Source organism: Passer montanus, unplaced genomic scaffold (assembly GCF_014805655.1).
Source record: "Passer montanus isolate IOZ18808 unplaced genomic scaffold, ASM1480565v1 scaffold27, whole genome shotgun sequence".
In the NCBI taxonomy this organism is placed as follows: domain Eukaryota; kingdom Metazoa; phylum Chordata; class Aves; order Passeriformes; family Passeridae; genus Passer; species Passer montanus.
In genome coordinates, this window is record NW_024367372.1 from 8,393,927 (window position 1) to 8,527,504 (window position 133,578).

General features: G+C 42.5%; 3 protein-coding genes and 1 non-coding gene across 7 annotated transcripts; 2 read left to right on the top strand and 2 right to left on the bottom strand.

The window, feature by feature from the left end:
- Positions 1-16,360: 16,360 nt before the first annotated feature.
- GLRX5 (glutaredoxin 5) lies at positions 16,361-23,753 on the bottom strand (the record flags this gene model as incomplete). Its single annotated transcript, XM_039712915.1, has 2 exons — positions 16,361-17,745; positions 23,465-23,753. Coding segments are annotated over 2 exons (468 nt in total), but the record flags the coding sequence as incomplete, so codon positions are not given.
- On the bottom strand, positions 23,750-26,051 carry LOC120503741 (translation initiation factor IF-2-like). Its single transcript, XM_039712574.1, has 2 exons — positions 24,152-26,051; positions 23,750-24,064 (listed from the first exon to the last, which is right to left on the bottom strand). The coding sequence occupies exons 1-2, from the start codon at positions 24,585-24,587 to the stop codon at positions 23,754-23,756; spliced, it is 747 nt and encodes a 248-aa protein (XP_039568508.1). The 5' UTR covers positions 24,588-26,051; the 3' UTR covers positions 23,750-23,753.
- Positions 26,052-26,085: 34 nt separating this feature from the next.
- On the top strand, positions 26,086-26,356 carry LOC120503917. Its single transcript, XR_005627891.1, has one exon.
- An 8,271-nt stretch (positions 26,357-34,627) lies between these two features.
- On the top strand, positions 34,628-100,101 carry SYNE3 (spectrin repeat containing nuclear envelope family member 3). 4 transcript variants are annotated; one of them, XM_039712612.1, is made up of 18 exons: positions 34,628-34,650; positions 55,769-55,926; positions 58,913-59,085; positions 59,506-59,815; positions 64,830-64,991; positions 65,707-66,051; positions 67,221-67,357; positions 69,251-69,398; positions 70,144-70,326; positions 70,579-70,722; positions 71,666-71,800; positions 72,787-72,948; positions 73,662-73,825; positions 74,725-74,851; positions 75,026-75,181; positions 75,821-75,970; positions 77,187-77,225; positions 89,085-100,101. In XM_039712612.1, the coding sequence occupies exons 2-18, from the start codon at positions 55,783-55,785 to the stop codon at positions 89,280-89,282; spliced, it is 2,877 nt and encodes a 958-aa protein (XP_039568546.1). In that variant the 5' UTR covers positions 34,628-34,650; positions 55,769-55,782; the 3' UTR covers positions 89,283-100,101. The 4 variants fall into 4 exon arrangements, with proteins under 4 accessions (XP_039568546.1, XP_039568544.1, XP_039568543.1 ...); XM_039712610.1 differs by lacking the exon at positions 34,628-34,650 and adding an exon at positions 36,076-36,195 and having other exon boundaries at positions 89,088-100,101; XM_039712609.1 differs by lacking the exon at positions 34,628-34,650 and adding an exon at positions 36,078-36,195.
- The last annotated feature ends 33,477 nt before the right edge of the window (positions 100,102-133,578 follow it).

Here is a 133,578-nt window from a genome sequence, read left to right on the forward strand (position 1 = left end):
ATCCTTGTCTGGAATGGCCAGACCTTGGCTGTTCTCACTGAAACTGCTGGGAAGAAAGAATAAGCACTACAAGGCTGTTAGTCATACCACTTGTTGCTTGCCTGAAAAGGCCTAATTTGCTATAGTGATAAGCAGAGATGAGGAACCTGAACAGAATAAAAGTCTTGCTCCTGCTTTGGACCAGAATCTCAGGTGGATATTATTATTTATATATTCAAAGACTGTCACTGGTTCAGAGCTAAATTTCAGGCATTCATCCAAATTAAACCCAAAGCTTAAACCTTTTGACATGAGCATTGCTCTCCACCAAGCATTTGTGTAATTAATATATCTTTTTTAAAAAACCTTAAAAAAACCTCCAACAACCCACAATTCAAAACTGCATCAAATGAACTGGAAAAGTACAGAGAAAAGGAAGCATTCAGTGAGAGCCCAGAAGCCATAGCTCTGACTTACATAAGCTAAGGACAAGAAGTGTCTTCTATATAGGAGTTTCTTTTCTTTTCATGAGCCAAATTAATAGTGAAGGTGGGTTCACTTATAAGATGAATTCCAAAAGATGGACATTTTCTGCTGACAGCATTAGCCAACCCAAATATGCATGGGACCATTTTCCTCTAGTCCCACTGCCAAATAAACAAATAAATAAATTCTTTATTTAAATCAGCTGTTCTTCCCATCAGCCTAACCCAAGTGAAATCTCTCCTTCCAGCAAATAACACCTGCTGAGGCACCTGCTGCCCTGAGGCAGGATGACTGACTGGTGAGGTTGCCTAAGTTTGGTACTGACGTATTAAAGCTGTGACAGCATCTGGAGGAGCAAAGGGAGGGTAAAAATCAACCCAAACAATCACAAGAAGCAGTAGAATTGGACATGAAGGCAGAGGTCCTTAATTTATGGTTATTTTAATCAAATTTTGCCTATGGAAATTTGAAAGTAAGAGATATTGGTGCTGGTTTGAAAAAAGAAAGTACACAGGGCTGAGCTGAGGGAGGCACATGGATGGAGGAATTCACTTGAAGTATCACACTTTCAATTACATTGCGAAACCTGTTTAAGTTATCTCCCACTCCAGGATGCCAAAAGTACCCCTGCCACCTTCCTCTGGGCATTTGCCTTCAGCAGCTTCTCTAGGATGGGATACCTCCCAGGTGCTTCCCCAAAGAACACTGGATACAATTCATCCAGCAAAATAATCTCTGCTCTGTTCCAAGCTGCAGGTCATGACAATGAGAGACAGGGACACAGCTGGGTCCTTCACTAGGTATGGCTGACCACAGGGTGCCAGAGCCTCTCCCAGGAGCACATGGCATCCAGCAGGAGAGGATTCCTCAAACGAACACGAGTGCAGCAGCTGGCTGGCCCCAGTGGACTGCAGTTCCCTTCTGGGCTCACACTGCAGTCGTGCCCTAAACCCAGCGGATCGAGTAGTGATGGCATTGCAGTTTGTTTGCACAGGGAAAAAATAGCTTTATGCAGCATTCCTGACTGCTACAGCCAGCACGTGGGAAGGGAAACCTGGAGTGTGTAGGTGACTGCCTAGGGAGCCTGGTCTTTGTGGAGAGATGAGACCCAGGGATCTCAATTCTGTTCCTGCTTTTGCCACAAGGCTCCTGTGCAAATCCCCTGCCCATGCTGGACTGCAGCAGCCTGGAACTGTTCCTGGCATCACATCTGTTTTGACCCTCTCTTCATTACAAGGTCATTTAGGATCTTTATCAACAAGGCATCACATGAAACACACATCAAAGTGTCAGTGTCCTTTTGTTGCTTGATCTCCTTAGAAGTCCAAATAAATACACAAGCCCCTCTGCAAGGATCTAAGCACAGAATAGTGATCCTGAGGAAACTGCTCACTGCCAAGATCTGCTCAGCTCTTTCAACCCAATACCTTTATGGACTCTACTTGATATATAAATGTGCATTTTTCCATATGGAAATCAATAATAAATAAGAGGACTCTGTACAAAATTTCAGTCATTCACACCACCTAGATACATACAAAAAGCTAAATCTAATCAAAAGAGACAAAAAGTATGAGATTTTGGACAATCATAGAGACAAAATAATATTGTTTAATGATATAGCAAGTTGACACTATTACCTTCTCACCAGAGCCATCTACCCACACTGGTGGGAGTTGGATTCTTGATGTAAGTAAAATTAATCCCACTGGAATTAACTTAGTCAACATCTATTGAAGACTTACCTTTTACTTTTCTACAATTACTTCCACTTTCAAATGTCCCCAGGGTGATGAATTGTGGATTTATACACAGCCTACTGCACTTCTCAGACTTTCACTGTTGCTGCACTTTTTTAGTTGTCCCAGTTTTTCCCCTCGCATCTCCTTTTAAAACTTTGGCCATATAATTCACTTAAGCTTCTAAATGAGATACCTCTATAAAGAGCATCTGGGTCAGCCAGCCTTAATTTGAAAATGTCATTACTCCCACACTAAACTTCTCCAATCAATCCCACAGCAGCCATCATGGTTTGTATGCCTCCCAGAGCAACCCAAGTGAAACTGTGGTCCTTTCATCTTTCAAAAAGAATGAAAAGATGAGAAAGGGGTAAGAAAACGCCACCCAGGTGGTGAAGACTCAAATTGCAGAGGGAAATAGAGTGAGAAACTATGCTCATTTCCACAGGTCTTTTGGGCTGCAAAGGTGCAAAATGTTACCTGGAAAAAGGAAAGAACAGTAGGTTTTTAGCTTGTGTATGGCTCAGTTCCAGCTCAACTATCTCTAAGTCAACATCATTTTGCCAAGTTCAGAAATATTCAAGATGCTCCTGAGGTTCAGAATATCATTACTGTGTCTCCCGTATGGCCTTTCCTGCAGGTAACTGGAGAAAACTGTTCTGGGTCAGGGGAGTTAAAAGGATTACATCTCATCTAAAGGCAGGATGCTTTTCACTTTCTTAACCTGCAAGTTTAACAGCTGCATACCTGGTGTCCCTCTGCAGCCAGTTTGATGGAAGGCATTTTCAGAAGGCACTTCTTTTGCTCCTATAGTAGCCATTAAAATAGGTATTAAAATACCTTGGCCTCTAGAGCTGCTTTCCTACATTTCCTACATATTTAACTTTAAATGTCTCTGGGAGCCAGACCTGTATCTTCAGCCATAAGGGACTGGGTGCAGCTGGAGGTGAAGGTGCTTCCATCCAGGTGTCTACATGTGAGTGCTGAGTGCAGGTTGCAATCTCTGGCAGAATTTGCTGATACAGTGAGCAGACCCTGGAGAGCATTTCAGCCTACCCTCAAGCAGCCCACCTGACTGTGTGCAGCTCTCTGGTGTGGCCTGCAGCTTCCAGGACAGCAAAAGTCTTGTGCTAAATCTTCAGCTCTCTGAGGATAGCCCACTTATTCCAAGGCATCTCAAATGACACCAGACATGTTTAAGCAATTGAATGGAATCCCTGATGCTTGAACACCTCTTTGGGCCACTCTGGCAGGACTGACAGACCACCATTGACTATAAACCAAGCACAGACAGCCATTTCACATGTAGACAACTCCATGCAAATGCCAGTATTTGCCTAACTCCTGTTAAAGCCTACTCAGGTGTTACACACTGGTTGGGACATAGCAGCACCACAGCAAAGTGCTTTTCAGCATGTGTATCCCACCACTTGCTCCCCATTTTCCCAAGGAGGACACACAGCACAAGCAAACCTAGTGTCTCTGGTCACTTGTCACTGGCACTGCAGAAACAGGCTCGAGGACAAACTCTGCTCTGTGGGTTAATTAATGTTAGCTCATTGTTTAAAAAAATTAGGTTAAGTCATTGATATAAGGGGAGCAGAACCTGAGCCCTGGAGGAAGCATCTCCAGCAGAGTCATTAACAAAGCTTAAAGAGTCTCACAATTACTGCTCTGGCATCATGACCACAGCCCCTGTACAAACTGATATAAAAGGTCAGGGTCTCCTCCTGTCTGCTCTGCCCTAATTACAAGCAGAAGAGAAATGTAAATGCCTCTTTGAATTTCATCAGAAAGCATATGGACTTGTGTTATCATGGTAATAAAGGTAATGCACATTTGCTGAGCTCCAGTGGGGCATATCAACAAAAGCAGCATGTTTGGAGCAGTGTATTTTCTTAGCAGCTACACCAGACTCTGGATGCTCTGTGCTTCAATGTGGTAAAGAAAATAAATACTTTGGGTTCAGATTCAGTATCATTCAACTGGCTGTTTATAAAGAAATGGCAGGAGATGTTTAAAATATGAGTGCAAGGACAGGCTCTTCAATCTCATGAACCAATCTAGAGTTAAGTGAGTGAATCACTCATCTGCTCTGTGAACTAATAAGAGGAGAAAATCAACTCTGAGAAACCAATTATAGTTCAGCACCACCATCCTCCAGTATGTGATCTCAATGTCAAGTAAGTCTCCCAAAATCAATCTCTAGGACTTGCTGGGAAAGTTCTGCATGCCAGAATAGAGAAAACTTGTTTCCAGAAGATCTAAATGGACACATCCAAATAAAAAAAGAGCAAGATGGCAACATAGCATGGTCAACTAGAAGCGGACATATAAAAAGCAGGAGTTAAAAATTACAGTGGTCATATTAGATTTAGCATTTGAAATTCCAATCAAAGGAGGACAGTGAACAGAATGAAGTATCAACCCCACTACACTACAGTGAATCATGGATTTGGTTACCTAATAAACCTCAAGGTTTATCTATGAGAGGTTCCTGTCATATTCTCAGGATACCAGTTCCCAGTACTCTTTAGAAAACATGTTGTAGGACTTCATCATGCACTCTTTATGATCTCCACAAGAAAAAAATAATAGTGTCAAATAATAATCTAGAGGGGGCTCAGATGCAGTGTCCTGTTTGGGACTGCATCATTTTGTGCTAAACTTGGAGACTGCACTCCCTGGTGAAATACCTCAAAGCAGAAAGGACTTTAAACAGCCAGGGCTCAGTACTCATAGTCCCTGAAGTCCTTGAAGTGAGAAGATCCCTCTGAAAGAGAGAGGCTGTATTTCATCCTCTGTGCCAGTTACTATATAAACCAGCATGGCCCTATGCCTGGATTTGGAAGCCCCAGGCCTGATTTTCAAAGAGACCAAGCACCTAAAGTTCCAGCTGAACTCAGCAGTTCAGGAAAACCAACTCACAATAGCTGACCAGACAAAATGAGAAAAATCTGGTTTAATTTTCTTTTAACTTTGTCTTCCCCAAACAGAAAACTATAAAGTAAATTCTCCTCAACATGAGATTTGAAGTCACACTCTCCTATTACAGCTTTTTTTGTGAGGTAGAAAATTAAAAACAACATGCCCACCAGACTGAAGATCCTTTAGCCTTGGGGGAAGGGGTTAGGGTTAGTAAAAAGTAACCACAAACTGTATAGTTACAATTTGCCTTATGCTGGCAGGATGATCAGAAGATATGTAGGTATTTTTCTGCTAAGTGGAAGCCAGATGAACAGTTACAACTTGGACATCTTAGAGGAGTTCACAAGACATTAAAAATAATTAACACAAAGCTTTTCTCCAAGACTGGGGGGAGTCTATAAACTCTATTTCCTACTCCATAGTCTTGCAACTGAGGACAATTTTCTTTGTCTTAATGATGAATAAAGCGGTTCTGAGAACTGCTCTGGGCAACCATCACTGAGATCTTATTTTTTTATCTAGCCCAAAGTAGTTTTGGGTAAGGGAAGAAATGTCAGAGCTGTCTGCTATTCTGCTGATGTAGAAATAACAAGATCACCACATGTTGGTCTAAGTCTCAGACATGAAAACCAGCTCAAAGAAGCATTTGCTGATGGCATTGATGTGCAAGTGGCTCAGGTTTTTTGTAGGGTCTCAGTTCTCTTGAGCTTTGACAGTTATGGGTGTTTTCATAAATGGAAAGAAAGGACCCAAACCTACTGACCCTGAAGCGTTAGCCATTCAACTCTACTGTGGATCTTGCATCTGGAAAAGCCCACAAGCCTGTATATCAGCAAACTGTCACATCAAGCAGCTGAATTACTGTGTGATGACATGAGCCACAGCATCCCATGGCATCAGAGAGGGGAGACTTTTCTTGCAGAAAAGAGCATTGAAGAAGCTGAGCAGTGGGACCCTCGGGACTGTTGGGGAACTGAGTGAATCAGCCATGCTGCTCTGCTCCATGCTGCCGTGGCAAAACCGACTTTGCATCTAAATTAGCTAATTTAAAAGTGTCCTGGGCACCTCTGCACCATCCTTTCCTCCCTTATGCGACTGCATAAGAAAATTCAAAGGAAAAGGCAAAACACAACCTTTCTAAATCTACAGACTAGTTTATTATCCATAAATGCAGCAGTTCTCCAGGCTTTTCCTGGCTGATGCTGTTCCCCTCCAAACCCAGAGACATCCTAGAAGTACTGTGTACTAGAGGTTATTAACACAAAAATAATTGCACAGAACAGACCAAAGAGAAAAACAGCAGGGTTATTCCAGAAGCCCAGAAACCCTTAATTTCTTTTTTTCTTTTTTTTTTTGCTATAATTTTTGTTACTATAAATCAGTATTTCCTAATCATCAGAGCACACTGCGATGGTGAGATGTACAAATCTCGAGAATGAGGCACAGCATCTTGTGCCTTCTAATTAGTTCTGATGGCATAATTGACTCTGGCTGGGCACCAGAGCTGGTACAGCTGTGAGCTGACAAGGCTGTGAGGAGGCAGGAGCAGGTATAGAAGAAGATGAGCAACAGCAGAATCACACACCTGTGAGAGTGAGGCAAGGAAGGGAAGACCCTAGGAATGAGGGAAGAATAAATAGAAAAGATCAGAAGAAATAGAGAAGGACTGACAGGCAAAAACAAATGAGAAAGTAGTAGTTCTGTAGTCTGCCTAGGAGAGCAAAGAACCTCTGGTTGAAGTTGATGAAAACTGCACATTCGTATTAACAAAGGTTCTGAACATTAAATACTTGTTAAAGATTTGGTGGTTGGTTGTTTGGGTTTTTTAAGCTATTGTACAAAATCCTACTGAGATTTTTTTCATGGTGACATGGTCAGTTTGTCAACTCCAGTGACAGAATAGAAGCAGGGAAATACCTTTGAAGCAGGATGTAGGAACAAAGAACACAATAAGGAGTCCACAAATAGTCCCAATTTGCATAAAATTATGATAGGAAAAAACTATGATTTTAAGGGTAAAGGTATGGATTCTTATGGATTCCGTCTAAGGGAAAAGGTATGGATTTTCCTCTCAGTGCATCCAGAGTATTCTCTATAAACATACAGGGTTGTTGTTAAACAATGTTGGCATTGATATTGTATCTAATTAATTCACACATAGCACTGGGAGGGAAAATTAATACATTCCCTCTTATTTCTTTTTCTGAAATTAGATGCTTTGTCATATTCATTTTCTATTTTGCTATAACCAAATTCCTTCTTTAATATTTTTAAAATAGTACTAGACCTGCTTCTAGGGAGTTGACAGTAGTAAAAAGCATTCAGCCAGCCAGCCTCTGCCTTACCTAACAATTTGGAGGATCCTGAATGTTTTTGTTCATATTTTTCTTTCCCCATGCTTGCCTTCACCACAAAGATGCTACCCACCAAGGAAGGAAGTGCTTCCCACCACAGCTGCCACTGGTGCTCCTCAGCTTCTAGTTTCTGTCTCCTGCAGTTCCCCACAGCAACCTCTCCATCCTCTGCAGGGCTTAAAATGTAAGAGCAGTGTGTAACCTTTCTCGCCAGTGTTCACCTTTTCAGACCCGAGAGCCTGACAGACACACAGAAACAACCTCTGCTCAGCTTTCTCAGAGGCTGGAAATGGGTCACTCATCCCTCACTGGTTTCTCACCTCCCAGGACAGCTGAGAGCAGGATTTGGCATCACAAGGGTGGGATAACACTGTTACAGAACAAGAGCAAGTCACAGGCCTGATGCAGCATGGAGATGTCAAGGGTGGTCAGGGTTCCTTTGGACATGCAGCCCTGCACAGTCTCATCAGACATGAGATTTTCAGTAAGCTCCCCTCTCTTTATTTCACAGTATCCTGCCTAGGACAAAGGTCCTTTGAGGTTTATCTAAATCACAGTGGTTCCCTCTTATTTGCCCATTATGAGCATGTCCCTGTTGGAGTTAAAACAGATTAATGATGAGGCATGACTCTTTCCTGCAGAAACTTTGCTCTTTAGATACTATCCTTTTTCTTTTTTTTTCCCTACTTTATATTCTCTCTTCAACCAGCTTGTGAAACAGAAGCATATATCTGGATATAGAGAGTGTGCTTTCTCAAATTATCTCAATCCTGTTTTCAACTCTGGGTACAACTGTTACCTTCCACTTCTCTGGCAAAATAGCTGTTTTTAATTAAGAAAGGCATATTTTTGCTGCAGATCAGCTATTTCATACTAAGCTCCTTCAAAACTTTTCAATATACCATCTGGAGCTGATGATTTGCTGCTTTTTAAATTATCGATTTGTTCCAGCTTTTCCTTCTGACACATCTTGATTACCAGAAAGGAGCAAGTCCCAGTAGGTATCACTCTGATATTCTCTGCACTGAAGAGCACTGCAAACAAATAATTTAGATTCTCAGCAATGGCCTTATCTTCTTTAATTTCTGCCTTTAATTTTCAGTGATCCAGTTTCTGAACTCGCAGTTAATTCCAGCTCTTCTGACTGGCACAGCTGAAGCACACTTATTCTATAACTCTAGTATTTTGCAGGTCACCATACCTCCTTTTTATTTCCCTTTCATTAGTCTTTACACTAATTAATAAACAAATGTAATGGAAAGCTAAAGTTAGATTTTCAGATTTGGAAGGATTCCCTGACACTCAGTTGTACTGATTTCCTCTTTGTTTGCCCAGTATTACTGTTTTTGGCAACATGCATGCCCTCCAGACTCTATTATTGTTCTTAAGTGGAATTCATGGCGTCTTCCTCTACTCTTCCCTCAGGAGCTTTTGTGACAAATCCTCCCAACACAACCAAAACCCAGATGCCCTGAAATTTCAAACACTTTTTTGTACTTATTTCCCACTAAGCTGCAGGACTTTATTGCATTAATATGTCTGCTAGCAGCTACAGATGCAATCTTGTCTTGAATTCCTTTCTGCATACTGATTAAGAACCAAAAATCAGGATATCAGGATGTAGGCACCTAAATAAGGTGGCATTTTGATCTGAAATTTCATACTGACTTATGGCTCTGGCCCAAACTGGGAAAACAGGCACCTACCCCTTTTTTTAATACTTTCCAAAGGCAGAAATTGGACAGTACCTGGCAAACCTGGGGTGTGTGATCCATACCAGAAGCAACATGGTATTGGAAACTGCCTGTCTGCAACAGTGCAATGATCAAAGTATTTTCTTCCAGACACGGAAAGGCTGCCTGGGAGGGAGCTCAAGCCATCATTGCCCATCTCAGATTAAGCACTTGGGCACCTAGCAGGGAACTAGGGGGGAAGAGAGCACACCCTTCCACTTGTTGGGACAGGGTTCCCGGCTCAGAAAGAACTGCAGAGCTTCTGGGGTGAAAGGAGGCCTGGCACTATAGCTTGGTGGTTTGGGGTCTCAGAGCAGAAAGGTCTCCAAGGCTTGAGTCAGTGTGCTGATCCTAAGCACTTCATTTCATCCATGAGCTCAGTGCAAAATGGTCCCTAAAACAAAGGGTGTAACTTAAGTGTCTGGTGCTTGTTGAGACTCTTCTTCAATATGTAGGAAGAGCTTATCTTTTTGAGACAGAGATGTTAGGGACGATGCTAAAGTTGTGACCTGAGCCCTGAGCCATCTCCTGCTCAGAGCACTCATTCCTCATGTCCAAGGAACATCCAGCTCCTGCCTGAAAAGTTTGTCTTGACAGTTTGGCAGAGTGAGCTGAACTGTACCTGAAGTTCACATGAAAAGCAAAGGAATTTGAACAGGCTTGCTTTGGGCTTCTTAAACTCCTTCCTGAATTGTTGTTCTTTAGTATTTTCTTCTGGTTTCCTTCTGCTGACACACCTAAACATGGCTGGACAGCAGATTGCTTCCCTACTCAGCTCATGCCAAATTATTACTCATGTAGCAAAAGCCCCCACAAAATGTCGGCTGAGCTTTAAATCATTCATTGCTAAGAAAAAAAAAATAGAATCCTAGCACTGGCTATTGAATTGCTGTTAATGATTTAGAAAGACAGGACTAAAATGCAGCACCACAGACATAATCCTCAATCCTTCCACCACTGGTCTCCCCAGTGGTTCTACTCCAAAGGAGGTTAGAGCATCCTCTCTCTGATGGCTCGTTCCTCACCAGCCACTTCACCTCCACCACTGGCCATGCTCACTTCAGCCACAGAGAAATGGGTGCCACAAACTCAAAATGGTTCACTCACAGCACAGTGGTGGCTGCAGTTAGGGAGGTCCTGTAACCCACCCAGATACCTGCAGGAGGTTTGCTTTTGGCATCTCTGCCTGCATGTAGAAAGATCTTATTTTGGTTGTACCCATTCAGATAAAAAAGACCTCAGGCTGGAGAAGTGGGGAATTAGATTTATATCACATTTAAAACCCTGGTCACTGTCTGGTTACACATGCAGACATGCTCAGAGACAGAAGCACTCCTGCAGCTGGGGAGAGGCCCTTGATGTTCCCTTCTCTTAAATATTCCTCAAGTAGCCAGTCTGGTGCCTTCATGTTGCTCCAGCTACTCCCAGAGCATCCACTAACCTGTTCCAGCTCCTGCCGATCTTTTCTGGCCACCTTTGAAGCCTCTGAGCCAAACGAGATGGGAGGACGCTAATAAAACAGTAAATCGACAGAAAACGTCACCACAACCCTCTGCCCTCCTGCTCTGCTGAGACACTCCGGACCCAAAGAACCCCAAATTCCCCTTTGCCACCCGCGATCCTGCCCCCCGGAGGCTCGCGGGGGTTCCGCAGCCCGGCGCCCACAGGCCCCACAGGTGCCGCTGCCTCGTGTGGCGGGCCCGGCCCAGCGCCCGCCGGGGCTGCCCCTCGCCCCGCCGCTTACCTTGGCCCGGCACGTGTGCGGGACGGGCCGCCCCAGGATGGCGCAGGAATGCCGGCAGGGAAACCGGCAGGGAAACCGGCAGGGAAACCGGCGGGGAAGCCGGCGGGTCCCCGAGGAGCCCCCGGAGCGGGCGTGCTGCTCCCCAGGCGAGGCGGCGGGGCCGCGGCGCCCGGCCGGGGCACAGCGCTGCTCAGGCGGCGGCTCCGGTGAGGGCAGCGGGCTGTGGAGCTGCTCCCCGCCTCGGCGTTACCGCCTCGCCAGCCGCGCGGTCCCGGCGAAAAACATCGCCCTCAAGCACTGCCGTCATCTCCACCGAGGGCGCAGGGCTGGCTGGCGGCGGGCGGCATCGCCGGACGCGCCTGGTTAACACCGACACCTTCTTCTCCCAGAAGAAAACCCCAAAGAGTAAAATGCAACACCGATGGAAAACAGGGAGGACCGCATTGAAAGATGCTTCTGGGTCAGGGCTGTGCCGCTTCCCCGGTCCAACAGCACCATCTCCTGGGTGGCCTCGCCGCCCGCCGGCAGCCGGCCCCGGAGCAGCTCCCCGGGAGGACCCTCCGCAGCTTTCCTCTGCCACCTACCTGTGTCGTTATTCGCTTTCTTTCAGGCGCTATCCATATTTTTGCAATTGTTTCCTATCATATTCTATTGCTTGTCTTTCATGAAGTATCACGGATGAGTAAATAAATGAAATACTGAAGAATACTAGAATCTGTATATATATATTTTTTTTTTTAAATCAGGAGTCAAAGCATTCTTGAATACCAGCCCTAAATCTGTTTTTTTCTTGAGCTGCGAAGGTATAAATATGTATCCAGTCTTCATGGAGGACATCCTCTTTGAAGTAATCAAAATGTGCTGCTTCTCAGAGAATACCAATATTTTCTTCAGGGAAAAAAAAATTACTTGAAGAGCTGTTTAGAGTTTAGACAAGTGAAAAGAACAGAAACTATAGATTTCATAGTATTACCATTCAATGGGGAAATCCTGTCTGACAAGTAGTATTCAAAGATCCTCCTTATAGTGTGTATTTGAAAGATCAAAAATGCTTGTTGAGCTACACCCTGTAAAAGCATGTGGTTTTCACTCACTAGATCATAAGTTTAAGACTAAAGGCCCCAAAACTTTATTCTCTCTATAGCTATTATCATACAAGTAACAAATAACTTTTGTATTTTAGTTCCCTTTAGGCTGCAAAGTGAAGATTTGTTTCACTCTTTTGAGGGTAAATTGTACATAAAATCTTTCACATTTTGAAGGCTGGGCTTATGTAAGCCAAAAAAGTTTCAAATGATTTTTTTTTTTTAATTCAATACTCATCCAAAGCCCCTTTTAACTTAATTTACTGTTAAATGCCTGGCAAAATTTTACAGAAGCTGACCTTTAGAAGATTCTAAGTAGGTCCCTCTACAAGTTTTAAGCTAGGAGGGACAATATGTAACTATAAATACAGACATACATGCCTGCACCTGTGCAGGAACAGTCTCATGGCTTTTTGTGTAAAACTGTTGCAACAATGAAAAGAAAAAATTAATTTTTGCTGTTGTTTGCTAAATTAACATCTTTTAGTGGTAAAGTTGTTTCAAAATTCATGTTGAACTTGTCCTTTGGATTCTTAGTTAATTATAAATCATCACCACCTGCACCTTAAAGGGTTTTGTTTCTTCTTGAAAAAGGGAGTATAAGCCAGCAGCCTGCTCTTCTGCTAGCATTTCTATGGTCCAGTTAAGATGAAATCCTGAAAACTGGAAAGATACAAATGCTTGTTGATTACATACAGCACTGTGCATTCATCTCAGTTACACCCCATGACTACCATGGATTTTATGGAGTACCATGGTCCTTCTAACTGAAACCCTTTGCTCCTGGCCTCCTCCCTTACTTCCAGAAAAACAAGGCATAACAAGAAGCCAGATGATTGGAAAAATTTGTTGAAAATAAAACCTGAATCCACGTAGCCATTTTAGTCCTATTTTCTGTGTAACTAAAACCTGCTTTCCCTGGGAGATTCCAGGAAAGGTCTCAAATAGTTAAATCAGTGAGGCCACGATCAGGTCACATCAGACAGCAGTGCTTTGACAGAGCTTTTAAATGAAACAAGCAGCATCCCAAAGGAAAATCCAAAACCAAATAATGAACCACAGCCCTTCACTCAGCACCATAAACAATGCAAACCCTTTCCACTCTCTTTACCTTTCTTTATTGTCTTTCCACATTTGCTCACAGATTCCTTAACTTACAGGTGACATGTACCTTGTAAATAATGAGTGTTTTTTTCTTCCACAATCCTGTAATATGGATATTGAACAAACCTGTGTAAGTAGATCTGGTTTCTGCAGAAGGGACATGCAAATCAGATTAGACAGGGATTTATTGATCAGGCTGCCAGCTCTGCTTTTTAATATTGCCCTTCTTAGAGGCAGGCACTGCCAGGGTCTTACTGGGATTCTTGGTGACAGCTCAGGAGAGATTTTCTTTGCTACAATTCTTCGATTTCTTGTTCTCAAGCTTTGTTGTTTTCCATGCACTTTGTTAGTATTGACAGACTCCCAGAAAACTCCTGCCAAAGATTTCTAGACTACTTTTTAAAGAGAACCAGAGAACTCAGTGAGAAGATGAAAATAAGCCTACACGTCAGACCCAAAATAAAGACACTTAAGTATTTCAGGGCATTTAGATGGTATAAAGTTATTTCTTCAGAGCAGACAAGCAATGAAGAATAATGACCATGTCCAAACATTTGGTAGCGAAATTAAGGCAAGTCATTAGGGTTGAGAAATGCACTTGCTGTGTAACCTGCTAATATGCCCTGAGCTGTTAACAGCTGTTTTCTCAGAAAAACAACTTTTGTGGTAATTGATTTTAACGCTCCCAACACAAAATTAGCAGCACAATAGCAAGTGTTTGCAACTTGCTTCCTTCTGCTCCTAACCAGGACCAGTTCAAGAAGAGCATAGAAAGTTATACCCTGCTTTGGTGAAGGTTTAAGACAGTAGATCAGCTTTGGAATATGAACAATCTCCTTTCCTTAAACCAAAGCACCTTGTTTCATATCAAAGAGGTGTGAAGTGCTAGCAAATAGAAAAGATTGTCTTAATGTACGATCTGATGGATAAGTTGGTCCACACAGGACAGCCTTTTAACACAGCAGCAACACCAAGGGCATCCTCAGAATAAAATGTAAATAGTTACAGTAATGGTTCCCAGTTTGGCAGACACTCATACTGCAACCCTGTAACAGAATAACAATCCCACATAAGTTTACATGCATTCACAAGTATCTCACTGTAAGCTCTCAGCAGGTCAATCCAACCAAGATGGATCCAGCAGCATCTCACCAGAGGAGCAGGCAGCCAGAATTCCTGCCTGCCACAACACACAAGAACACAAAGAGCAGGAATGGGACTGGCAACTCCACACACCCAACCTTGATCCATAGAAGTCCTGCAGGTGGCAATGCTCCTGCACAGCCCTGCCACCTGCCCTATCCTTACCACAGCAGACCCAGCTCAAGACCAGGCAGTTTTGCCTCTCTCTTCATCAAAGATGGCAATGGCAGGTCCCCATTTTTGCTCTTGGCTCTCCTCAGCAACTTCAGCTGGCCTGCTCAAGGCATGCTCTTGACCACTGTTACCTCTTCAGTCTGCACTCCATGGCAGAGGAATCCAGGATGAGCAAGCAGCTGCAGCAGCTTCCCCATCCCCTCCCTTACCTCCTGTGGCAAGCTGCTCCTCCTGGGGAGAAAAAAGTCACCCTTTCTTCCACAGAACCTGCCACATCCTCCTGACCAAGCATTCCTCATGGATCCTTCCAGCTGGCACCAGGTCCCCAGTTTGAGCTCAGCACACTCACTGGTAATCACCCCATACTCAGGTATTGGCAGTTGCATTGTCCCACTGCCTAAAAGCATGAGAAAAGCAGGTGCAAATCTCTCCTCAAGAGAAGCATGGGTTTTTTTCCTCAAAAAAATCAGTTTCTCTGTAGCATCCCTTTGAGACTGAAAGCACATGTGCCCTTTTGCCTCTAGTTTGAGGGACAGCAAAGGACGATGAGCAGAGTGCACAATACTGCCCATCTTCTAAAATGATCCCCTAGAACTAGTTTCTTGGGGAAAACACTATCAACAACAAAATAGAGCTCTTTGTGAGCATCTGAAGTTTACAATTTAAGAAGATGCTAATTATTTTTATTGCAGCTGGTTTAACATGATCATTTTTATAAATGTAGAACAACTGCTCATGCACACACTGGCTGGAAATGTACAGTTTGTACAGGAATGTAGGCACAAGTCCCAATTTAATTCCCCACTGTGGCTTTGTCACACACACTTCATGGAATCTCTCTTGCTGTAACTAACTCAAGAACATGTTCCAGTCACGCAGAGATTGATATAAACACTACAATGTACATTATGCAAAGGTTTAATCAAGTAATTAAAATCTGAAGAGGGGAAGAAAGTAGAGAAAGTAGAAAAACTTTCATGGTTTTTAAAAGCAGGAACTCATGCTGGGAGAAAAAATTTGCTGCATAGAGAATAAAGACTACCTAACAATGCTGAAGTTCCCTTTATGTTAAATTGCTGGCAGATATTACTGAAAAATATTCAGCTTGTGCAGAAAACTAGAGAGCTCTGAAACAGCAAATTTGGGGGAGTCTTTTGTTAATAGATTTATTTAGTAGTCAGACTAAGAGTTAACTATTGAAGCAGAAAATAATTAAATTTTCTTCATTACCTTTTTGTTTACTGGGTACATTCACTTAAATAGGTCAACGCAAATACCCAAAGACTTTTGAAATTTACTTCTTTTTTAAAACATTGTTTTACATTCAGAATGGCAAAACCTACTTGTGATTAGCCAAAAGTTCATTTAAGCTAAGTTCAAATGCTCAGAACAAACCTTCATCGATACCTTAAGCTTTGCATGATGAGATGTGGCACATGAACAGAAAAAATCCTGCACTCACACCTCTGTGCCTTACAGCCACGAGTGACTGCCCTGGGTGGAACCTCCTCCTACACAGTGGCCACACAGAGACCTCCACAGACCTGCTGTTGCACCAAGTGAGTGCACACAACACACACACCCTGACTGCATTACAACTGTACAGTGAGCTTACTGTTATCAGTTTGGCAAATCCTGTGCAAAATGTTCTAGTATAGTTTCTCCACTGCTTGCTCAAGTGGGCAGGAGAGATTTAGAACCAGAACTTGCATCAAATCTCTCCTGTCTACAGGTTCCAGTCCTGTTCTTGTCTTTCACTGACCATTTATAATTTCTTCTTTCTCCAGAACACATTTGATATCCCATGCAGAGGAAAACATCTTAGGCTTCAAATCAAAAGTAGTATCAGTTTCATTAGACATTTAAAATAATGAGCAACTACTGCAGACAATCAACATAAAACACAGTTTATTTCCAACCATTTGCCTAATTCACATGCAGACTGGTTTATATTAATTACACTGCATTTAAAAATAGCTTGGTTAGCTTTTAATCTTAGCAGTATTGCTAGAGCTGAAGCTACACTGGTTAATATAATTTGTTTTAATTTAGAGAAATGTGGTTAGGTAGGTACTGAACACTTCAGAGACTTTCCACAAAAAAATATTGATCCATTAAGTAACCTTTCTGCTGCACTCACCTTACCCACATGAACATTTAATCTGTAAATCCCATGTTTGAAGACTATGTTCTCCTGAGCACATCAGTCAGGAGAAAACACTTGGAAACACAACAAATATAAAAAATATAACAAGCAAATAATACGAGATTACAGTAATAACTGAAGTATTCTCCTGTACTATTTCAAGCTAGAATACTGAAGCCTTAAATAATTCCCACATTTTACCACTGACACAGAACTCCCATACGCAAAGTATATAAGCATGGGGAAAAGCTGTTTTGCAAGAGGTAGAAAAGGTTTTATAAAATATTTAGGCACAATTCTTAGCAGTTTTAAAAGCCATCAGAAAGTTACAAAGTAATAATGACCACTATACATGTATTTGTACAAGTTCTGTTTATTTTTACCCTTTGGAATAAAAGTATATATCATGCACTCTCATATAATCTTTTTTCTCCTATATTGTTGGAAAACTGTTTTTCTCCTATATTGTATGTGATTACACAGGTTTTACAGGCTCTCAGGAAATCTTATCACCAGAAGTTAAACAGAAAAACAGATGCACTATTACTTAATGCTTTTTCAAGAGAAGCAAGGGAATGCAAATGCTGTTTGTATAGGTTCATGTATCAAAGAACAGAGAATCACACATGTAAAACCCATAAAAATATTATTAGTTCTTTTGGTTTACTCCCACCTCAATGAAGAAGAGTGCTTTTAGAAGTGAACTTTTTTAAAACACAAATTTTCACAAACATTTGCTTTACAGTGCAGTGGTTATACTCAAATTTTCACAATACCCATAAATCAAAATACCAAGATCACTACATTTACCATGAACTAAGAGACATTCACTTGGTGTCAGTTCAAACAGATGCTTTCCTTGACCTAAAGTATGTAAGGCTTTATGGGCAAAAAGTTCTTATCAAAGATTTGCTTTATTCCTGTCATAGCATTTTTTTCTTTTTGCTCATTTTACTTTTTCTCTTGGTCTTTTTCTGCATCCAGAAGCGCTGAACGGATTCCGAGTTTCTTCAGCTCTTCTACAAGATCTCCATTCTGATGCATCTGGAGGAGTATATCACAGCCACCAACAAATTCACCATTGAGGTACACTTGTGGGATGGTAGGCCAGTTGGAGTAGTTTTTTATTCCTGAATAAGAAAAAAAAAAAGATTAGAGGTTTCCCCCCTCTCCTAACAGAATGGTGTTTTAAAAGGAATGCATTGCTTCTACCTGACTCTACCACTGACATTCCAATTTCTTTCCCATAAAGGCAAAAGATATCTACGTAACAAGAGTACTATCAGAAAAAAAACTGTGCTAAAGTTGAGTTTGTTTTTCACCCCAACTCAAAGATGTGGGTTGAAAGATATGGGGTCAGCTCCTATACTGACTTCAAGCAGGAACTGGAAAAACACTACATCTCTTTTTACTCCCAACAAGAAAACGTGACTCTTTCAATCAATTACAGAAATGAGAAGTATTGAAAAATATTGAGAACTGTTTACTTTCTTTTATATTTCCCAGAGAGACTTTACAATCTTTTATACTCTTACTGAACTCACACAGTTACACTTATTCCTGCAATTTCAACTGCAAGATACATTTGCCCCTGTAGAGGCCTTATGAATTTCAAATTGCTTTATCTTTCAATGCCAGACCTTACAGCACATGGGAGGGGCACAAAGGCTGGAGTCTTTTAAAAAGTGCTCATTTAACAAAATACAGCTCAAGTCACAATTATGAAGTACAGAATTAAAGTTTAAAATTATACTTTACAGAAGGTAAATGTAAGACCACCCAAAAAACACAAATTGATCAGCTGATACACACTGAAACCAGCTTGCACTTAGACATCACTAGAAATTACACAAGAATCTTTGTCTCTAATTTGCCACTTTTTAAATGACCCTTCACACAAAGCCATTATTTCTGCAGCAGAGGAAACAGCTAAAATCTACTGCTGCCTATTTTTATAACACAACCACAAGCATTTGATTAGATGACAAGTTTTGAATTCAACATTTTTATGCATTTTCAACATGCAGTGCCTGGAATTTTTCCAACAAAGGCATGAAAGCCCATACAGCAAACTTAAGCCTACAGAGGCACCTTTTCAGAACACCAGAGCCCACTCACCCTGGAAGTCAACTTCCACCAACTTAGACCTGAGTAGCTGATAGCATAAGATAACTTGTTTTCCCCTAAGAAAACATTTTAGTCTCTAGAGACTAAAAAGCCAAAATCCAAAATACTCAAGCTAAGAAAATAAACATGTAAGGAAATTATGCTTGCTTTATTGGAACTTAAACCACTTTTTTTAATAAATATGTATAAGTAGAAAAATATACAGTGGGATTGTTACTTTAATGTATAGAAGATGCAATATAGCTAATAATTCCTCTTAGAAAAATACAACATGCTTAAAAAATCCACTAAAATAATAGTAACATAGAAAAAAAAGATTGTTGTGACTAAGTGTTCTTAACCACTACATACGTCAGCTAAGAGACTTTATTCTGACTCCAGATTTTGTGCATGGACAACCAATGTTTCATAAGTCCAAAATAGGAACTTTAGCATATAAATCAAGGCCATAGGGAACCCATAACCATCTAACCTCCATCATCACCACTTGTAGTTTCTTCCTTAGATTGCAGAACTTTTAAGCTTTGATGTCAACTTCCACTTAGCAATACTTTTCTTAAATGCTCTTTGGCCTTTGAGTACCCCAAACTGTTTAAACTGCCCTAAATATCTTTTAACCCATCAAAGTTTTAATGAAAAACTGTGTTCCATGATTCAGACATGCCTAAGGATGAGCCTGGTCAAAGAGCCACTGCAGATATGAAATAGGTTCTATTTTTCCTAAGATACTGCAATGCTAAACACAAGTTGAGGACCAAGGGTTCAGCATAGTAAACCTACTGCTAACGAGCATTCCAAGGTAATATTTACACCAATAATTCTTTCACAGAAATATTTTCTTCAAGGACCCAACTGCACACACATAGAAGCACTGATAGTACTCTCAAGGACCTGTCCAGCTTCAGATAAAAATAAGAATACCATGAAGCCCATTTGATCTGTGGCTGCATTTCACATGCTACACAAGCTCTTTAAATGCCTCAGTGCTGGGACTCTCCCAGGTCACAAAGTGAGCCCTCCCTCCCCTGGGCCCCAAGCCTCACCCCAGGGCAGCAGCTACTGACACTGCTGCACAGCAAGTTAGCCCAGGCCGTGCTTGCTGCACTTGGGGTGCACGTCTGTGATGATTCTTTTGGACATCCCAAGGGATCTCCATCCCCCTCTCTGCAGACTGGCTCCTTGCTGTACTTCCGAAGCTGCAGCTCCTGCTCTGGACCACTGTTTACTCAGGAAAAACACACTCCACATATCAGGGGTTCAGTCTGACAGCTCTGGTAACACATTTAATGTAACTGTGAAAGCAGGACTGGTCCAAAGAGCTACTGAAACGGGTACCCAGCTCCAGTCAGCAATTCTCAGCCTCTCTTGGCAGCATTAGCACTAATGAGAGATGGGCCATGTCAAAGAACTAAAACAAGCAACACTCATTCCTACCATACTTGCTCCAGAAAAACAACATGTTTTCATGGATATCACAGAATCATTAAGGCTGGAAAAGATCTCTAAGATCACCAAATCCAACTGTTAACTCAGCACCATCATTTACGAGTAAACCATACCCCGAGGTGTCATATCCACATGCCTTTAAACACTTCCAGGGATGGAAATTCCAGCACTTCCCTGTGCAGCCTATTCCAAAGCCTGAGTACCAGTAGCACAAGCTTGACTAAGGGAAGGCTAGCCAAGGGTGGGAGAAAGGATCAAGAACACCTGCTGGCAGCAGATAATGTAGAGACAGCAATGAAAATAATCTGAGGGTGAAATACCCCAACAGTTTAAACACCCATTTTCTAGTATGTAATCCCAAGTTTCTCTGCCTGTGTTAGACTGGAACCAGTCTAACACTGTCCATCAGCTGAGAGCCAACTTAGAGAAACCTGAATTGCCATGGAGACCAAGTAGACTAGCTTTGCTCAGGAAGGATTTGTGTCAGGGAAGTGTATCTTCAGCTCAAGTTCAGATAGAGCACATGAAGTACCAATAACTTTAGTTTCACAGATCTGAGTTTTAAGGTAAAGAGGCAAGCAGGGGAGTTGTTCTAGCTTTACAGCTTGCCGTATTTTAGCACAGTGTATTTTTCACCAATTGAACCATAACTAGCTAAAAATAAGGTGCTTCAATAGATACAGGCAAGAAACCAACAAGCAATCCAGACGCCTGAATTACCCTTTCTCCAACAGCCTGCCCCTACTACAAATGTATAAGCACACATCCATTCAAACACTGAAGTTAGGTCCAGGTGAACATAAAGCTGGTGGCCAGCTCTCATACAGTGATCTCCGTGCAGAAAAGTCTTTTGTTGATGTACTTGATACTTCCACAGCTAAAGGTTCCACACCCCCTCCCATGCGTGCAGAGCAGATTAGGTTCACAGAGACAGCCCAGGAAAGGCTCACATGCTGCATATCTAAATGTTTGGCACTCGAGGCCAGATTCTGGCCTTCAGGCAGTCACTGCTGAAATACACTTGGCAACTTACACAACTACAACTTTGAGCAGCCCTGTCCTCTCCTCTGTCAGAGGCTGCCACCCACAGAAGCAGGCACATCCTGGCTTTTTAGGGTGCAGTAGGTAATACAGTTGAAGCAGTACAAGAATTCTGCTGTGGCTGTGTCATTCTCCAGCTCTTCAAAGCTCTGTTCTTCGTGCTGGCTGTGGCACTCAGCTCACTGTACAAACTGCTGCTCCAACTTGCAGGCCCAGTGATCCAGTTAATAAAATGAGCTGCCCTCTGCACAGCTGGACAGGTGCCAAAGCCGGTGCATGGAAAGGACCAGAACAACTCCTTAAAGCACCTGAGAACCAGCAGGATATTGTGCAAGGGTACACTCCGTAACTGCATTCTGTGTAGCTTAGACACTGGAGGGCTTGATCAAGACACTAATTTCAGTTTAAAGCTCTGGTAGCCAGGAGGGCAATAACCTCTCTCATTGCCTAGCACAAGCCCGAGTTCATGTGGAGGAAAAATTTAAGTTACACAGATAGAAAATACTCTCTATTCACATGGTCAAGTGCTCAGGGACTATAACTTATAAAGGCACTGCCCATTCAGAGGCTCACAAAAGCCCCCTCAACCAAAAGTGAAATGTTGATATTTGATTTCAGGGTTTTGTTTCCTCCTTTTTGGTTTATGAATTGTGGGAAGAGGTAAGAGTTTGTACTAGCAAACTGTACAATTAACAAATTCAGATATGTAAACAAAGTTTAGAAAATTACCATGATTTGTTCACTTGCAAAGGCGGAGGAAGATACTTGAACAAAATCAACCTTCATTAACAAAAGGTGTCATTACACAGAAATTCCAGTATCTAAGCTTTTATACTATACAGCTATTATAGCTGTGAATTGAAAAGCAAACAAGGACTAGAAAAATCAGTCTTTTAGCTAAGAGCTAACAAAAAACTGAGTTAGTCAGATGACACCAAATACAAAGGAGAACAAAGTCACCTGATACATGCCAGCACATGGCTTTACAGCACATTTCAGTGTATTATGGGCAAGAACTGTTAATGCCACATGACTAATTACTATGTACTTGCAGGTATTATTTTGTTTTAAAACCTTCTCTAATAACCACATAAAACCTCAACCATCAGCTATGCTCATTGAAGAGGAAAATATGAAAAGCATTACCAGAACAGAATACTAGCTTTCCACAACTGGCAAAAAAAAACCTTATACAGAATAGCTACTACCACTTGCACAGTAACGGTGAAACTATTACTAAGTATTTCTCATGCAAAAGATTAGCATAAATTTGTACATTATCAAGAGAATCCCAGCAGGCAGTACCAGCTGTGAATCAAGTAGTGCAAGTTCAAACCATACGTGAAATTTCACCATACTCTTCACGGGGAAGACAAAACCTGATAATGAAGCATTTCAGGGGTCTTTAATTCGGCTCTCTATCTGTGACCAGGCAAGGCAGCGAGGCACAAAGAGCCCGGTCTCCAATCATCACCCTGCACACACAACTGTGCTCTGCTGATAACTGAGACCTCTGGAACACTACAAGGGCCACAAAAACCAAACCAGGGCCTTTGGGCAGCAACCTCAATGACACATCTCTGCGATACACTTGCAGTCCTACTAACACCCAAAGAGAATCACAGAATTAATTAGGTTAGAAAAGACCTCTGAGATCATCGAGTGCAACCCACGACTGAACATGGCACTATGTGCCAAGTCCAATCTTTCCTTAAACACCTCCAGGGACGGTGACTCCAACACCTCCCTGGGCAGCCCATCCCAATGCCTGATCACCCCTTCTGTGAAGAAATTCCTACTAGTATCCAACCTAAAGCTCCTCTGGCACAACTTACAACTGTCCTGTTGTCCTGCCGCTTGTTGCCTGGGAGAAGAGGCCGATCCCACCCGGCTACAGGTTCGTGCAGTTGTGGAGAGCAGTGAGGCCGCCGGTGCCTCCCGGTTAAACACCCCACACTGCCCCCGCCGCTCCTCACAGCTCCAGGCCCTTCCCCAGCTCCGCTGCCCTTCTCCCCACATCGAGCCTCGTTAAAAAACAACAGACCCCACCCAGCCCACCCAACAGAGCCAGAAGCGGCAAGTTACAGCTGGCACAAGCGCCGCTCCCACGGCGCCCAAGCTCGGGGCGCTAAGCCGGCCCGCCGCTCCCGAGGGCCTCCCGCACGGGCACCGGCCCGGCTCTGCGCCCCGCCAGGCCCCGGGCAGGCGGCTCCCGGCCGTGACCCGGCCGCTGACCTTGGCGGAGCTCGGGGTCCTGCAGCACGTCGTGCGCGCGGTAATCCTCCACGCCGTGCAGCCGCAGGATCTGCACCACGGCGTTGCTGAAGCCGCAGAGCGGCTGCGCCGGGCTGCCCTTCATGAACACCACCACCGGGTGCTCCCGCACCAGCCGCTCCACCCGCACCGCCGCGCTCATCGCCCCGCCGCCGGCAGCGCCGCACCGCGCCCGCACCGCCCGCCCATTGGCACACGGCGCGACGGGCCGCCGGGGAGCTTCCTCCGCATAGGCGCAGGCAGCCGCCAATCAACACTTACAGCCAATAGCGCTGAGATACAGCGAGACTTGTCCCGCCCAGCAACCCAGCTGTGGCTCCGCTTTCCTAGTGGAGGAAACAGAGCGGCTGCGGCTGCATTGGGAGAGAGACCTGTCAATCCAACGTAGATCGATTATTCCCGCCCCTCCCCGGACGCGATTGGTCAGACTGCCCCGGGGCGGGGCTTTGCTGGGATGTTCGGGGGGCGAGCGGCGGGAGGCTCCTTCCGTTTCCGGGTAGCGGCCGGTCCGCCCACCGGGGCCCTGCGCCAGGGCCGGCATGGACGGGCCGCGCTTCCCTTCCCCGGGATGGAGAGGCCGCGCTTTCCTTCCCGGCACGGACGGGCCGCGCTTCCCTTCCCCGGGATGGACGGGCCTCGCTTCCCTTCCCCGGGATGGACGGGCCGCGCTTCCCCTCCCGCGCCCCCCGTCGGCTCCGCGGGGAGCGCCAGCAGCACGGCAGGGAGGCGTTGCTGGGCGGCCGCTGCTGTGCTCAGCCCCCTCCCGCGGGCCCTCGCAGCCCCCCGGGCGGGGTCTGGGTTTATCCCAGGCGGAGGTGGGGCTCCCTCGGGCCGGGCTGTGTGAGGGTGAAGGCAGATCCCTGCAGAAGGGGCTGATGGCTGTGCGGGGGAAGCGGCGGGGCTGAAGCGTGCCGGGTGCGCCGGTGGCAGCGGGGAGGCGGCTCTCGGGCGAGCAGCGCCGTTCAGTCGGCGCCTCTGTCCCCGCAGGCGGCGGAGGCTGTGTGTGGGCAGCCGGCAAACTGCTGCATGGGTCTGTCTCCTTCCTCGCTATGGCTGTGTCGGGGACCGATTTGACTGCGTTCATTTGCCCGGGTCTGGTTGATTTTTGATGGGATAAAGCGGGCGGTTTGTCCCTGAGAAAGTAGCGGTGCTTTTCGGGCTTGGTGCTGATGGAGACCCGAGTAGTTTTGTAGGGCTTGGCCTTTTCTCCCGAGCGCCTGGCAGGGGTGGCAGCGGGATGGGAAAATGGGAACAAGATTGGGCTGGCTGCCTGCGGAAAGGATGGTTCAGTCGGGGCTGGAGCCAGGGCAGAACTGCCTGGTGTTAGCCAGAGAGAGCTGGGCTTGGAACGTGTGCTGCAGGCGGCCGCCCGTGCAGCCAGCTTTGCTCGCGCTCCTGGGCAGATGCCGTGTGCTTTCCAAGAACTTGGCGCAGAGCGAGGCGGCCTCCTGAAGCAGCAGGGCCTGTCCTGTAAGTAGAAGAAAATGTTGATGAGTTTTCCTCTGTACTAAAATACAGTCGCTCACAAATAACAAGTCACAGTGTGTTTTGAGTACTAATTTATATTGCAGCTGCAGCATCTGGACTTTTGGTATATTAATGACCATTTGTCATATTTATATTTGCAAGGAAAAGAACTTTTACCATCCAGTTCTGTTCTTGTGAGAGCTTTGCAGACCAGCTTCTTTTCAGCATTCAGAAGAGTGCTTGCCTAATTCTTGTTTTTTGTGGAATCCAGCTGATGCTTGAGTGACAACTCTGTTTTAATTTTTTGAACCCACCCTCAGGATCACTTCTGTTGCCTTTTATTTAAATTTATTAAGAACATATTCCAAAGGGCATTGTTGCAAACATGCCCTTTGTCATCCCATGTGAATGGGTTATGAATAAGTACAGTGTTGCTGCAGTATTTAAAAGCAGATGTGTTTATGAGGAAATACTTTCCATGTTTCATCTGAAGGCGAAGTTTGTATCTTGTATTGCTGATGAGCACCATGTATTTTGTGAGTTTGGTGAGTTGCTGAAAGCAAAACATCACAAGCCAGGCTCAGCCATGGTGATCAAGAGGAGTGTTTGCTTTTTGTGGTTAATATGTTTTGATTAACATGGTGAGAGTTGTGAAGTATGAAAAAAAAATGTTCTGTTTGTGCTAGATGGAGCTGCAGTAATTTATGCAGAGCAAAAGTATGTTGTCCTATTTGTTGGACTGTTTGAATATACAAAGATTTTTTACACGAAGTGTTAAATTTAACATCCCAAGGGGTCTCTTTTGTCATTTTAATGAAGTATAAAGACTCCTGCTACTTCTAGATCTTGGGGAGTCAAAATGGAATTAAATAAAAATTGATTGACAAGAAAGATAACTTTTTTATTGTTAAAGGCTACTAAGTGTTTTCTTTCAATGAAATACTGGGCTACGAACAGAATAGTGTGGTACTTGCCTTCCTGAATTTTGTCCTACCTATTCCTACAAAGGGGTGGTTCATTAGAAATAAGTAACATAAAGACATCAGACTCGAGCGTAACACACCCTAGTGAGCATATATTCTTTCAGCAGTGGTGTCACCAGAGCTGTATTTAATCCTCTGTGGTCTAAGAGGTGCCCTGGGCTGGTGGTACCCTGGGCACACCAGGCCTGCAGGGAGAGCAGCAGCGAGGAAGCCGAGGCGTGGCTGCCAGAGCCCAGCAGCAGCAGGTGCTATATTCCTCCCACAGCTGCCACTCTGTTGCCACGGAGGTAATGACTTCTCCCGTGTCATTATTGATCTGTCAACAGTAAGAGCAATTTTGCAGTCTGATATTGTTTAGCAAATAGAGTAAAGTTTGCTGAACACTGAAAAAACTGCTATAAAATGCTGGAAGGCTTCTCAGAAGGTTTGTGTATTAGGTTGAATAGAAGTACTGAATTTGTCGTTATTGTAGTTTATGAGATTGGCCTATGAGATATTAAGCTTAACAGAATGCTTTTTAATAAAATATTTAGTCTGGTCAAATACTTTTGGATTATGCAATATGCAGCACTCAGAGGATAAACACTTTTACCTACTGATAGGACTTGAAACAATTTGTCCATGTACACTCTAGAAACAAATAATTATGTCACCAAGTTCCATCTTCTATTAGTCTAAGTGAAACTTCTTGTGTTTTCCAGATAATCATTTAAATCATCTGTTCAGAAGAAATACTAATGGGATTGCCATAAGATTCCTGACATTTTGCTGATGTTCCTGTTAGAAGACCTGTCACCTCATTTTGAAAACACTGATAAAAGCACCAGTATTCAAACTTAATAGGGCTTAAATGCTCCTAGTCAGTCATAAACGGGTTAACTCAGGCATTCTGCTGCAGAACAGAATTATGATTTATAAGTTTGTAATTTGTTCTCACATGGTATACAAGAAGGTAGACATGCAAGAATGATACTGTCAGCAAAAGCTTTTATTTCTTTTTAAAAAGGGGAGGGTTAAATTAGCTAATGAGAGAGAAAAGTCTAATTTCTGCTTATCAGAACAGGACATGTTCTTATGTTCAAGGCTGATATGTCTGTGTCATTCTGAGCTGTGATAGTGACTGAAAATGAAGTCCCTTGTTGTGCCCTGACAATTGAGCTCTATTTAGGTGAGGTTTTTCTGTTGAAGTTTTTAAGTGGGGTAGCTTGAACTCCACCTGTTTTGCATGGCAGGTAAATAATCTCAGTGTACCATCATGCTAACATCTGGCAGCATCTGCATATCCTCAATTTTGAGAGCACTATGAACACTTAAAATGTTCTTAAAATTCTGGGCTGCCTAAATGATCAACACTGAAAACACTTCTGTGAAATGTTCGTGGTTATTTTGGAAATGTGCTAGGTTTAAAAAGTTGTGCAACAAACAGCAGAAACAGAAATGCAGTGGGAGTTTTACAGGGAAATTGACATTTTGACATCTGAACTGTACCTAACTTCCTGTTTTGGGTCTAACCTGGAAATCTATAAGCAAGTTTGTTTCTGAACTGAATTAAATTATATTCATGGATTAACTAACAAATATCCATCGCTTTATGGCATATTCCTAAGAGAGTGTTTGTGTTAGCCTTAAAATACAACATTCCATTTCATAAATGAGATTGGTGAAGAATATTTACAAAGTGACCTGTATCAGTTTAAGTGATGGGGATAAACGTGACCTAAGGCAGTTCTTTGATTTAAATTATGTAAAGATACCTTCAGCAGAGAGGGGTCATGGTAATAATCCAAGGAGTAATGTCTGAGGCCCACATTTAACAAATAGAACAGAAGGTCATGTTCAGGCCTGAATGTGGACCTTTACATGAGGTACTCTTTAGACTTCATTTACTTCTTAATGACACTGATATCACTGTGTGCCTCTTTGCACTGAGCTTTGTGAGTTATGACACTCTTGAAGCAGGGACAAGTAGTATGACCTCTGTGTTAGAGGAGCAGATTTATTCTTTGGGATAAGCTGCTTGCAACAGTTCTGGCATATGAAAATCTGTTAGATCCTTATTTCTGATTTGCAAATGGTAGTGGTTCTTGAGTCAGTTTTACAGAGGAAGCATAATTTTATGTGTATCTATTTCCATGCAGAACTAAGAAATACTGCCTCTAATGAGATCACCTCTGGCCTCTTTTCATCCAGGAATTAGGAGTGCTAAAGTCTTTGATGAGCCTTAGAAAAAGATTGGGCAAGCTCAAGAAAAAAATTTCTGCTAAATAGAAAGACACCATTCTGGTATCAAGTCCTGAGCCATAGAATGGTAGGTGTTGCAGCCCATGCCGCAGCAGAGACAGCCGTGATACACAGTGTCATTGTACAATTTCATAAATTCAATCCATACAGAGTAACACCACTTTTGAAGGCTTCAGGCATGAGCCCATGCAGAGTAACACTGTATCACTTCTGAAGGCTGCAAGTGTCTCTTCGTGTTCTTCAGCCCAACCTTTCATACTTCTCATGTCCATGCACTGCCCCTGTGTGCCCTGTGTTCCCTTTGGAGGTTGGTCAGTGCCCCTGGGCACTCCTTGGCTCAGTGCTGGCAGTGCTGCTCACCTGCTGCTCACAGCTATGCCCATTGGGATGAAACTGGCTGCAGCCCCCCTCCCAATCACCACAAACTGTACCTGCAGCTGGGGAGTGGGACTGGAACTATGTGCATGTCCTGTTCTTTGCTTCCTGTGTGCTCTCTTTTGTCCAGTGTCACAAACACAGAGTCTTGGTCTCTGCTGTTGTAATTTGTAAAACTGTCATTTACTCAAAGTGCTGGAAGTGTCTTGGCTTTTAGTAAGGCTGGGAAAACCCCAAGGCACTCATTGCCTGTAAGGATTCTTGTGCCCCAGTTAAGGTTTGCCAGCATGCTCTGTCGCAGCACTGGTGACAGGGGCGCTTTCATTGGCTCCATTAATTTTAAAAATGTGCGGGTGCAGTGAGGCACAAGAGCATCTGTGATTATCGTGTGTGTCGTGACCACGAGGGGGCCCTGGCAGCTTCCATCTGGGTGAGCCAGGAGTTACACACTGACCACAGGAACAGGGCTGATTGCTTGGTGCCTCAGTGGTTACATCCTTTCTTGTTCAGCACTTCTGAATTACCCTACCTCTTAAATATATAAATATATTTAATTATAGTATTTTGCTATGTAATTTTGAGAAATGCATCTTGGTATAAAAACTCAGCTTTAATAAGTAGCACTGGCCATTTGATCATCTCTGTGGCAGAAGACAGTACCAAGCATGTTATCACTGTGAGTTTCCATCTGTATGAATGATTTCCCCAAGTAAAAGTTCAAGAGTTTTGCACACATCACTGTATTTGTAACATAGAAGGAATTTGTATGAAGAATCTTAATTATAAGATTTTTTGTAGCTCTTATGAATTTTTAAGCTTGGTACTACAATGTTTCAATAAAGATTTTTTTCTCTGCACACCCTTTATTCTTTCATTTTTTCTAGGAATGTGTGTTTGTGAAATCAACTTGCTGTGTTTTAAAACCCTGCCTGCTGACCACAGATTCTGATGTCATGTGTATGTTAAAAGTGTCCATGAGTGCAGTAGGACTATATTTTATCACTTGTTCTGCAGAGTTTTTATGTGATGTGAAGAAAATCAGACCCAAACATGTAGCAGAAACTTGAAATGGGAGAGGAGGAGTGGGTGGGTTGGGTGTACTTGCATTTGTAATGTGTGGACTCAAAGACGAAACGGAGTCAAAGTATCTCATGTGGGAGGTAAAAATGCAAATTCTTAAAGGGGAGTCCAGAAACTTGAATTTTTAGATTTCTGCAGTTAATTTTAAAATAACAAAACAAACAAACCCCACAAAAATAACAATATACGTATGAGAGAGGTTTGGGGGGTTTTTTTAATGTTCTAAAATGTTTTTATTCTTTATTTTGAAGTATGACTATGTGTATATTTTGAAAATCTGACTTTTCAAAGAGTACTTCCAAATGCTCCATGTAGATACAGTGATTTTCATTACTCTCACTGTGCATATGCAGTGGTTTTATAACTGTATTACTCAAGCAGGTTTTTTGGGGGGAACAGTTATTAACTATGTGCTTTAGAGGGCAAGCAGTTCTTTATGGAACAAGCAGCTTCTCCACAAATGCAAGCATATGCATCTTTCCTAAATTTCCTTTAAAATAATTGCATGCTTTCTAATGCTTCCCTTCAAGTTAATTTCTTGCAATTTGGTGATGTGATGGAAGTTTCCATCCTGCAGTACTTTGTTTCCTCTGAAGTTCTTCCCTTGCTAATATCCATGGCAGCTGAGATTGCTCCCCAGCCTCAACATAGCTAGCAACTTGCAGGATAAAGAACTTGGCCCTGAAAGTTGTGTGTCATTTAATTGTAGCAGTTCTTGGGCTTGTATGAAGGCCTGCTTTATAATCAGCTTGACTTCATTTTAAACAGACAAACAAAAGCATTTTCAGCCTGGGAAAAAGCTCTGAGTTTCCGAACAATCACTTTCCTTGTCACAGTGATGCTCAGATCACTCTGAATCATCCTTGGACTCCCTTTCTTATCAGTAGCCCTTTTGCTCTTTGTTCATATACTACTTTTCCATCCTTGCTAGTCCTGGGAGACAGGAGGAGACAAAAGTGTACCCTCACAGCTGCTTTCTCTCACTGTACTTTAGTTTGAGACAATCAGAGTAAGTAGATCTGTGCTCGGTTTTAGTTTCATGCTTGACTACTGTGGTGAATGATTTAAGGTTTGTGTGCCGTGGAAGGAGGAAATTAAAACTAAAGACTTCCTAGATTGACAGTCCTTTAAGCACTGGCATACAACAAATTGTTCTACAAACCTATCATATCTAGGGAAAGGGAGACTAATATTGGTGAAAGTGTAGCTCCAGACTACTGCGAGTCTCAGAGAAATTGATGTAACAAAACTATTTGTGGTGGGAAGGGAAGCAAGGAATAACTTTAATTATGTAATGTCATATATCAACAGTTGTCTTTGTTCTCTCTTCAAGGGACTTCAGAGAATATTTTCTTAAACTAGTTGTTGGCAGCTTCTATAATTAAAAAAAAAATTGTGGAGAGTAGTAAGGAAGAAAACCTAATCCAGTCAAATTGGACACAGGAGATTTGGTTTCCAGTCCTGATTTTCATGGAGTCTTGGCTTCCCCTGCTCATTTGCTGAGTTCCAGTGGGGGCATTGCTGTTAATTACATAAGTTAGCACTGCATCTTCCTAAACCTCCAGCCTTCCATTTTGCTTCTGCTTCCTTCACACTTTCAAAGCATATTAAAGAGGCCCCCTTTAGATACTGGAAGGTGCTGTAAATTCTCCCTGGAGCCTTCTCTTCCATCATGACCCTGCCTGTGTGTTGCTCAGTAAACTATGGTATGTTGCACCTGGCTGTGATAGCAATTGATCAGGACTGGACTTCTACACCAGCATTGAGAGTTCATTGGATGTGACCAGACTTTGAATGTATCACACCATTTGTGAATTTCAAAATGTGGTAGTTCTTATTGAACATAACTGCAATTACAGTGGCCCGTTTGCCCTGCATTTCTGTTCCTTAGTGTTAAATTTGCTCTCACTCAGAATTAACCCAGCTTTCCCCAGCCCCTCTTGATATCTGAGGTCAGCTGGGATGAAAAAGGTGTTATTTTTTCTGCCAAATTTAACGCAACAAAATATTGGCTGATCTCTGAAAGTGACAGGGTGTCAGGACTGATCCAGTAGCACAAAGTTGCACTTTCCTGTGGAGGTAGTCACTCAGGTGTGGAGCCAAATCAGACAAAAGCTAGAGTGCAGCATATGCAGCAGGGAGAATATGAAATGCTGGGTTTAAGTCCATGTGGTCTCTGGGTGAATAAAAGACAGGAAGTTAGCCTGGTTTGCCAGTGTGGTCCTTGGTCTGGTGCTCCTGAGGATATGTTACTTTGTCATCAGCATTTAGAGTTCTTGATTCCTCACTAACTGAGGAGAGAGTTCTTGTGTACCAACTCCCCCCACCACCCACAAAAGCTTTCTGTCAAGCAATGTGAAATGTCTTGTAGCTATAACACAACACACAAAAAATGCTGAGAAGCTCCAGTATTGAAACCTCTCACATGTCACTGGTATGCTGCACAGAAATGTTACTCTTGCCAACAAATGCTGTCCCTCCCACCCTGACTGCCATGTGACTCATTATTTGAGTATATTGCTGTACCCAAGCAAACATAAAGGAAAACATCCTAATATCTTGTAATAGTAGTTTGTCATCAGTTGTGAGCATGAATCAATGGGTGTGTTACACTAATAAGAGAGAGCAGCACTAATAATACCCTGCAGCATTTTAAGTGGTTCTCTGATACCCTACAGACATCATACAGGCCCTCCTGTGTAGTACGCCATGCCAACACTTTTGTAGTATTCGCTGCTTTCCACCCAGTCTCTTGGGCATTCTGCTCATCACAGGAAATGCCTGAAAATGCTATATAGTCACTGACTAAATACTTGTGGTTTAGTTTATAGGCCAGGCTAACTGCTTCTAAAAATATATTCCTTTCTTCCAAAGAAAGAGAGCTAGGGCTGCTGTTCTTTCATTTTCAGAAGCCCCTCCACCATTCCACATTGCTTGCAGTCATTCTAACCTCTCCTTTGTCATTTAGGTGTGGTTTGTGGGCAGCTTTTTATTGTTTGAGTAATGCACTGAATGCTTCTTTACTTAATGCCTGCTGTTTGCCCGTGTGTAGGGATTTTTCTAACTCAGCATGTACAAGCTCTTTGAGGCAGCAGAATCAGAGCCCTGAAAGACTCCATATGGGGAAATGCAGAAAAGGAGCTTAATTCAAGCAACTTTTAGATACAGTCATGTATTGTCCCCCATCAGCAAGCTTTCTGAGTACAAGGGGTTTAAAACATCTAGGTATGCAAAGTAACTTCCTAAGGGGTGGTTTCCTAAGGAATTAATCACTGTCATTAACAGCGTCTACTTACCATGATAACTGAACCCGCTTTCTTAAGGCAAATTCACAAGTAAGATTTTATATTCTCTGTCATTTACCTAGACACATTCCTTTGGAGTGTAACCCTTTTGGATTGTATCCATTTCCTCACACTGTTCCAAAGGTCATTGAGAGATAGCTCTGAATTACCATGGGCAAGGGCAGTTGCATAGGCATAGATTCAATTTTACACATTGTGTTTGTGAACTTTCTCCAAGTAAATAGTCTGTTAAAGTGAAACTAGCGAATGAATTATTTTCCAAGTTAGTTGAAAAGCTTGCCCAGTAACACAAGGAGATTACAGCATTCAGTTGCCCTCTCAGTGACAATTTAAAAGGTCATAGTCACCCCAAATTGTACCACTACAGTATACACTGTGGGCAGTTGAAGCTTCAAGGTCAGAACCAGCTGAAAGGTGCAATCCTTACCATTAAGTTCTGACAAAATTCCCTGTGATCTTTTCCACTGTTGGTGAGGGATAGGGATTCCTGATGCTTTTTTTTTTTTTTTTTTTTTAGCAATATAAGTACAGAGCAATTCCAGTTAAGAGTGTGTTGGCACATGGATGGCAGATCACCTCGCTGCTGGTGAAGCTCATTCGGAGCTCATGAAAGCCCAGAGAACGCTGCTGGTGAAGCAGCCATCCCACCCGGCCTTGGAGAGCTGTCGTCCCTGCCTCTCGCACAACTGAGAAGCTCACCCTCCACTTTTGAACTATCTATCTCGAGGCTCTTGGCCACAGAACTGTTATGTGTAATCAGAGATTTTTATCGCAAATAGCCCGTTTTTCTGCTCGTTAGGCAGATGAACCTCCCAACTTCCCAGCAGCAGAGGGCAGCAATATAACCCCTGCCAAAGAGGATGGTTTAGTGCTTTATGAAATACAAGCTTTTCACAGGCTCATTCAATTTGTTTACATTATATTATTGTTCAAATATGAAGAAGCTGTTCATTCTTTCCTGCTTCCCTCCCAGTGGCTCAGCACACAGGCTCTCATATGATTACAACTTTCTGATGCTGCAGATGCAGCACAAGATGTTAATGACTGGCTTCTCTCGCTGGGCTACAGAACCGATGCTGTGGCTGGCAATGCACCTCCACTGCTGCTTCTTTTCCTTCTGATTTTTTTGCATAATTGAGCGCACGCAGTAGACTTTGTGCCTGAATCAGTACTACAATGGAAAGAGGTTTTGTTTCCTAAGTTTTCATTGATGTTTTTCCCCAAAATACCACTTCACGCATCCAAATGAATTCCAGTTGGCACTGCCGGTGATGAGCTGGGGTTGTTTCATGCACGTGTAACTGCTGAGATGCAGGCTGCCTGCCTGCCTGCCTGCTTGCTGGCCGTGGAAGAGAAACGTTAAGAGACTTCCCCACTTGTTGGCACGGGTCGCCAGAGCTACCGGCACATGCAAGGATCGCCCGGGGCTTGTCGCCCGTCGCCTAGTGTTGGGTGACTCCCAGAGCTCCGAGTCTCCCAGAACACGACACTGCGAGAGATTCAGCTTCTCCTCTTGTGCTGCATTTCACTCCTCTAAAAAGAGCAGCAGAGCGCGGGGCTCCCCCGGCCGCGCTGTCCCCGGCGGGGCTGGCAGGGCGGGCCGGCTCGGCTTACATAACACCGCCCGCCGGGCCGGGCCGCGGCGGCGAGGGCGGGCCCTCCGCGCAGAAGCGGCGGCGGCGGCGGTGCCGCGGCGGTGAGTGGGACGGGCCCTGCTGCGCTGCTCGGGGCCTGCTGCCCGTGCTGGGGGGCTGCGGGGGGAGAAGCGGCGAGGCGGCGGCGCCTGGCACTGCACCGTCCTGTCCTGTCCTGTGCCGTGCCTTGCTATGCCGTGCCGTGCCGTGCCACCGGGCGGGAGCGCGGCACGGCACGGGGCAGGCGGGCTCCGCTCGGCGGGGCTCGCTGTCAGCCCGCCCGGCTCCGGACCCGCCTCCTGTTGCTCGGCGCGCCGGGACAGCCCGGTCCCCGCTCGGCCGCCCGTGTAACGGGGGCAGCGGGCAGCGCCGGGGCCGCAGAGCGGCAGCGCCGGCAGCGCCTGTCCTTGCCAGGACAGCTCCGTGGGTGCTGCGAGAGCTCCCTGTCTGCTCCTGGTACACGAAATATCGTAGCTGCAGTAACTGCAGCATATCTCCCTAAGTAATAAAGGGAGAATATAGAGAGAATATCTCCCTAAGTAATGTAGTAATATAGTATATAGTAATATAGCAAAGCCTTTTATTTAGCTTCTTTCAGAAAATCGCGTCTGCGAACGAATGCCAGTCTGGTTCAGCACTTAGGTGCATTCTGCAACTTTTCTTCTTCAGACAGATGTCAGGCTGTTGCCAAAGCCGGTTGCTCAGCGTTACTGTCACATTTCTTCATCTGTAGGTCCCCACTGCCAGGACTCTACTGCGGTTTGCAAGGTCCTTGTTCCTCTTCTCCATTCCCACTTCTCTTCCCTTCAAGCCTATTGATACATCCTAGCTTGGCTCTGATTCCTCTTAAGAGAGTCTGACCTTGTCTCACATTTTCTTCCTAAACAGAAAGTTTCCCGTTTTTTCTATTATAAGAGTAACTAACATTCTGTGTAACTTCTGTATGTAAAGTTCCCCCACACCCGAAGGTATACTAAGGCTTTGGTTTCTCATACACTGTTCTCTGCCATCTCTTTTATTCACACATCCTTATTGGCTTGGCCTTGTGTGAGTTTAGATCTTTGTCCAGGAAAATTTTATTCAATTCTCAAATAGGTTAACAGACTGAAATCTGCAGGAATTATGCATGTATAGGATGACTAATTGTGAAAATCATGGTTGCAAGACCCTGCTTTATTTTGTGAGTTTATCAGAGCAAGGATGCCTGTCTTCCCCTTTGCCTCAAATCTAAGCCTGGCTGTCTTGAATCATTAATGAAAAATAAAATCACTATGCTACTCTTGCCACTTCCTTGCTCCTAGTTTTAGATGTTACTTTTTAGCCCTTGGCACGATGTATGTCATCTGAAAATCTTTGTGCAGAGTGCTTGTTTTCTGGGGAAAGAATTTAAAAAATGCCACAAAACTTTAAAAGCTGATTGGTTGCCTTCAAGTGTTTTTCTTCTTTTCCTGGAAGTGTCTCAAATCTGCAGCTGTTGAAATGCACATCAGCTTGGCACAGTCTCTGTGGCTGCCAAATGTGTGAGCCAGTTGGATCTCAAGGAAATGTAACTTATTGCAATCGGTCTTGTGGCGACTCTTTGTTCCACAAGAAACAAACATCTTTTGGTGAGTCACAGCAACATTGTTCCCTGCAAACTCGTTGTCAGGAAATGGAGTCTGACAGTGCCGATGGTCCCTCTATAAAAGCAGCTTTCCCCTACACCCAGTGCTGTTTCCATGTTGTTTGTGAATCATCACATCCGGAGTCCCCTCAAATTCCCAAGGAAGACAGAATTAGCTGCTCTCCAGGGTGTGGTGTTGTGGTGCTTGCCTCTCTTGTATTTTTTCTGATACTTCCAGTTGTTCCCTTCAGCCATATTTCACTGCTCCTCCTTTCCCTCTCACCTTGGCCAGGACTTGTACCATACCTCCAAGTCTGTTCCTGGCACATGTCCTCTGTGTGGCTTTTGTGCACTAACCTCAACAGCTTTTCTTTGGGAATAAGCCATGTTTTTGTGCTCCTCCACTTATCTGTGGCTTACAAATCATCCTCAAAACTGTTGTAGACACTTGTGGATGGTTGGCTTCAGAATGTGGCTGTACTTGCACGCACATGACTTTGGAGAGCAATTCCACTGCCTGAGGGGATACTCCACACCTGCATTGCAGCTTCAGAAAGATAACTGGCATCTGTTGAAAACAAGGGTTTTTGCCCTCACTTAATATATGTATACACATGAGTCTTGGTGTGTGTCCCTTATGTAATATTTTTTTGCCATTTCCCAGTTTCAGCCAAGTATGACATAAGGAGAACAGCTCCAAGGTAATTAAGCTCCTGCAAATTTTGTAGAAACAGGCCAACAGGGAAAAGCAAGTCTAAAATCAGACACTTGCTAGTTTTCCCAAGTTTTTAGATCAGTGGCTGAGTGATACATTCATATTTGACAGCCTTCATTTGGGAATAATGTGTTTGCTGCAAATGAAGCTGTAAAGAGAAAGGGAGAAGGATTTTCTAAGTGCCCCTGAACTGGCATCTCCATTAAAACTTCAAAGATTACAAGTAACACTGATATGATACATTGCATTTTGAACATGGGAAACAGAAATTCTTGGTACAATTCAGTGTATGCTTTTAATCAACCAAGGAACACAACTCTGTAGGTCTGATTTCCTGAGCTGGCCTGGTCACAGAGTGCTTTGTTTTTCCATCCCTGCATCTCCAGGGCACAACTCCTGTCTTTGTTTTGCCAGGCAAACATTTGCACAAGTACAGAAGGGCTATGATCTCAGCTAGTGTCTTTAGATTTATTTTATTGTGACAAAATTGGCCAACAGTTTCAAGACTGCCATCATATAAGCATAATTCCCATGAAACCAAGCAACTGGATTGTGTATCTCCACATAAGGATTGTGGGCCAAGTGTGAAAAGCAGTGACCATTCATCGTTACTCAAAATAATGTGTGCTGGCAGGCCAAATCCCAGATCATTGGTAGCAATGACAAGACACTGGATTTCTGTTTTGATTTGGGGTTTTTAACTGTTAGTCCTTGTCAGCTGCAGATGGGGTTGTGTGGCACAGCTTTGACCTGTCCTCTCAAACATGTTCTACCTCAGACAGGTTCAATAGTGTCCTTAGAAAGGACCCCTTATAACTGGATTGTGTATTTCCACATAAGGATTGTGGGCCAAGTGTGAATCCTGGCAATTCAGGCATGTGAAATGAAAAGAACACATTGTAGCAGGAAAAATGTTTGAGCTCCAGAAATTAACAGAGGGTGTAACTGGCAAGGGACTTTTTTGCTTGGCACATTTTCTATATGAAGACAAAGGTATCAGGCACCTGAGATCAACAGGAATAAATACCAGGTCCTTTAATATCTCTTTGAGTCTGGCTGAAAAAGCCTTCTTACTGTCTTTGGACTGCAGTAAGTGCAGTCTTACTCTTGAAGGAAAATATATTTTAGTGCTTACTGATGGTCAGTAACCTATCAGCTTGTTCAGGCTGCAATTCAATGAAATTAAAACATGCAAAACAGGTGGTCAGGGTCCCATTTGATCATGCAAGTCTGTTCTGCAAACAACTGAGTGATAGGAATTTAGTGTCTTCAGTTAATATTGGTTAAAGTAGTCTGAAATGACACGAGAAAAACTGAAAAGTGTCATTGTGTCATCAGTTGCCATCAAATGCAGTGTTTAAAGTTCAAAACAGCATGATAATGATTAGTTATAGGGCCCAAATGTCACAGCCTTAAATTTTGCTTACATTTTGGTCTGAAATAGAGTTTTATTGCCTGAGGCTGATGGTGGCATATGCAGAGTTTTCTTATAATATTTCCATGACTAGCTGCAGTGTTGTCAGCATCAACTTAAACACAGTCTTGTTCTTTAGTTTGAAAGTTTACTCTTCCTGTTTGTTTTCCAGTGTTTGTTAAGGGCATAGCAGTTGAAGTATTAAGGAAATGGAGTCTTTTAAACTGAAAGTGGAGATCCTTTCATGAGAATTGCTCCTTACAGACCTTCTGCAGAGCTGAAGCTCCAAGTCAGTCCTTGCCTTCCACAAGGACTGATGACCTGCAACATGCTCAACATCGCTGTGGATTCACTGCTTTGTAGACTTAAAGTAGCCTGAGCTGCTGCTTATCATCTGTTCCTGTATTGCTAATAAATTGCATCACAGGATGGTACTGCCTGAATTACAGAAATACTGCTCAGACAGCAGAGCCCTGGGGTATTTAACTTCAGGCATCTGAAGTGGCCCTACCTCAATGCTGAGGAAAGATTGGTAGGTCTGACAGGGGTGGTGGTTCTCACTGGCACCCCATATCAGGTTAATAAGCAATCTTTGATGTCTCTGTCTGTGCACACCGCTTAATTGTATTTCAAGAAAAGTGTGTTGGTTTCAATGGGGTGTGGAAACATTTATTTCACTTAGAACTGACTTTTAATGTCTCTGCTGTTACAAGCTTCCTTTCTATGTTACATTTAAACAAAATACATGGACTTCCTATGAAGTCCTTCATATCAAGGAATTTCAAGGGAATGTCTGCTTTGATTATAACAGACTGAGGATTACAGGGCAGTCTCAGCCTTGGGATATCACTGAACAGGTGGATAAAAAAACATACTGGAAGAAATTAAGAGATAACCAGAAAGAGATAACCAGAAACCAGGAGAACCAGGAGATTGTAATTTGATTGGAATTCAGGTATCAAGCTGTGGCTTGTTTGTTTTGTTCTTGATTGCAGGAAACCAGAAGAACCAGGAGATTGTAATTTGATTGGAATTCAGGTATCAAGCTGTGGCTTGTTTGTTTTGTTCTTGATTTGTGTTTATTTAGTGGCATTGAAAGGTGAAATATGTGCTGTTACAGTTGTGCTATGCAGAAAGCCTTTTGAGAACATGACAGTAATACTTGGGAGCACAAACTGAATGAGAGCCCCACGTGGGACAGCTTGTGCTGGGGATCTTACTGTTACATGTAGTAAGTAGATCTAGGGTCTGTCACCAGGGAATCCTAGACACACTTTACATAAAGGCTACCTGCGCTCCCCTTGTGGTTGATTATGATTATAGTAAGAATAAAAGGGATCTACAACAATCACCTGCCTGACCACTTTGAGTTTGAGCAAAAGTTAAAGCACATTATTAAGGGCACTGAATGCCTCAAGCCCTGACAGGCTTGGGGCATTGACCACCTCTCTAGGAGGCCTATTGCAATGTTTGACCACCCTGTTAGGCAGGAAGTGCTTCCTAACATCCAGTCTAAACCTCTAATGCAGCTTTGCCTGCCACGAGTTTGCTCTGTGATCTGGAAGGAGCATGTATAGTCAGAGGTTTAAAATGGGACCAGTGATGTTGGATGCTTTGTGTGTTCCTGGGTCTGTCAAAGGCTGATAGATGCTGCTGAGAGCATCAGTGTCTTCATCTGTGAAATGGGACACTAACATCTTATCCCACAGGGTACTCTCGATGTGTGTGGCAGCTGTGTTGTAGGTACCAGGTGGGAGGGTGTCACAGCTGTGACAGAGTAAACCACCCACAGTGCATCTGGGTACTGTTTTATTTAAAAACCAACATTGGAGATTTCACCCTAAAAGATTATCTCACACACTGACTCGCCTACTCACTCATCTGGACTGACACAACAACAAAATAAATCAAACTGTGAAAGAAGTGTAGGGGTTACTTTTGGCTGTGTTTTATCTCCATCTCACATAGAAGTGATACGTGATTTAAAGCATTACATGCTTTGTTATCTTCCTGCCATTATAATGAGGCAATTGTATCATAAGAACATGTGTTGGTTCTGACTGAGGAGTAGTTTGAGAGATGTAACAGCTGGTCTTTATCCAGGCTCTGTGCTCCATCAGTGCAGCCTGAAGGATTTCAGGGAAGCTGAAGGTGGAAAGTATACAAGTACTGATGTACCCACTGCATTTTCAAATCAGTTACATGCAAAGACTGGGTCATGTGAGAAAATATCCTTCTACATTAAAGCTTCTGTGACTAAATAAAAGAAATAATTTCAGTCAGTTCTGAAGCTGTCAGTTCTTCCCCAGGCTGTGCATTTCCTTTAGCTTAGATGACTGATTTTTCTTAATGCAAGAGTCTTTGCATGAGCACTTAAGTCTTTGGTAGTGGTTACATGAATGGCAGATGACAGCAGTTGGCAAATGTAGGTGATGTTTCTTATGTAAGTCAGCAGAATTGGTCTATAGGTGCAGCAGGTTGAGCACAGGCTTTGTGTGAAGTACAAGACTTTAACACTGGCTAATAACACTGGCTCAGTAATAAACACCGCAGACGCACATTAATTTAGATCTCCAGATTAAGAGAGCACCCAAGGAAAAATTTACTTGTTGCCTTGTCTTTTAAGTCCACAGGAGTCAGGGTAGAAATCTTGGCTCTGTGACAGTATTGCCCTTGGCTTTACCAGAGCTTGGGATTTTCCCTTGTCTTCTCAGATTATAAACCTTCTGACTCCATTAGTTGAGCTGCTGGTGTGAAATGCCAATCTACAGAAAATGTCTGCAGCCTAACAAAAAAGAGAATATTTAAAGTGTCTTTGGGTTATTTTTTGTTTGTTTGTTTGTTTAGGGTTTTTCTTTTTGCTTGTTTGGTTTTTTGTTGTTGTTTTTTGCTTGTTTTGGGAGGTGTTCTTTTGGTTGGTTGGTTTCGTTCTGTTTGTTTTTTCTTCAAGAGAAATTCCTGTTTGTGATGGAGCTACCAGCATCCCTAAGGGTATTTTTGCCTTCAGCTTTACTTTATTTTTCCCCTCAGGTCTTTGCTTGTCAAGCTATTGCATATTGTGAGACTCAAAAGAGACTTATAGAGATTCAAAAGCCATCTGGACGCAATCCATAGTAACATTCTTTACTAGGACCCAGACTGAACAGGGAGGTTGGATTAGATGAGCTCAGTGGTCCCTTCCAAGCTCAGCCATTCCAAGATTCTGTGAATACCTCGTGATGGAGGAGGGCTGGAGCTGTCATTCTGGTCTGCAGAGTGAAGTAGTATTTGCTGTCTGATGAAAGAGCTGAAGGTGTTTATTAAAACCACTTTTATAAGTAATTATGTCGGCATGTTTAATCCCAATACTTAAAATGTCACAGCCCCCTTTTTTTTAAAGTCCTTTTATTATTGAATCGTTAGTTAGTTACTGTAGTTAGTCACTGCTGAGGAATCTACCTGGATGTGCTTCAGTGCTCTGCAGGTTATTGTTTTCTATAGTGCCCTTCCTGTGTCAGCTATCACTGGTATTTGTGAAGTGCTGTTATTGCTACTAGAAGGTTACACCTTAGTTTGGGGATTTGCAAATAGATGTTTTTCTCAGTTAAGCAACTGCATCAGCAGCTAACCTACTTCTTGGTTCTTTTAGTCTTACTCAGATCAGATTTGGGAGCCTGGTTAGCCTGGTTTGGTGTGTGGGTTGAATTTTAATATTAACTGGTAAATCAAAATACTTTTTGTTTGTTTGTTTGTTTTTCCTTGCTGAATGGAACAGAGCATAATGATGACCTAAGCTAGACCTTTAAGATGCTCAGCTTGCCAGGTGGGACACCTGAATTATTAGGCTGTGCATAATGATTAGGTTCTTCATAACAATTCATTATTTGCACAGAGTGAAACTGTGTAAAACCAGAAAGAGAGATCAAGAGCTTGACACCTGTCTGTGCTATCCCTGCCAGTACCTCCGAGCCCAGTACTTAGGAAAACCTGATTGCTTGATGTGTTTCTTTTCTGAAAAGTCCTTTCGCAGCAATTCCAAACCAGATTGTTTGGTGAGAAGCACTTGCACTGACAGTCCCTTTATACCAATGTTATTCTAATTCACAACTAAAACATAGTTAGAAATATCTTCTGCAGAGTAGTAAAAATATATAACACAGTTGCTATGGTTGAAGATTTTTATACTGCTGCTCTGTTTCCTATCTGAGGAGTTTCATAGCTCTTTGTCAGAGCTCAGACAACATTGTAATTTATAACCCTTGCAACCCAGCTGGGGTGACAACTTCTGTCTCCTGAGCAGTTAGAGGACAAATACATCACTGCCTGCTTGAAGATGCAGACTGTTAGTGGGCAATGAGGCCACTCTGCCCTGAGTATCACTTACAGTAGATTAATCAGTGGGGCAGTGTAGTCATTTAACTCCGTGGGCTGCACTGGGTTTGCAGAAATGTTTCCTTCTCAGTGCCCACGGGCTGCCAGGTAATCTGAGATCATCCAACAGATGTGTTACAAGAGTTACAGCTACAGCAGATGTTACCACAGCTACAGATGTAACTGAATCCCTGTTTGAACTTAGACGCATCAGCCCAAAGAAGGGCTACCGTAACATAAACGATAGTTGGCCAGAAGAGTGGGGAAAAGTTTCATCCCTCTCTGAAACTGGAAATTGACTTCTTTATATGAGAAAAAAGAGATGGCAAGTCAGATGTTGTGAGGATATTTGGAATATTTTGCTGAATCTGGTTTTCTTAAAAATATGGAAAAATAAAGGGAATTATGCTGAAGTGGTAATGTGGTTTTTATATATTTTAAATATGTTGTGATACTAACTTACAGAAAGTTTTGTGGGAATGCTGCATTTTTCACTGTTTATTCTCTCATTGCTATCTCTAGCTTGTGGCTGGCTGTAGTCAACAGGAGAGTTCCTTTGCCTTCTAGATTGGTCATCCAAAGAGACTGATTCTTACCTTGTTTCAAAAGCTGCTATGCATAGCTGATGTTGGCCATGTATGAGCTGCTTCTTCAGTATTACTAGTCTTTAGGATTACTAGTTTTTTTGGATATACCACAAGAGAGAGAGAACAAGGGGAAAGTGAAAAAGAGGTTCACTTTTAGGCATTTAAAACCTCCCCTTCAAACAACATAATTCTAAAACAACCATAATTTGACTTTCAGATAAGTGGACCAATCTCTAGTTTACATCCCTTAGGCATCATATAGTTTAGTCTGCATGTGTTTTGAGATCTTCTTATCCTGATGTGTTTTGAGATGTTCTTATAGTTCTAAGGATTATTCATGTTAGCAAAAGGCTAACAAGACAGTAGGAAAATGGTTGATGTATCAGTTCCCTCTCTAGAGGTACGATCAGCACTATGAATTCTTAACATGTTCCTCCTCTTCTGTCCCTTGGGATTTGTTTTTTACTGAAATTCTGTTTGGTTGGCTGAGCTGAGGTCACTGCTGCACATGGGGGTCACAGCCTCTCTGAGGCTGCTGGTCTTCAGTTAATTCTCTGTATTAGTAACTTCACAGATTAGCTCGATAAACATTTTCTATTCCACTCTTGTTCATCCACCTAGGTTTTCATCCATCCTTGTTCCTCTCTTTGGTTTTTCCCCATGCTCTTCCCTTGTGCTGCCTGATTCCAAAATGGATGGAGAGGCTCACAGTTTTATCCCTATTTTTATCTGTAGCTTCTAATTTGGAGGTAGAATTCAAAACAACTTTCCCCCCATGTTTTGCTTTCACTGGTTTCTCCACCTCTGCTCTATATTAGCTGTAATTCTAGAAATGCTGTTCAGTGTGATATAAAGTATGGCATACAGCAGCTACAAAGGTTGAGAGATTGTGGCCTTATGGACCTGCTTTGGATTTACACCAGCTTGAGAAAGTGACAGCTGTTTTGGTCCTGGAGTGTATTAGATCTACACCATCAGGACAATGCACATGGTAGTGGGCTAGGTAGAGCAAACCAGTGGGTTTTATTGAATGCCTAAAAGCTGGAGTACCCAGCAGGATCTTAATTAATCAAGGGAGAATGGTGCTTTATATTTTCCAATAGTTTTGGGGAATTAGGGAAGGAGAATTTATCATGTACTCCCTTGTGAGGGACAGGTAATGCCTGCAAAGTTTATTCCATTCAGCTGAATTGTGCAGCAGAGGTATTTCCTGAAAATATCAGCTCACCTCCTTTTTGTCTTGCATGATTGTAACTGAGAGCAGAATCTAGATTAGTGTGTCAGTCTGTGAAGGGAATTTCCTGCTAGAGTAAAAAAAAAAAGAAATGGAAGATAAGGAAAATTATTATTACGTTAGAGCATGAGTTAATGATTTGTAAAATCTCAGCTCTGATGTACCTGTCTGCACTTTTACTTCTTGCTGGTCTTCATCCTGTGTATTCAGTTCCCATTCAGCAAACATCTGTCAGGCATAATAATTTCAAGCATTAATCCTTACAGGAATTAACCAGCTTGTTAGTTGATGACCTGAACTAGATAGTTTCTGGGGATTATTGCTATTTAAATCTCACCTACGTTTTAAACAGTGACAGTGTGCCCTGCTCTGGGTTTCTTTTCTTTCTCTCTTTTAATTTTTTTTTTCTGCACTGATATATCTTTGGATTGCCATATCTTCTTTCACTCCTGCAGCACCGGAGGAGGCAGAGAGGAAGTCCTGTGCTTCCTCCTGCATTAGTAAGGAGGAAACCACTGGTTTCTCTTCGTGCCAGACTTGCTTGTGCTGCCAGCAGTGCCGAATTGCTGTTGTAACGCCCAGTGGAGGCCAGGCTGGATTGTGGTTGCCATGCTGGGAAGCCATCAGGACACTTTGATGGAATCACCACAGACTTTTACCTACCCTTTTTACCAGATTTCCCAGGATTTTGGTAAGGTTTTTACAAGGTTGCTTTTACTTTATAAAGTAGTGAGATGATTGTGACAGGCAGTGTGTCTGTATCTTTTGGTTCCCAATAACTTTTGCACTCATTTTCAGCTTTGCATTACATTTGCCAGAGATGTGGAAGTGTTAAAGGTATCAAGTGTCTTGAAATTTCACAGATTTGAATTCTAGTGAAAGGGGAAATAGAAGTCAGTGGCCTGCTGCAGGAGAGCCATGACAGAGGGCTCTGGCACCAAGATCAGCCCGCTGGCGCGCTTTTCTCCAGAGCAAGCCCACGCCTCCCCTCCTGCCTGCTGCCAGCACCACGGCGTGCTGGGGGACAGGGTGGGGGCCCAGGGGTGAGGGCCCTGTGCAATGAAATAAGACCTGATAAATTGTTTTGTGAGCAGCAGGCCAGGATGGGGAGCTCCTTGATGTAAGGCAGGAGAAAGGAAGCCAAAATATCCCTACAGTGTGTGCAGCAGAAGGGTTGGAGATAAGGGACAGTCGGTGAAGTTAACAGAGTCTGTTGGGAGCTGGGAGTGTGGCTGGCACTCAAGACATGATATCAGCTTTTACAGCCCCAAAATGTTTGCCCAACTGGGACTGCTGAGATCCCTTCCATGAAGTTTGGGTTTAAGGTCACACATAACTGTTGAAACGTGACCTGGGGGTATGTAAAAAAAGGGGACTAAAGAAATGCAGATTTATTTTTTAACTAGGGAGCATAATTTGCACAAATGCTGTTGCTTGTGTTGTGCTCATTGAACCCAAACAAGGTCATTGGAGGCTCTGCTCTTGTCCTCATCAGAGCTGGACATATTTTCCTTCAGGAAGATGATATCTGGCTTCTCCTGTTTTAGGAATCAACCTTTTGCAAGGTACCTGCTGAGTCCTGATCTGTAAATTGAAAGAGAAATAGTGGAGAAAAATTTCAGTGATATGAAATGCCTTTAAAATACAGCAGGTGTTTGTGTTATCTTTAGAAGATAGCTTTGGAGACTAGTGGGGAGATATTTTTATTTCTTTTAGACCAAAGTTGAGTTTGTGCCATGATGTCTATTACTCATTGTAGAAGAATTCCATATTGCTTGGGTTAAACAAATCTATAGCTTTATACCTTTTCTTTCTTCCAAGTTTGAGAAGAGGTAGTGCTCTGTCTGCCTGCGTGTGTACCGAGCCTTGGCTGATGTGGGCCCCTGTTGCTCTAAATGTATCTCTGTGTTAGCTCTGTGGCAGCCCCAGGGGTATGTCCCGTAATATTTAGGGTGGAATTTCCAAACTTGCTGAGAAGCAGCACGCCCTGAGGCCCCCTTGGGGTCCGAATGGAGCCGAGCTGCCTCATCTCTTCAGAGTTTGCAGGGAAGGAAAGAGCTTTGGTCTCTCGTAGCACTCGATTTCTGAAAGGCAGCTGTTGGTGGACGACAGGAGCGAGCAGCAGTGGCTTTGCTTTGCTGCTCGGCGATCGCGGCTTTCCCTCAGGTCCTGCTGGCTGCGGACGGCTGCGGGCAGACACGGCTCAATGCTGGCTCCTGCTGCCGGCTCACCGTGCCTGAGGCTGGATGAATCTCAGCAGAGGCGGCTCAGATCCCCTCTGGGTTTACAGACTGCAGGATTTCGGTCCCGATCCGGCGCAAAGGGCTGCTGACACGGTCCGGAGCCATCCGGTCCCAGGCGCGGCCGCGCTGTGTGGGCCTGGCGAGCCGAGTCCCCTGTGGGAGGGTGGCAGGGACTGGAAACCGCAGCCGTTCAGGCAAAAATGAGTCACGCAGCCTGTTTAATTCAATTCCAAAAATGTTCTCAACCACTCAAAATTAATTTATAACAAACGTTTTGCAGTGGTCTACTTTGTTTCTGAGCTTGGGGATGAGGCTGCTGATGGTTCCAATGGTGTGTTTTGTTTGGGCCTTGTTTGCCTGTGGGTTTCTCTGAACTCAAACCAGTGCTGTTTTGCAATGTAAAGCCTGATATTATCAGATTATTGCAAATACTACTTTTAATTATGTACAGAGTGCTGACTGTTTAGCTATAGCTATTTACTGTTTTGGTATAGCCTCCTGTATGTTCTTGACAGCATTTCAAGTGTTCATCTCTTTCAGGAGTCATTTTTCTCTTTCTTTATATAAGCAGATTTTTCTGTTCCATGCAAATTAAACTCTGCTAATTTTTCCATAACCATGTGCTTTGATCCCAAGAAAATAATTCTTAATCAACAGCTTCAGTATCTAAAATTAGTATTGTCCTACTTGCTACTGTTTTTTTCAATTCCATAAGTCTCACTTTCAGTGTATAAATATATCATTAGCATAACTGAACTGATAATGTTTTGCAAGATATATCTGAGAAGTCTTGTTTCGGAGAGTTAGTCCTGCTGTTAAACTGGGACAAAAGACCTGTGCCCTTAGAGCATACTTGCAAAGTACTTGCAAGTGACTTTGTTTCTAAGAAATATTTCAGGTATATACTTGACTCTAAAGATGTATGAGTTTAAAAGCCATGTGCTTAGTGCTCCAAGTTACACACTCAGAGGTGAAATAGTCAAATGATAGTCAAAAAAGATTTTAACACTGATCTTGTAAGGGGGAAAAATTGCATGTTTAAAAAACCCCCAGGTCCAAATGTGGAAACAGTGATGTGGAATAGGAAAGAATACAGACTTGCAGACAGATTGACATCCTGTAGCCCTGAGCATTCATATTACAGCTGTAGGCTGCTTCAGAACACAGGATTCCTGAAGAGGGGGAATTATCCCACCTCTGGTACGGTTTCTTGCCTGGAAATGCCCCTCTCTCACACTGACTCATTGTGGAATCGCAGCGCTCCTACCCCAGGGTGTCCCACCACAGCCTGTGGGTCAGTGCAGTGAATCCCCTTTCCTGGAGTGAGATCCAGCCCTTGCTGAGGCCACATGCTCCAGCTGGGCTTGAGGGTCTCTTTCTGAGTATCTCTGCTTCCGAGGGGTGGGTGAAGGGCTTGGGGGGTGGAAGCACTGCAGCTTGCACAGAGCAGTGGCAATGCAGCTGAAGGCTCTGACAGCATTTCTTCCCTCCATCACTCCGTGTCCCTAAGTACACACTAATGCCTTGCTTTCATTGCCAAACCCCTTCCAACTTGTCCTCTGTAATCTCTTTGGGACAAGGTATTATCCTTTTAACTGTAGGGCACTTCTGCTCACCCAGGGTGCTGTGACAGCTCACTCCTTGTATGTGGCTTAACACCCTGCAGCCCTGATTGTGCCACTGGCCCTTGGGAGCTACCATGTGACAAACTGCACTCCAACAAGGAGAGCTGTTCCAAGCTAGCCAGGGAAGATGGGCAATTTCCCAATAGGGTTGTGATGCCAAACCAAAGCTAAGCAGCACAGCTGGGGTATGAAGGATTGCCAGGAAGAGTTACTTGGGAATAGCCTGCAGAGCAAAACTTATTTGCAAAGTAGGGATAACCACACCTCTGAGAAAATGAGGTTGTCTGTACACAGTAATTTGATCAGCAAAAGAGGAATGATTTATCAGATACAATATTCACTCTGAACTGTTCACTGATCTCTAGCCAAGGGGCAGGTACCAGAAGGGTTTATTATCAGTGTGTCAGGGCTGTGAGTGGTGCCCAGTACTGAGGGATCATACAGTCCTGTGGAGGACAAGTGAGAGATAACTGAATACATAAATTCTAGTCTCAAGGGACTGTGAAACTAATGCTGTTGGCTTGCAGGGCTTTTTGTTGGCTGACTGATGGTAAACTTAGGGAGTTGACAAAAGTTGAAACCAAACCTACTTGAGAACTTGTCCCCAGCTGCTCAAGATGTAGATTGCTGGTAAACCCACAGATATATTTTGGGTAATTTCCCCATCAGATTCCCTGGACCTGAAGAATCTTTCCTGAAGTTGTAGAGCAGAGGTGTTAAACCTGTGATTTCCCAGACTAGTGTCTGTGAATGGTAACTAGGAAAATGAAAGCTCTTGTCATTAAGTTTAAAGTCACTAAAAAGATATCTGCTTCTCAGCAGAGACACTTGAAGTGGTACAGATTAGAAGAGGCTGAAAATCACCCTCTGCAGCATTTATTAACAGAACCTTCGACTTTGTTCTTGTCCTTTCAAGTATTTCCTTATTGCTCAGAGGCAAGAAACAAAGTGTCTTTGAACCCAAGTTGTTATCTGTAAAAGGGATAGGATAGTCTTACTTTCAGGAGGGCTGACCAAATAAATGCTCCAAAGATTGTTTATACCTCAATAATGTGGGGATAGAAAAGCAAAATCTAAACCAGACAGCTGTCTAATGCAGATACTCTGTCTCCTTGATGGCAAAAAAATAAAAAGCTGTAGACCAGAACTAAACCCTGCATTTTACTTATCTAATGGAATCATGATAGACCAACCTGTCTCCTAGAGTGACCTGGAAATGCAGAAATTTGTGTGTGGAGTATATGGAATGGGAAGAGACTTGTAATTAAGAGTCCTCACCTACTATTTTTACTTCCAAATGACTTGAAGATCGAAATAAAAAATAAAAATGCTGTGATCAGATCTATTGATTATCATTCCCTAGAAGGGAAGATGGCCCCAGGACCCAATTCTGCCTTACTTGTATGCTATGATTCCATTTGGGTAGAAAACGATTTTAAAATTTCAATCCCCTTTTTAAGGAAATAGCTTTTTAGACCTTGCAATTATGTATTTTCCCCAGCAGTCTTAGGAAACAAAAAGATATCCCACTTGTACTGGCTCTCACCAAAGTTTGAAATTAAAAACAAATGGCTGAAGAAAAATCAGGCATTTTTTTGAGAGTTAGCCTGCACAGAACATGTCTCTGCTTTTCAGTTTTTTTGGTAACAAAGGGAATATAGTCAGGTGTGACCATGTTGTGGCAGAATGCCTTGCATTAGCCATAGGTTTCCTGTGGATTGTTTTGTAAGGGAGGGGAAGAGGCTATGATAGGGATGGTTGCTGTATGTACTCAGTGTTGCATTCCTTGGTTGAAGGGGATGCTTGTAATGAGGCTATAGATGTGTTTATTCCAAAAAAGCCCTATTCATAGTCTAGCTTGTTAATTAGGACAAACAATTGCTGACTGTCATAAACATTCACTGCCAGTATCACAGGAGAGGGCTGTGTTGGAAGATGGCCAAAGTGATAGGATTATGTTTTGAGTCTCTAAAAGCTTATGCTGGAAATAACTACACCTTTTATTTGAAACCTTGAGAGCTTCTGCACCTCCTCAGGCAGGTTAGCTGGGCTCTGCATGGGTGCAGCTGCTGTCCTGGAGGTTTTCAGGAAGGCTGGTAAGGCTGGCTGGGTTCAAAATTCACAGTAGCTCCTCCTGGAGTACACCAAGAACATTCAGCTTTGGAAAGGCCAGGGTCAGTGCTCTGTGGTCTGTGCCAGCTCCTGACCTCTGCTCCCATCTGAAGGAGACAGAGCTCCCAGCTCTGTGCCTCCTCAGAGTTCTCTTTATAGTATCTAGGGAAGCTGAAAAGTTACTAAATTATCCCAGATACAATTCCCAGAACCAAAATTGCTTCCACACTCATGCATTTGTCTAAAATTTGATACAGTTGACTGGGCTTTTTAATTTTTTTTTTCCACATTCAATCCCAGAACCAAATGTAAAAGGTTATGAAAAGTTTGAAGTATTTCAATAATTGGAAAATAGTCTCCCTAATGGTGAGTGGTTTGAATTTTCCTGGAGCATTTTTGTACTTTTATTTTTGTAAGAAATGGGTTCTGGAAGCTAGTCAAGTAGTACATGAATATAAGAATCCAAGACATATTGAAACAATTTTAAAGCCTGTGTTCTATAAATGTAGGGTTTAAAAGAATGTGTTAAATGGGAGTGGTTTTAAGAAATGTTTTAAGAGATTTAAATAAATAAATAAATAAAAAACCAACAAAAAACTGAACCCCCAGAATGACTGGCAGAGAGAAAATAGTATACATTAGGAAACATTGCAAAATAATAGGACAATCCTAAGAAAAAGACTCTGCACTTGCAAAATAACTTTAAAAGCTCTCAGTAGTGTATTACAAATATTAAATAAGTAAATCTTGCAGTGTGCCAGAAGAGTTCTCAGATGCACTAGCATGGCTCCTGCAGTGGCTGTACTTAAGGAAGAACTGCTTGGAGGAGTTTGGCCCAGCAAGTGCCACATGGGTCTTGTGAGGGGTGACCTCTGCCTGTGTCTGTGTCAGGGTCTGCAGTGGAAACCCAGAGATGTCCATGGCTCCCAGAGCTATGATGCAGGGCAGTCAGCTAATTCATTTATCTGCTCCTTCAGCAAGATGGTTCCAAGACCACTGCTAAACAAAGCTGCCTCTGCATCTCTTCAGCCCACCCCAGCACAATTGGAGCAGATTTTAAAAGCAAAACCCAGCTTGCTGTTGCTTTGGATCTCATTAATTCATGCTGTGGTGTTCAACCTGAGGGTGAGCTGGGGGTACAGCATGTGTGCCCCCACAGCGTCCTTCCAGCTGTCCCTTCCTTCTCCAGGAGTTTGGGAAGAGGTGGTAGGCTACAGTACTCTGACCTCCCTCCTTGCTAAATGGTTTTGTGCTTGGAGAGGGGTGATGCTGGCTTGAGACAAGGGTGGGCTGTGTCAGGTGTTCACCTTTCCCTCTTCCAAAGGTGCAGATATCCTGTGCATGTAACTGAGCCTCAGACAAACCAGAGCAAGCCCTGGTTGTGCTGGGGGTCTGCCCAGCACAGAACTTTTGCAATTGCAAAATAACTTTTAAAGTTATTTTGCAAGTGCAGAGTGGGTCTGGCAGAGCTGGGCAAGGGCTGAGGCATCGTCCCTCTGTGCCACTGAAACGTGTGTGCCTACCCAGACACTGCCAAGCTGTGTTCTGGGGCTCACAGGGGTGATTCAGGGAAAGCAGGAAGAGTAGTGTTGTGGGAGAAGTTCAACTATTAATTAGTTTCTGCAGGTAACCTGCCTTACATTTTCCTGTTCCTAAAATGTGCTTTTTGTAACCTGTGGATATACTGCAGGAGCTGTCCTGGGTCAGTTCTTTTTAACACTCTGAAATACACCTCTTCGTTACCTCTGCCAGGAAACTGTTACTGCATCTGGACAAATAAAACTTGGTTTTTCTCAGCATCTCATTATCTATGCCAGAATTTCTTTCACATAGTTATTGCCCTCATTTAGTAACATCTATAGAGATGCCATGTGTTTTCTACAGTGTGAATGTGCTTTCCACAGTATGAATTAATACACTGATTCAAGTGGCATTAAATGGAAAGCAGTTTTGAACAGCTGGATGCATTTGAAAATAACTGTGAGAAAAACAATTCTGTATAAATTGCTGAGAGGATCTCACTGGTGATTAAGGGAAGCCTTTCCATGGCACAGTGGGTGCCAGAGACTGAGCCTGGGACAGGGGCTGTTGCACCACTGTACAGGTGTCCCTAATGGTCTGCTGCTGTTGCAGGTTGGTGTGTGAATGATGGCTTTGCCCAGCTCCACAGCTTAGATCTGTTCCAGGAGCCACTATGTCTCTCCTTTGTCCTTTTTGTGCTGATCAGGGTCCAGAAGTATTGCTTCATTTCATCTCCAGAAGTATTGCTCAATCTTCTGGTTCCAATGATGCAACAGAAATGGGCTGAATGCTGTTGAATGGTTAACTTTTGTCCACTAATCATTAGTCCCAACTTTAGAAGAATTTGCAGAGGAGTTACAGATCTTGCCAAATCTCAAATAGAAAGCAGTTGTTCTTCCTCCCAAGCATAGAGTAAGTCAGAAATCATACTTTTACCTTGCAGGTATAAACCAGTGCTTGGGAAGGGTTCCAGAACCAAAGTCAGGTGCTGTAGCTGATTGCTTCAGCCAGCATCTGGCTGCCCTGCGCAGAGGGAGGACAGAGGGTGTCAAAAGGCAGCCCAAATCCATGTCAGATATTGCAGGTTCTAACTACTATGAAATCCACCTGGGCATTGAGTCCATGCTAAATTTAATCATCTTTGTGGTACTAGATACAGGAATTGCTTGGTCAAAATCAATGATGTTTTATTGCCTTTAGTTGGAGTAGCAAAGTGTTTCTCTTCCTTTGCAACCCGGTGTTCTGAATATTGAAATAACTTTTTTTGTGGTTTCCTGTTTGACTGCTTACGTGGATTGACTGTGTGTGGGCTGGGGGAGGCTGTGTTACTGTGAGGTTTTGACAGAAATTCCTTGTGCTCAGAGAGCAGCAGCATGAGGGCAGAGTGTGAGTGGGGTTTTCTTCCTGTTGGATGACAGTAGGTTTTCCACTGCTTCTTAACCATGTAAGATTGCCCTCAACATTTTGTAAAAAGTAGGACTAGGATAACTTTATGTTCTGTATTGGCTACTCCATGACTGGAGTACTGAAGCCAATTTTAAATATGATATGGATGTTGCCAGGAATAGAAACCTCTCCTAGGAAATGAATGCCACTTCTCATCAGGGTCTATCCAGTAAAGGCACCGTGAGTTTTTGTTTCACAATAGCATAATTTGGAACTACTATAGCTCATACTTGAGCATTCAGAAACTGTTTGCTTAGAAATGTATGTATGTATGTATGTATGTAACAAGGGGAGTTTTAGGGGACAGTCCCTCTACAACTGCCAGATATAGTGAGAAATGTTAATGTGAAAATGAGTTGGTTTTTCAACTGCAATGAGATGTATGCTCTTTTCCAAGAGCTCTATTATTGTAGTTCAGAAACGTCAGTTCTGAACCAGTCACAGTTGGAGAAGGACACAACTATCTAGCAATCCACTGAAAATAACATTACTCCATTAGCTGGCTTCCTCTTTACTACTGTTGTGATGTAAGTCAATGATTTTAGATTTAATTATATATCCTGTCATGTTTTTATATTTGAGAGAGGGAGTAGCTGCCCCATGCCACACCACCCTCGCTAAATCCAGTACATCCTGTTTTATTTTTAAAAACCTTTCAAGGTGAGGTCACTCTCTCTAAAGCTACTCTCAGGTTCTGAGCGCTACAGCCTTAGATTCTGTGCTGTCTGACAGGTCTCACTTAGGGAGGAATTCCCTCTTTTCATGCAAATGCAACTCTGCTGGTCTGCACAGGAGGCCTGACCCCATCCTCTGCTCCAGCTGTCCCCATGGGTGGTGCAGTAGCTGCTCTGCAGTTCTTTTGTTCTGTTCTGGGACCTGTTGAGTAGAAAGCCTGCTGACAGCTGGGAAGCAACAGTTCAGACTGTTGTGAATGCTGACATTTTGTTTTCTCTGGTCTGATGTGGAAGAAAACTGACTGGGAGCAGCAGGGAAGGACCTCTAATATTGCATGAATCCTTTTACCTCGTGGAGAGGAATATTGGCAGGATGGTGGGGAGCTTTCTGCTTGTGAGCAGAAGGATGGCTCTTCCTTGTAAAGACTGAGCTGCTGAGGGCTGTTGTGGTTGCAAACCACCATTGGTCCAGCTTCACCAGCCTCTCACACAGAAAACTTCCACATGAATTGTTTCATGGAAACTGAGGGGCTCTGTGGAACTGGATTCTGCACAACAAACTTGGGTTCAGTAATTAGGTCTCAAACTTTGTGCTGAAAAAATCTTTCAGTGATGAATAACAAAGAGGAAGTATATTTCATTTTCCACAAAACACTGGCTGCTTGGCTGGCAGTAGTTGCAGGATGTGGTCCAAACCAATTTAATGGCAGTGGCTCTTGTTCTGTTCACTTCAGTGGAGCTGACCTAGAGCTCATCCTTATTAGTGGAGTTTAGTCCAGCAGTCCTAGGGGTGAGCCTAGGATGGCTCTGCTCTATTGTACAGCACAAAGGAGGCTGGCTGGGCAGTGGAGAGCTTTTGCTCTAAACAGAGACATCAACAGAGCAACCAAGCATCATACATTCCTGCTGATTGGGAATGGGCAACAGGAGAGAGGGAGAGCAAAATTAAAAGCTTGGAGCCTGGTGTGGAGTAAAAGAGATGGCAAAAGAAGACATCCACCAGGGTTGATAATCCCCTGTGAGGTCTTGTTTGTGGTTGGTCTTGGAAATTGCTGGCCAGTTGCCATTGCCTGTGTATCCCAGACTCACTGTATGTGCATTCAGGTAACCTCTGCATGGTCTCAGCACAAGAAGTTAACTGAGTGTCTGAGCATCTGATCCTGTTCTCAGCAGCTTTAACACCTCTGTAACAGCAGTTTATGCACCTCTAAGTTAAGCATGTGCCAAAGTACTTCATTAGTCTGGTGTCAGGTGCTCAGTACATGAGCCTGGAAGGGCATTGGGAGAGTTTTACACTGACATGACTCTGGGAAGATACAGAAAGTGTTTGTGTTTGGTGTAGCTAATCTGGAATACACACAAACACCGAATTAATCTCATTTAAAAGCTTTGAATTAAGTCTGTTTACTGTAGAGGAGCCTCCCACAGTTCTCCACCTTCTTTTTGTTTCCTGGTATATTTTCATTTGGGAAAGCTGCAGTGTGAATATGTTCTCTGTGCTCAACTGACCTGTGATACTGCAGCAGTTTTTGCTATTATTGTTCAAAAAGGAACACAACATCATTAGCTTTTCTCCCTTTCTCCTTTGGATTGCCTTTCATTCCTGCTCAGGTTTTACCCCAAACCTGCTTACCTCCCTGTTTCCTCTCCTTTCAGCTTCTTCAAATGCGATGACTCAGCAGCTCCAGGAGGAATTTGACAGCAGCGTGGAGAATGCAGAAGCTTGGATGAAGGCCATCCAAGAGAGACTGAAGATCAATGACAACACCAAAGGACCTCGATCTGCCCTAGAAGCCAGACTGAGAGAGACTGAGGTAAGGGAAGAGCAATGGAATTCAGAGGTGGCTCTCACTGCTGCCATTGTCACAGCAGTTATTGCTGTGAGCTCAGGACTCTTCCATCAGGAAATTGTCAGCTGCCCCTGCTTGTTGGAACATTGGGCCTGTGTGGATGGATTCACATCAGTATTCTTTTAAATTTTCTATTTGCAAATTGTTTACAGATGTAGAAAAAGAGGATGGCAATTTGCTATCACAGGCTTCCAAGCTTTTCAGATGGATTTGGAACACTAGCAGCAGGTTTGGCAGGTTAAAATGTTTACACTCTCCTCAAGCCTGGAACAATTTGGTTGCTGCTTGCAATTACCATAATAATTTGCAGACAACCAGCATATAGTATAAAAGAATCAGATCATGTTAGTGTTCCACCCCCTCCAGGACTGTCACTGATAGAAAAAGATTGCAGTGTCCTGGTAATGGGCTGTTTTAAAGTAATTCTTTTGTCCTTTTCCATAACCTTGATGATAACAGGGCTTACAGATCCCCTTTATGATCTGTTCAATGAAAAGGTAAAAGTTCTCAATTTTTTCCTGGTTTTACTTAATCTCTTTTATAACTCTTCTCAGTGAGATCCTGTTACAGATTGTGCCTGCTCTCTTACAGTGATTTCACATTCATTAACTTCAGTTTCATTAGATGTTATCTAGGTCTTGTAATCCCAGAGAAGGAAACACTCCTGTTTGTCCCATTTGTACCATTGGAGGGAGTGGTGATCTTTCTATGACTAACATTTAAACTATTTTTATACTTTTATTACCTGTAATTCCAAGTAATCTGTTCTTTAATTTAAATGGTAAGATCTTTCCCATTGTTACTTATCCCAAAATCTCTCCTTTTATGTGTCTACTTATATTTGGTCTGCCTATTCTGAAGTTTAACAAAAAACAGTGCAGGCTTACATGGATGATGAGGTAGTTTACAGTGATGTCTTCAGCCTTTTTCCTTTACTGTGGCTTATTGGAGGATGGATCTTGCCTGTGGCATAATATAGAGACTGATGGAGTGATGGATGGTGGCTAGACTTGTATGTCAGTCATAAAAACCTGAAGCATTTTACCTTGGTCTATAGTTTAATTTTTCTGACCTTAAATTATTTTCACCCTTTTCTTTTGTCTGAGAAACTATGCTGTGTACAGTTTCAAGAAACACACAAGAGTCACAGGAACTCGAGTAGAAGAGTGATAGTTTGGCAAAGGGGCAACATTCAAGGCAGAGATAACAAGTTATAAGGTCTAGAGATTTGTGGTGATGTGATATGGCCTGAACTGCTGAAGCCTGTTTACTTCTGTGGGCTTTAGAGGAGATCTGTAACATGCAAAAAGTCATGTTAAGAAATTATTTCAACTCAGACTATGGAGATTAATCACTCTAAAGATTAACAAGTTCTTTCTTCCTGTGTGTACTTTAACCATCTCCTGCTCCTTCATCCTTCCTCCTTTCTGGGCCTGGCTTCTGTCTCCAGCTCAGATATCCTCATGATGTGCTCACTGCTTCCCCTATTGGCTGTGCTCAAATCCACTGTTTAGTTTTCAGTTCTTTTTTTGCACCTGGCTTGCCAGGGTTTTTTTTCATGCTTCCTTCCTGTGGTTTATTTTCTGTTAATTTGTTAATAAAAATGTCAGCCAATGAGACAAATAATGTAAAAAACAGATTTGAAAAAGAAAATTGACTGTACAGCCACTGCTTTCTTGCCAGCTGTTTGTTTGCTTCTTATTGCTGGAAAAATAACAGGCTTAGAATACAGCTTTAGTCTTACACTTGACCTGTTGGATGATAGCTGTGGCTTGTATTTTCTTGCTTTGCCCTGCCCTTTGCCCTGCTTCCCTGGATTCTATTAATCATACCTTTCTTAGTAAATAATTTCTCCAAACAACTGTTGATACATCACAGGCAGGTGTGCTGCCTACATGCCAAAAGAACATGCTTTGCTTTCCCCAGAATGTGGGTCTGGAGATCCAGAGGCCTTTTACTTGTCTCACCTTTGCAATAACTGACATGATCAAATCCCATAGGCCTAACTTGACCAAAAGTAATCACTGATTTTTAAAATCTTGGTGTTTTCATTGTAGAAGCCTTTTTCTTCAAACTGGAAAGTCTGCAGTTTGCCAGGAGTTTATGGAAGAGCAGCAAGAAAAGCTAATTTGATAGTATCAGAAGTTTGGATAAAGTAATGTTGAAAGCTGACATCTGAATTGGGGGATAATTAATCTGTTAAATTGTACAAAACTTGTGCTGATTTTCCCATCTCTGGATACTTAAAATTAGATGAATCCACTTTCAGTTCCTGGCATTCCTATTTGTGTAAGATACACATTTTCTCCAATTCATAACTTAGCAATTTAGAGTCGAAGCAAAATTGGGTAGCAGGCAGAAAATTCCACTAGTTAATTTCTCTTGGCTTCTTTCCTAAGCCAACTTTTATTTGCACTAGGAAGCCTTTTTAATACGCTTCATGATTTCTTATAGTATAGCTTAAACTGGAGAGGTTGCAGTGTAGCCTGTGGTGGTTGCCTCTTTGTGCTTTGGCAGGTGGGGAAGAGCAGCTGGCAGCACAGTGCTGTAACCTTATGACAGCAATGGAAACAGAGCCACAAGCATTTCATAGAGGATGCTCTGTTTTTTGTAGCTAACTTAAATGTTTTTCAAACATGCTGTGTGGTTTGCAGTTAAACTCAGTCCTTTAGGATGTTTAAGAATAAACATGTCTGAAAAAACATTCATATTTTCCTTTCAGGAGAAGCTACAGCAGGGATTTAGGTGGGAAGGGTTAATTGTCTGTTCTGTAGAGAGACATTTCCATGTTAAGAGTCCATGTTAACAACTGGACTCAATGATTGTGAGGGTCTTTTCCAACCTAAATGATTCTATGAGTTCATGATTCCTGGGTAAAAACAAAGTTTACATTTCATCAATTATGCTTGTTTTCTTTCCATGCTTTCAGTATCATTTGTTTTTCTCACAGAAAATACGTGCCCTGGAACCAGAAGGCAGCTTGAAAATGGACTTGATTCTTGTGAAGGCAGATGCTGCTCTTCGCAGCATCAGTGAGGATAAGAAGCATGAGGTGCTCTCTAAACTGAAAGACATTAAAGCCTTGTGGGAAGAGACAGCCATATACATTACTCATTGTCACAGGTAAGACAAACACACTCTTGGCTGTGTTGAGGCAGCTGTTTCCTCCAGTGCTTTCATAAAGTGCTTCCAGCTTCTCTCTGCTCGCTGGATTGTAGATAGCAATTCCCTGCTAATCCCAGTCCTGTGAGCATTTTGGGGACTGTGTGAGAAGAGAGGATCAGTGAGACCTCAGTGCTCTGCCTTCACAACCTGGCCCACCCACCCCATGGTCTACAATGATGAGTTTGGTCAGAACCTTATACAGAATATTTCCTCCCCAAAGCAGAGAGAACCTGGGAAGTGAACCCAAACCCTGCAAATTCAGAGCAAGTTAAAACTGCTGAGAACCTTGTGCACTGCTTTGAAGGCCTTTTGGAATTGTTGGTCTCCACTGCTCCCATCATCATTTCATCTGAGTGCTCTCTCTTGCTCTCCCCACAGCCGCATTGAGTGGGTCTGGCTGCACTGGAGCGAGTACCTGAAAGCCCAGAATGAGTTTTACACATGGATCCACAACATGAGGGTGACCTTGGAGCCTGACATTGAGTTGCAGCTTGGCTTAAAGGAGAAGCAGTGGCAGCTGAGCCATGCTCAGGTTTTGCAGAATGATGTCCTAAATCAGTCAGTCCTGCTGGAAAGGCTGCTGGAGGAAGCTGCTTCGTTGTTCAGCAGGATAGGTGACCCCAGCGTTGATGAGGATGCTCAGAAGAAAATGAGGGTGGAATATGAAGGAATCAGACAAGAAGCTCAGGTACACTTATGAAGAGTGGGAAGTGTTCAAATTCCTCCTATCTATGGGGTTGTTTGCTACTTGAGTGATGAGGCTTACCTGGTAGGGCTGCAAAAGGAAGCAGAGCTCAGAATCCCTGTTCTTTCAGCCAATGGACTGCTTGAGGCAATTATCAAGTCCCAAGATGAGCTGTTCTCCTGGGGTGATGTTAATTGGGATGCTCTTACGTAGTGCTTTATAGTGTGTTGCTGTAAAGTAACTGCAGGCTGCTTGCTGTGACCTAGTGAATATTGCTTTAGGTCATCTCTGTATAAAGTTAGAATTGTTCCTCATCTTTCAGCACATTAGTGGTTCATGTATGACCAGATGCAGAGTACCCATGCCAGAAGCCAGGGAATATTACATGGACACAGTCTTGCTGTGGGAAGTAGGGTTAGTTGAGACCCAGAGCTGCCCTCCCTGCCTGCAGAACTGGGAAACACAGAGGTGGAGTCAGCTCTGGCCCAACACTTTGCTCAGTGGCCACTTCCACTATCTGAAAGATTTTCATGCACACAGATACTAATTCTTGCCCAATACTAATCTTCCAGCTTGAACAGTTGTTAAATAGGCTGGTGTAAGACATCCTGCTTCATCTTTTAATACCAGTGATTTCCTTTCACCCTGTTTTTGTGTAAAGGTTTCAGAAAAATGCTTGTACTTTTCACTTCTAAAATTCAAATAAATACAGGACTAGACTATGTGGTATGGCTGAGGGGCAGACATCTGTGGATGGGCAAAAGAATTCAATTTCTTACTAATCAAATCAATAGAAGTACTCAAAGGGATATTTTATATATATATATATATATATAGATACATCTATACCAAACATAGAAATTAAAACCTAGATTTTGCTCATGGTGACTTCCAGAATTTCTTAGGTTGGAATTACCTGGTGCAAATAGAAATAATTTTCACTACATTGGTTCTGCTGTCTGCCTCTGTTATAATGCTGCCTTCTATTAATTCCCACACCTACACACCAGTCCAGAACTGGAGCCTGGCAGTGATGGATGCTTTCCCTCCCTGGATGCTGTTGTACAAAGTTAACTTCAGATCACTGGAAGAACAACAATATTGGGATGCTTTTTCCATTGCCCTGCTTGCCCCATAGATGCATTTTACCTCTTGAAGTAAAATACCCCAAGCCCCAAAAGTGACAAAAAAACCCCTAAGCTGGCATCTTTTGTGAGCATGTAGTTCAGGTACTTTTCTAGCCATAAATATACAACTATTGCTAATGTCTCTCCAAAATCTAGAGTATGTTTGGAAATTCTGTAGCTGCAGCTGCCACAGAGAAGCCACCAACAGACCTGGGCCTCAATACTGATTATTTATTTTTAAAGGTAGATCCCTTGATTACAAGGCTTCTTGATATACAAATAAGAAGGTTCCTGGGAATTCGGGTGTTGTCTACCTAGATTGCCATTTAAAATTATCATTCACTCCCTCCTCACCAAAATTATCTTTGGTTTTGAAGCTGGAGACAGTCATTAGTTATTTTAATAAAGCTGTTCTTTTAGACATGTAATTTGAATACTCAAAGCCAGAATGTGACCTCTCTGAGACTGATTTTACATAGTGTGATTTCTCTAACCAACTTGGATATGTGCTGGTGTAAATGAGATCAGGAAGTGGCTCATACTAGTTAGACAAAATATGTCTTTATGTTTCCAGCCAACTGAGATGCTAGAAAAAGCTTTTCTTTGGCATTGGCTATAAATACCACATTTCATAGAAGGATGAAGTGAGAGAATCCAGCTAAGAAATCCCTCTTTCAGGAGGTACGGAACAAAGAAGGGAGTTGGAAAGTCTTGGATTTTGCAACTGAAGTAAATGAGGAGTTTATTATTTAATGCCAAGGTGTCAGGCACCTTGGGAATTGCATTGGAAAGTATAACACTTGTTAGGGAAACTCTGCCACCTCTTCCAGTGGGCAGGAGGAATGAATGAATGAATGAATGAAAGAGACACAGCAGTTGTAAGGGGATTGCTCTGGCCCCTCACATGATGAGAGGCCAGACTAAATGTGACTTGCAGATGCCAGCTGAATGCCTGAGCACAGGAGGCTCGCTGGTGTTTGTAGATTACACTGGTGTTTGAGGGGCATTTTTAGACCCTGTGCAGTTGTCCAGCTCTATCAGAATGCAGGCTCTTGGACAGTGTTTCTTAAATGGTTTGCCTGTGATAGTGCTTCTTTGGTATGAGCAAATGGTGGGAGGTTTTTTTGGTTTTTTTTTTTCTTTGTGCTAACATGTGTCTTTAACATTCCAAAATTTAAAAGCATATCTTTTAATTACATCAATAGGAATATTTTTAGATGTGGCAGCCATTTCCTACATGTTTTCCCTTGCCTAGGAAATTAAAAATATGCAGAGGTAAATGGTTGTATGTTTCAGCATAAACTATGGTTCAAGATGGTAAGAAAAGTTATGATGTATGGGAAGTTGATATTTAGGAAATATATTAAATACTTCTGAGCACATCAGATTAATTTCAGTCCATTTTGTCTCTGTTAACTGAAACCTAGATACTTAGAATAATTTGCTAAGGTACCCCAAGGGTAAGACTAAAAGCACCAGGAAGGGTAGCAGGAGCTTTCTTGTATTTTCCTTGAGACTCTACAGAGGGATTTAAAGTAGGAACTTCCTTTATGTGCTCTAGATTGCCTTCCAGAGGAGGCTTATTTGCCTTCCCTGACTGTGAAGGCAGCTAAGGGGAGGGAGCTTCCTAAGCCTCTGTCCACCTTCCTTGAGCGGCCAGGGCCGGGCGTATGCTGTGCAGCCCTTGGCAAACCCATTCCTTTCCTGTCTGTGCTCTTACTCTTTGCAGGGCCATGTCCTTGCTTCATGTCTCCTCACTTCAGCCTAGTGAATGTGGATGTTGAGTTTCACACTGTGCTTCTCCCCAAACAGCTAACCTAACAGGAGCAGGTGATACCTTATTTTTCATCATTGGAAAATTTTCCTGCTTAACCTCTTGTGGAGGGAGGGCTCAGCCAACTCTTTTTAAGCTTTTTTGTCTGACAGCTAGCACAGTCTGTCTGGGTCCATGGCATCTATTCCTTGTCCTCACAGACCAGCAGTTCACCCAAACTGCTTATTCCTTTATTTTACCTGGCCAAGGGTAGGTTCTTTTAACTTCATTTTGAACCCCTTGTATATCAGCCTAAGATTTTTGAGCTTAATAACATCTCTGCTTTGTTATTGTGATTTAAGCCTTTTGGAGCTTCTGCCAGTAAAATAATCTAATTCCCTGGAGTCAATAAGCTTAGCCTGAATTGGGTGACTTTGGTGCGTGGCCCTTTTACGCTGCTATAAGGTTGTCTTCTTTAGATTATTGACCTGAGTTTGAATCATGAATTGTTTAGCCTCTGCAGATTTGAGAATTGACACATGGGCATTTAGCAAGTGAGGTGTTCTGCTGGATACATCCTGGCCACAGAAATCTACTGTCATAATTCTACCCTTTGGTTTCATCCAAACCTGTGTATGGATGGTGCTATTAAAGGTCATGCTCTAATAAATGGGCAGCATGTCATCCTCCATGGGAAACAACTGTCCCTTAGCTGTTCCTCTTTTGTCCCACAGCAAGTCAGCTAACTTGAGGGGCATCACTCAGGATTTGCAAAAGTCAGCAGAGACTGAAGTGGCAGTGTGAAAAACAGGCTGCTGGTGTTCCACTTGCAGGGTGGTGGCTTTGTAGTGCACCATGGGCATACCTGTCCCAAAGGTGAAGGGCAGAGTCCCAGAGGGACTGTCACCCCCCGCACATGGGGATCCTGTTGGCCTGGCTGGAGAGCAGGAGACAGAAAGGAGATGGCTCACTGCCACTTCAGGCAGGTTGGCAGGTGTGGGGCCTCTCCAGAGCCTCCCAGGGACAAGGGAAATGAAAGGGGACTTTTGAGCTCTACCCACCATTGCAGCTGTCACTCAGAGGCCAGTGCTGCTCAGAGGCCCGTGCTGAGTCCTGTATTACACAAAATGAAACTTGGCCTATTGTCTGTGAGAGCAAAGGATGGTTTCAAGCATGCTGCAAGAACTAAACGGATTGCACAAGAAGTGGTTTTGTTTTTGTTTTTTTTTTAATCTAATGTAACCACAGTGTACCTCCATTGCTTTCCATGCCAGCTGGAGAAGGGCAAGGAAAAATCAGTCTGATTTTGCAGAAGATAATACTAATGTTGAATATTATACTAGTGAAACAACAGAGCAGGTGATTTGTGTCAAAATCAAAAAGGCCTGAACTTGGGCTGGCAAACAAGGCCAGTCTGAGCAAACGTGACTCTGACTTGTGAGGAGTGCCAGACTGGATCAGCAGGCAGCAGCTCATGGTGTGCAGGCTCTTGTAAATTCAGGGATTGTTGGCTGTGGGATGCACAGGAGTAACTTGAAAAATGAAGCCTGCTTTTCATTCACTTGAATTTGTTTCCAGAGTCTGTGATACCACCACAGAATAGTTTGTGACCTACTAAGTACAAAAGTGCATGGGCTACACAATTGAAGGTGATGATCATTTTCAATGCAGTCTGTTTAAATGATGAAGTATTTAAAACTATTTTCATGCTTCTACTGCATTCTTTTATTTTCATTTTGAGAGATAAAGAAGATGTGCTCATCTTTATTTTTAACCCACAAGAGGAATGTAACTGCTTGTCTCTCAAAGTGAAAACCAGAAACAAACTTCTGTCTCTTTTCTTTTTCTAATGAGAGAGTAGGAATGCTCAGAAAACCAGAAATTCAGCTAACAAGGTCTTGCAGTTTGTGTTCTTGGAGACTTAGACATTGAGAGTCCGCAGCAAAATCCAGACAGGAGCAAGCCTTTGTGTACTTTTGTGTTCTGTTTCTCGAGGTAAACTTTGAATTCCTGTGGAGGCCTAGCGTTATCAGAGCTCCTGAAAAGGGAGTCTTGTTTGTAAATTCTGGGTTACAATGTAAAGGAAAAAGAGCCAGATAAGCACAGTCCTCACCACTTCTGATGTTTCTTGTTACAGAACAGAGTGAAACTGCTTGAAACGATAACCAAGGAACATGAGCAGTACAGCGCCAGTGTCAACCAGTTTCAATCATGGCTCAGTGGTGTCACAGAGAGATTAAACTGCTGCACTGGAGAAGCAACCACGTCTTCAGCAGAGGAGAAGCTAAAGGCACTGAAGGTCCTTGAACAATATAGCTCTAACAAGGAGCTAGGATTGTGTGTTTTTCATGCCCATATGTGTTGCTCAAACCATACAAGGGTGTCCTTTAGAAAAAACTTACACATACAAAATAGATGGTGATTTTAGCATGGGCTAGGGCAGATGAGTTGCACGAGGTCCTGAAACTGTTTGTATGTATGGTTCTTCCAGTATGAGTCACAAACTGGTCTGGTTTGTTTTTCTTAAAGCCTGAGCTCCAACAGTTATGTGATTCTTTGAGAATCTTGTTTAAATAAATCAGATTTGGTAAACATGATCCAAGTAGACCCTGAAGGTTCACAGGTTTTGAGAGTTTAGAGCTGGTGATGAAAATACCAGTTTTGAGAACAATATCCTTTATTTTGGTGCCAATGCTTTTAACGTTTGCCTTAAAAGCTCTGAGATCCAACTATTAATATATGTCTAGTGCCTGCAGCTCCTCTTCTCTTTGCCAGGGATCTCAGTTTTATCTCATTAATGAAAACAATTTTTTTCAGAATCTATGACAATTAGTATTTCTCAGAAGGCAGTCAGATTACTAACCCTGGTCACTTGAAAAAAGACATATTTTCAAATAAGAAGTGAAAACCAAAATACGTATAACCAGGAGGGGTCGTCTTTTTTCCTACTGATTTCAGCTTTTCTCCCAGCTTTCTATTCATGCAGACAATCTTTATTTAACTTCTTCTTGCAGGAAATTGCCAAAGATATTAGGAGTGGTGGAAAGAAATGGAAGCACCTTGAAAATCAGTGTGCAGAGGTGATTCAGAATACCTCTCCACTTGGATCTGCAAGACTGAAGGATGAACTTGAAGAGCTAAGAAAAGCCTTGGAGAAGTTGAAACTGCTGAGTAGTCAGGAGGAGGAGAGATTGCTCAAGATCCAACAGTCTGACAGTGCCTATGAGTCCCAAGCCAGACAATTGGAAGCAGACATCCAGCAGCTGAGGAAAGATTTACAGAGACTGGAAAATGACCTGGACCCTGGGGAAGGGGAAAAGACTGAAGATGAGTTTGTAATGCTGTGGAAAAAATGCAATGTAAGTTGTTATCCTTTGTGTGGAGGAGGAAGTGCAGCTGTAGACTGAACATGCATAGTCACATCCAACAGATGCCTGTCCCATTGGCTAGAGATGATAAGGAAAGAGAATGAGTGTGTGTGAAACACACTGAGGAAAGTGTGACTGCCAACAGTGGAGTCAACTGCCCCAGCCTTCATCTCACACTGCACAGAAGGAGCAGGGCTGGAGGATGTGCTGCAGTTTGTGCCTAGAGTTCAAAGGGATCATATGCAAAAATCACACAATACAGAGCAAGCAACACAATTTGCTCCACTTAAAAAGAAGCAGGAAATTAATGCCTCACTGAGTGTGTACATATATATATATATATATATATATATATATATACACATTGACACAAGTACACACTGAGGTATTTGGTAAGACCATTGCTATGTCATATTGGTCATCTCTGTAAAACAGGTACCTCTCTTCCTTTACTAGCAGACACATCATCAGTACTAAGGAGTCCTAAGATTGTAGCAATCCAGTATTTACACCAAAACCAATCTGCTGCAAAAATGAGTGCAAAAAAATTGTCACACGTTAAGTAGATAAGAATCTTCACTGCTCGTTTTCTCTCGAGAGCTGGCTTTGCGTTTATTATCTGTTCTCAAAATGCCTTCACTGCTGTTTGTATATCTAGAACTGTGCAGAATTAACTGGGAGAAGTATATGCAAAAAGGATCAAAAAAAATTTAGACTGGTTCAATCCATCTACATTTGCATGGGTTTTAGTTGTTTTTGTTTCCCTGAGTCACCCTAGAATTAACATTCTCTATATGTGAGTCTCTGAGAAAGATCTGTTCAGGCAAACAGATGTTTTTTAGACTGCTCAAAAAATGAAGCTCATGTTATATACTGCAATCAGTGAACTGAAACCAGGCTTGTTTGGGATTCACTCTGTTCAAACAGTGAACCCTGCAGATCAGATGCAGAGGCTGGGCAGTGTGAGGGGAGGAGAGAGAGCCTGCTGGAAAAAAACTGTTGCTGAGAATGTTTTATGTCTTAGCAAAGACCATATCCCCTATAACCAGGAAAAAAGCCACTGAAAGGGGATTTGTGCATACCCTGAGACACAGCCTTACTTCTTATTTCTTATAAGAAACTACATAAGGTACGATCTGTTCATTATTTTTGTAATTAAGGCAACAAGGGCAGCTCTGGCTGCAGAAGAGTCAAAGATTGAGAGGCTGAAGGCTCAGCTTAAAGAACTGCTACGGTTTCCCCAAGATGTGCAGCCACACATTGACAGTGTTGTCTCTGCAATACAGCAGTATCAAAGGTACTGGGAAGTCTGATTGTGGTGGGGGGAGTCTTCTCTCAGGGATTGTCAGGGGCCTAAGAAAAAAGTGAATTGTAGGTGATGGGTAGAAAAAAAAAGCTTTTGATAATTACATCCACCTCCATGTTTCAGTCAAGCTGTAATTTTAGCCATTTGCTAGGAGCTGGAGGCTCCTGGTCATTCTCAAGCAATGATCTTACATCATTAATGTTGTGTATGGTTTGAAGAAAATTAGATTGTTGGCAGCTAATTTGATCTAATTAGCATTTTATAATAATAATTTATGTATTTTGCTTGCCTTTCATGCTAGCAACTAGAAAATCAGGACAGGAGCTGTGGTAGTAAACGGTTCAGAAGAATTATGGCCCTCCCTTGTCGAGTTTGTTGCGGTGACTCACCAGCCTTAGCAATTATTTGGCAGAGTTTATTCCCCTTCTCCTGGCAGCTTAAATGCATGTTCCTGTTTTCAACTTGCCTTGGGTTGGAAACTCTGAAAGTTTAGCCTCTCCCAGACTTCAGTGTTTCCGTTTCCAGGCTGCCTGGAATCAGGAAGTAAAGAAGCTGCAGCAAATTTTGCAAACTAGAAGAAAGGATCATTTTTTAAGGGAAAAAAGAAGGTCAGTTCTTTTCCTGTATCCCAGCTTATTCCCCTCTGTGCACAGTATGCTGTCCTGCTGGAAGGGTTATAGGTCATTGTGGGAAAGGATTTCAGTTTAAAAACTAGAAAGTAAACAAAGTTGAAAGAGGAGCAAAGAAGGCAGGGGACTTGCCTCTGAGTAGAAAATGGCGGCTGCTTCTTTGCCAGCTTCTCTCCAAAGCTGCTTTGGGAAGTCTGGCAGCTTCCCACTGAGCCTGGCAGGGGCAGCAGAGCAAATGGCAGAGGACGTGGAAAGTCAGAACTTTCTATTTGCAGAGCTTTTGGCCTCTGCAAACTTGCCTTTGTTTAGCCCCGTCATGGCCCAGTGACACAGGTAAGAGTGCTGTTCCTGTTTGTGTGGAAAGGCAGCATTGATCCTGATTGGCATTGCCCTCACCTGCTTGTCTTGTGAGTTTGCAAGATACTGTTCCCCTGTGAGCATAAAGTTTGAGCTGTGTTTTGGCAAATCAGGCAGGATTCTGCAAACTGGGAGGTCAGGCAAGCTGAGAGAAACAGGAGGCAGCTGCACGGGGTGTGTCACTGCTGGGCCTTGTCACTTGGCTGGGTTTGGGCTGTGCTCTTTCTAAGAGAAGCCTGGATATGCATTGGAGGTTTGCTGATTTATAGTATTCCAATAATAGAGCTGTATATGAGTGTGGATACATATACATAAATACAAAGCTTTTTTATCAGAATCACCTCTATCTACTAATATAAATTCAAGTGATTCTGCAAAATTTAAAATAATTGTATCTGAAATAAAAATGTATTTTTCACTTTTATGTTAACATAAGGTTATAGAAGACTTTTTAACGTAATTTTTTTAAGAAACAAAATCTTGTTTTTTACAGGCAACTGCAGTTACATTCTAGACACTCTTGATTTGTTCCTCCTATGAGCCAGTGAGACTGCTCTGATAATATGATTTATTAAATCACACTGGTGACAGCAGCCAAGAAAGTTCACATACAAGGGAAGACTGCTGGCTACTAGAAAAGCAAAGTAGCTCCTGATACACAGTTGCATAGAAGACAAATGTGTCCTGAGACATCTAAATAAAGTTTTGTCAGATGTCTCTGACTGACAGAGCAGCTGCTGGCAAGCAGCAGCAGGCTCAGGCAGTAAAACAGACTGAGGCCTTTGTGTTGTGTATGGTTTACACTCCAGTATTGTGTTAATTCATGCCTGGAAGAATAGAATGTTTGGGCTTGGATTTCTTCATAATCCTTCTCTTGGCTGTCACTTTATCCTTACAGTGTTAGAAGCAAGACTTCTAAAATGAGCACTGATACAGAAACCCAGATGTGGAGACTCATCCAAGATCCCCTGCAAAGTTTTGAGCAGTGGAAGCCATCGGTCCAGATGCTCCTGGAGACTCCAGAGCCAGAGCTGGCTCACATTGAGGTAGTAAAGCTGTTGCCAAGTTCAGAAATGTGGGTTTGACCGAGCCTGCATACAGCTGCCAGGCAGCAGCAGCTGGAAGGTCCTGCCAGTGTGGCAGGAAACCCCGCAGTAGGGATGGAGCTCTTTCCTTGGCTCCAGCTGTAGCACATTGTCGTATTTTCTGCCTTCCATTTGGTTAACTGGAGTTGTCAGCTGAGTAAGCTGCAGAAAGTGCTAGGCATCTTTAACAATGATGATAATATTGTTTAGCATTGGCCCAGATCTCCCTGGATGGGAAGTTTGTGGACTCTGTTAAAGAATTATCTGGTGATATGGATGTGGGATTAAAATGCACAATTAGCGCGTATTCCCAGCAAGGTGTGTTTGTTACTTTGTCATCCCTGTGATCTTCAGAATAAATGTGTCTGTGAACAGGGATGGAATTTATCCTCAGGATGAGCATTCAAGCTGTCCTTTCTGTTGGTTGTTTAGGCCTCTCCTCTGCACAGACAACTCTTTCCATAGTACAGCTTACCTCTCTTTCTGTTCACAAAATGGATGCAGCCCTGGTGCCTCTAACATTATCAGGAAGATTTTTCCTTTATCTGGGCACTGTCCAGGTACCTTCTGCTACCCCTTGTTGGCCCAGCATGCTGTTTTTACCTGACTTTGTCGTACTGCTTTGGTTGTGTGACTTGTGTGACAATAATATGGTTATATGATTTTTTTTTTGTATGATCTCACTGGAAGAACTTTTCTCCTTCAGGCTGCTCTAGCTGAAAGCTCCCAGTTCAAAGAGAAGTTGATGACATTACAGATAAAGAAAGATGTGCTAAACAATGTCCTTGGTGAGGAAAAAGCAGAGTCTTTCCTTCAAGAAGTAGCTGAAGCTTCAAAGGAGAGAGAAATTTTACACAAAAGTCTGCTGCAAAGCAAGAGCAAACTTCAGGTGAACTACAAAACCCATATACTGTCTTTGCTTGTGATAAAGACAAAGATGGAGTCTTTACTAAGCCAGTTTTATACATACAAATTTAGTACTAATCCCTTTTTCTAGGTTAATCAAATATTCAAATAAATTTGTGGTCTGTTGCATAGTGTAGTTCAGTGTTTGTCCTGAATATGAAGCAGATATTGACAAAGCATAATGCCAAGGTATATATGTTAAATGCTGGACTTGTTTTCTTATTTCTTCATTTAGAATTTGATATTGCAGCATAAGAACTTTGATGCTGGTTTTGCACCATTGCAGAAGAAATTATCTGCCATCAAAGCCAAATTAGATCTGGAGAAGGAACCACGGCCTGACTTCTTGGGTAAAAAGACACAACTCCAGAGACTCCAGGTACATTACAGTATTGCTTGGCCATCCTCAGCTAACTGTGGCTCCTGTTTGTTCATATTTTCCTAGCATTGGAAATTCAGTACCTTTCCCCTCGATTGTGTGTTAGATAATTTAATTTGGTGCAGTTTATGGCATGGGTGAATGAAATTAAAGCAGTGCAGATGAAACACTGGCAAACTGAGCTTGAGGGAAGGAAGAGACAGCTGGAAGCTGTTGGTGGTACACCTTCTTGGGCTAGTTTAATTGCTAAAGAAAGTGTACCCTGACACTTCCCACTGGCAGTAAAACTGCACAAGATAGATTGGTTCAGGTTAACTTCCTCAAAAGAGTTTCCACTGTTCCACTTCCTTCTGTATTCTCCTCTTTCTGCTCTTTACCTTGTCACTCAGCTGTGACACATGCTGGATTTACTCCACGGCTGATCCAGCTATGCAAGATAAGAAAAAAAAAAATGGGAAAAGACAATAATGTTTGGTTAGTGTTTTGAACTGGCTCAGCAAAGGGTCCAACATGCAGTAGAGCCTGTTCAAGGCATACACTGGGATTACATACGTGGGAGAGGGGAGAGAGGAGCAGGAGGAGAAGGGAGAGGGGATGTGACTGCCATGGTGAGCTGTACACCTGTACTGTGGCACTTCATCCGTGGTGACCACAGGGGTGTTGTCACCACAGTTCTTTGCTGGTTATCCTATGGCTCCTTTGGCACTTCTCAGCAACTTATCTTCTTTGCTAGCTCCCAGTAACATGTAAAGGACATCCAACTTTTTTTTTCAGAAACATTTACTTCTAGGCATCGAAACAGTTCATTTTCTTAATGACAGTAGCTTTTACTGGTATTTTTTGGCCTCACAATGTCAAATGAAACTACCTTTGGTGTATGTTTTTGAAAGTCCATGCCATACCTAGCACACTACACACATGGAATCTGTCTTTTCTTCTGCAGATGATCCAAGATGACTTGGCAGAGCTTGCAATTCACATGGAGGAGGTAGAGAAGCTTGTTCAGTCAAATACCACACACAGGCATGAAATGAACCAACTTTCATCTGACTCTCAAGCCCTGAAGAGATCACTGGAGGTAACATAAGGAAGTTTTTAGTTGCCTGGGGAGTTGTCAGTTGCTTCTATTTAAAAATATTTTAAAACATCTTTGAGCATAAGACATTACAGATTACATTACAGATAACATTTGAGTTACATGAGATACTTTCATTTTGGGGAAAGAAAACACTGAATTCTTAAGACTTTGATAACTTTTCCAGGATTCTGTGATTATCTCTAATGTGATTTCCCTTGGAGATAGGATGCCATCCACACGGATATTGTGTCTGTATAAACTGTTTCTGGAGTGGGCCTGAGATTCCTGACCAAAAGAAATCATATTATCATGGTGCTGCTTGCAGTTCACAAATTATGGGAGAGGGGCTTTGTAGCAAAGTGTTTGGAGTTTTTATGGCTTTGTGATCTAAAAGTTAATGAGAGAAAAGTGCTGCGATTGCATAAATACTTGCTTTGTGCTGAGGCATTTTGTAGCTTGCAAACATACCTATAAAGTGACCTCCAGAACAACCTCAGAAGATTCTCAGAAGAAGAGCTCATGAAGTTACCTTAGCTATGCAGTTCACTATAAAATTTTGTGTGTTAAAGTGTTACCTGAACATGCACTATGGAATTCTAGTTTCAATTTCAGTCATCCCATTTATCACTGGACTGAACTTTTGCCAAACAACTCTGTACATTAATTTCTGATTCAGGGAGTGTAAGATGTATTTGATATTGACTGGGGTACAAAAACCTCAGACATGTAAATTCTCTATTCCCTTTCAGCTGAGAAGGAAGGGAGCTATTCTAGTTCTTAATACCCCCCCGTGTGGTTGAATTCAGGCCTGCAGGAGCTTGGAGTTTTCCACCACTGATGCTAAAAGGACAGGTTTTTAGTCCCTCGTTAATAGCTGCTTTTTTCCTGTTTGCCCATGAGGTTCTGTGCCCATCATAGTGTTAGAGCCAGCAAAGAAAGTGCTTTTGGTCTGTCTTTGGTTGCTGACATATTTTTATCATTTGTAGATGATGATACAGCAGAGTGAAGACCACATTCAGAAGCACTGGGCGTATAATGACAAACTGTCTGACCTCCAGCAGTGGATCTCAGTAACCAGGGAGAAGATTGATTCCTGCCAGGATGCTGATGGAGAGCAGAACACCGAGGGCAGGCTGGAAGACCTGGAGGTGAGAAAAGCATCTTATTTTAAGATGTTAATTATTCACTTTGCAGCATTCAGACATTAAGAGTGGGGGTTTCTAGTGAGGATTTATTGGTTAAGGAGAGTAATGATATGTGTTTCTCCTGCAATAACTGTTGTCTTCTGTTGCCTCTCTGCTTTGCCCTGTGTTGTGGGATGTGGGGCCATGTAACAGACAAGAGCAATGAAAATAAGTAAGCAGTGTTGAGATGGATAAATTATTATCCAAGGATAGGTTGTCTGTTCCGGTCAGGGTGATCTCTCTGAACAATTCCTACCTTTGCCTGTGTGTACTCATCAATATATTGAACATTCCTGCCATTTTAACTGGCCTTCTACTCGTTGAACTGAGCTGTTCCAAAGCTGCCAGCTTTTCCCTGTGTAGCAGTACTTTGCATGCTAAATTCATTCTAGCAGAATACTTCAGCTGTTGCCTTCCTATGTGAGACCAAAATCTTTCATGGGAAGGCTACAGAAGAAGGTGCATTGACATCTTCCACACTCAAAGTTCTCCCATCAGCTCTTTGACCTATGTTGGCTCTTTGGAAGCATCCACAGCATATTTTTTTCCCTCTAGATATGTTCTAGCTAGTGCCAACAAAACCAGCATAGTCCTGGACTGAACATGGCCTTCAGTCTGACATAGTCTCCACTTTACCCAGGATACCTAAGAGTAATTGTCAGGGCTTTGAATTTCAGAGATTGCTGGCCGAGTTTCCAGATAAGGAGATCCAGCTGCACCTTGTGGAAACTCGTGGCCAGCTGGTCATGGAGAATTCTTCTCCAGAGGAGACTGCCCATGTCCAGGGAGAGCTGGATCAGCTGAAGGAGTCATGGAAATCACTGAAGGAAATGGCAACTGGGTAAGTGCTCATGCAGATCTTCCTTATGTCCCTTCAACAGGGTTCTTTTTATTGCAGTAAGAACAGACACACTTGAGGCTTTATGCTCTGTGCTGTGAAAGTGAACAGCCATACCATAATGCTAGAAACAAGATGGGATTTTATTTAATTTTTTGTAAACTGAAAATCATTACTTTTAAGAAAACCTTTTAAAGACTGTGTGAACCACAATGTCTGTGAATCTTCCTTTACCTCATGTTGGAGTAGGCAGTGTCTTATGGCCTGGCTCACTCTTGTACTGCCTGTCTGTGTCAGAGGAAATTTGGCACAGTCTGGGTGACTTGTGCTGCTCTGTCTCATCTTCCAGTTCTCCTTTGAGATGCCTCCAAGGAGGGTGTATCTGCAATGGGATTTGTGCCTTTTGCAAACCTGCAGAAGTATAAGCAGAGCTAAAAATCTTCTCTTTGGCTGGGAAATTAAGATTTAATTTATTTTGCCTCCACTGTGTAGTGCCAAAATGCTGCTCATATTTGCTAGTCTGTATTAATATTTAATAGTGCGCTGCATGTATGATTGTCTTTATACATGCTGTCAGAATAGGCACAAAAATTAAATTACAAAACTGAGGAAGGTTTGATTGTACTGCTTCCTGTAACCAGAAAGAAAGGTATATTGCCAAGGTATTATTTTTAGTCCCCTAAATAAAAGAAAATAAAACACTTGGAAATGTTAGAACTAGAATCCTGGTTCAGCTGTGAGACGCTCTGGTTGGGAATAACTTCAACAGTAATATTGTTATTAGTATTAATAATGATATAACAATAACAACAATAGTGCTGTTTCCCCAGGGCCGTCTCCCATAGTCCCAGTCAAAATGTGGATGTTCCCTGCACTGACATCTCTGGTTTTGTGTTTTCAAGCCTCCTCAAAAAGTGGCAGTTAAGTAGACCAGTGGCTGACAAGAAGAAGAAAAGAGCATTTGTGGACAGCAGATGGATGTCCAGACCTGCTTTCCACCTTTTTGATGTCGATCCCAGCCGTGAGCAGGTGAGATGGGGACTCTGTGTCTGCCTTCATATCAGCTTCACAAGAACAGTTTCATTGCCTTCATCTGATATGTGGGTCACAAAGCTGGAGGTTAAGGTTTCACAGTCAGGCCTTCAGAGGAAATGTCTGACATAACAATAAGGGCTTTTTTGTTCCCGTTGTTCTCTATCCCAGGAGAAGATGGGAGAAGGGAAAACTACAAGCAGCCACTTGAAGCTCCTACATGACTTTGAAGAGTGGTTACGAGGAGAAAACGCTGAACTGACCAAAATTCTTGCTGGGACTCCATCTTCTGCAGAGGAAATTAAGGCACACCAGAGCAAACTTGAGGTTAGTTTTCAGAGGATGAATGGAAAAAAATACTGCAGTAAGTGTGAATTCTTTCAGAATTAAAAAAATCCAAACAACAACAACAAACCCCAAACCACTCCACCTATCAGCCAAAAACCCACCAGCGCTCAAAAAAACCCAAAAAATCCTTAAGAACAAATAGTCAAAAAATTCAAGCACTATGCTCTCTGCTTCATGAGACTCTAGAATAGATGAAGCTCAGGAATTTAGGACAATTTTCATCCTTTCTACGAGGAAAGGTCTGCCAGAACCAGAATAGAAGGGAAAGGAGCAGTTGGCATTTAGCTGTTGGGCTGGACATTTCCAGTGTGGTATGTCAAAGGTGTTCATTAAAAGGAGCTGATTAAAGTCTGTGTCAAATCAGTGTTTGGTCTCGCTCTTCCTGTGGAGTATAGCCAAATGCCATGGCAATTTGTTAGATTTGTTGGATTGTTAGGAACTAAACACAGGAATATCCAAGGCTACAGAAGTCCTGCAGGTGAGTTTCGTATCATTTCAGGCCAAAAAAGTAACAGCAAAAATAAATGTGTGGTAAACCACTGTTTTTTCAAATGCTGATTTAAAAAGTGGGGCCTTCCTGAATCCTGAATGGCTGCTGAGCCGTGTCTTTGCCTTTAGGAGCTGCAGTCTCGTGTGCCTCAAGGTCAGCGTCTCTTTGAGGACCTCCTTCATCTTCATCCTGTTGTGGGGAGTTCTGAAGACCTGGAGGACCTGCGCTACCGATGGATGCTCCACAAATCCAAGCTGAGAGAGGCCCTGGGCTCACTGGTAGGTGACAGCACACAGTCCACAGCTGCTGAGCTCTGCCATTGCTCTTTCAGTTGCTTCAGCAGTATTCATGTGTAATCTGCTTAGTTAAGAGTTGTGTGCTTTTTCTCTTTGCATGCTATGCTCAAAATATTTCTTGAGATGGAAGTTTCAAACCAGAATAGTAAATGGCAAAGAGGCATGCAGCTGGGATCTGAAAGGTGTTTGTGTGTATGAATACTTTGGGTGTGTGCCTGGTTCTGGGCACATGGATTTCTATTTTTTGCCCTTTCTCCACACAACATTCTCCATAGAGTTGTTTTTGTTTTTTTTTGACAGTTCCTGCAGTAAGAATATATTCACTGTTCATTATTTGTGTCTCCTGCTGTGAGACAGAATAGTCACTAACTGAACTGATTCAAAGTAACTGTGCAGGAGGACCTAGTCCCTTTTGAAAGTGTCCTTATAGGTTAATGATTTGGAATGAAATACAGAAGAGGCATTTTAAAGCAAAAACCAAATTATTAAAGTTACCGAGTTGTTATATATAAGACACGCTAAGGGTGGCAGAATTCATCATCATATATAAGATACTCCAGGGCATGCTAAAGGTACTCCCATGTTCTTAGCATAAACGTATATAATTCTTAATTAATATTTTTCTAGCTTAACTACTCACATTATCTGAGCAGCTTCAAGATACTGTAATCAAAGGATTAGAATTTACATGTTTGTATTTGGTACTTTCTGTATACAAGTGCTTTCAAAGGTATCTGAACTTGAACACCTAAAATTTGAATTTAAAATTTTTTGCCTTGAGAAATCTTTTCTTGAAATTCAAAGCTTTTTTAGAACATGAATCCTTTAAAATGCATGGAAGGTAAGCATGACTTTTATTAATTAAGAACATATTTTTGCATTTGCCATTGATTGTAATGACTCATGCTTTAACTGAAACCTTCTGTAAGCATTAACATAGTCAATAGGTGTCAGTAAAGTCAAAGCTATTGCTGGGAGAACTGCTCATCTGATTCAAATAGTCAAGAACCTAAAAACATGTCATCTTTCTGCCTAATGTTGTTAAAAAGCCCATTAAAAAAATCTCCTGCTGGTTCACTCTGTCCAGGTGACCATGAATTTGAAAGAAACATCCCCTGTGGGGGAATACTCATTTACAGGCTCCCCTGGGATCTTAACTTCATGCTTCTTTTTTTTTTTTTTTCTTTCTTTTAAACAGAGTGCTGGATCTTTGGAGGAACCAGACAGATTCAGAAAGGCAAGACAGTTTCTTATTATTAAGCTAAAAAAGTTTTGCAGAAAATGGTTTTAGACTTTTCTCAAGATTCCTGAAATCAATTTGCTTATTAAGAGCCACTCTTAAAGAATGTGTTGATATTCTCCAGATTTTTAAATGGAAAAATATTCCAGAGCTTTTACTCTTGAAATAGGCTTACTATATGTCTAAAGCTAAATATCCGTCTGCTGGGAGAGGAGGGAAACTCAGTTTTTATACATCTACATGCTATATGAATTTAATTAATTTTTCCAAAGAGACTAAGGAAGAGCCAAAATACCTCTCTAAAGGATTTAGTGGTTAAGTGCCTAAAATAATTTTGAAAATGGGACTTCTAATTCTTTAGACACTTGTGAAAAAAATTGTTTGAATCATCAGCCCCCCTTTTTTCTAATGCAGAAAGCCAGAGAAAGTCAAGAGATTTGTCTAATTCTATTAGACTAAATCCTTATTCTAAGCTGCAGAATTCCTCCTGTGATGGATTTTGTTTTTGAAGTGATGACATAAGAAACAGAGGCAGTACAGGAGATGATAAGGAGAAGCTAAAAGAAAACAAAATACTGCCAGTTTCTTATTAAAACAAGCAGCACTTCTGATCCCATTTTCATAAAGTCAGCAAATTTTTCTGTCACAATTTGCTTTGTTTATAGAAGCTGTTCTGCTTTGTACTGTCATCTCACTTTCCATTTGTGTTTAGAAGGAATAGAATAAGGCTTTATTTGCCCAACATAAAGGAGATTGGATGAATAATGTGTTGCAGGATCATAATAACATAGTCATTTTAAGATAAATCAAACCCTTGATTTCTCCTGGTGCAACACCTCTGTAGAAGACACGAATATTTAAAGGGTGCAGCACAGTGCACTTCAAGCATGGCCAGAAATCAAGACTTTCCTCATTCTGATGACATATTCCTCTTATTCTCAAATGTGGAGTAGCAGCTCCAATATTTTTACCCAGCAAAGCACTGACTAGTTTTAAGGCAGTTCTCACACCTTCCTCAATGGTTTTGGCTGCAGTTCAGCCTTGCTAAAGACCCCCAAAGACTTTCTGTTCTTGCTTGTCTGGCTCAGCATTAATTATTTCAGCCAGTAAGGTCACCAGAATTTTTCAGGCTGGAGAAACAATATGACATTTTAATACTTGGTGGAGAGGCAGCCAAACATTTAGTAGTGCTTCTTTTCCCTAGAAGAGGCTCACAGGGATATTCCAGAAGACTGACCAGGGAATTCTCTGATTTCATGTTGTTTGGTTGGGTCAAGTTGTTTGTCGGGAAAACAAAACAAAAGCTTTAGGCATAAGCATGTCTCCAGTACAGTTACATGCCATTTTTAATTCATCTGCCTCACCTGCCTTGGGGTACATGGTATTTATTCACCCTTAGATTCTCCAAATTAGACTAAAAAGCCTTCAGTTAATTTTCAAAGATACTGGCTTAACATAATAGCAGGCAGCAAACATTTGTCAATTAGGCCTACAGTAAGAGCACAAAAAACCCTCACTCTGTGAGTTTTTAATAGCTACTGAACACAAAGAGAAACAGCTCAGGGTGGAAAGGACTGAAGAACTGAAATACCTCATAAGCATGAGGGAAATGGCTCCCATTGCACTAACAAGTGATTTGCAGTTTCCCTTCAGCCAGTACAGATGTTGCTGTAACTTATACCCTGCTCACTTCAGTGAGATTTCGCTGACCTCAGGGCTTTTATTCTCTGTTTAAACAGTAACACTACAACAAGAATCCAAGTGCTGGAAGCAGAAGTGTCTTTTTTTTTTCTTTTTTTTTCTTTTTTTTTTTTAATTCAGGTTTTATCAGGATGTGAGACAGTGTTGCCATAAGATTTTTGAGCACCACTTAACAGAGGCAGAAAACGATGTTGATCCCTTTTGGGTGTATCACTGTTTGGCCTAAGAAAAGAGGAAAATCAGGCCAACTGCAGAATTGTAGACTATGCAGTTTACTTTAAATTCAAATTTAACACCTACGGTGTGGCTAGAAACAAAAGAAAGATTAAGGAAAATATTTTTGTATGCATGAATATCTTTTCAAAGCTATGGTAAAGGAAGCCAAATACCTTGAAGAGAATGGCTGATCTCAGGAGTTAGTATCTGCAGGAAGTGCAGATGGCTGCATCACTGTGCTTACAACAATCAGTGAGTTTGTATAAAATAGGATCAGGTTATCTCTAATTTGTCAGCTCCCTCATGCTCTTGAGTCACACAAAATCAGCAGAATTGGCAGAAGTTGAGGTATTTTTGGACTGATCTCTGATTTTTGCAGCACAAGGTCCCCAGTGACTCTGCTTGTCTCTCCTGCTTGGGCTGTGAATATTTTGCAGCAGCAGCAGATCAACATGGAGAAGGGGAAGACCCAGCTGCAACCATTCTCATTTGACTGCCTTCTGATTTTATTCCATTTCTAGCCTACATGGCCAAATGTTGGGCAGAATAGAGCCTGCTCCATGTATAGTAATGTGCTTTTTTTCCCTGATCATTCATCCATTGCTGAGGACATGCCCCTGCCACTGGTGCCCTTAGGAGCAGAACAGCCTAATGATTGTGATGTGAGTGACTTCTTGTTGATTAACAAAAAGCAGTTGCAGGAAATTGCACTGGCTGCAGTGAATTTTTAGCAGGTGCCAGTGACAGCCAATGTAGATGGATATTTCTGCAGGGTACCTAGCACACTCAAGAACATAATCAAGCAAGTGCTCAATAATAACTATGATAAATGTTACTTTCAAAGGTTGGCTCCCAGCTACCTGAAAATATTCCATGAGCATTCTTAGTATAAAGAGGAAGTTGAAGGCTCATTATTTACAGGCCTAGGTAGCGCTGTTTGATTTATTTTCTTAAGTTCTCAGAGTAATTACTTCCTTGCTAAACAAATGATGTGGCTTTATTGTTTGTACAAACAAAATAATTAGAATTCATTACATCAGTGGTCAGCTAATTGCTTCCTTTGAGATTCTGCTAAGAGTAATCTCCTGTAACATACAGACAGAAGGAACGTGTAATTTAATCTTATTTAGAGACACCATTGATCTGGAGTCAATCAAATTAATGCAGTCATTCAGGAAACTGCAAAGCAAGAGCTGCCACAGCTTGCCAGGAAGAAAACAGTACCCTGGTCTGCTGTGCCCCAGTGCAGATATGATGGGAGTTCCTCGTGGCAGAAAAGCACAGCATTCTGTGTTAGTGCCCATGGTAGTGGTGCCTCTCTACTGAGAGTGTTTTCCTCAGGTCCTGCTAGGTGTTACCCACTTGAAATCTTCTGTACAATTACAGTCTTAGTAAAATGAAAGACTTATTGAAAGGTATCTTTTCCTCACTTTTCAATACCTCTTTTATAGGTAAAGATAATATCTCTCCATTATTTTTTTTTTTCATCACTCTGCCTATAAGCCTGTGCTTACCTGTTTTGGGAATTATACCATGACCAAACACAGGATGAAGGACATCTTAGCATTAAAAATTAGCAGATAGACTTATTTTCTTCCTACAGTGGTGTTTGCTCAGAAAGGAAACTTAGTAAAAAAAACCCAAAAAACCCATCTGCAGAAAAATCCTGACTTCCTAACTCAGACTCAGTGTTAAGTATGCTGAGCCAGGCAGCAGCATCCCCTTTCTTTTCCAGCAGGCTCACAAGCTTCCCTTCACATTACTGCACCCGGGAGATTCCCTGCCTGTGTGCTCTTATTTCTGTAGGTTTCATGTCATTTTCCAGTATACATTACAGTGTCCCCAAATGTTAGCTGTCTGGGGCTCTTGGTTTGCTGTTTATCTGGTCCTGCCACACCTGTGCCTTGCCAATGCTCTCTGCCTGTGCAGTGCTTGGCAATGAGGTGCCATCCTGCTTCCCAGGACACCTGGTTCTTCCCTTCTTATCACGTTCCTGTGGCATTCGTTAGGCAGGTGGTTGGTGCTCTCTGCTTTATGTGAAGAGACGTGTCCTTTAGCTGCAGTATATGCAGATTTTCACCAAGGAGATAGCTTAGAATAATTTTCTCAGCAGATACAATTTTATGTCCTAACTAAAAGGTTAAGAGAGAGAGAGAAAAATTTGTTGAGCAATAGCAGAATGCAACCAATTTTCAGTATACACCTGAAAAAACAGGTTTTTAACACAACTGTAAAAGGCACTGTAAGAAAAACACTCCTAATCATTACCTCTAATTTTTATACCTATTATTTATTTAAAAGACATCACATTTTAAAAATATTTAAATAAAATGTAAATATATTTAAATTATGTATGGTGACTGCCAAAGTTTTAAGAATAGTTTGATCTTGACTTGAGAGAAGTCACTTGAGAGAAGTTTCCAGCAAAGCAGCTGGAAACATACATTGTTGACATGATAAACCAGATTTTGATGTCAGTAACTTCTTCTACAAGTTCCAGAACATTTTGTCTTTCTTTCAGTTTTTATTCTTTCTGTGCTTATTTTAGTTAGTTTATTTCAACTTGCAAGGATGAATGGAAGTTGGAAATTGGGAAGAGTTGTCTTACTTGCCTGCCTTCCTGAATATAGAAGACTAAGGTCTTTTTCTGCTTGCTAAGGTCTGGAGAATTCTAGAAATCAGTGCTACCTTAACAGATCAGGCTGTAGCTCTTGTCCTGTGATATGTTCCTCCTGGAAACATGTCGTGTGTATATGCACACAGAAGCTAACCTTTATAAATCCATTTGTGTCACAGTAGCATATGGCACAGTGCTTAGTTCTAAGTGACTTTGCTGCAGAAATTCTGAAATACCCACCATATGTGGCTGCTGAAACCTCACATACGAACTGCTGGCTTGTTTTCTGTTTCTTTTAAATGAAGCCTCCCTGGAAGATTCTAGATTATACCCCAGCCATGGTGAGGTACTCCAGAATCTGCCCTAAGGAAGAAAACAGTCTTTAATTTGCCTGTATGCTTACCTATTTACAAGCGTATGCTTACACACTTCAGAATTGAAGGGAACATTAAGGTGCAAAGTCAAGCAGCCTGAAGATGGAAAATGTCAGAGCTGAAATTGCTTGTATGGCTGCAGTTAACCTCTCCTCAGCATTCTGGTTCATTCTGGTAGCTCTTTATCCAAAGGAGAATTTTAAACACAGGGATCAGTGGGGTCCCAATTATTCCTCACTGCTGGTTGCCTACCCTGGGCAGTGTTTGCTTTTAGGAAAATTCAGCTCTGAACTCAGGGTCTCACTGTCCTTTCACAGAGACCACGTAACCTCTAATCAGCAGAGGCTGAGCTTAGTTCCTGATGAGGTTTATGGAATTGTGCTTTGCCCAGGAGCATGTTGGATGCTCAGTTCTGTGGTGACAGTAGTATCCAGCTCCCCTAAATTATTTCCTTCTTGAGAAGGCCAGCTGTGATTTGCAATGTGTTATCTTGGAGAGGGACATTCATGGCTCTGAGCTGAGAACTGATGAGAAGCTCAGCTCCAAACAATCTCACACCGAGGTAAAAAAAACAATTTGCTTTGGTTTGAGAGAGCAGCCTGTGATCCCCCTGGAACTGATCTATTCTAGTTGTCAATAACCCCTCTCTGTGAGTGACAGCTGAGGAAGCACCCAGTGGGATCTCAAGTGGCAGAAACAGAGGGTCTCTCAGAGGCACAATGTCACTGGCAGCTGCTTCACCAAAACAAGTGGTGGTGCTTAATACTCCTATTCAGGCATACTCCTTTCCAGGATGAAAGGAATGTATGGCAGGCTGTTGTTTCAGCCTTTCTGGCAGCTCTGGTTATTGTCAGAGGAATAATGAAGTGGTGGAATCCTTACCTGTGTAGGTGATCCTTTCCAAGGCCTAGCTTCTTCCTGTTAAGAAGTTCTTCCTCTGTCCCTATTGCTGTAGTTTAAGCCCAATATATTGTGAGCTTCCCACTGTGGAGGTTGGCCTGGATTCATCCTGCACAGGCATTTAATTTAGGGTTTCACATCATTGTGAATTGTGTTCTGAGTGTAGGTGATGGTTGACTCCATCTCTTGCTGTAGAATGAACTGGGAACCAGGTTCAAAGCTAACACAAAGGATGTGTTCTTCATGCCAGCTGGAACTCCTTGCTAAAGAACACTGAGGAGGACTCTGTACAGCTTGTGTAGGTTTAAGGGGAAACTGGACAAGTATCTGGAAGAAAGATTCCCTGAATGTTAAATGGATGAACAAGCCCTATCAGGCTCAGGAAACTGCCTGAACTGAAAGTAGCTGGAGGCTGAGAATATTAAGGAGAAATTATTTATGCTTGCCTTACTACTTGTGCATCTGTGCCAACTGCTGTAGAATAGAGGACACTTGGGCTGGGTACAGCCCTAGCATGAAGTGGAATGGCTGCTGGTGTCTGTGTGTCATGTCTGTAGGACACTGAGGCACTGGTCTCTTTATCCCTAAGTAGAGCAGGAGTTTTCAGGCAGCAGTGCATTTCTCAGGAAATACTCTGAGGTAAGAGGAATAAATCCAGACTAAATATTTTTTCTCTGCTGGATGACTGACTCAGTGGTGCAGGTATGATTTTTGTCAGGCACGCTGGTGACATACAAGCAGCAGCAAAACCCCGCTAATGAGGCTGGTATGAGATGCTATATTGCTCTGCTCTCTCAAATAGCTAGATTAACTGTGTGTTTTCTTATATCCTGGAATGTGGTCAATAGCAAACCAGGGGGGCACTGATTTTTAGTAAAACACACTTCAGCAACTTACACAGGAATATTCTGTAGCAAGTTCTGAAGTGCTTTTCTGCTGTTTCCCATCCAAGTGATTTTCCACGGTGCGTTTGGTCAGGAGTTATTAACTGCAAACAGATTGAACTGCTGAGGACTCCTCCATCCAAACCCATGCTTGTCATTCAAATACTCCAACATGAATCAAGTACAAATGTGAATTTTCACAGCCAGTGCCATTCATTTGGAACAAGCATGCATTTAGCATTACACAAAACACAGCCGTCCACCCCTTGACAGTCCTTGCTTGTCCTGGTATTTTGAGGGAGAGGAGGGAGGACATTTATTCCTGCTGGTGAACTTTAAAAGTATATTTTCCTTTTAAATGCCAACCTATTCCTTTTCCATGTGTTTCAAGAATATCTCTGACACTTTGGCTCAATACCCAGGTATTCCAACTGTTATTCTAAGATGGTGGAAATTAAAATTCTGTTGACTTCACTGGAGCTTTGCCAGTTTTTCTCAGAGGAAGATTTCATTTCAGAATATTTAGTAGAGCCTATATCTGACACATGCACTGCAGGCACTGTGGGTGCTGGGTGGTAGCTGTACTGATGCCAGTAGCTGGAGTGATTGGGAAAGGGAAATTCCACTGTGTAGCAAAGGTTGTGGTTCCAACCTTCTCATCTTTCTCATCATCAGCCTTCCATCTCATATGGAAATGATATATTCAAATTGTCTCTTGCAAAGGTGGAACTGTGTTAGGCTGTCCTTTTCTAACCCTGAGTGATGTGCTAAAGGGTTGGAAGTGTGTCCTGACTTCAGGACCCTGATCACTTTGAGTAGAGCAGAGGTTTGTACCTTGGCCTCCTGAATTTCCTGTTGGGGCCATGGTCTCAGGTCACTACATCCTGAAAGCATCTCTTTTTCACATCACAGATCTAAAAGACTATCTTTACTTAGTAAAATTGAAGTGTTATTTTTTTCATACTCAGAAAGGCCGTCAGTGCCTCAAATTTTCCATGCATTTTCCAAATGTATCATCTTTCCTATTAAAATTTACTTTGCCTCCTTCAATTTTTTTTATGCTTTAACACCTCTCATAGTTACACCAAAAAACAAACAAACAAACAAAAAAAAAAACCCACAAAAAAAAAAACCACAAAAAACCCCACAAAAGAAACAGCAAAAAAAACCCACAAAAAACACCCAAAAAAATCACCAATTGTTCCAGCAAGCACAAAGCAATGGAACTAATGTAGGTTTCATGTCACAACAACTTGGGCATATAACTAATGAATCCATTTGTAAGATACCTGCTGACCTCCACAGACAAGTTGTTCCTGATCCTGACTTTATTTAGTTGTTCCTGTGCATAATCCCACTGCAGACACTGAAATTAATGATAAATCTCCTGTGGATTTCAGTGTGTGCAGGTTGAGGCCCTCATTTATTAAGGGTTTATCATTGCAAATTTGCTGAAAACACCAAACCCTCACAGCTCCTGTGGGCCTCATTTTCAGTCCTGCAGAGGCATCATAATACCATGTTTGCAATAGCTGAGTCATTCCCATGACAACAAATGGAGTCTAAAATACAACATTCTGACCTTGCTGTGTGATCAAAAAAAACCAGAAAAGCTGGGCATCGAAGACAAAAGTTCATTGAACACAAATACCTATAAACCCAGCAAGCAGGTGGGAGAGAAGCAGCAGATAAAGAGAAAATATTTCTCCTTCTCCAAAGTAACTGTCTCCACAGATTTTTCTAATGCTAGGATCTGCTATGGTTAGCTTGAGTATCCTGCTCTGTAGAAAGCTCGAAGGAGAGCAAATGAGAGCTTGTTAATAAATCCATTTTGCATTAATTCTTTCTGTAGGATGAGCTGTGAAAAGCAATACCATTTTACAGCTTCTTCCCGTGTATCCAAACGCAAGGCACTTTGAGAAATGGGATGAGATTGAATTGTTATCTGAGTTGTTAATAGTCTCTGCTATAGAAATCAAGGCAGAGTCAGTGAACTGCCCTGAATCAAATCCTGGATTGGTAGAAGAATCAGGGTAGGAAAAACTGTCTAACTGGAAGTGTGGCCATCACAGGATGGCCTGAGTGGCCATAAGATACCTGCTGCCTGGGCTGTGGCAGGAACAGATCAGTGTACTGCCCTGAATCAAATCCTGGCTTGGTAGAAGAATCAGGGTAGGAAAAACAGTGTCTAACTGGAAGTATGGCCATCACAGGAAACCAGTGACAGGCCTGAGTGGCCATAAGATACCTGCTGCCTGGGCTGTGGCAGGAACAGGGACAAGGCACAACTGGAAACACATTTCCCACCAGTTCATAGGCAGAAAGATGTAACAGGGAAGAGATGTGTTGCAGCTGGCCTGGCAATGAAAGAATGGTTTCAGATTGAAGTAGCTTTCAAAACCAATTCTAAAGGATTTACAGCAGTAAACCAGAAGTTTTAGGTGTTGCTAGGAAGGCTGGTGGTCCTCACAACTGTGTTTGTGAGAGGTGGATTTCTAAGTCCCAATTTGAGTTTGTGAGAACATTTTTGAGGATTGCAGTTGGAATGAACTATTGAACAGTCTCTCTCAGGATCCTTCTCTGTAACAACATCAGCATTAAGACTTACTGTGCCTTAGTGGTTGGACAAAAAGCATGGTTTGAATCACCCCAATGCAGAATTAACTCAAATTGGATCTTCCACTGACAGAACCCACCTGTTGATATCTACAAACAAACTTGCTCATGGATTCTGGAGCCTGGCAAGGGTCTTTTTCCTTATAGACAGGGCACTCTGATAAAAGATCTTCCACTGACAGAACTACAGCTGTTAATATCTACAAACAAACTTGCTCATGGATTTTGGAGCCTGGCAAGGGTCTTTTTCCTTATAGACAGGGCACTCTGATAAATGTATTAGTCATATTGTTGCGTATGATAGATGCAGTTAAGAATTAAGAATGAGAAATCTTTGTCAGTGAAAACAGAACTGTGGATGACAGTGCACTGGTTGACACTGAACACACCAAGTGTCTGATTCATGGCATCAACTAAGACAAGCCCAGAGAGCTCCAACCAAGAGCTGGGGCTGCTGCTCTTGTGCATAATAGATTTAGCATTGATTGTAAACACAGAAGACCCTCCAGGCTTTGTTTAGCCCACAGGCAGATGATATACAGGGTGGGGAGAAGGATTTCTCCCCCCCTGGCGTGGTCTAGACTAGAGAAGGGAAAGTCTCATTAGTACAGCTATTTATGCCTTGTACTTTGAGAACAGGTGACAGTAGGAGCAGATGACACCTGCGAGGCAGCCAGGTTGGTGAAGCTTTGGTTTCATGGGTAAATAATCACTGTACCCAGGGAACTTGCCCAGTGGTGCTCAAAGTCAGTCCCACTCACACCATGGCATGTAGACTTCATCCACTGACCGTTCCAGTGTGCAGGAACCTGAGTTTTCCTTGGCTTCAGAGAACAAATTACAACCCAGGTACTGTGGGCCAGAAATGACAGAGCAAGCAGCTGCTGCTCTGCTGCCTCTACATCTGCCTGACACAATAATTAAATCTCATCAGCCATTCAATATAATGGAAGCAAACCAGCTACAACAGAAGGATTTTGCAGCACAACTGTCTCATGATGTGTAACTGCAGCTGTATGTTTACCTTTGTAATTAATTTTGTAAGCATTTATATGGAGTTACAAGGGACTGAGTAATTTAGAAGGCAGTGGAAGAGATCATTAAAAATAGCAGAAGGCATAATTACTTTATTCTACCATCAATCTCCTCCATATCTTCTCTGCTGATGTTTCCCATGGATAGTTTATGTTCATTATATTACCTTCTTATCAAAATTATCTCCAGTTTCATTTCCAGGTTAGGAAAAAGGCAACAGTGCTATAGTGGGACAAAGGCTTTGCCTGTTAAACACCCCATGGTAGCAGAAGCCCTAATTTTGCTGTAGGACTGGCACTGCCTGTGACTTGAGCACAATAAATTAATTTCCTTTTGTGGAAAACGTGGGCTTCACTCCAGTGGATGTTCTGTGCTGACATTTATGATGTAGGCTGGTACCTAATGTAGCTGATTAAGAACTGTATTTATGTTCATTGTATAAATCTTTGTTTGATGAAATAAGTGGGTTATTGAGCTCTTTTTATCAGATTTCTTTTCAAGAGCGTTGATTTTTTTTTTTTTGGAAACTCACACAGTTCAGCTCATTGGCAGGAGTTACCCAGGAATCTTGCCAGTGGAAATCTCCCTTTTTAATTAATCTTTTCTGAATTCTGTAGCCATAGATATATTCTCTCCTGGTCATGCTAAACCAGATCAAATTTATAAGGTTAACTGACCTACTCTAGGTTTGCACCAGTATAGAGAAAGGTGTAATGGGACTTCTTTGTGTCCCCCAGGGCTGCACAGAAATAGATGTGGCTTTAATGTCTCCGAGGTTAACTGACCTACTCTAGGATTGCACTGGTATTGAGAAAGGTGTAATGGGACTCCTATGTGTGTGTCCCCCAGGGCTGCACAGAAATAGATGTGGCTTTAATGTCTCCTTCACTATCAATGTTGTGTTTCTCTCATTCCTTTGCATCACATAAAGTTTTGAGCTGAGCCTGGTAAGATATACTGGGGCAGGCTGCACTCTGGGGCTTTTTTTCTGACCTCCAGTTGTGTAGAGCCCAGAGCCAGTGCATGGTCCTGCAGGGCAGATGACTAGATGGATGAGCTGCAAATGAAGTTCCTTTGTGCTGACAGAGAGCAGAAGCTGTTCCTCTCTTCCAGGCACCAGCACTCTCATTTTGCTGACTGGAGAGCAGCAAACCCAGACTTTCTGTGCTGTATGGTGGCTGTGAGGGGACCAGTTGTCACCTTGGGCGTGAGCATGTGTGACCACCACTTTGGAAAATGGGCTTGGAAGCAATAATTTTCTTCTAGAAAGTCAGCAGTGTTTTCCTCCTAGAAAACAACAGTTTTCAGCACGGAATTCTTGAAAATATTGAAATATTCTCCTAAAAGGCATAATTTAACTTCAGTCACCCTCAGTGTGCCCAGCACCCAGGCTGGGTCCTAGGCCAAGGACAACAGGGGCTGTTCTGACCTTCTCCCTGGCAGTTTGATGTATGTGAAGTAGAACTCCCCAGCAATGTCTTTTTCTGAGCTGCTCTTTGGTTTGTGTTTTCAGCAGCGCTCTGGAGGCATGTGCTCGTACCTGCGCCGCGTGTGCCGGGCAGCGCTCCCCCTGCAACTGCTCCTGCTGCTGCTGCTGCTCCTGGCATTCCTGCTGCCCCTGGCAGACAAGACCCACAGCTGCACCCTGGCCAACAACTTCGCTCGCTCCTTCAAGCTGATGCTGAGATACGAGGGCCCACCTCCCACGTAACTCCTTGGAGCGGCACGAGGTGACGGCCGAAGGGCAGACTCTCTGTTCTTAACTGCAGCTAATTAGTACATTTTAGGGCTTCTAACACAGCCATGCCAATGGGATAGATCACATAATGCAACATAAGATTAATCCACTTTAATCAGGTATTTGAGCAAAATTAATATTTTTACAATTTTTTTATTATTGTATTTATGATATGTATATAGAGATTGTGTATGTGTATGTATGTACATATATATATATATAAAAACACATATCTGTGGTCAAACTAACAACCACCATCCACTCATCCACTGTTTAAAGATAATTCTGCAATGTTTCTGCCGTCTTTCAGCAAGCAATACTGAAGGATGGTGTTGTGGGATTTTCTGGGTGATTTTTAACATCAGATTCTGGTTTACAACTGAAGTCAGAGCAAGTATGAGAACACATGGTCATGCACCAGAGTGTAAACTGGAGAGCAGGCACAGTAGAATCATGTTTGAATAGGGTGGTTGTCATTCAGCCCAAGGAAGATTGGGACTATTCTCTTTGAATTCTTGAGCTGATTTTTCAGTATCTGGATACAGGGATTGCAGAAGCTAATAGAAATGTTTCTACTGACTTCAGTAGGAGTGGGAGTGGACCTCCTCTTGTTCTTATTTTTTACAAGATTTCTTTTCCAATTACTGTATTCTCCAGCCCACCTGAATCAGGAGAGGTGGAATACAGTGGGAATAAAGCTAGGAAAAAAAAATCTATTTTTTTAGCATCTCTCTAGCAGGAGAACTTTTAAAATCAGGTCAAAATTTTCTGAACAAATTTGTGAGCACTGAACAAAACCTTATATCACCAATCCTGTCTGTAAAAAAGAGTAGTTTTTTTGTTAGATTTTTGTGTTTGTGGGGTTTTGTGGTTTGGTTTGTTGGATTTTTTACTTTATAAAGAGGCATTTGGTAACGGATTTTAAAGCCTGAACAGTGGAATGCAGCCTGGCTCAGTGTCAGTAAAGCAAAAGTTGGAAGTACTTTAATAATACCACCCTGGAAAGAAGATTCCTACCTAGGATTCTTTTGTATTAATGGTTTATTGAAATTGTGTAAACTGATTGTATCAAAGATAGTCAAGTATAGATTTCTATGTAACCTAAACTCTAAAATTATGGCAATTTGTCATTTATTTACTTAACCCTATGTCTGATTTATCAAATTTTTGAATGTGCATTATACATTGCCTTTAATGTAAAAGCAGTTCTCACTTCAGAGTGATGAAGCTATTCTTAGTCGTGTTTTACCTAATTGACCACTGAGAGAAAAGGTAATTTCTAAAAATGTATGCCATTTCTGAGAGCTATCCCTTATTGTCTCATGGTTTTAGCTACAGTAGTAATCATGAAAAAAAATTAACAGAACAAAAAATTAACAGAAGAAACAGTTATTTTCCTTCTCCTGGCTATGTTGCAGAAGGAATTTCTCTTCTGTGTATCAGTATATGGGGTACTTGGTGTTGTTTCCTGCATAAGGTCTAAAATAATATTGTAGCTGACTGTAGGAAGAAGGCACTGATCTAACAAAATCATTAAAGTTCTGTTCAAGAAGCAAACGTGTAGAATCAGGAGGCATAACAGTGTGGAGCTCAGTTTAGGCACGGGATTGGGAGAGCAGGCAGTGTGAAAGAGGAGCAGCTAAACATAGAGAGGAGAGGTGTCCATCAATTTGTAAAGCCTTGGAAAAGGAGTCACAGTTAACACAGATGACAAAAGCACAAGCTCCATGGAGGAAAAAATCTCAGAATACTTTTGGCTCCCCTTCTCTTCTACACTGTTGGTAATATTACATATTAAATGGCTTTTCTTCAGTTTTCAAGGTTTAAAATGGGGTGAGTAACAGGACTTCTACCAGTGTTCTGAGGAGACTCTTCCACCACCAGGACTCTGTCACAGTGTTCCTAATGTTTCTGACTATACTGGGTTTGCTAGTGCTGGATTAAAATGCCAAAAGTGCTAAAAATGTAAAGAGTGGAAATTAAAGGAGAGACAACAGGGATGGTGAAGGTACCACTCAAAGAGCAAGAGAAGCATGGAGCAGGAGCTGGCCTGATGTGGGTTAAAAACCTGGCTGTCAGGAGGTAGCAGAAGAGCTCTCAGAAAGGACTGGAAGCAGAAAGGTGAGGAGGGTCCATGTGTGCTGAGCAATAAGACATTCACTTCAGGAAGTGAAGGAAGGCCTGTGATTTCTTTCATGGAGGAGCCACATAGAGGGGAGCTGTAATTTGTCAGAGAAGGGGGCAGACATATTCCTTCCTTGTAGCCATTCTTTCTGGTGGCAGAGGACATACCTCCTCCTCTCCTGATTAGCTGTGCAAGTGCCTTGCACATTCCTCTAAAAATTGCTGCCAGCCCTGGGGGAAGAAACCCCTGTGGCTGCCCAGCAGGGAGTTAATCATCACACACATCTCCATGTCAAATTAAATCTTCCTTTAGAAAAGTAGTGTGGGGGAAGAGGGGCAGTAACAAAACCTGCTCTGTGTGGTTGTGGATGTGTGTGGGTGTGCACACACCTTTCTGTGATCTAGCTACATTGCAGTTCTCTGGGTTTTGCTGAGCTGATCCAGGTGATGAAAGTAAAATACCAGTGAGAAAGTAAAAATAATGAAGAATAATAAAGCTGCAAATGGAAGTCAGTAGGGAGATAGAAAAGTTTTCTCTATAAAAGCACAAAATCTCACATCAGATTTCTTTCTGCCGAGCCTTTCTGATCTGGGTGATTTGTATGGGTTCACAAATGCATTTGACACCATGGGAGTGTGTAACAGAGAGAAAAAAGTTCTGCACGGAAGATCTTACAAGAACAACTGCATCATCACCTTGATGTTTCAGTGTGGTGGCAGGTTTAAAAAAAATAACCAAACAACTAAATTAGAAACACACTTTTGCTTCTGGGTTTGCAATCAGTTTATTCTGTAAGTCCCCTGTCTGTAATCTCGGAAAGTTTTGCTTTAAATCTCAGTCAATCCATTCTCATTAACTTAAATAATCTGAATATCTCACAGAAGTGATGAATATTTCTACTTCTTTGAAATGAAAACTATCCAAAGCACAGGACTTTAATGTTCATATCACTGAAATCAATTTCAGTCTTCCATAATGTCATTTACCTCACCTGTCCAAGGCAGGTGTGAGATTTTTCTGGCAAAGAAAGAAAGAAGAGAATCACAAAAGTAAGCTTGAGATGTAAATGCAAAATTTACTTTCTTTTTTGTTCTCTTGTGGTTTGTTTTTGTTTTTTGGTTTTGTTTTTTTTTTTTCTGAAAAGTTTGCAATACTGATTCCTGGAAGTGTGTGTAAATATTAATTAAGTTAGTAATTGGAATAATGAGTCCAGCTTCCAGGAAACTGTACAAAGATCAGTTTCCTCAACACACAAACTAAATCCAAAGGATTTAGTTTTTAAGGACTGGTTTCTAAACCAGTCCTTAAAATCTTGAGCAGAGTTCTTCATCTTTGCTCACAGATGATTTGGTGGTTATATGCTCACTTTTGTGCCTATAAAATCCCCAGCTCATACATCTCTGACATCCAGATGTAACTGAGATGTGTTACAGCTCAGGTTCACACTGGGGCCACTGCCTTAAGCCTTCCCTTGCCAAAACATGGGATGCACAGAACCCTGGATGTGTCTGCAGCTGAGGACTTTCACTATTTTGCCCCAGAGCAGATGCAGCCACAGTCAAAGGGTGCTAAAACCCTCTGAAACATACGGAGCATGTTTGAGGTTGAGTGGTTTGTGCACCTACACTCCCTGCAGACACCCAGCCTGTTCACAGAGCTCTGTCCCAGCTCCTGCCTGCACCTTTGGACCCAGGAGCTGCTGGCCACGTTAATGACCCTGCAGCACTCAAGGCAAAACCCTGCACTCCATTGCCCATGCCTTACAGTGAGGCATTACCCAAAGGCACACTCCAAACCCAACCTTTGGCATGAAAGCAAGCCTCATTTGTAAACTGTAATTGATTTTGAAGACTGATGCTTTCCAGAGAATTTTCCATGGCAGCAAGGTAGAGGCATTTTCCAGGTATTGAGGTAGAAAATTGCCATTGTGCCCCATGTCTATTAACAGCCCTTTCTCTGATTCCAGCCAGCAATTTAAATGGTATTAAATATGATTTATATATGCCCTCCTCAGAAATACCTGTATGAAAACCATCTTCAGTTCTAAGCACATACATTTAAAATGTTGTATTCCTCTGCTAGCACTCGATCTCCAGAGCAGTCATGATTTCTACCAAGTGTTACTTTATTTGTGCTGACCAAGAGACTTAGAAGACTCAAATATTTGACGCTGTAAATAAAGCTACTAGGCTAACCAATAAAACTGCCTAGTGATCACTGAATAATTTGGACAGCTTTTGGAATAGCTTTATGCTTCTCCTTAATCCCTTTTGCTGGAGTATTTGTAGACCTTGGAGAAAAGAAATGTCTCCAAACATTGGCCATTCCTAGACAGACAGATGGTGATCTCTGTAGATCAGAAGAAATAGTATTTTCTCTTTAGTTTCTCTAGACCTCAGGAGTTTGCTACATCTGATCTCCTTTTCATTATTAAATTAGGAATGTTTTACTTTGATGTGTGTGCATACACATCTCATTAGCACTAAAGAGATTTGAAGAGTGAGTTCATGTACAATAATTCTTTTAACTTGTGTCAACACAAGACAGTACATTGTCCTCTTTTCTTTAAGGAAAAAAAACAACCAAAACTGCTGTGTGACAGAGATTCCCAAGCCAAACAAAGCCTTTTGGAATAACTGGATATTACAGACTGAAACTAAATTATTCACCAGAGAAAACTGGAAAAATAGTTTGCCTTTCAAGAAATGCTGGTGTAAAACCCCCAATAAACATGTCTTTGCCAGGTATCATAGATACATATCACCTGTCTTTCAGGTGACAGGTTATGTACCCAGCTGGCTGTAAGAGCTGTTTTTGGAGAGTTGACTACCCCATGGACAGTATCATTTGCTAGGGTGTAGCTGAAAGCACATTTGTCCAGAGAACTACACCAACTTCTGCCAGAATCACTGGGGGCTGTTGAGGATGTTCTTAGCAGCTTCCAGACCACTGACCTCCTCTGAGCCATTGCAAGTTTATTGCATTTATTTATCTGTCACAGGTTAGCAACTCTCAGAAACCAGTTTATTAAAATACTAAAGATAATATTTCTGGTGAAGGCAACATGAGTCATTGAGAAATCAATCTTACTACTTTTGCCATATTTAAAAAAAGATATATGTTGGTTATACTGGATATAAACAGGTTAGTTGTAGGTGTTGGGTAACTGCAGGATGTTTTAGGCACGAGGCATTTTGACTTGCACCTGTCCATTTAAGAATTGTGGGATCATGTTACTCTTGTTAAATGGTAAAACAAAACAAAGATTCTTGAATTAAAAAACAACCCAAACAAACAAAAAAAAACCCCACAAAAAACCACCACCAAACAGAAAACCCCCCAAAAACAAAGTAGGAGGAAATAATCTGTCACACAGTTGGGTTTTTTTATTATCTCTTTCCTATCCAATTTAAAATATAAATATGTGTCTACCAGAGACTTATCAGTAGATCTGGAAAAAAGGGAATATATATCAGCAATATACCAGTTCAAACTGTAGCCTAAAGGGCACTTCTGTTCCCTAATCTGCTTTGGGAAATGCCAGATTTTTACCTCATTGTACCTGTGAGATAAGAACCCTCCTCCTAGTAACCCTCCTCCTTACCCACCTTACCTGTGGGTAAGGTGAAACTGCAGCATCCCAATGGAAGCAGCAGGAACATTAGTTCTTCCAAGGGCAGCCAGATGCAAGAGGAGCTCATAGGTGTGGCACAATGAGAGCAGTCCAGGACTAATGACACAGGCACAAGGGTTTTGCCATCCTGCTCTGCCAGACAGAATTTGGACAGCAGCTGGCAGCACAGTTCAGTTTCATGTCCCTGACTGTGGAAGGAGGCTCCCCTCAGGCTGATTCACTCGAGCTGAGATTTGAGCCCTGGAAGTGTTTTTTCTCTTCATTAAATACTGAAGAAACTACTAAATTAAACCCCTCAGTGACAGGTTAATGGTAGGTGGTGGGTGCTGATGCTCCAGGAAAAGATACAGGAAATGCTATTATAGATGGAAAGCTAGTCATGATGGTCTCTGCTCAATCCTCAGGAGGGAAAAATGCATTGTGGAACTGAGGTGGGACTTTTTCTGTTCCTTTTCAAGTAAATGTCAGGTTGTCTTTAGTCTTCTGGATTTTAGGGGCAAGGCTATTCAGTACCTTAGTGAATGCTAGTGGCTTTGTGGCTTCAGAGCCATTTACACCAGCAAGTTCCACATTATTCCAAGTTGTGTGATAAAGGTATTGCCCTGAACTGATTTTGGATCAGAAACCTTTTGTTTGGGGAGTGGGGATGGATTGATTTTCCTTCTTTCTCCAAGGAAGGAGAAAGACCAGCACTACCCTTTCCAGGCCAAGTTTTGTCTTTCCTTCTTTTATGAGGACAAAGGAGATTTGGCTTTGCTTCCTTTCCAAGGTAAATTATCCCAGTATTTTATTCTTCTTTTCCTGTTGCAGTTCTTCCACAGCCTAGATCATTCCTATCACCTTAAGTGTTTCCAGTGGCTGTTCTTCCTCAATACCTAGAGCAAAAAATCTGATCCAGTTCCTATAAGTTTAAAATCCAGTCATTTCTTCCCCCATTGCAGTTCCTCCTGCAGATGCTCTGTCTGTTTCTGCTGTCCCCTGTGTCAAACCAGCCTTCATCACTATCTGTGGGGACTCCAGTCCTGGCCAGCCATTTCTTCCAAGTCTCCTGGCCATGTCCTGCTCACATCTGCCTTCAGTTTTGGCTCAGGGACTGCCCTTAATAGTCTCATCTGCAGACAGGAGTGTGAGGGTGTCACTTAACAAACAATTAATAATACTGAAAACCTCACTATTAGCATTGTTCATAGCCTGCCCAGAGCCTTTTTCTCTTCTCCTCTCTAAGCAGGTTTGGATGTGTAATCCAATTTCTGTGTGCAGAAAATTGCCCCTAAATCAGCACAGGGGGGTGGTGGTTCAGCTGCAGCTCTGACACCCTCGCATTGTCACTGCTGGGGTAGGAGCTGCCAGGTGCTGCTCAGCCAGGGTCTGTGCCCTGGAGCTGCCAGGGGTGCTCCACTGTCATTGTTATACACTCCAAATAAGCCAGAACCCCTTTTTCTGACCTGGGAGGGAAGGAAAAAAAAGAAAGAAAGAAAACGAAAATGATAGCTTTTAACAAACTGATTTCACAACTCATTTATCAAGCCCTAGAGCAAGCCATTTATTTAAGCTCCTTTTTGCTCCATGAAAAGCAGTGTGTTAAAAGGGAGAGGTGAGTTTGGAGAGCAGTGCCACCGCCCTCAGCAGCACTTTGCTGGGAGGCCTCCCTCTGGAACTCAGGGGTAGGAGCTGTTATTTCTCCTGAAGTGATTCCCACCTAAATCAAATGATTTCTTTTGTCAAGTCTAATAGGCACTGAACACCACAGCCTTTGTTTCACTACAGATATGAATGAATGCCTCTATACAGTACTTTCTGTTGCCATGAAATATATATATACACATGCATATAGATATGTATGTATATATATGTGTATATATATATATGTAATGGGGAGTGTAATTATTGCTCTACTCAAAAAGAGGTGACATTCCACTTCAATATTACTTTTAAGTGCAGCTTTTAAGAGAAACCATGTCTTAAAGGGAAGCTGGAAGAGTTTGGAGGTACATGTTGTAATGAGCTTTGATGAGATTTAATAAGCTTTCAGTCTTTAGGGTGAAAAGCACCCAAGATGATTTTTCCATACCCTTCCCAGATTAAACCCTGTAAGAATTTAACCTGGGAGGCATTGCTGGAACACTGGCTGCTCCTGAAGGTGTTGGCATGTGCTGTGTGTGTCTGTCCTCAAACTCCAGCCTCCATTTTGTACATGAGCTTGACTGGAAGGCAAAAGACACACCTTTGTCTTGCTCCAAGACCCTGATGGTAAATTTTTGCCTCAGTAGATGTTTTCCCTTTGATCAGTGTGACTCTTTCAACTTTTTTTCCCTTTTAATTTGTGTTAACTGAGTTTATTGGGTGACTCCAGGAGGGCACACTCCATCTGCCCAGCCCCAGATCTTCCCTTTCAGCAGCATACCTTCTTCTCATTTGTTTGCCTGACTGCACTGGACCACTGTGAAGCAATTACACAAGCAATAATGCAGGTGTTGCATTTTTCTGTCAATGCCTTTCATGAGACATAACTCTCCATTGACACTGAAAAGTGGTAGGAGACCCAGAAGCTGCACTGTTGTTTACTGGCAATATAACCCATGTCCAGTGCTCCTGCAGAGGTCCTCACTCCTCAGAGCAGTGGGCTGTCTTGGCCCAATTTAATTCATAAGCCTGGATTTTAAACAGTTTTGGATCCCTTCACCAACACTCCATCAATCTTGCTTCCATCAGTTTTTGTGCTTTTGTTTAGTTTCAAGCTAGAAGAAAGTTTAAAGAAATGTGCTAAGACTCCCATATAGGGTGAGTAAATATACCATATGTTGCACAAAAATTACGACAAAATGAAGGGATTTGCTCTCACATTGAACAGAATTAATAAGTTCTAACTGATAAATTAAATAGTTACTAAGAACAGCCTGGAGCAAAGTTTCTGCAATCAAACTGTTCTCTGTTTTTAATTTAAAAATCAGCAAATAGTGAGGTACATTTTGCTGCCTTCTTTTAGAAGTGACCCAAAACTAAAATGTGAATTCTCTGTATCAGGAGGTTTATTGATGTGAAAAATCTAAATTTCAGCAGCATGTCCCGTGTTAGATCACCTGCCTGTAGGCACAGGGAAAACCAAAGGCTGTTCACAAGAGAAACTCATATTATGAATGGTTTTAAAATTCTTCAGAGCTCCTATCCACTTCCAAATGTCAGTAATGGGGAGGATCCAAAACCTTCCTGTGAACCCTGTCATTTTGCATGTTGAAATCCTGGCTTGAATTCAGGTCTCCACTTCAGCTTTTGTAAATGTTAATATTCAAGTAGAACAAAAACCTTAGAGGCAATTACAGCACGAACATCTCTTCTAGTTTATGTATAGTAGCTGATAGCAACGTCTGCAATAATAATCTGTGTTTATACATGTGCTGTACAATGTAACAGTTGGGTACAAAATTCCTTTTAACTGTCACAAGAAACTAACTGGATTGATGTCACTTTTTGCTTGTATGAATATAATTATTTGCCTTGCGGGGACCAGTTCCACTTTTGTCATGTTATTTATGATTTTTGAATAAAATTGTGATAAATTAGGCTCATTTCTAAGGTAAACAATACTGGAGCCAAGCAGCTGTCTCTGGACATGTGCATGTTATCACAGCTGATATCAAGTCCAAATCTGATTCCTTGCTTTGCTTGGACCTTTCTTTAACCTTTCAGGCTTATTCAGGGAAATGTGGACCACTCTATTTTCTTATTAAATATATCGCTTTGTGAAAAGCTGAACTTATTTTTTAAATCCTTTCTTTTCTGGTTCAGAAAGACTGTAACAATCATATTTTTCTAAACTGCCTATTGCTTGTGTTGGGAAATTATAAAGAGATATATATTTTGCTCTACAGATTTCCATGTACTTTTGGAACTCTTTGTTTTCATAGATAAATCCTCCTGTTTGCTAGAATTAGCTCAAAAAGCTGTAAGCTTCTGTATACTGACTCTGTGAAATTCTGTACAAATGCAGCTGCATCAAAAGACTGACTTTATGTTTTATGTAAATTGTTGGAGCTAAGTCATCCTGAGTGTTATGCCACGCAAGATGTACAAAAAGAAATCAGGTCATTGTTTTGAAAGGCTGGACAGTGTTATGTCACACTGCCTCAAAGTCCCAGATGAAAATCAGGAGAGTTTCTGCTAGAAAAGGTACCATTTTGGGCCCTGAGGCTGTAGATTTTCTACACTGTTTAGAACCTTATTTGAAAATTAGTCCCATGAAACTTCATGAGAAATATTAAAAATAAGGGCCTGTGGTGTGTGAGTAGCTATGTTAGAATAAGGACCTAGAAAAGTTTCTAATGAAGAACAGGCCCTTTTAAGTAGTTAAGAGACTATGATTTGAGTATTTCAGGACAACTTCTTGTGTTCTTTTCTGAGCTGTGGACTCCTCCTGTGTATTGTGGATTTATTCCATAGCTGAAATGCCAGATTAAATTGATTTAAGCCCCATGAGCAGATGAACATAATAGAAAGCTGCAGTGAAATATTGCAGAAAATGGCCTGATTTCACTCTTCAGAGCAATAGTTAAAGTAACTCACAGCCGTGGCTTCTTTGCACCTGTGAAGCAGAGGCCCTTGTTTTGTACCTCAGCTGTGGCATAACATGGAAGGATTTCTGCTCTCTGCTTGGAAAATACTGTCTATTCCTCATCCTTGTCAAAGCATAATATTTCCCAAGTGAAAAACAATATGATTCTTCAAGACTCACAGGGGAGTTAAGGGGCAGCTGGAACCTTCTGTGATCCAGCCACATTATTCCAAAAGTTTATCCCTCGATGACAAATAAAATATGATGTGACTTTGCTGTTTGCAAGCAGGATCAAGAGACTGGAAATTCATCATCCCAAGCCCTTGCCTGTTCTGTGACGCTTCAGTGTTACCAATGAACTGTGTTGAATTGGATTATAAAATCAGAGTATTTTATTGCATGTGTCCTTTTTTGAAATGAAAATATGGTTGTATTTGATGTTGCAGTTATAGTGCAGTAAATAAACACATGTGCGTTTCTTTTTAAGGACTTTTAGGTTATTTTGGGTGGTGGCTACACATTTTTGCTGTGCTTTTTTCATACCATCAGAGTATTTGGGCTGACCTAGAAACAACCAGAACAAGTGAAGCAAGGATAAAATTTGCTGCTTCCTGACTCTCTGCTCAGGTATCACTGGAAGATGGCTGTGCTAAATGTAGCTACTTCATTCTAGTCCTTTGAGATTTAACAGAAAATATCAGCTTTTCTGTAAGTTATTTAGATAGAATTATACTGGACCTGAAGAAAATGTGAATTTGCTAAACCTTTAATTTGCTATTGTGATTCAGTGTGATTTCTTATGGCATTGGCCCCTGACACTCTTCGTGGGTTTCTCCTCAATCCCAGACCTGGTAAGACAAAGGGATGTTTTTTTGTGCACCTTGGGTTTGAAGTTAACACCAGTCACATGTAGTGAGCTAACAGTTTGTTAGTGAAAGCCCTGCTGATCTCTCTGAAGAGCAATCACTGCAGCATGTGTGTATGGATGCACAACTCTCATTAGCATCTAGGTAACTGCTGGTTTCTTTCCTTAGTCTTTATGAGAAAAAGTCTGCCAGTATCCCTGATATCAAAGGGCTCCACAAGCAGTTCTTTCTGGACAAGCAGAAAACCACTACAATTTTTTGGTGAGCCTGTGAGTTAGGTTCCCTGTTGCTTTTATGAACACACAGGGCTTTATGCAGGTCTTTGACTTCTCTCAGGCATTTGAACCATGTGATCTTGTGCCTTCCTATGAGCTGTCTCCTGCTAAGCCCCCAAAAGTACAAATGCAGACACTTAGCTGGTCACAGCTGGGTCAAGGTTGGAGCAGCAGCCCAAATTCCTGTAGGAGAGAGCAGGGTAAAACAAGGCCAGGGCTGTAGAAAGAGCAGAGTGTCATGGTGGGACAGTCACATTTCCATTAGGGCTACAACTGGTGCATGAAAGAAGTTTCTGGTTTTACAGGTTTTTGTTTTTCCTTTGCAATGCATTTTTTCATCTTGTAGTTTGTTTTTTGTGGAGCCAGAAAGTAGCCTGCTTTGTGTATATCGGGCCTCTTCTTCTGGAACCAGCAAAAAAAACTTGGGGCTTCATTTTGTCCCAGACACTGTACAGAGACCAGGAAAGGCCTTTGTCCAGCAGGGAGGAAAAGTGCCTGTGAACAGATAAAAAAAACAGCTCATGCTTGTATGGGGAATTAATATTTTGTTGCTCATGTTCAGTCTGCAAACAACTTTACAGCTGATTGGTAGGAGTTGGGACAGTCAACAAGAATTATTATAAACACTTTTAGAGGACAATGAAATACTCCAGGTAGTTATAAATCTCTGAAGTCATATATTACTGCAGAAACACCTGTTTTAGATAGCAACCCTGCTGCTAGAAGATGGAAGTTTAGGTTGTAGCAGCAAAAGGTGGTAAGTTCAATAAATAAGAATAATAGGGTAAGACCCTCAAGTGGAGTAAATCAGTGTAGCTTCATTGAAGCTGTTGGAACTAAGTCAATTTACAGCAGTAAGAATCTGGCTTGTAGTCAACAGGGATTTTACAGAATGTTTAAAAACTCTCAATTTAGAGAGTTCTCTGCCTTATGTCTGTGCACTAAATCGTATCCGCACAAAGTCCTTGCTGGTATAATGAGGTCATTTCGGATGTGAGCGTTCATTATATGCTTAGGTAAATTAAGGGGAAAAAAACACATCATTAGCAAAGTCTTAAATAAAGGATGGAGCAAGGTTAGCGAGTGAGAACTATTTAAATAAAATCAATCTCAGCCCTGGAGAGTTAATGGGGAGTGGCTTTCTATGGAAAAAGGCTGATGGTGTGTTGATGCTGCACATTGAAGCTGAGCACTACAGCCATGAGAGATTAAAAGCAGGAACTGAGGTTTTTTTCTAGGCTAATATGTCAAGCTTTCTAAACTTCATTCTGTGACATACCATGAATGCAGCCCAGGTTTCCAACTTCAGAAAAACGCTCTGATAAACACATATTGCTGGAGCAAATGAAACTGAAGGCTCATCCAGTTTAACTGTAGCACTCGTAGTATTAAGAGGGATTGTAATATAATCCTCTTCAATGAATAACCCTAACAGATGTTATCAGGGTTGCTCTGTACGAGCTGTGGACCTCTTGCTAGAACTCCCTCTGTGGAAGTCCAGTTCATAAATTGTCCTAATGGGCTGCCTGCCTCGTCCTGCTGCTGCCGCGGCATGAAAAGGAGGTGGTTACCAGCGGCCTTGAAAGGCAGCATTATTCCCATCTGCTTTTCATTACAATACTGCTAAATATTTCATGCTTTTTGTTTTACAAACAAATAAGAGCAGAACTAATCTTTTTGTTTAATGTTCGTTGATTGACGTTTCAGGGAGGAAAAAAAGTTTTGGGTTTGTTTTGATTTTTTTCTTTACTTCAGATCTCTGCAAAAGCTTTTAATGGAAGATAGAGCAGATTTCCGTCGACTTTTCTGGTGGGCTTTTTATGGCACCATTGATACAGGAAAAGATATGGGAGAAATCCAGATGATGAATGTGCTGTTCAATCAGCTGGGATTTCTTTGCTTGCAAGGAGATAACTCGATGAAGTGCAAACAGAGACAGGGAGCAGACGTTGACTGCTTGTCAGCTATACACAGAGCTATCTCAGGCTGGGGCTGCTGGAAAACACAGCAGCTATTAGTCCCCCTTTGCCCTTTCACAGCGCCCTGTCAGAGGGTCCCCAAGCACTGCAGCCAGAGCCATCCATTAAACCTCAGGACAACGAGTCTGTTAAATTGCTGCTTCTTTACCAGGAGGGGGATGGCAGCCCTGGGAGGATTCAGCCGACATTTTAACCCCCTGGTTCCCTAAACTCCCACTGAAGGGGACGAGTGAAGGCATTCCTGTGGGCACTCTGCATCTCCAGCAGCAGGTGCTGTCTCTGCCCAGAGGGATGGATGTAGGTGACCCAGCTCCACACAGGACCCTTCATCCCCAGGGCAGAGGTGGGGAAGGGGTCAGAAGTCCTCCTGTGGGATGTGCAGTTTCCCCTCAGGCCTGTGGACATGCTGGAAGAAGGTTTTGAGAGGTTTCTTTCCAACCCAAAGCATTGTCAGGCACAGAGCGAGGCCTCTTGGCCGATGCTGTTCCACTCGAGTGGCTGGGTTGTCTGGCATTTGGACAAGTGTCTTCATTAGAGCACCCAGTGGGCTGTGTCAGCTGTGAGGCCTAATTTCAGGGTGAGATGAAAGTGTGAAATGGCCCTCAGAAAGAGCTAAATTCTCCTGGAATCATGGGATGGTTTGGGTTGGAAGAGACTTTTAAGGACCATCTCAATCCAACCCCCGCTCCTGCCATGAGCAGACACACCTTCCACTAGACCAGGCTGCTCAAAACCCCATCTGGCCTGGCCTTAAATACTTTCAGGGATGGGGCATCCACAGCTTCTCTGGGAAACCTGTTCCTGTGCCTTACTACTGTCAGAGTAAAGAATTTCTTCCTAGTATCTAAACTACCTTCATTCAGTTTAAAAACATTACCTTTTATTCTACTGCTATCTCTCCATGTAAAAAGTCCCTCTTTTTCATAAGCCCCCTTTAGGTACTGGAAAGTGCCAAAAGGTCTCCCTGGAGCCTTCTCTTCTCCAGCTGAACAGCCCCAGCTCTGTCAGCCTGTCTTCATGGAAGAGGTGCTCCAGCCCTCAGACCATCTTTGTGCCTCTCCTCTGGACCCCCTCCAGAGCACAGTCCTGGACACAGGACTCCAGGTGGGGTCTCACGAGAGCACAGTAAATATAAAGAAAATATAAATGGTCCTTTCTTCCAGCCAGTTGCAGCCTGACCCTGGACTGGAGTGGCAGTGTGTCAGTCCAGATGGTTACATCACCATGCTACATTTGTCCACATAGTAGTATTTTTATATCATTGCCCAAACAGAAATGAGTTTGTCTGATCCACTCTTGAGGCAAATTCTTTGTATTTATTGCAGGATTAATTTTTCCCCGATGGCTGATGCATCAACCACCCCATCCCCTTCTCCCATAATTGCTGGCCTGAATTCAGAGGCAGAAGTGAGTCTTGGGGCCTGACCCTGATGCTTGCCTGCAAATAGGCTTTATGACTTACAATGAACAAGACACCCAGGCAGTAACATTATATACTGGCTTCTATATCATATTTCTTATTCTTCTAGCATTTTCCTTATGAGGATCTTAAGGCCCACTGCAATCTCAACAGTCATCTGTGCATTAAGTTCTTTTAGCTGAAATACAATTGCCAGGGCTGAAGTTTGCTGTTCTTGAGCATCTCTCTACAACAGCATACAATGGTTTCACTCAGGACTGTAAAAATAAATTGTAATGGCCACAGTTCCTTGCATTTTATCATTTTATCATTTCATTATCATTTTGACGTTCGTCTTAAAAATTTTCAAATCCAGGAATAGTAAATGCCGAGTCATAAATGCTTAGGAAATGGGTCAAATCCAGAGTGCAAGGCAGCATTACAGTGTCTGATCTGCTGTCTCTGATAATACCCTCATAAGACAAGGGTCTCTTTTTTTCTCCTCCATTCCTGAATAAATGAATTGCAGCATGTATGAAATCTCCAGAGGCCATCTGTGACTGTAATTCATTTACCCACCGTATTATGGAACAGATTTTCCAGTGAGTTCAAAACTCAGGAAAGGGGGGAAGGGAATAGTATGATGAGAAGGATCTGTGATCCATATCTAAAAGTAAAAATATTATTCAATTGTCATATTTGATGGATAAAGTGTCTGACAGACCAGGCAAAGCCATAGCAACTAGATAAATATGTTTAAAACATTTAATTTTGATACATTAAGAATGAGTTGGAGCAGGGGCTTATCGACATTGAAATTAAGCAGACATTTCTAAGTTCCTAAAAGCCTCTGATTTTGTTTAGTTTGGAAGAAAATTTGCTGCAGATAACTTGGAAGTGTAAGGGGAAGTTGGACTTGGTGCACAAAGGAGCAGCTCTGACAGGTCAGGACTAGCAATTACCTTTCTTCTTCATCTGTTATTTTCCAAGTGCCAGCAGCCCCTACTTCATTTGTGTTAGACCACAAGAGGCCTCTCTGCAGGCTTACAGACCCTTGGCTTCTGATTTTAAATTGAAATTAGCCCATTCATTTACGACTTTAACTGCTACAAAAATATTTTTATATATAGGGCACTCTCAATATTTCTGTAGTGCTGTTAACATTCGGTAATTGTAATTAGTAACACATCCTCATGAACAGCCATTGGGTTGTGTGGCTGTAAGCATCAGATTTCCTCCCTGAGTAATTCCAAGGATGTCACTGAAGCTGCAGCAGGAATGAATTTGGTCCATGGCAGCTGGCAGGGTTCATGTTTACTCTGCAGGTCATGCTGGTACCCACAGAAGGGTTTTCATTCTGCACCAGATCGTGTGTTTCTTCACAAAGTGATACTGTGCAGAAGAAGGAAATGCTGCAAATTTCTAAAAATTGTTTTCTGTAGACATCTGATTGAGATTTCTGACAGAGGGAGGAAAATGTTCTCCTCCACGCAGTAATTAGGGGGCTCTGCTGGAGCAGAGAGAAGTGAAAAGAAGGCAAGAGAAGGAGCAAGGCTCTGGAGGAGAAGCTTTCCAGCCAACAGTCTGAAATCAGTGGCATGTGCTGCACCAAGCCTGCAGCCCCAGGTGCTTGGAGGAACCAGCATCAACTTCTTCCTCCTAACACATCAGGCCCTCAAATCTCTTTCTTCTGAGCCAGTGCAGAAGTGAAGAAGAAACACACAACCACTTTCTTTTCCTTCTTCTTCAAAGGATGGCAAATGCACTCGCCTGACTCCTGTGGTCACTGTGGGGGCTGAACTGAGCAAGGGCTGGGAAGAGCTGAGCATTAGCAGTGCAGCCTCCAGCCTCTGCAGGAGTCACAGCTCCTCACTCAGCTCTGCTTGCCTGGGCTGAGTGAGCCAAATTCTGCTAACACTGCTGCTTTACTGCTTCAGCTTGGCCACCACAGCTCACTAGGGATGAAGTAAATGATGATTTACTCACACCTCCTCATCTACAGCAGATAAAATACTTTGCAGAGTGCCTATAATGCTGAGTGTAATTTTATTTATCCAATACTGGCAAAACATTCAGTGACAGGGCTTGGTACACACCAGCAGAACTGTATTTTTATAACAAATCATTTTTCCAGTGGAGAACTAAGACATTGGCAGAAATGTGTTTTGATTAGTGCAATTATGTCTATGCAACAGGCTTTTTTTATGCCTGTGTGTGTATATATATATAATGATACCCATGATCAGCCAAATTTGTAGTGCCAGGCTTGTCTTGGTGAATGCAGACTCTAGGCAAGAGGCTAGTAAGTAAAACCAGTGTAGGCTCCTCTCTGTCTCAGCCCTTCTTGCTACTCTTCAAAAAATGAGATGATGGTGAGAAATGTGGCTGATTGGTTTGGCATTCTTCCTTAATTCACACGGGGTGGCAATTTGGTTCCAGAAAACTAAAATCAAATTCAACAAAAACCAAAAATCATTCAAAACCCAAATTTCCAAGGCTAAATGAGAAAATTGAAATAAAGGAAAGATGCAGCAGTAAGGTTAAAAGAAAAGAATAATATCATTTATGTAGATAAAACAAAACAAAAAAAACCCCCATAAATTACAAATGAAGTGGCAGTTTTCTAAAAAATGAGAAGAGGAAAGCAGGGTGAGCTGCAGATGAAAATGCTGTTCCACGAGGAAGAGGAGGGACCTGGCAGGGAGTGGGAGTGGGGTGGGCAGGAAGGACAGGGCTATGCATAACTGTGAGCACAGGGCTGCTGCAGTGGGAGGGTGGCACAGAGGTGACAGCCTGAGGACACAACATGCCCTTTGTGCAGGCACCAACAGGCCTGGGATTCCTGTTCTGCTTCCAGCTGGGCCATGGGTGATGACCCAGCTGGTCACAGGGGGAACCAGGGGCAAATCCCACTCTCCCCAGGAAGTCACTCCCAGAACTCCCCTTGTCTTTCCTTCATTTCACAGTGCAATGGCAATTTCACACTTTGGGAATCTGGAGAGGAATGGGGGAAAACTTGATATTTTCCATGGCCAGCTGTGGGTACCTGACCTGCAGGAGAGCCATGAGAAGCAGGGTTGGAGTAAAGGCACAGTGTCAGGCACAGCCATGTGACCCACTGGGCATGGGAGCTGCATCCTGGTGCTGCTGGGAATGCTGCTCCCTTCCATCCTGTACAGCTGAGGTGAGAACTCCAGGAGCTGACCTGCAAAAAGGGGATGAGCAGAGCTCCGCAGTCAGATCTCAGGAAAATCACAACCCCTGAAGCCATGCTGTGTTTCCAAGGGCAGAGGAGGCAGCAAGGGCAGCACCTCAGGCAGTGAGGATCCAGTCTGGCACAGCCATCAGCCTGGAGGGGCACAGCCATGCCAGGGATCTGCTGCCACACCTCAGCTTGTTTCCTGAGCACTGACCAGAAAAGCCAAGTGCCTTCTGCTAATAATCACAGCTGGAGATACTTTTTAATAACACTTCCAATCAAGAGTCACATTGTTTATGATAAGAAATTCCAAACTGATCTTCCACATGGTCACTCTTGCTGTGCTTGGCAGAAACCAACCAGAATCAGCTTCTGGCCATGCCCATTGCCCAGGCACCCACACGCTCTGTCTCTGCCTCCTGGGCTGTCTGCAGCCACCTTGGACAGAGCTGGGCAACACAGCTGCCTGCCAGCAGCACAGTCCTCTCCTGGGGCACCTGGCAAAGCTTCAGGAAAGCCTGAGGGAAAGGTCTGAGGTAGAGTAAGGGTAGGTTTCTGTATCAAAGTAGTTAACCACTGCTAGAGCCTGCCTGCTGTGCTGGAAGGGCAGCTGGGGAATCTGGGTATCTCCTTTTGCTTCAGAGCAGTCCCAAAACACGAGGTTTCATCCCAGAATGAGCAATCTTGGCCACAGCTGTCTTCCTGGGGCCAGATTTTGAGAAGAGCTGTTCCTGCTCTTGTGTGCAGTGCCCTTTCAGACAGTGACAAATGGTTTGTATTTGTCCTTGATAAAAGCCACACCTTGTCTGAGTTATTTTTACAGCACTTTAACCACTAGTCAATCACCTTGGTTTTGCTGTGGGAAGACCTAAATGTAGCAATTAGAAAGACCCAGACACAGTGCAACAATATTTCGTGGTGTGTTTGGCACTGCTGTCCTGTGCTCCCCTCACATGGCAGAGTGCATGACCCTGTGGGCTGGCAGATGCACCATGCAGGAGGGGAAAGCCTGATGTGTGCACTGCTGGGTGATTCCTCCAGGACAGCAAAAAAAGGGTTTACTCTATCATGACAAAAACAGGGTTGAGAGGAAAAGATTTGTGATGAGCTGGAAGAGAAATGTGTTTTCTTTGGTGCCACTTTCTTCCCAGCCTTGGAAAATGGAAGTCAGCATCCTGGAGAGCTGTGCTGGATCAAGGTGGTAACTCAAGGTAGCTACCATGAATACAGGTGTCATGTTATTGCTGTCTGGATGCCACATTGCCCTGGATTTCTTTGCCTACATTGAGGAAAAACTTGGATTCCATAAAAATGCACACCAGTTGTGTTAGAGCACAGACAGCTCTTGCATTTTGTGCAAATTTTTTGATGTTGGAGAGAGAAGAAAGCCAGAACTGACCTTCTGGCACTTCAAACATCTCTAAAGTCTAACAGAAATCACAGCCAGACATGCATGCCATGCTGCTTGCTCTCTGCTCAGAGGAGTGCAGCTGGCAGAAAAAGGATCACTTCTGGTTTTAACCCATCTGTGTCAGATGTCACCCGTGAGGAGCCTGGCAGGCAGGCAGCAGGAGAGAAGCTGGGCAGTTTCTCAAGCAGGGAAGTCCCTGAGGTCTCTGTGCTGGGGCCACCTGCCTGGGAGCCCAGATCCCTTCCAGAGAGGGGCAATCCCAGAGTGCTGGGCACTCCTCAGTAAAAGGCTGCCTAATGAGAGCAGCTGGGAGTGGACTGTGATCTGCAGAATAAGAGATGATCTGATTTTTGAAGTATTTTTGTTTGGAGGACTTGTCTGATAGGACCCTCTGAAGGCCCCATGTGCTGACCTTGGATGCAATTGAGCTCCTAGTTTACAGCTCTAATTTGCACTGTTGCTGTGGGAAACTCTTTTGGGGCACATGTGTGTGCATGCACACAAGGTTGTGCATGCTTCCCAAGGGAAGGGGGCAGACTCCATTTCCTCTGCCCCTTTTGTACCACAGCCTGCAACATTTGTGTTTAAATTCCATTACATCGTGAAAAACCTCTTCTGTTTCCACCAGCCAAAACCAGCTGCTATTTCTTCCTTTGTTTGAAATAGCAAAGCAAAAGAGTGTTTACTTTAATTCTTGAGAGTGTCACAGATAATCTGTGGGATGGAGTCCTCATTTTCCATGCACTCCAAAACCATGGAGTGTCACGCACAGCTGTCAGTAGTACAAAAAATGAAATCAAGTTGCTTAGCCCAGACAAAAGCAGATAAAAGTTCTGTGTGCGTTGCCCTGTAAGAAAAAATGTGGAAAGGATGAGAAGAATCTTAATATAAAAGAAATGTGAGGATGTTAGACACTCACAAGAGGATAAAAGAATCTGAAATCTGCCAGTAAAGAGGGATCTGTTGCCTTCCCGAAGCATGGGGATCTAATTTCTCTTTTCTTCCCCCTCTTCATTATGAAGCAACTATTGCAGAACATAAATGACCTTGTAGACTCATGAGATATTCCTGCCAAAAAGCGTGTCCATTATCAAGTAATACATTTTCTGCTTGTGTAGTTCCAGTGTGCTCTTTTGAAAAGCAGTAAGTTCTCTTCTGTCTCCCTTATCACATTTCAGGATGCCTTTAGTCATAGGACTCCGCTTATTCAGTAGTTCATGTCAAATTTACTTCAGCAAGCAAAACTTAGAGTTCTTTCAGATTACTTTCCTGTTCCCCAGTGAGGGAAGTGTTAGGCTTGCTTCTTCTCTCACTAAAATACATTTGAGCTTTGCTGTTGATTTCATTGAGGACATGAAAGAATGAGACAAGAGTTTTTGAGCCTAAGTCTCTCCAGAGCTATTCTAATTCACACCATCTGAAGTGCCTTTTTGCAAGAAATAACAGTGAAAAGAAAATAAGCTTTTGGGACAAGCTCTTCAAAAAGGCAGAAACTAATTTAAAAGCTCATCCTAGCTCAAGTCCTCCTGGCCAGCTGTACTGTGGAGCCTGAAACCTGGGTCTTTGATAGGTCTTTGTCTGAAATCAGGCAACAATAATTCCTGACAGACAATAATCCCCAAATGCTAGAAACAATCTGAAGTGGGGATGCTGCTCCCCAGAGCCTTTGGGGACAGCTGTGACGTGACCAGTCCTCCCTCTGGCCCAGATACACGATGCTGCTTGGCATCAACTGCAGCATCAACAGGTTATCCATGCACATGACCATGCAGTGGGAATGGTCACTAAAAAGTAATAGGGTAAATGCATCTCAGAATCCCAAATTCAGGTAAGCATGTCGGCCTCTGATGTCAGAACCGGGTTTTAAGGGCTTTGCTTCATGATACATTTAGTGATACAATAATAGAAGATTATGGTTTTGTTAAGAGTGAGAAAGTATCCACTGTTTTGGCTAAGAGAGTGAGCCTTTTGTTTGCTCTAAATAACTCATAAATTGGAGTTGTGCCCTTAATAATACAGCTACTTGCTTTCATTTAAGAAAAAATTTAAATTGCTACTGTTATTGTGTCCCAAATTTTATTCAGTCACAATGGTACTCAGGTTTTTATTGTTGCTGTAAAACATTCAGGCATTTCAGTCCCATGAATGGAACACCAACCATCCATGTGTGGTGCATTTTCTATCAGACAATTGCAGGTTTGCAACAAAAGAAAATATAAAAAAAGAAACAGAGTTTTCAATAAAAGAGTCCAAGAATGCAGGAAAATGTTCTGATTTTTTAAGGCAATGTTTCTTGCTGGGAACTGTGAGTTACAGTCACCTCTCCAATGTGCTGAAATACTGAGTGCCCCACATTCACACCAGAGTCATTAACAGCTGTGCCACAAGCCCCATGCTCCAGAGAAAGTCATGGCACCGCTGTCATTCTGTGCTTTCCCCAAATTCTGACACTGAGAAAGCTGAACTTTTGCATGTACTCACATTAGATGTTTCAGGCTTTTGTTGGCCTAAGAAGTCCAGTGTCATCACCAGGCTGAGGTTCATGGCTCTTCCCAGCTCCAGCCCCAACTCCCACCCATCCTTCTGACACATGGAAAAAGGGCAAAATCTGAGCATGTCTTAGTACAAGTCAAGGCTCAACACGCTGGGCAAATGAAGCTGGATGCGGAAAACCAGTCAATTTCAGCAGCAAATCATTAGGCTTTGGCATGATTAAGGCTGCTCTTAATTTCTCATTGCAGATGGGGTCAGAAAGTTCTTTTGCAGAACCTGGAGTGACCCAAGCCTAGTTCTTTATATTCCTGGAAATAATCGTGAATACTTGATCCCCTTCAAGGATTGTGTCACTATCCCCAAAGCCATGAGCTGCCTTGCAGGGGGTTACCTGGCAGTTCAAGGGCCTCATGATGGATCCTTCACAAGAAATCCAGTTTTTGGCATGGCAGAGCTTTTCCCGAGCCCAGCGTCCTTTTGGAGCCAGTGCTGGCCCAGGGAGCTGGGCAGCTCATGCTCTAGGGAGATGCCTGATGTGGCACCTGGATGCCAAATCCTCCTTTCCCTGTGCTGCACTGCAGCCTGCATCTCCCACAGCCTTGGGGAAAACAAACCCTGGGTTCTGACTCTCTAGAAGGAATAAAAAGGCAATCCCCCTGGCTTCTGCAGGAGCAGGTTTCTGGCAAAACATTGAAGAACCACTGATTTATTGGGCCAAGCAAGTCTCCAAAATGCCTCACAAGGTTCTCCCTGTTGATCTGAATACAGTGGAGAAAAAATAAGAATTTACAGCTTCTGTTTTCATTTATTTTGTTCTGTTTAAGTTTTAGTTCTTGTGTCCAAAATAGACAAATAAATGTTTTTTTTATAATGAGCTTCTTCCCTACTAGTAATGTGCCAGTAGCTTTTTCTGTGTGGATGGACTCGCAGGGTCTTTCCAGTCCCACTGCTGACCTGGGAGTAGTTCAGTCAGGTCACCTGTACACTCCAGACAAGTCAAGGGTATCAGTCTCACTGTGTCCCAGTTTTCCTTTGCTGAGGTAAAATATAGTGCAGAATTAGATAGTTCCACCTTTCTCTATGCCTGGAAAACAGCTTCATGCTGAAGGAAGGCAAGACTTATTTGATATGGACTGTCTTCATTTCTTTGCCATCAATGTCTTATTGTTCTGAGACAAATCCTCTGGTCCCAAAATAGAAATACTCCTCTAAAAAATAGCACTATTAATGCGAGTGTCACATTAAATGGAAAATACCTATTGATATTTTCTAGAGTACTGATAAAATAAATGCCACAGAACAGCTTTATAACTTTCTCTAAGCAAATATCTATGTCTATCTGTATCATAAGGAGCAGATCCTTGTTTCAAATTAATTTGCATCTTGTAGTTGATTCTTTTTATAAAAACTGCAGCATGTGTTTGTGAGGGAAGGCTTTATGAACGTCCATAGCACCAGAAAAAGCTCAGTCAGAATTACCTTTTACTACACAGGATATGGCCTTCATCTGGGAAAGACAACTTGAATGATTGGTGGATTTTTATCTCTAATAAAGCATTAACTGTGATCTAAACTTTTCCTGCAGTTGAAGTATTTAGACTGGCTCTTTCCTGTGTGGATTCTCTGACAGTCTCTCCTCTATCCAGCTGTTTATTTAAGACAGAAATTGCAGGAGCATCCTATCTTTGTGATTTCTCCTTCTCAGTCCAATCTGGTTGAAACTGGTCCCTGAGTTCAAAAGTTACTATGAGAAGAGCAGTTAGAGGTGCACAAACACACACATACACATTGGCCACATGGGCCTTTTCACCAAAGTTAAGAATAGAAACCCAAAGAAATACACAAAAACCACTTTAAAAGATGAAGGCTTAGGCTTAGGCTGGAGAGAGGCCTTTTTTCCCCTCTCCAGTGTTACCCATCAGTGTTTTGCTGTCTGGCCCAGCACGCTGATGGGGTGCAGGGTAACCCAGCAGCCCTGGCAGTGGTTTCTCTGATGTGAACACCAGGCAGCTGTTCCGCAATCCCACTCCAAAAGGACAAGGACAGGGGTGCAAGTGTTGCCTCTGGGGAGGAAAAGCTGCCCTTGTATCTAGGCTGCCACAACATCCTTTCCACTGCCCCCTAATTTATATCTATTGATATCACAAATAACCATGGAAAAGGGACTAAACCAAGACTCAGAGTGGAACTTCTGTGAAAATTTGGATGAAAATCCTCATGGCAGTGCCCACTAAGAGGCTCCAGATTTAGGACTCTGGTGACATGCCTGCAAGGACTTGTCAGTCTTTCCTCACAGGACCTTCCAGGGGACAACAAACCCACCATCCTGCAGGGCACCAAATCCATCTCTCCTAATGAAGATGAGGCTTCCTCGTGTACCTCAGTGAAGCACGGACTGCCCAAGCAAAAACCATCAGGTCAATTTAGCAAACAGCAGCTTTTTGCAGGAATGTGACTTGCTTGTCTTTGTTTACCCAAATCCCAGGATTACTCAGCTTTGCAGAGAACTGTTTTCATTCCACCTGCTGCCTGCCACAAAGGTGTAGTTGTGCTGCCAGGTAAAATGGAGACGGCTGCAGAAAAGCACCCAGACTGCATCAACAAAAGGTCTTAAACATGAGGGAAATATCAAAAAAAAAAAAAAAATGCAGGACATGTAGCTCAGCCAATGCAAACATGTAAGAAACTCTGCAAGGACTCAGAAGAGAAACCAGATTGCTGTTGAAATAGCTGGTTAACATTTTGTCTGGAAGCACAGCTTCAATAAAAATAGGTAAGGAAACCAGCTAAGGACCCCCAATGGCAAACATATTTATTGAGAATCCAATAAAAGTCTCAGAACAAATAGCCTGAAGGACCTGTAGACACAGCCTCTGCTGTAATAAAAATGCAATACAAGGCATCAGGGAAATAGTAAGGGAAAAGGGCTGCTCCATGAGAAAACCAAACAAGAATCCCAGAGCATGAGGCCTGGAGACACAGGCTGGGATGTAATAAAATAGCTGCCATTGGGGAAAAAGAAAGAAAAACAAAACATCTAACAAAGGCACAAAGAAGCCCCAGATACCCCAGCTAGTCTAGAAAATCACCACAAGTTGCCGTAAAAACACATGGGAAAATAGGAAAAGGGTAATGGCTGCAAAGTGATCAACTCCTGCAGGTACCTAAGGGCAGCGCGTAGGTGAAAGTCCACAGGAAGCCATGTCAGCTGCAGTAAACTCTGAGGGTGCCTAGGAGACAAGGCTGTAAAAGGTGACAAAACAGCAGCCTCAGAGGGGCTAAATCTCTGCATGGGAGAAAGATTTACTTTAAATCCAAACCCCATATTGCACAGAGCTGTGGTTTTTGTTTTATTTATCTTGGTCGGCAAAACTTCTGTGTAAGTACAAAAAATGCAAGAGAATTTATATTGTAAGTGCACAGGGAAAATAGTTTTCAGAGACATCTGCTAGCTCAAAGGTTTGATCTGTACCCGCTTATTGTGAATTTTCATGTACCACAAAAGCAGCCAGAAAAATGGGCAATTATCGTCAAAGTCATTGTCATGTTAAGTACTGTTAATGAAAATTATACAAAAGAAGGGCTCCTAAGAACAAGCACGAAGTTTTAAGGCAAGTGAGTAAATTGGGAAAGAAGGTGATTTTCATTTTCTGGCTTCAGTGACACACTGCAGGTCTCAGGCATTAGAGAGCAGTTGGCATAGAAAGGTGAGGATCTTGGGCTGTGCCATGGATGCACCGTGCCTGGGGAGCACAGGGGACAGGATGGGACAGGATGGGACAGGACGGGGGGGGCCAGCTGCTGGCAATCCAGCACACCCTGCTAGAGGGGCAGGTCTGCACACACTCTTTTCTGCACTGCCCCTCATTCTACCATCAGTGTGTGAGGGCAGCACTTGGCAGCTCTGCCTGGGCTCTGCAGGGATGCCCTCAGGACACCCCAAGGTGCAGAATTCACCTGGTTTTCTCCAGGTAAATGTCAGCCTCACAGGAGCTGTGCAACACGTAACAACACAGGTCTGCAGCAGAGATTTGTGTGTGTCTTCAAAAATTTATTCAATCAACATTTAGGGGTTTTGCTTCTTAAAAAAAAAATACATATATATATATATATATATATATATATATATATACACTTTTAGGGGTTTTGCTTCTTTAAAAAGAAAAAAAAAAATATATCTATACACACACATATATATACACACATACACATGCCTATTCTGGAACAGCTGCAGAATTAATTTGCTTAGATATGTGCCAGAAGTTTGCATAGCAAAGTATTTTTTTACAAGCCTCTGAATTAAGACACTTAAAGCTGATAGTTCTTTGGATCCACTTGTCAAGTTTACTTTTCATCGCTGACAAAGAATTATGTGCTTTTTCAACAACACTTCTTCCACCTGCTTGTCAGCCCTGCCCCTTGCACCAATCACTTTAAACCACCCACACTTTTGAAATTGTCCTTCCTGAGCTGGTCTGCCTGGGCTGCACAGCCCTAGGGTTTCCTGGGCACAGGGTTCAATGTTAGAGGATGTGGGATTAAGATTTATGAATGAACCCCCAGCCGAGCTGTTCCTCACAGCTTTGATCTCTCCAGTTCCCATCGATACTTTGGGGTAGAATTTGCCCTTCTTGTGTAATTTACAGTGTTGCTCTCTTTCAAGGACACTTCAAGTTACAGACACTTCTTCCAGCCCAGAGGTGGATTTATCCATCATATCCACACTTCTTCCAGAGGTGGATTTATCCATCATATCCATGCAGCTCCCATCTGCTGCTATGCCAGGAAGTGCTCCAAGGACACAGCACTGTCTGCAGTTCACCAAGCCACACGTGCAGGGGTGCTCTCATCACGTGCAGGTCTGGAAGGAAGAAAGCCCAAAAAGACCAGTCACAGCAGAAAGGTTAAGCTCAGAAAGGTTAAGCTGTTATGTCTGTGGTCCAAAAGAGTGGTGAGCTGAGCTCATTCCACCAAGTCTCTTGCTAATCTGGTGCTCTCATGGGTGTGAAATATTATCAGCTGTTAGAGTTATTAACCAGTGTTAACCAGGTAGTGTGTGCACTGAGCTGTGTTTAAGGTTAACTGTGCCATTAAGGGCTTACAAACTCAATTAGAGATTTTAGTGCTCAACAGCTAATGGTTAATTTCTGCAGATGTCCTGTTTCCAATTACTATTCATATATAATGTAAGCAGCATGGCATCACACTTCAACTCAGACAGACCAATTTTTTTAATATATATTTTAGACCAGCAGAAGGTTTCACTTAATTGTGTAATACCAATATTTAGTATTCCTGGAGTGTCTTTGAAACCCCTTCTAAATCCCAACTATTTTCACCTTTCTTTTTCTATTATTATCACTGTTCCCCATGTCACTTGTGCTCATCTGACCTCCCAAGGCTACAGAGATGTTCTCTGTATTTGCCATGACCCTGCTGCCCAACAGGGAAAAGGACTGCTGCAAGAGCTCCTTCTGCTCCCCAGAGTCACAGCGAGAGACTCAAAGGTTTTCTTTTTTATCTCTCACTGGAGATGACGTGGGAAGCTCACAGCCCCCAAAGTGTATGGAGGAGCTCAAATGCAGATTTAAAATCCTACATTTGATCCTCCTGAGTTTGGAAATTTTGAAGCAACAAAAACCCTCTTGTAAGACCAACTCTGATAAGAGAGAGCTTGACTAAATCTGCAGGGGGAGTTAAGTGGAAAGTTCTGAGTCCTGGAGTTACACCCAGGTGGAAGGAAACTTGCTGCTGTCAGTAAAGAACAAGAGTGAATAAATCAGCTCTCAACTAATGAGCTAAATAAATTCATAACTAGAATCACCCATTAGGAAAAATCAATTACTTTCCATACAGGCAATTGTGATATTCCTCCTGAGAAGGACATGAACACATACCTAGCTCTGCACATACGAGTAAATCTATGCTTATAATTAAATCTGAGTTAAGAATACAATTAAATTGAAATTAAATATTAAATGCCTTGGGAACTACTCATGAGCTTGAAATTCAGTCATTTAACTGCAAGGTTGAACTGGGGCCTCTGGGAGAAAAGGACCCCAGAGAGATGCACACCACACTAGGCTTGCAAAACCCTCTGAGGTGGTTTCACAAGACCTTCCAGCCCTCTAATGACTGTGCTGTTATGAAAAAGGCATGTCCCACCTCTCCTCCCTGCCATGCTTCCCCAGCACAGCAACCAACCACGTTGTTTGGCCAACTGCATCAGTGAACTGATCTAGACAAAAAACAATCCTCCAAAAAGCCCAATAATTTTCAGATGGGTGTGTTCCTTGACTCATATGACTGCAGGTGCTGTTCCACAAAATAGAGGGGTGGAGGACAGGGTGATCCCACCTCTCCTGGTGGCTGCAGAGCCATCAGCTGGTCAAGCTGGTAAGGAAACTCATGTGCTCTGAGGGCCTGTTACAAAGTCCACATCATTCAGAAAGCATTTGCAGTCACTTCTGACCAGTATCATTGTGTGTGAAGTCGTGGCTGTTTGAGTCATTCTTTCAGGTGCAGGAGCTTTCTGGATGATGTCTAAGGAGATGTTGTTCTTTGGCATTTATAGAGGTGCAGTGTCAGTGCCTGTTGTGCATGTTCAGGTTAATGTCAATCTACAGAAAAGGCGTGAGCCACTCAATGATAGAGATCTGCTTTTTTCTGTAAGAAACACCAACAGGAGTAATTAACCCCAGTGATGCAAGTGTGCTCAACCATTTTAAACTGGGAAAGACTTCAGCAAGAGATTAACAGAAGGGAGATAAAACTTCATCTATTAATTACAAAAGAGGCAATGCTAAGTTCATCTAATGGGTTATAAAAAAAATATTGTGGATAGGAATAACAGATGGTTGGGACACAGAATTTTTCTAGATGTCTCTGAAGTTTTGGGATGAGCTCCATCCTTCTCAGGTGTGCAGGGAATTTACACTGTGCATAAAGCTACTCTGGGCAGGGGTCTCCACTCTGCTGGCTGCTCAGAAGCTGTGGGAGGAACTCCAGCAAGATGTTAGACTCATCCTAATGCTCAGTGCTTCTTGCTCCATGCCTCCCACAGAAATACAGAGTACTGAGCACTTCTAAATGCCCCCCACCAGCTCCCAAAGGGGAGAGACTCACCCACACAAGCCTGTAAATGGAAGGCAAGAGAGAGGAGGAATAAGGCATGCATGACAGATACTCATCACATTCCTCAGAGCATCACTGGATGAGGTTCACATGGGTTGTGCGAGTATGAGCAGTGTGGAACACATCCAAAACCAAAGGATTAATCGATTGAAAGAAAATGTGTGGCTGACTTTTTCTTTCATTTAAATGAGTGGAAAAGAACAGACAATCCTACTTAAGGAGTGATTTTCACTTTGCACTTTCACCTTGAAGATATTTATTTATATCAGGCATTTAATTTACAATGGCAGAGGCACCTCTAACCAAGACCAGGCCATCAGAGCAGAGAACAACTCCAGCTCCTGACAAAGAGAAAAAATCAGGAGGAGTTGAAAGGGTTTCTCAGACCTCATAGGATTTTTTCTTGCTTTTTCTTTTTTCTCTCAGTAGAGGCTCAGAAAAGCACTCAAGTGAATGGCAAAGTGTCTCACAAATATTTTGAATAATTTGGCAACCGCAGTGTTCCACATCTAATTTCATTACAGCACATTGAATGTTTTGGGGGTTTTTACAATGGTTTTTGCACCTTTAACAACATGTTGATTATTGCATTTTGAAATAGCTCACTTCTTTAAGAATAACTTAAGTGAAAATTTCATTTAGAGTTGCAACACCTGGAGAAAATCAACATCATGTGACTTATAGGCACTTCTAAACAGGAAATACTCCATTTATTTTTTTAGCTGTGTTTGTGTAATAAAGTCTAGCATCCAAGTGTGAGCAACACATTTTCTCGTTTTATTAAACAGCATGAAAGGATTTATTACTTCTCCACTCAATGCACTTCTGGTACCAAATGGAGCTGGACAATAATTGTCAGGCACTGAGTTTAACATTACGAGAAAACACCTTTGGTGGAGTTCAGAGTTTATTGTATAATGAAAAATACACCTAGATGGTGAGGCTTCCTTTGAGAATTTGTTTGGTGAGTATAATCACAGGTACTGCTGCTAATAAATTGGATTCTTTGAAACAGAAATTAAAGTACGGAAATAATATCTAAGACAGTTATTTTTCTTTTCCTCCTCCAGCTATGCAAAGTTCCCTGAGAAGGAAAATAAAAACAGAGGGAATGGAGAACATTTCTTTTACAACTCAGCAGGTTAGGGCTGTGAGGTGCTCACAAGAGCCACGTACCACATTTGGAATTTCTCCTCCTTTCTTCTCTGATCTTTCTTGAACACAAGCTGCTCATCCTCCTGTGGTTCCACCTCTGGCCAGAGGAAGGCTTGAAGGACTTTCATCTCTCTCTTTGTTTTATTCCCTGTATTGCCAGCGAAAGCTGCCCCAGCCAGAGTAGGAGCCTTGAACATGGGCTTGGCTGGAGAGAAAAGTCAATGAGTGTTTTGCAGGTGTGCAACATTCTCCTACCCTCAGGAGTTCACCAGGAATGGAAACAGATGAGAAAACAGAGGGATGTGGTTAAAAAGATGTGGTAAAAATTGAAGTCCTGCACTTCAGAGGATGAGCAGCAGGGACTGATCTGCAGCACCCTGCTCTGAGTTCCCTGCATCCCATAAAGGCAAAGGGGCCTATGCAAAGTGCCTGGAAAATGTGGCAGTTTTATGCTCTCTTGACTCATTCGCAAATGACTGCTCAAAGTTGAAATAACAAAAAGGTCCTGTGTATCTCTAGGGCCCAGGGCTGACAAATTCTCCCCGATGTCTCCGTGGAGCTTTGCAGCACTCAACATTTGCTTTGTTTTCCACTGGGACTGGCAGCGCATGTGTTAGAGGTTTCAGGTTAACTACAGGAATGGGAATAAGCTTTACACAATCCCCAAATTAGGGGCTCTAACTAATGAAAAGCTCTCCCATTGACTGCCTTCCTCGGTGCAGGGCAGCAGGCACCCCGGCACGTCCCGCTGGGGAGTGCGAGAAGGCGGCGAGGGGAGCAGGGGTGGGACCGCTCCCCTAAGGCGGGGAAGCACCGAAACCATCTTTATTGCCACATTCCTTCAGTGGCCTGTAAATCGGGTCCTGTGCGGGGAAGCTCACGGTGCTCTGCAGCCATCCCGGAGCTGCGGGCGGGCGCCAGGAGAGGGCAGCGGTGCCCAGCGCTCCTACCAGGAGAGCTTCCCGAGCCCCGAGCCCGACAGGAGAGCTTCCCCAGCCCCGAGCCCGACAGGAGAGCTTCCCGAGCCCCGAGCTCGGACAGAAGAGCTTCTCCATCCACCACCGGCACTCGGATGTGCTGCTGGGCTGCGGCACAGGGGCCACCGGACACACAGACATTCCTCTGCAATCCCCCGGCTGCAGGGCAAGCCATTTCTTAAGGGGATGCAGGCTTTAAGGCCAAGCAGGACCTTTATGGTGAGGCACAACATTTTTAGTAGGGCCCGTTGCAATTGGGCAGGGAGTAATGGTTTCAAAGCAAAAGAAGGTAGATTTAGGCTAGTTGTAAAAAGACTTTTTTTCAATGAGTGTGGTGAAACACTGGCACGGGTTGCCCAGAGAGGTGGGGGGATGCCCTGTTCCTAGAAACATTCAAGGCTAAATTGGACTAGACTCTGAACAACCTGATCTAGTTGAAGTTGTCCCTGCTCATTGTAGAGATTTTGGACTGGATGACCTTTAAAGGTCACTTCCAATCCAAGTTATTCTAAATCACTCTTACTTGGTTTCTTTCAGTTGCTCCTTGTGAGTTTAAATGATCCTTTTCATTTGTGTGTACTGCAGATCTCATTGGCAATGCATGAGAACCATACGTGAAGCAAACTGGCAACAAAAGAAAAGCTTGTTTACTGGTCTATGGTTCTCACAGAAGGAATATAGTAAAATTCAGTCAGTAAATACATTCAAAAGTAAGATAAATCTTGAAAATTGTTTGTGCTTTTACACATTAATGTCTGGATGCAGAAAACAGTTATGCATATAATTGATGTTACCACCCTGATAATTCCATCGTGGCACATTAGCTGTAGGTGTTTGCATTTTTATAGAAAGCCACAACAAGAAACCACAACAAGGTCTTTCAGCTCTACCTTAGTTAGGCAAGTTGCAGGATTTTTCGTCCTTATGAACATGTGGATAAGTGACATTTTGAGGGAAATTATTATAATTAATAGATATTATAGGATCGAGACCTGGTTATAAATAACAAGGTCATTGCTAAAATGGGGATACTTTCCAACCAGTTTTAAAGTTTGTCTAGCAAAAATAGGTCAGGCCATACTAAATGGTGTTTAAGGCAATTATAAAATCAGTTTGCAGGAATTGATTTAGATCTTATATGAGATGTATCACGAAATTTTACAACTTCAGGGAGCTCAGATCACATTTATGTGGTTCTACTCTGAACATGAAACTTTGGTTTCAAAAAGCAGAATAATAAGTGAACCTCAGAAATCAAATGCAAGAAGGAGGTGGTCAGAAATGTCCTGAAAACAATCTTTTTCTTATGGGAGAGGTATGTATGGCATGAATGAATGGAAAACTTCTGAGGCAGATCTAAGGGTCACGTTAATTACCTTCATAATCCTGACTCCTCACAGATCATAGATGTCTCCTTGGCAATCAGACCCTGGAGTCACTGATAAAGGCTTCATTTGGCTGGGAAATGGCTCCTTCTGAGTATTGCAGTTGCACACACAAAGGTACATACTGTATGAAGGCCTGTTCCTATGGAAAAGTGCTGCTGGGATTCGAGCCATTGCTTACATTTGTACTCGGTCTGTTTTTTCATGAAGCCAATCCAGTGTGATACCGATGATAATTCTTGCCTGACTAGACAGCTCCGTGCCTGGACACTGTTCCCAGAGCCAGGAAAACCCAGCCTGATAACTCATTCTGGTGAGACTGAAGTGTGATAGGAGTAAAACTAATAACAAGTATTTTTAAGTATGTGTCTACTTCCAAGGTTCTACACAGAAATCTAGAGCTGGCACTCCTATAGCATTTTACAGAATGGACTTTGTTCCTGTCTGACGATTTCAGCAAAGCAGCTGAGCATGTGCTTAGATATGAATGACAACAGGAATGAAGGGAGAGAGAAAACATGATCAAATGTAACTATTCTTCCTAGGTGGGCCTGGACCCTGGAGATATTTGGGATGAGGAGGTGATCCTTAGAAATTGGGTAGTTATATTAGGGTTAGCCAGAAAAATGTTACCTCTCAAGAAAAGAGGGAATTGGAAAGACCTATCTTGTACTGGCAAAATATATAACAATACATATATAAATACAAAGCCAGCCTCCAAGTAAAATCCTCTCCAGCATCATCCCCATGGAATGCATGGACATGTCAATAATTTCATCACACCGGTGCCTGGTACTTGTGCAGGAAGAGGTTAATTCCACCTCAGCCTTTACAAAGTAAAAGCTCTTGTTATTTTTGTTTTGGTTTGGTTTTTTTAAACTGTGTGAAGAAAGAGGCAGGCTTTAAATATTTGTGTAGGCTGCTTGGCAACAGATCGCATGCGATCTTTACAAAAACAATGAGCTCCCATAGAATTTACATTGTTCGAGCTGGGTGCTGATGGCTCCTGACCAGCGCTCGGCGGCTGCTCTGTGGGAAGAAGCAGGGCGAGAGGTGTTGTATTGTGCATTGTGTGCTACTGCTCCAGCTTGCCGAGAAGGAAGCGCTGGCAGAAATTGAGGACCAGGGCAGGAATGAAGCTGTGGCTTTTACAGCACATAAAAGGCATGAGGTGAGAGGTGGCAGTGGCTGTAGTTGTCACTCACGGCTGCTGTTGTGGGTTAGGTCTGCACACACGACACGGTGCTCCCAGATATGACCCACGGCTGCAGCCCTGTCTCCTTTGGCTCAGGAAGCAGCAGCGCTCCCAATATTTTTCCTTCAGAAATGACGTCTACTTGTCTGCAGCAACGACACTATTTAGCAGATTGCAATCCTTTCCCTGTCAGCTGGGAGCTGATTTAAAACTGATATATCATCTGTTCGGCTGTTCAGGAAAGGCAGAGCATCCCTGTGCCTGCAGCTGTTCAAAAATAATTGAAATCAGCTCAGAAATGAAGAGATGTCTCAGAGCAATAAGCACTGCTTTGCTTGTTTGTTTGTTTGTTTGTTTGATTGTCTCTTCCACCTTTAGGATACAACTGCAGCATGTTTTCTTAGGTTCCTCCAATACTGGAGCAAAAGCATACTTCATCTCTCCCCAAAATTTTCTTCCTGACAGGGAAAGGGACTTTTAAGCAAATATCTTTTGCAACAGCAATGAGAAGAAATCTGAGAATTTCTGGTACTGGGTTTGTAACCCTTGCCATAATCTGGAGTGATTACATCATTTCCCAGCACTGACAGCCTTAGGTTAAGAACTTTGGAACCATTCCTAGTGATCACAGAGGGGTTAAGCACATGCAGTACCAACTGAGATACTTGAAAAGAAGACATAAAAGAGAATTGAACAAGGGTATACCTGATACCCTACCTTAAAACATGCACAAACAAAAACTCTGATCACTGTTGCTTCACTTTTACTAGCCAAAATGCAGGCATTGCTTTCTGTTTATACAGGCAATAATGAAACCACATAGCTTTCCTGAAATTACCTTTACATGAAGATACATGAGTGTAGCAGTTCACAAGAGCTGGGAGAAATAGAGCACAGAAAATCAAGAGCATAAATAGAAATAATAATAAATTAATTAATTAATTAGTACATAATATGAATTCAGAGAAATTAAGTGACTCACATATGATCATGTATGCCCTAAAAGCCAAAGCCAAACTAATATCCAGACTTTTCAAATTGAGGTGCTGCACATTGAGTGAATGATACTGATAACATCCTGTAGGCGTGTCAGTATTTGTGTTTTAATTCTCAGCACACATCTGAATGGGAAGATGAGCTCTTGACAAGTATCACCTGGTAACAGGGCACCCACTGACTAGCTGAGCCTCTCTTTGCAGATACCATGGCAATGTTATGAGTCTTTATGAAGTTACATAAGAGGAGCAGGAGGCAGCAGCTCCTTGTGCACAGATGTGTATGACTCGCAGAAACTGTGCTGAGTAAACCAGGCATTCACATGCTCGTGTTCCACCAACAACACTCTTCTGTTTACCCCCATATTTATTAATTCCATACACGTGTATATACAGGTACATACACGATAATTTTATACACACCTTTGGCAGAGAGGCCATTCAGGTTAGGTACACACACGGGCATGGACTGTGCTGTAACAACTATCTAGCAACACGCGTTTTCAAATGTTGTGGCATTGACTATAAATTCAGGATAACCTCACAAAAATGGACTGTGTGATTTAGTGGCTCTCTTGCTGAATTGATAGCAGAGGATTAAATAATGACTATCAAACCATTCACCTTTGTCAGTGGGTCTAATCACAATCCATTTGATAGCGACCAAAAAAATGTGTCTGACGGCAGCTTTGTAGCTTTGTGAATGAGTGAATTAGTTCCCACTGGCTGAGCACTAACTGCAAACTGTTATCACTTCACAGTTGCTGTTATGACTTCTGCTTTGCTCAATGGCTTCATTTTCCAAGGTAGAAACCTGTAAGGAATGGAATTAAAATACTTTCACCTAGTCTGTGCAAGAGCTGGAAAAACGAAAAGAAAAGCAATACTCTTTTAAGATAAACCTCACAAAAATAAAGGCAAAGGACCATTAGGCAGATCCTCTGATACAGCTTTTATTTTACAAGTCATTATACTTCACACAATTAACCCACTTTTGAATAAATTGTACTGTTAGTATGGCACATCTTCTAGAAAGGCACGGTCTCTCTCTGAAGAAATTAAGAGTTGGCAAATCGTCATTTCTCTGGATGACTGACTCACTATTAAAATCTCCTCATTTGGATTCATCTTGGCTTCAGCTCCTGGCCATTGGTTTTTGTCTTTCTTGTCCCCAGTGCATTTTAAAACCCCTTAAGGCCTGCTGTTTTCTTCTTAGGAAGAAAATTAACTGTGTATGTGAAGAGCTCTGAGCAGTTTGCCTCTCCATCAAACCCTTCAGGGATGTTTCTCACCAATGATCATAGGAAACAGCTCCTGGACACATATATATTTTAAAATCAGTTGTGCAATAAAATGCAACAAGATTTTTTAAGTGCTGGTAAAAACCACTGAATACAAAAGGCAGAGCTCTCCAGCATGCCTATATGTGGTCACAATTTTACCTCATCCTGGAATCTCAAAATGCTCCCATAATAGTTCTTTTGGATAAATGGGATAAGCCACTGACTCCCATCAAAACAAAAGAAAGAAAATCTTTGATTTTCAAGTTTTGCGGCTTTTGGCAGTCTTACTGGAACTTAACAAAATTGGGAAATTTGTCAGATTTTTATCTCAACACTACTGGAGATAAATATTGCTGTTGGGACTTCCATTCAAACCCATCACTTGCAACTGGTTTTGAGAGGTAGGAGATTGCACCAAATGCCTTTTCTGGGCTCTTTGAAGGGAAGAATTAAAGGATATTTTCAATCTCCAAAATTTCTTCTCAAATTAGACCAGAGGAATTTTGTACTGCGGTATCTATGATCATCTGCCAGTTCAAGTCAAGGGAGCTGCAACATAAATAGATGTATTCCTAAGCCTCTCTCAGAAGCAAAGTACAAACATTTCCATCAAAGCTGACTTAAGTGAGGATGCCTCATACTTTTGCCTTCCTTGTTAACTGTTGTTCATTTTTTGCAACAAAGTTACTGTAAGAGGGAAAACAGTGCATAAATACATACAAATCCGTCCCTTTTTATCCCCTCAACCCAGCTCTGTGATGCAGGAGGGACTGGGTGATACAGAGGGAGGTTGGACATGGGGGAAGACAACATTAATAAAACCCCTATAACCGAACCATGGGTAAGTTGTCATTTCATCTTGCATTTCTGTGCTCATGCACACCAACACCCACAAACTGAGCACAGAAAGTCCTTTTTGGTACTCCATACCCACAAGATATCGCTGTTTTTTTTTCTCTCCAGATTCTAGATTTTTCTGTTTAAAGGATGAGTTTGAAATCCAGAGCTTGATTTGGAAAATGCATTTGGAAAAGAGGACAAGAATAGATCAGAAGGAGCCAGGCAGCCACCTCTCAGTGGACACACTTCCTGGCTGGGCTGCTGCTCTCCAAAGCAACCCTGCTGACCACAGCAAAGCAAGGACATCCAAACCTGCTAAGTAAAGGCCCCACTGTGTGATCTCTAACATGACTTGTAAGGTGATTAGTCTTTAAGGGCACATTGGTTAGAGGATGACAAACCCTGACAGATGCTTGCAGTGAACAGTGCTCAGGTGAAATACCACCAACAATGACTTCTAAACTGCCTCTACAGGCACCACAAGGACATCCCTAGCACTTCTCAAGGTCACACTTTGAAACATGATAAAGAGAAACTTTCTAAATCATCAACTTCCTTCTGCTAAGGAATGACTGATGGGTTTTAATTCTCCTTATTTTCAGAGGCTTCTGGCAGAACTGTGACATTAAATATTCAGTGAAATATAAGTAAGGTTTGAAAATGCCTGCTCTGAAAGAGCTTGGAATCATTAGTGAGTGCATCTCATACTGCAAAAGCCTCTGTCTGGCAGGTTATGCATTGGAATCCTCCATTTCTTACCTCAAAAAATTATCAGTTTATTTATCAGCTACAGGGTGCAGCCCTTCCACTTGAAGCATTTATATATTTCTGTTACTTTCCAAGCTAATATTGTTTGGGAAGGTCAGGGAAGGAAGCTCTTCTCACATTCCTTTCACAATCAAACTGACTTTACATTAGATGTAAAATTGAAACCCCTTCTTCAAACAGAAACAAACAAATAGGAAAAGGTTGAATTGCTCTGGAAGGGTGCTACATTGACAGGCAGTTTAGCTGAATGTTGCATTTGAAGAATATTTGACATCTCCAGTGCTGTGAAAGAGGTCAGGCAGTTCAAAAGAAGCCTTCTTGCTTGCTGGCTTCTAAGAAACCAATTCATTTTGTTACTATGGTGAAGTACGCAGAATAGATCACACATAATTCATTCCTCCACAAACATTTTATTGCAAAAATATACTGGATGTTTTCTGTAATATCAAATATTATCTCAGGGCTTGTAGATTTTGTTTCAGACAGGTTATGCCAGGAAATTACAGAAAATTGTAATATACAAGAGATTTGAAATCTGCAGATGGAAAGCTGTGTATAAAAATCAGCAATGTTAGCATTGTTTATACAGCAACTGCAGTGCTTGAACACTAATAATTAGCTGCTGCCCTGCTTCCAATCCTAATATTGATGGGCTAAAAAAACCGACCAGGCAATCTCCATTTTCACTCTGAAATTTTCACTTGAAGCATTCGCTTTTAGTTGGTGTTGGAGAAGGCTGATTTATAATTTACCCCATATTAAATATTTGTAGTTATGTCCAGAAATAGTCTTTGCCAGAAAGTACTATTGCAGGGGCCTTGCCTTGTATCTCTGGGATCTACAAAGAGTGTACCACAAGCTTCTCTAACCAAGACAGTTCAGGCAGAGGAAGGTAACCAGGCTAGCCAGGGTCCTGAAGCTGAACATTGTGCAGGGATGGCCAGCCCTGAGCAGCATCCAGCTGGATTGCTTCTTCCTGCACAAGTTCACCAGCTTACACGGCTCTGCAGGGCCCTTCTGCCACCACCACCATCTGCAGAGACATCCACACACCAAGCCACTGCTTGCTGTCCCTCTCTCTTTCCATGCAGGAAGCCCTGACACAGAACTGGCCCCTGCATTTCCTGGGTTATTGTTTAAGGCACTGCTTGCACCAGGCTGGTCTCTCTGCCTTTGCATGGAGACCAGACAGAATGAAACCATGAAAATCACGTTAGGGGAGCGGATTCTGAAGAGATGGAAACTCCCAGGAGATGCTCAGATGCTCTCAAGGTGAAAGCTTTGTTTCTTTGGTCTTTTTCCTGGCCTTTAGAGTGCTACACAAGCTCTAGAGCTGGAAAAATGATCCCTTTACTGGTAAACATTGCAACCTTTGTTCAGTATCTACTGGGAAAACAAACCTTCATAGCATGCTGGAGCACACAGAAGGGAATCTGAAGGTCCTGAATTCAGTTGGTCACAGACGAGTAAGAGCAAGTCAGGCTCAAAGGGGCAGAATTACACAATACTGTCACATGGATGAGACAAGTGCATCCCGCATCCATCAGAAACAGAAGGAACATAGAAGCAGAATAAAAGGGAAAAAATAACAAACAATTTTCCAAAAACTAGATAGAATTTTTCTTCTCTGAATCAAGGAAGGATTTTGCCCTAGTAAGGGGAGATTTTGAATGAAAGGCTCATGGCAACAGAAAAGAAATCAGCTCCACAAGTACATAATATTCAAATGAGTTTTACATAACTACTCTCCTTTTCTTCCAACTTTCATCTGCATGGAAGAATGGCAGAAAACCAAACTGAATGTAAGAAAACCAGCCTGAAGGCCAGAGAACAGCCTTTCCCACTGCCTCTGTCAAATAAAGCACACATGTTCTCTCTCAATAAATCACACCTTAAAATAAACCACACTTACCAAAGAAAATGAAAAACCAAAATGGGGAGGACTGAGAGTGACCCACACAACCTTGCTCCCACTACATCAGCCGTCCTGATGAAGAATCAGAAGGAACTCACCTCTACAGCTCTAGCACATGAAAGCTGTCCCTGTGATCCCACCCCATCACCCCAAAAGACCCAGACTTGGAAATAACCAAATTATTTTGTTACTAAGTTGGTCCAAACAAGATTTACCTTGGTAGCAAGCAAACAAAACAAATGCACCTTCCAAGTTAAAAGCCACTGTAACTCCTGGTGTTATTCATGGACTGTGTGATGAAACTCATACAGAGCACATAAAGACCTTCCAGCAATTTCCACAGTCTATTTATTGCCAGTTTGTGGCACCAGTTGTTGTGAATCACTGTGGTTCATCAGTGTAGCCTATGTGGTGGACTTCTGGGAGTCAAGGAAGGAGGACACCCATCAGAGGGAGGCTGCTCAACATGCAGAGTTTGTAAATATGCTCAGTGGTACACTGAAGCAGGGCCAAGAATCATCACTCCTGTTACTATCTGAAAGGGGCTAAGAGGAAGATGGGTCTAGTGGGGCACAACACTCCTATTTCTAAGCTGGTATTAATTTTATTCATTTATATTTTCTCAGTGTCTCCTCTTGACTTGGTTGAATTAGACTGTCTTTTCCTCTCCTGACTTTTTTTTGTGTTTTGCTTTGAAAGTCTGTTTTACATGGTACCCCTCCCATTGTTTACATGTGTGTGGGCAGAGGAGCCAGACTATGGGGTGGCTGCTGTCAGACAGGGTAATAGTAAAGAAATCTTTGCTTACCTATTCATCTGAGAGAGCTAATGAGCCTTTTCTCTGGGCTGGACCTCCTTGGTGTTTCAGATATGGGCTGAGCAAGGAAAATAAAATATTGATGAAACCTACAGTGGTATGATTATTGCCTTAAAATAGAGTGACCACTCAAGTCAGGTTGTAATGTATCTGTAAAATACCAGAGTTAAAATAGAATGTGGATTACTTTCCTGTGTTACAGACTTTAACTTTCCTCCTTTTTTCTCATTCAGCTTTAGGGTCCTCTTCCTTTCAGTCCTCTTCCTGTAAGACTTCAGAAAAAGGCTTAAAAGGTGGCAGAGATCCTCACATACTCTGCAGCCCCTTTAACAAGGCAGAAGCACATGCAAAGACTCAAGGACAATGCCAGTAGTGCAGGGGCAAGACCCAAATGCCCACCACCTTTCCCAAAACACTGTTTCTCACGGACAGAGAAACACTTTGCAGACCATGGCACTCAACAAGGATGTTTTGGGAATGTGGGCAGAGGGAGATCTAGACAGAATCGGTGGAAAGTTGGTTGTGTAGCTCTTTGGTCTGAGCAGCCATGGATGGCTGAGACATGGTTGGATAGGAAGTTTCACTTCTCTGAGGTTTGGGTTGAAATGCAAGATATTTTCACCTGTTTCAAGACAGACAACACCTTTTTCTGGTCACTGTTGGTCTGGAACTATTTTAAACAAAAGCAGGAAAAAATCCATTCTTAGAATGACTGTTTGTATGAAGAAGTCTGTTTATAAAGGCAAAACAAATTAGCTACAATGGCATAAATATTTTCCTTCATTTAAAAAATAGCTTCCTTTGTGTCAGATACCTTCCCTCACCATTTTAGCAGGAATCACAAGGATTCTCCATCTGGACAGGCACAAAGCTGAGCTGTAGAATTTGATGGCTTTGTCCCTACTATTACACAACCTTCGAGTGTAAATTTTCTTCTCAAACTGAGAATTTAACTCCTTAAATCACTCACTGGTAAGATAGGCAAAGGATGGGAAACTAACAGCTTTTTAACATCCTTATTGTGCATACACTAAAAAAAAGATAAAGGCAATGCAGAAGAGTGGCAAGTTCCCCGTGAACTTCATATCAGACTCTCTGCCTTCTCATATGTGACAAAACTCTTTTTTTAATAAACCAGCTATTACAGTTCAGAGTCTCTGCCAAGTGTTTACAGCATTGCCCTAAGTAACAAGTCTGAGCCAAGGGACTTAATTAAATCTAACCTGCTTTTTCAGTTATAGAATAGTCCTTTAACATCAAAAGGCAAGTGGACTTTGTTAATAAAATCTGAAATCACTTTTTGTTTAAGAGAAGTTCTTTACTCCTCACTGCATACAATCAGTTACTTCTTAGAAGACATATAGTATTTTCACAGATAATTTCCACAAGCCTTTACAGAGTTTACAACAACTAACATCAGATTTGGTGTTCTAGCTTTATATGAGAATTTCAGATTTCATACTTTCTTGCTGAGCTGATTCACAGACCCCAGGTTGCAAGGAAGAATTTAACAACTTAAAGAAAAAATGTTTATACAGGACGCCCTGTTGATCTTACAATTTTTAAATGTCCTTACAACTTTAGAGGCTTACCTTTCTACTTTGGAGCACTTGGTTCTGCATAAATGGTTCTGCAATGGTTCTGCATAGGAGGGATTCTGCTAACCACAAAGCTGATTTGGGAAAGGTGCTGGAGAGCCATCTGAAAGTCTCGTACAGACAAACACAGGTGACATGGCTGCTGCCTCCCTGCACACCTGCTAAGTGAAACTGGATCAGGGTTTTCATCCACAGCACCCCATGGTGTTAATGTAAGATGAGGTCGATGCAGCCTATATTGATGTGCTGGGCTAGAAAACCTGGCAGATGGGCTCAACCCCAGGCTGAAGTCCTGCCTGACTCGCTGGCAGGAGAAGGGCAGCCTGCTCTGCTGATGGTTTTGCATCCATTGGCACAGGAAGAACTGGCAGCCCCAGCCTGTGCTGCTGCTTGACCACACCAACCTCTGCTATTGTATAGGGCTACACAGAGCAGGTGTTTTCCCAGGTAAGAATGGTTTAATGCCTTTCTCCTCTCTCTAAGCGGAAGTTTTCACTTCCCTGTGTTCACAATGTTAATCATTTACATCTTAAACCCAGCCTGACTCTGAGACCCAGACTGTGCAGGTCAAGTGCAGCTGCCTGGCAGGCCTGGAGATGTCAGTGATGTGGGCTGCACCCTCAACCACCAGGAGAGTGGAGCTGGGCAGTTCTTGCATGAGGATAAGGAGGAGGGTGAAGGCAGTAATTAGCTCTAGGCACATCTGCAAGGACAATGAATCACAGCTGTAACATCACAGGTCAGGTGGGGCTGGCAGCGAGGAGGTACAGCAGAAAGAGTGTGGCCAGCAGGAGCAGGGCAGTGACTGCCCTGCTGTACTAGGCACTGGTGCAGCTGCACCTTGAATCCTTTTCAGTTTGGGGGCCTTCATTGCAAGGAAGACATTGAGGCGATTGTGGAGCTGGAGCACTTCCAGACACGGGCAAAGAAGATGGTGACAGGTCTGAAGCACAGGTCTTGTGAGGAGCTGCTGAGAGAGCTGGGAGGGTTAGCCTGGACAAAAGGAGGCTCAGGAAGGATCTTACTGCTCTCTACAACCACCTGAAAGCTTGGTGAGGGTTACTATCTCCTCACAAGTAACAGGTGGCAGGACAAGAGGAAATAGTCCCAGGTTGTGCCAGGGGAGGTTTAGACCGGATATTAGGAAAATTTTTTTCCCTGCAGGAGTTGTCTGGCATTGGAAAAGGCTGCCCAGGGAAATGGTGGAATCAGCATCCCTGGAGGTATTTAAGAGATTTGTAGATGTGCCAGTTAGGGATGTGTCTTAGTGGTGGTCCTCACAGTATTAGTTTCACGGCTGAGCTTGAGCTCAGCAAATGGCCACTTGGAGGTCTCACAAGCAGCCAGTGCAGAATGGAAAAGGCTGATGTTAAACAATTCCAAATTTGTGAGTTTATAATTCTGCAGCTGAAGGTTTCCTTCTCCTCATCAATTTGCCTGCATCTCGTAGAGCCTTCCCTTGTCCAGCTGGTGTGCTGACCATAGCAAATGGCCACTTGGAGGTCTCACAAGCAGCCAGTGCAGAATGGAAAAGGCTTTTAGAGAGCTTATGACACCCTAGCTCCAGGAGGATGCTCACACACCATGGGACAAAGCCTCAGCTGTCCCCATCCGGCTCTGGGAGTAGTCCTGCTTTGAGCTGCAGTGTGGATTAGGGATCTCCAGCCACCTCTGGCAGACAGTATTTCCACTGATGCTGTGAAGTCATTCACCTGTTTTTCCCACAGCCACACTTGCTCAGTTTCCAGCTCCACCTCTAAATGTGGTACTGATGCATTCAGCCCACTTGGATAATGCCTGGAAAAAAAACAGGTCCTCCCAGTGTAAAATGAAGGCATTCTGATTTGTGCAAATCTATTTGAGTTCAGATGCTTTTTCTTTCCCACAACCTGTTTTTTCTGCTTCTTACATTCAGGTTTATAAACTCTTTGTCATGGCATTCATGTGTCTGTACACCTGTGCAAAACTTTCCAGTCTTGATATGTAAACAGCTGAAGACTGCCTCAGACTCTTGGAGACTGCATTTTGGGATAGCTGACTGCTGCATGTTATAGTGGTGACGAATCCTTATTAGATGCTTATGGGATGACTTTGCTTTCTTACCATCTCCATCTGATTTTGAGTCGTAATGGCAAAATCACCAGAGGAGGCTGTGGGAAGAGCGATGCATTCCTGAGCTGGGTGAAACAACTGGTTGTGTGGAGTGTTTGCCTGGGATCACATAAACACTTCAGACTTGAAAGAGCCACAATTTCTAGATCCCAGTTTGTTTATATT

What these genes read in the sequence shown, in the direction of transcription:
- LOC120503741 (XM_039712574.1), bottom strand. Translation starts at nt 24,587, where the DNA reads ATGAACGCAGTCAAATCGGTCCCCGACACAGCCATAGCGAGGAAGGAG. An exon ending in CGCGGCCCGTCCATCCCGGG is followed by an intron (nt 24,065 to 24,151) that starts GAAGGGAAGCGA and finishes TCCATCCCGGGG; the next exon opens with AAGGGAAGCGCGGCCCGTCC.
- SYNE3 (XM_039712609.1), top strand. Translation starts at nt 36,105, where the DNA reads ATGTGTGAGCCAGTTGGATCTCAAGGAAATGTAACTTATTGCAATCGG. An exon ending in TGCTGTGGAAAAAATGCAAT is followed by an intron (nt 66,052 to 67,220) that starts GTAAGTTGTTAT and finishes TTTGTAATTAAG; the next exon opens with GCAACAAGGGCAGCTCTGGC. An exon ending in GAGAGGCCCTGGGCTCACTG is followed by an intron (nt 75,971 to 77,186) that starts GTAGGTGACAGC and finishes TCTTTTAAACAG; the next exon opens with AGTGCTGGATCTTTGGAGGA.